Source organism: Lotus japonicus, chromosome 4 (genome assembly GCF_012489685.1).
Source record: "Lotus japonicus ecotype B-129 chromosome 4, LjGifu_v1.2".
NCBI classification, from domain to species: Eukaryota; Viridiplantae; Streptophyta; class Magnoliopsida; order Fabales; family Fabaceae; genus Lotus; species Lotus japonicus.
Genome location: NC_080044.1, coordinates 22388566 through 22532744, shown reverse-complemented (window position 1 = coordinate 22532744; position 144179 = coordinate 22388566). Strand labels below are relative to the sequence as shown.

General features: G+C 37.9%; 6 protein-coding genes across 14 annotated transcripts; 3 read left to right on the top strand and 3 right to left on the bottom strand.

Moving 5' to 3' along the window:
- The first annotated feature begins 68225 nt into the window (after positions 1-68225).
- LOC130715535 (pectin acetylesterase 8-like) lies at positions 68226-73110 on the top strand. 4 transcript variants are annotated; one of them, XM_057565651.1, is made up of 13 exons: positions 68226-68593; positions 69952-70099; positions 70225-70307; positions 70476-70605; positions 70805-70884; positions 70994-71080; positions 71161-71285; positions 71497-71557; positions 71719-71772; positions 71852-71929; positions 72219-72324; positions 72467-72612; positions 72707-73110. In XM_057565651.1, the coding sequence occupies exons 2-13, from the start codon at positions 69979-69981 to the stop codon at positions 72833-72835; spliced, it is 1200 nt and encodes a 399-aa protein (XP_057421634.1). In that variant the 5' UTR covers positions 68226-68593; positions 69952-69978; the 3' UTR covers positions 72836-73110. The 4 variants fall into 4 exon arrangements, with proteins under 4 accessions (XP_057421634.1, XP_057421633.1, XP_057421632.1 ...); XM_057565650.1 differs by lacking the exon at positions 68226-68593 and adding an exon at positions 69054-69219; XM_057565649.1 differs by lacking the exon at positions 68226-68593 and adding an exon at positions 69287-69428.
- A 23877-nt stretch (positions 73111-96987) lies between these two features.
- On the top strand, positions 96988-102366 carry LOC130711276 (pectin acetylesterase 8-like). Of its 4 annotated transcripts, none has more exons than XM_057560826.1 (13): positions 96988-97108; positions 97680-97801; positions 97910-97992; positions 98126-98255; positions 98338-98417; positions 98531-98617; positions 98698-98822; positions 99041-99101; positions 99265-99318; positions 99397-99474; positions 100208-100313; positions 101543-101688; positions 101794-102366. In XM_057560826.1, the coding sequence occupies exons 2-13, from the start codon at positions 97681-97683 to the stop codon at positions 101920-101922; spliced, it is 1200 nt and encodes a 399-aa protein (XP_057416809.1). In that variant the 5' UTR covers positions 96988-97108; position 97680; the 3' UTR covers positions 101923-102366. The 4 variants fall into 4 exon arrangements, with proteins under 4 accessions (XP_057416809.1, XP_057416806.1, XP_057416810.1 ...); XM_057560823.1 differs by having other exon boundaries at positions 97002-97108; positions 97654-97801; XM_057560827.1 differs by having other exon boundaries at positions 97107-97206.
- A 551-nt stretch (positions 102367-102917) lies between these two features.
- LOC130711275 (putative receptor-like protein kinase At3g47110) lies at positions 102918-106699 on the top strand. The gene is made up of 2 exons (XM_057560822.1): positions 102918-105964; positions 106073-106699. The coding sequence occupies exons 1-2, from the start codon at positions 103270-103272 to the stop codon at positions 106474-106476; spliced, it is 3099 nt and encodes a 1032-aa protein (XP_057416805.1). The 5' UTR covers positions 102918-103269; the 3' UTR covers positions 106477-106699.
- A 1206-nt stretch (positions 106700-107905) lies between these two features.
- On the bottom strand, positions 107906-115003 carry LOC130715325 (rop guanine nucleotide exchange factor 14-like). Of its 3 annotated transcripts, none has more exons than XM_057565413.1 (8): positions 114673-115003; positions 113311-113446; positions 110555-110944; positions 110147-110301; positions 109963-110037; positions 109611-109880; positions 108557-108904; positions 107906-108466 (listed from the first exon to the last, which is right to left on the bottom strand). In XM_057565413.1, exons 2-8 carry the CDS (start codon positions 113384-113386, stop codon positions 108155-108157), a joined length of 1626 nt encoding a protein of 541 aa, XP_057421396.1. In that variant the 5' UTR covers positions 113387-113446; positions 114673-115003; the 3' UTR covers positions 107906-108154. The 3 variants fall into 3 exon arrangements, with proteins under 3 accessions (XP_057421396.1, XP_057421397.1, XP_057421395.1); XM_057565414.1 differs by having other exon boundaries at positions 113311-113435; XM_057565412.1 differs by having other exon boundaries at positions 113311-113467; positions 114673-115002.
- Positions 115004-122957: 7954 nt separating this feature from the next.
- On the bottom strand, positions 122958-124340 carry LOC130713766 (NDR1/HIN1-like protein 12). The gene has a single exon (XM_057563562.1). It carries the CDS (start codon positions 124177-124179, stop codon positions 123565-123567), a length of 615 nt encoding a protein of 204 aa, XP_057419545.1. The 5' UTR covers positions 124180-124340; the 3' UTR covers positions 122958-123564.
- A 5403-nt stretch (positions 124341-129743) lies between these two features.
- Positions 129744-131911, bottom strand: LOC130710941 (pentatricopeptide repeat-containing protein At1g77360, mitochondrial-like). Its single transcript, XM_057560340.1, has one exon. It carries the CDS (start codon positions 131579-131581, stop codon positions 130106-130108), a length of 1476 nt encoding a protein of 491 aa, XP_057416323.1. The 5' UTR covers positions 131582-131911; the 3' UTR covers positions 129744-130105.
- Positions 131912-144179: the final 12268 nt, after the last annotated feature.

Below are 144179 nucleotides of genomic sequence, written 5' to 3'. Positions count from 1 at the left end.
GCACCAGGAAAACTGAGTTTCGGAATGGTGACGGTGTCAAGTGGACTTTTGGAAGAGATCAAGTCTAGACAAGAGACTGATGAAGGGATAGCTGAGTGGCGAGACCGTGTGACTCAGGGAAAGGCACCAGAGTTCTCTATTGGGAATGACAATATTCTGCGATGCAAGGGACGGATATGTGTGCCTGACGATGCAGAGATGAGAAGATTGATCCTGGATGAAGGACACAAGAGTAGACTGAGTATCCATCCCGGAATGAACAAGATGTATCAGGACTTGAAACTTCACTTCTGGTGGCCTGGGATGAAGAAGCAGGTTGCTGAGTATGTTTCTACTTGCCTGACATGTCAGAAGGCGAAGGTAGAGCATCAGAAGCCCGCAGGGAAGCTGCAACCACTAGATGTCCAGAGTGGAAGTGGGACAGTATTTCTATGGACTTCGTGACGGCGTTACCTTTAACTCGGAGGAAGTTCGACGCAATTTGGGTTGTTGTTGATCGTTTGACAAAGACCGCTCATTTTATCCCGATCAACCTGAAGTACAAGGTGGAGAAATTGGCGGAGATTTATGTGGCTGAGGTTGTGCGTCTACATGGTGTGCCGACCAGCATCGTGTCAGACAGAGATCCGAGGTTTACCTCTCACTTTTGGGGAGCCTTGCAGCAGGCCCTCGGAACTAAGTTGAGGTTGAGCTCTGCCTATCATCCCCAAACCGATGGGCAGACAGAGAGGACAATCCAGTCGCTGGAAGATTTGCTACGGGCCTGTGTGTTGGATTACAAGGGCAGTTGGGATGAGATGCTGCCATTGATCGAATTCACTTACAACAATAGTTTCCATGCGAGCATCGGCATGGCACCTTACGAAGCTTTGTACGGTCGGAGGTGTCGTACGCCCTTATGCTGGCATCAAGATGGAGAAAATTTGGTGATTGGCCCGGAATTGGTGCAATAGACCACCGAGGAAGTCAGGAGAATTCAGGAAAAGATGAGAACCGCGCAGAGTCGCCAAAAGAGTTACGCCGACAACCGACGAAAGGAGTTGGAATTTCAGGCCGGAGACCATGTCTTCTTGCGGGTTACCCCGATGACAGGTGTCGGAAGAGCAATCAAGTCCAAGAAGCTTACTTCGAAGTTTATTGGGCCGTACCAGATCATGGAGCGAGTTGGACCGGTGGCGTACAGGATCGCCCTACCACCGTTTCTATCCAACATCCATGACGTTCTTCATGTGTCGCAGTTGCGGAAGTACATGGCAGATGATTCGCATGTGATTACGCCAGACGACATACAGTTGAGAGATGATCTGACAATGGAGGTGCCACCCATCAAGATCGTCGACCGAAGCATAAAGCGCTTAAGAAACAAGGAGGTGCCTTTAGTGAAGGTCGTGTGGAACCAAGAGACTGGTGACGCGACCTGGGAGTTAGAGGATAAGATGCGGGAGTCACACCCCGATTTATTTGTAAACCCTTATGTTTCGAGGGCGAAACTATTTTAAGGGGGGTGGTATTGTAAGGCCCTAAGTTCAATTTGGAACAATTTTATGGAAGTTCGAATAAAATTGAAGTTTTAGCTAATGTTTGATAACTGGCAGATTAGAACTGTCAACTTGTGCGAATTTTTAGAGGGTCTTAACGACTTCATTTGGGAAAACTTCCTTCATCAGAGTTGTAGCCCTTTAAGTCTAGAAAATTCTCGAAGTGTAATCAGGTCATTCCGACCTCTGTAGCTCGAGATATCATCGATTTAGTGACGATGGTCCTGGCTGTACAGTACCAGCGAATTTAATTGTTTTGTTTCCTTTCAATTCCGTGTGTGATCGTGATATTACTAAAAAGGGCTGAGGGTTTTGATTAGTTTCAGACCTGAGTAAGTTCTTAAGTGATGGGGTCAAGGGTTTTGACTTGGGTCGGGCTTGAAGGAAAACAAACCCTAGCCCAAGAGAGGGAGAGAGGGGACGCGGGCTATGTATGGTTTTGGGGGGGAAAGGGGTTTCTTTTCACACTATTCTGAAGAAAGAAACCTGGTGCACTTCTGAAACACGTAAAACAGAGGAGAAAGAGTGAGAGAAACTTTCCCCTTGCACCCTAGCCGTCACCGTCCCAAGCCCCACCACCGTCGACGTGTTCGCACAAGAGGGAGAAGGAGTTCGCGAGCGAGAGGGAGAGAGGAAGGTCACGCGTGGGAGAAGAGGAGAGAAACCAGAACCTTGCTCTTCAATTTCATCTTTTCTTCAAGCCTAAGGACAAAGGTAAGGGCTGGTCCTAGGATTGGGTAGATTGCCTAGGGTATTTGCCATGTTTTACTATGAGAAAAGCCACGAACATGATTGCTTTTGCAAGAGTTTTGTGTTCATGATGCTTGCTGTTTTTTTTGCCTTGAGATCTTGATGTTTTGCTTCTGATTTGAGATGAAATGTTGATGCCATGATTCTCCATTAATCATCACTACAACTACCGTTTCTTCTATGACTTTGCTTGATTAAAATGATTGAAGATTTATATGCTTAGATCTGCCTTTTGTGCTAGAATTGATGGTTATCTTGGTTCTGGAAATTTAAGCATGATATATGATATATGATATGTGGTTCTTGCTGCTGGAATATGGTTTAAAACTCTGGGACTTGAATGGTTGAAAAATTAATTTGAAGGCAAAAGTATCTCTGCCAGTTTCCTGTACTGGACAGCGAGTTTTGGAGCTTAATATCACCTAATTCGGGGTCTCAAATGAAAAAGGGATAAACTGGAAAATTGTAGATTTTCGAATTGGCTTTCTATGCATATAAAGAACATAATTTTGGGTCTAGTAATGAGGTCTGGAGGTCGATCTTAGTGACTGTTGCACCTGCTGTTCTTCCTGTACCGGACAGCAAGCTTTAAGGCCTAATATCACCTAATTCTGGATCTCAAATGGAAAAGTGATAAACTATAAAAGTGTAGAGTTTCGAATTATCTTTCCAGTCATGTATCATGTGAATTTTGTGGCTAAGTTTAGCGGTCTGTAGACCAGTTTTAGTACACGCTGCACCTGTTGTCCAAAAACACTAAATTTGAGAAATTGTTGGAAATGTTAGTAACATGTGATTAGGGACCTTTGTGAGATTTTTATATGATGATATCTGTAAACTGAGCCTCTGGAATTTGTAAATAATTTGTGAATTTGGGAGGCCCTGATTATTTCTATGCTTTGCATGAAGTTTAGTTGTGACTTGTTTAGGAGGTCGCTCACCCAGCTGTAATTCCTCCTAGTGTGACTGTTATTTCTTGACGTTGTAATCTGATACGATATTAACTCATAAGACTCTAGGATTGACATTAGAGCCTTAAACACCAAGAGAATGAATTTATAACTCGCTTGCAAGTAAATGTGATAAAACGGTCATAGGTCTAGTGAGACTATGGACCATGAGAACGATGGTACCTTGCACGCGAGGGAGTTATTTGGGTTGACTGCGGTCTCCCGTGAACCTTGTGGGCCGGTGTGGCTTCACGTGATTTGGTTGACTGCGGTCACCGTGAACTTTTGTGGATCATTGCGGCTCCACGTGATTTGGTTGACTGCGGTCACCGTGATAACCGTGCCTCTGCGGAAGCACGAAGATGGCCATGAAAGTTTTGGTGGGTTGTGTGAAGTGAGATTCCGTTAGTAACTGACTCTTTCCCATAAAAGACATATAATGTACTTATATTATATATGTTGTTGTTGATTTTGTCATTATCATTCTTTTGTTGGACCTGACCCTGCTTGTTTGCTATGTGTTTATTTGGGGGGGTAGATGGTCGTGAAGATAATGGCGATGACACATTCTTGGGAGTTGATGCTACGTGACGTGCCAATACCGGAGGACGACTACACTTCAGAGGAAGAGGAAGAGGCTAAGGAATAGGGTTTGGGTTGAGAGTCTTTTGTTTTCTGTTGGGGTTGAGAGTTTCCGAAGTGTTGGTATCGAACAATTTTATTGCTTAAATTCGAATGAACAAGTTTTGATGTAATCTTTATTTTCATTCAGGCCTTTGATTCGTACTCTTTACAGTTGGTTATTTTAAAAGTTTTACGATGTTGGTTACTTCCGATTGTTTTTGGAAAGGTTATGTTTCAAGAGTTTTCGTAAAATGAAAGGTTTGTCATTAATTGAAGATTAATAAGTGAATCGACGAAAATTCTTTACGAAAATTGGTTAATTAGTTACTGTGTAACCCTCGAGAAATCGGGGCGTTACACCTAACTTGAATACAAAGCTTCACACATAAACCAACCAACTCACGGTAAATACTCGGGGACAGATGTCATAGGCAAGAGGTTACAACATCGGGTCCGACAAGTTGGCACACAACTCACTTAGCTAAAATGCAGACAATAACAAAGGAACAAAAATCTCCCCTTGTCAAATTTTAGCTAATACAATCCACTAGCAGAAATCTCTTCAGTAACAAACATTGGCAGATCAACTCAATAGATAAGAGCATACAGAAGATAACAAGGTAGCTTACACAACTTCCAGCAACATAGCTAATAACAGCAGCTATAAACACCCAAGTGCAGTTCAAAACTAGAATCGGAGTTCAGCACACCAGAAAACTTCACAGTAGACAAAATGAGCACACATCATAAACTACTGCTACTTACTGCACAAACAAGCTACACTACACACTACTCCCCCTTATTAGCACAATTTGGCAAAGGCTCACGAAGATCATTGAAGAGCTATCATATTAAGTCATAGCAGCCATAGTAGGTAATTAGAGTGCACAGAAATTAAATCCAGACTTATTACAGACCATAAGAGTAACAGTCATAGAGCAGCAGGCTTCATCAAATACAACCAACAAAAAAACAAATTAAAGAGATGCACTAGCAGTGGCAGAGCTTTCAGTTCCAGTCACATCTTTCGCATTCTCCTTCTTATTTCCATCCTTTTCTTCTTCCTCTTCAGCAACCTCATCAGTCTCTGCTTCTTCTACTGCATCAGATTCCTTAGGCTCCTCTTCATTTTCACCAGCAACATCCTCAATACCCTGATCAGCCTCTTCTTCCTCAATAGCAGCAAGAACATCTGTCATGGCCTTGATGAGCTTGTCCACATTCAGCTTCCTAATTTTGCAAGCCTGAATGGTGTCACCCAAGGACTTGGAGACAACCCTCAACTCAACCAAGATATCATCTTTACCCGAACCAACTGCCTGAGTGCCACTGGCACTGACAGTACCCTTTGCTGCAGTCAGCACAATGTCTGGAACATGTGTCCAAGCAAACAAGCGATAATCAAACTTGAGAGTCATAGGCTTCTTACCTTGAGGTTCATCAGCCCTCACAACATTAGGATGTTGATGTACAATTATCTCAGACAAGAGGCAGGGAAACAAAATAGGCAGACTTACTTCATAAGAACCTGCATGCTTCAGAGTCTGATAAAAAATAAGTTTACCAAAATCAAACTCACCACCAGTTCCAATTAAATAGAGCATCTTGTTAAGGGGAGCAGTTACATCGGACAAGTGATTTGTCGCCATCCAATTTGCACAGCCAATCTTGAATGGGTGGCATACTTGGTATTTAACTTCCCAGATGGAAGTAATCATTTCTTGGGCCACTTCCTAACCAGCTTTCCAGTTAGGGTCTTAGCAACCCTATTCAAATCAGGCTCTTCATCAGCCACAGCAACAGGGCTCCTGCCAAAAAATTCATGGACCACTTCAGGAGAAAAGTTGACACACTTTCCTCTTACATAGACTTTCTTGTACTCAGTGCTGCTCTCATCATCACATTCAGTAGGGATGTTCACAATGAACTCTCTAACCAATTGAACAAAGTACCTGCCAATATCCTTGACAGTCCTCATCAAACCAGCATCAACTAATAGATCCATGATCTCCTTGAGTTCCAAGGCATCTTCATGAAGTTCCTTCTCTATAGCCAACCTTCTCTGAACAACAAACTTCCAACTTTGTGCAGAACTTGCAAAGTGGAAAGATACATTATCAACAGGAGCATCAGACACATTTGTAGGAATTCTTTTCCCTTTTAGTCGCTTTCTTGCAGTTTCACTTGCAATCATTTGATCTGACATTCCCCCGAATACAATTTCATCAACATATATTTGGGCAATCATCAGCTTCCCCTTGACATTCTTCACAAATAAGGTTCTATCAATACCTCCTTTGATGTACCCATTGGTTGTGAGAAACTCAGTGAGTCTTTCATACCATGCTCTTGGTGCTTGTTTCAACCCATAGAGAGCCTTTTTCAGCTTGTACACATGTTCTGGATAGATTGAGTCAATGAAACCTTTCGGTTGTTCAACATACACTTCTTCATTCAAATATCCATTCAGGAAAGCACTTTTAACATCCATTTGAAACAATCTGAACTTCAATAAACATGCTACTCCCAATAGAAGTCTAATTGATTCAAGTCTAGCTACTGGAGCAAAAGTCTCATCAAAGTCTACTCCTTCAATCTGAGTATACCCTTGAGCAACTAATTTGGCCTTGTTCCTTGTTACAGTACCATTTTCATCAGACTTATTTCTGAAAATCCACTTGGTTCCAATCACATTCACACCATCTAGCCTCGGAACAAGATCCCACACCTCATTTCTCTTGAATTGATGTTCTTCTTGCATGGCATTTATCCAGTATTCATATGCTGGAGATAAAACAAGCATTTGCAATAATGTCTCTAGATCTAGTAATGACTCATTCATCTAGATGGCACATGCTCATTTTCTTCCTCTGATTCAATGTCAGACCTGATGTCTGTGACATTTGGTCTCTCATCAACTATCCGAGGCACAAGATCATCTCCATCTGTATTGTCTTCTTCCAGATTGTTTCCACTGTCATCCACAACAACATTTATAGATTCCACCATTGTCTTTGTGCGAGAATTGAAGACCCTGTATGCCTTGCTATTCATAGAGTAACCCAGAAATATCCCTTCATCACTCTGGGGATCCAGTTTCCTTCTCTGTTCTCTATCAGTCAAAATGTAACATCTACTTCCAAACACATGAAAGTACTTAACAGTAGGTTTCTTTCCCTTCCACAACTCATATAAAGTAGAATCAGTTCCTGAACGAATAGTTACCCTGTTGTGAATATAGCAAGCAGTATTAATAGCCTCAACCCAAAAATGAAAAGGAACTTTCTTCGCATGGAGCATCACCCTAGCAGATTCTTGCAGAGTTCTGCTCTTCCTTTCAACCACACCATTTTGTTGAGGAGTGATAGGAGCAGAAAATACATGCTTGATTCCTTCACTGACACAGTATTCTGAGAATTTTCTATTCTCAAATTCCTTGCCATGATTTCTTCTAATTCTTACAATACCATAGCCCTTCTCTCTCTGGAGTTTCTAGCTTAGCTCTCTAAACACTTCAAAGGCTTCTGATTTCTCTGCAAGAAAATTCACCCAAGTGAATCTTGAAAAGTCATTAGCACAGACAAACACATACCTCTTTCCACCAGAGCTTTCTTTCTACATTGGTCCCATTAAGTCCATGTGCATCAGTTCCAAAGATCTATTTGTACCAACATGAGTCAGTTTCTTGTGAGAAGTCTGAGTCTGCTTTCCAATCTGACATTCTCCACACACTTCGTCTTCTTCAATCTTCAGTCTGGGAAGGCCTCTGATAGCATCCTTAGAGATAACCTTCTTCATGCTTTTAGGATTTAGATGTTCTAATTTTTGATGTCAATGTTTTGCTTCATCTTCCTTTGACACAAGACACACAGAAGTCATAGCCTTGTTCTGTGGAGACAACATGTAGCAATTGTCTTTAGATCTTACTCCAGTCATGACCACTTCCTCTTTCTCATCAATAACTTTGCAGCCAATTTTGTTGAATGAGACATTCAGATCCAAGTCACACAGTTAACTTATGTTGATCAGGTTTGCAATCGAAGCCTTCCACCAGTAGTACATTATTCAGATTTGGTGAACCACCACTAACTATCTTTCCAGATCCTTTGATCTTTCCTTTAGCACTATCACCAAAAGTGACATAGCTGGTAGAATGTGGCTTGATATTGTCAAGATACATCATCACACCTGTCATGTGCCTGGAACAACGACTATCAAAATACCAATCCTCCTTAGAAGAGACTCTCAACGAGGTGTAGGCTACTAGAGCATTAACATTACTCTTAGGTTTCCACTCTCTTCTTTTTGGATTTGCATGAGTGTACTTCTGAGTAAGATTCCAAGTCTGAGGAGCACCATACAGTCTGTAACAATACGGTCTTATGTGTCCATGCTTACCACAGTAATGGCATTTCCAGCTTGAGCTTCTTACTTTCTGAGCAGGGGGATAGGAATAAGGAATCTGGCGGTACACGTGTTGAGCACCATGTTGTGACATGCGGCTTGACATTTGAACTCAGTCTTCTTCTTAGCAGGGATAAATTTGTTAATGACCTTTTTATTTTCTTCTGAAGCAGGATCATCAGCATAGCCTAAACCTGTCATATCCTTTGCCACTTTTCCTGTTTCCAAAATCAGATCAGTCACTTTATTCAACATACAAACAGATTTTATCATACCTTCAATTCTTGAGTTCAACACAGTGACTTCTTCATGAAGATTACGATTTATAATCAGTAAGTTCTTCTTCTCAATCTCCAGATTCTTGACAGTCCCTTCCAATTTCTTTCTTTTTTCACAAGCATCCTTCCAGTTGTTGAACAAGAGTTTGTATGTTTCAACAAATTCCTCCTCAGATATTTCACCATCACTAGACTCAGTTTCAGAATTACATTTCACAGTGAGACCTATGACTTGAGGTTCATCTTCTTCTTCTGTATCATCATCTGACCAGGTGGCCAACATACATTTTCCTAGCTTTTTCAGATAAGTTGCACATTCTGCCTTCATATGTCCATATCCTTCACACTCATGACACTGAACACCTTTGCTTTTGTTGGGTCTGTCTTCTTCCTTGTTTCTGCGAGCATAACCAGTGTTCTTCCCCATGTCAGACCGCTTGTCTTGCACATTAGGTCTAGGCCTTCTTTCAAACCTCCTCATAACTTTGTTGAATTTTCTTCCAAGCATTGCTACAGCCTCAGACAGATTTTCATCTGACTCTTTCTCACTCAGATCATCATCTTTAGTATTTGACACAAAAGCTATGCTTTAATTTTTCTTATCTAACCTTTCATTAAATGACATCTCAAAGGTTTGCAAGGAGCCAATCAGTTCATCAACCTATATATTCCCAACGTCTTGTGCTTCCTCAATAGTTGTAACCTTTATATCAAATCTTTTAGGTAAGGATCTGAGAATTTTTATGACAAGCTTTTCTTCAGATATTTGTTCTCCAAGAGCAAATGATGCATTTGCCATATCTCGCACCCTCATGTGAAATTCAGATACAGTCTCATCCTCCTTCATCTTCAGGTTCTCAAATTGGGTAGTGAGAAGTTGAAGCCTTGACACTCTTACTCTTGTAGTGCCTTCATGAGAAACCCTGAGGATTTCCCAGGCATCCTTTGCCACAGTACATGTGTTGATCAATCTAAACATGTTCTTGTCCACTCTGTTGAATATGGCATTCAGTGCTTTTGAGTTGGCTAGTGCTTCATCATCTTCTTCCTTGGTCCAATCTTCCTCAGGCTTCAGTTCAGTGGTTGAAGTTCCTTCTTTGTCACTCTTCACCGGGTGCTTCCAGCCTTTGACAATAGATTTCCATGTCTTGCTATCAATAGATCTCAGAAATGAAATCATACGTGCTTTCCAGTAATCATAGTTAGGCTTTTGTCCATAATACCAGAAGTAATTCCCTAGATCTCACCCAATAACAAAACAGGGTGCCTGCTCTGATGCCAATTGAAATTCTTGAAACCGTAAGACATATGTTTTACCAGATGTCTATGACATCTTGTAGAACATTGCACAATACACAGCAAACAATTTAGTAATTTAAATAGCAGAATAACTAAATATCACACAAAATATTGTTAACCTAGTTCGGTGCAACATCACCTACGTCTGGAGAGTTTTCACCCGAGAAAGATAATCCACTATTATAGAGAAATTGTACACAAAAGGTCAGACCAGAACTGCCCCAGTTCAACTACCTTTTCTACCTATCTCTACCCGTGGAATATTACTTAGGTCTCCTCCTAAGTATGAGAAACCCCTCTCACTTTCTCTAACACAATCACTGCCACAGTGATTGAACTCTAACAATAAGAGTGAAGATGATCTCAAGATCAAACAACGCACAAAACAACTCTCAGCCTAGAACAGTAACACAAAGCTGAAGGTATGAAAAACGGTAGAAAGGGGGGGTTTGAATAACGTTTTCAGTATAAAACTTCCACCTTAAAGATTTTGACAAATCTTTCGAGAACTTAAGTGCTAAAGATAAGAGATAGAAAAGCACACAAGGATTTTATCTTGGTTCACTTGATAAATCACTCAAGCTACTCCAGTCCACCCGTTAAGGTGATTTCTTCCTTCTTAGAATGAAGGCAATTCACTAATCAGGTAAGAGTTACAACTGCACTTGAAACCTACAAGTGACTAACAATTACACTGACTTAGCTCACACTAAGATTCACTCTCTTAGTCTTCTCTAGGATCCGATCAGCCTTGATCTCCTAAAGGAACTAAACAAACTGTTTATCAAAGAATTGTTTACAAGAGATTTGCTTCTAAAAAGCTAATAGTAAACTCAATGAATTTCAGATGAAAGAAAGCTTAGAAGAATTTAAGTTTGTCTTGCGCGTATGTGAATGCTTCTAGCCGTTTCTTTCAGTCTTCAGCCTCTTTATATACTCCAAGGATTAGGGTTGAGCGTTGCATGGGAAATGCTACCGTTGGAGGGCAGTTCTGGAAAATCCATCTTCTGCTGTGTCTGAGACTGTTAGGTAGGTCGTCAGGAAGGTACAATTGCTTTTGTACTTGGATAGCGACGCGACCTTTAAACCTAGGAGACTTCTGATCAGGGGAATGCTTCATATTGGAACTTGTGAAGCCGGTTGATCAGAGTCAGAGGGAAAGCCCAGATCCTCTGACCATTGTTTCTTCTGATTCTGAACTCAGAGGGAAGAACATGGTCTTCAGAGTATCTTGCTTCTGGACATCAGAACTTCACTAATCAGCTTCTGGATCTTCAGAGTCTTCTACACCATCAGAACATCTGAGCCTTCAGTGTTTCTTGGTTATCAGACTTTCTGGATCTTCAGAACTTCTAGTGACTGAGTCCACATCAGAGTTTGTATAACTTCAGAACTTCTGAAGCTTTTCCACTGTTCATACTGAACATGGTGAATGCGAAAGCGTTGCTTGGGTTACTCTTTATACACAGTGCTTCTGATTTGTGTGAGATTGAGTTGAGGTCAGAGCCTGCAAATAGCACACTCAGAAAAACACGTTAGAGTACCACAATTGTTCATATCAAAAGGTTAACTTGTAATCATCAAAACATAGAGTTGTACTACTAGATCAAAACTTGATCTTACAATCTCCCCCTTTTTGATGATGACAAAACTAAGATTTTTGATGAACAATTCTTAAACATTAAACTGAATTCACTCAGAGTTTAGAGATATAGAATAAGACTTATCCTTATGTGAATAGTTTATCTTACTCATTCTGAATTCAAGTCACTGCTTGATTCTGAGCTTAGCTCCCCCTGAATCTAATACTTGATGAAAACGTTAGTGAAGTCTAGATTCTGAGCTAAATGATATAAGAGTTCAGAGTGAAAAACTTATGACATAGATGAAAATCGAGTAATCAGAGCGCATAAGTAATCAGAGTCACGGACAAGGTATCAGAGTCAACTTAGAATCACTTCAGAAGAAGTGAAATGTATTCCTTGTATTTGCCCAGTGACACATCTATGGTCATGAAGGTGGAACTCTTAAATTCTCCAAAAGAAAAAATAAATCACACTAACACATCTTACACATCAAAAACTGGGTTTACTCCCCCTTTTTGTCATAAGCAAAAAGCTTGGGGTGTGAAAAACTTAGCGTGAAGTACAAGATACTCCCCCTTAGAGAAGGTCTAAGTTTAAAGGAAATGAAAACGATGCAAGAATCAGAGTTAGGCGAAATAAATAGAAGAGTTAATGCAAGAGAAGAACGTTTACCATCGGTCAAGGGAGTAAAGAGAAGGGTCAGTTACCAAGAACTTAACCTCGAGAAACCGTAGGAGCATTAACTTTCAGAGAGAAAGTGAAGCCTATATAAAGCGTTGGAGAGAAAGGTAAGCTTCACACCTCGAACAATTTTTAGTAAAAAAAAAATGGCATCATACATCGTAGCACTAGAAGAGCTGAGGAAGAAGGCCTTTGAGGAGGACTTGTTCCTGAACATCAGGCATCTAGAGGGTACAACGACCATCGCGGAGCTGACACGGACACTGCTGGAAGAGGACCTGCGTCCAGAGGTGAAGAGAGACCTGAGGGAATTTCTTGCCTTCGTGGAGGAGGTGCAAGAACTCAGCCGGCTTGAACTCAAGCTGATGGAAGAAAAAGAGAGTTTGGAAGAGAAGCTCAAGACCGCAGAAGAGATTCTGGAGAGGGATGAGCTAAAGGACAGGCTCAACAACATCCAGCATGCACTGGAGCGTCTGGAAAAGGATAGGTTAGAGCAGCGCCAGGAGTGCAGAAGAATGAGGAGGGATCCTCCATTCTAGACTTTAGGGAAAGAATGTATGATGTAAACATAAAGATATGATGAATAAAAAGATTTTTGCAAACATATGTGACACAAATATATATAGATATGCATAGATAATCACAAACGAATAAAGTAGAATAAGTAAATAAAAAGAAACAGAGTTGAACAAAAAATAAAACAACGTTAAAGAAAAAGAAAAACGAAGAGATCCTAAAACTAAGGTTTATCAGTTCGTCGCAGAAGTTCCATCATCATGTGCTTCATTTCAATTAGCATGGATTCATGAATGTCAAGACGCTGTTCCATGATGTCGAGTCTGGATGAGCTTGACTGAGCAGAACCGGAAGGAACATTCTGAGCAGCTTGAGGATCTGGAATGGAAGCAGAAGCAGCAGGAGCAAACACTACTGGGGCCAGTGCTTGGCATCTAAGAGCCTCAGCCTCAGCCTCAAGTCGTTCTGCCTCTAATCGGGCTTGTTCAGCTTGAGCTGCTGCTTGACGTGCAGCTTCTTCTGCTTGAGCTTTCTTTCTCTTGGCTTCTTCAATAGCTTCAAGAAGCTTATGTCTCTGTTCTTGTTCATGAAGAGCCACCCTTCGAGCAAACCTTTGCTTTGCAGCCTCAATGCTCTGACTTCCCTCTGCATGCAGGAGCTGCATCATAATTGGAACTTGAGCCACTAGCCAAGTGCCCAGATTGTTCCACTCATCAGCCACACGTTCAGCATTCTCACTGAGGTCAGTCTGACCGTGCACATTGCGTAGCATCAAAGAAGCTTCATGATAGAAAGTATTGATGCACTCAGAGAGAGATGTGGGTCGGAGGTGAGTGTAAGGAATTATGGAGAGGTTGGTTTCAGGAGAGGCTGGGTGATTGCTGCTGTGAGCTTCAGAGGCACCTTGTGGAGAGCCAATGTTAAACGTTTGAGCATTGGGTTCAGAGGTTCCAAGGTGAGGTTCTGAAGTTTCAACCAGAGGATGGGGTGATCTAACCGAGGATTGGTTAGACACTGATTGTTCGGGTTCAGGTTCTGGTTGAATAGGCTCTTGTTGGTCTGGGGCAGGGTGAGCTTGTTGAGCCAAAGGGTCTGCCTCTTGTAAAGGATTGGCCAAGATAGGTTCATCTGGGTCAACTAGACGTGCAGGTCTAGGGCCAGGATATCTCCTAGGGCTTGGACAAGTGAGGTAATACTCTTCTAAGGTAGACACCTTTTCTTTTCTGACCTCCATGAATTTTCTAATGGATTCAGAGTTATTGGAGGGAGAAGAGTCAGCAACATTGGTTGGGAAGGATACGGGTGTATAGGTTGTGGAAGAGTCTGTATCAGTAGTTCTGGGAGCCAGACGTTCTGATGCTCTTGGGACAGAGTGATCAGAGGTTCTGGGTCCAGGTTCTGTTTGGGTAGGCTCTGGTTGTTCATGAATGATGGGTTCAGAAGATAATGGGTTGTACTGAATGGTAATGGGAGAGGTAGGTTCTTCTGACCTAGAGGGTTGGTTCTGAAGCAAATTCCAGAGAGGTGCTTCAGTAGGGGAAGGTTGAAAGAATGAAGATCTTGGGGAATGTGGTGGAGAGGTGGTTTGTGCAGCTGGTTGGGATTCAGGAATAGGAGTGAGGGGATTTGAGGAGTGTTTGAGCATGGCAGATATAGGGAGTGCATCAAATAAATTCAAATCATCATCAGAAGCAAGTGCAGACTTACTTGTAAGTGCTGATGATCTTGTCACTCTGGCAGGAGGTTCAGTCCTTCTGAGCACTTCAGCAGCTGGTTCCACCCGAGTAGGCTTCACCACGATTCTGACCTGCTTCTTCTTCTTCTTAGGAGGACCATCCTCATTATCACTATCATCACCATCATCAGGCTTTCTCTTCTTCTTTTTGACCAGAGGGACATCTGATTCCTCAGAAGATTCTTCTAGGATCATCTTCCTCTGAGCTTTCTTCTTGGGAGGAGAAGGAAACTCTGGAGCTGGCGGCAGTCTGCTGAAGAAATCATCGAGATGAATTTCGAATCCTTGAGCCCTTAGGTCTTCAACATAGCACTAATGGCGTCAGGATTGTCTGCCTGAGTCCACAGAGGGTAGTCATTCAGAGGCATCCTTCTACTTCTGATTTCAGAAGATGTGTCTTCACGAGCAGGGGCGATTTTCTTCTGGACCAAACCCATCTTCTTCAGAGAATTTGCAGTGAAGACATCACTGACAATGGTGGTCAGATCCTCTACACATCCAGCATTGACCAGATCTTGCACCAGGTTGCTTTCAATGAAAAAGTCTGAGAGCAGTCTCCCAAAGGGGATATACTTGATTGCTGACTTGATGGAGGCAGTGGTACGAGACTTCCGGATACATTCCTTCAAGTAGGAGAACAGGAAGTAGGGAAGGCAGATCTTCTTCTGGTCTTGGATGAAGAACAACATCACCTTCTGGTTGAAGTTGATGTAGTCTGGAGAACTGCCCTTTGGTCTCTGGTTTATGCAGTGGAGCAAAATTTTGTGCCAGATCCTGAGCTTGGGATGAAGGTCCATCACCTTGTAATTCGTCTTGCCCGGTTTGTAATTGGTGTACAGGGCCTGGTTGATTGTATCCTTGGTGCTGGGTTTCAGCTTCGATTCCGTGAGTTGGAAACGATACCCAAAAGCAGTGTCTGCACCCAGCAAATTCACGAAAGACTTCTCTGTGATGATGATCTTTCTTCCAAGAATGTGAGATACCACCTGAGTATCATCGCAGTCGGCGTGCTTCCAGAATTCCTTGACCAGTCTATCATACACCGGTCCTCGAAGTCTGTTGAAGTAATTTCCCCAACCTTGAACTTGGACTTCAGGACGAAGATCATACCCATTTGTAGCCAGGTTTTCGAGGTCGAATCTCCATTCTGCCAGGACTTGAAGTTCCTCAGGAGCATATACGCAGTGAACGGCACAGCCCCGTTCTGCAATTGGAACAATCTGCTCTTGAGCTTGACCTTGATCTTGTGTCGGATTCTCAGGGCCCCTTTGACCCGTTGCTAGACCAACTACCATGTGAGGGAACTGGGGTGCATCTGCAGTAGATCTTCTGGTTTGACTCACCATTTTTGAAGCGGTTGAAGGTTTGAGGTAGAAGATGAAGGTTGAAAGATGAAGAGAGATCGAGAGAGAAATCGAGGATAAGCGGTTTTTGAAAAGCAGAGAGAGCGAGAGTAAAAACCGGAAGTGAAAGAGATCGTGTGTGTATAGTGGGTTTTGACAAATAACCGTTGTTGATTCAAAAAGCAATTTAAGATCAACGGTTGAAAATTAAAGATAGATAGTAACAGTAAATACACAAATCACACACAGGAGAGAAGCACATCTACACTCAATCATAACAGACTGTCACACGGGCACAAGGAACTATGCATCAGAAATACTGACACACGTGTTGCTGTCTCAGCTTCAGAGTCAGTACCAGTGGGTACACACACTCTGATTGAGTTACCTTCTGGACTAGACATCTTCTGATCAAGAAGTATCATAGTCAGAGGTTCTGATCCATCTTCACTCTGGACAAAAGTCCATGTTTAGATTTTTCAGAATAAAATTAAATCTATCCTCTGCTAAGGGCTTTGTAAAGATATCTGCCCATTGATGGTCAGTATCAACAAACTTCAGAAGAAGTACGCCCTTCTGTACATAATCTCTAATAAAGTGATACTTTACCTCAATGTGCTTTGCCCTTGAATGCAAGATAGGATTCTTACTCAATGAGATTGCAGCAGTGTTATCACAATAGATTGGGATATTTGTAAGACCCGGATTTTCGGAACAAGTTAATTTCCGACTCACGCGTGGAATCAGTGTAAGTGTGACAGGAGTTTGATATTTGAGAAAGATTAATGAAGAAGAAAGTTCAGGAATTGCTCGAGGAATGTGGCGTTGTTTCTTTCGGAGCTAGTGCGAGTCGTCTGCACACCTGCCTTATGGCGAGCATGTCCAGAATAGGCTAATTTCACTTTTAAAGCAATGTTTAGGCGATATTTCGAATTCTTGGAAAATTTAAAGATTCTCTTTATTTTTCCTTCGACCAGCATTTCATTTCGGAACTCTGGACTGTACGCACGATAGTATTTACTTTTCGGATGTCCGCCGACGCTAATTTCTTTGCTTCGAAACCTTAGTTTTGAGCGAAGGATGAAGACTTTTTCTATTCGGGACTTCTAACGAAGATTCCGTCCGCGATGCCAGACTTGTTTCGACATTTCCAATCTTTCTTCTGTTGGAAGTTTTGTCGTCTGAGCATCACAGCAAAACGTAGTTTTTCGGGACAGACTAACTTACACCGCTTTTGGCGTTTTGGATATCGTTTTTCCTAAATCTTAGATATTTGTTTTGAGTTCTGGAATTCTGACGCCAGAATCTCTCTTAGAATTCCACGGTGATCGTGCTGCAAAAATCGGAATCGCGAAATTTTCATTTTCCAGCGATTTCGCCTGCCTATAAATAGCTCAAAAAGCAAAAATTCCTTCATTTTCTTCCTATTGTGGCTGAATTTCGTGGAGAGCAAGGGGGGAGGAGATTTTCGCGAAAACTTGACCAATCTTCGCGCAGTTCGTCCCTACTTCTAGGTATCGAGGTAACTAACACGATTCCTACCTCTGATTGTTGTTTCTGTTGCGTTTCTAAAGTCGTTTCTGTGCTCACAGTTTTGAGCTTTTTCTAAAATGGTTCGATTTCTTCGATTTCTTGGTTGGGTTATGTTCCTTACGTTCCCCTGAGTCTAAAACCTCTGTCAGTAAACGCTGATTGTGATCCAGTTGTCCAGGATCTGAAAAACTGTTTCAAAACCCTTTTTGTCTCACATTTCGAAACTTTATTGTCGAAAAGACTTAATATGACTTCGTGCATTTAGGATTTGTTGTCACGGATGTCATGAGGATCATTGCTGTCAAATTTGTTTTCAGAACTGATAACTTTGAAGTTTTGAGCCTTTATTTTGGACCAAAATGCCCTGGATAGTTGTATTTCGGCCCGATTGTCCGAAAATTGTTCCGACAGTTTCTTTGCCTTAGTTTTACCCTAAAACTACCTTGTGAATTGATTTGATCGAAGAAAAAGAGCCGAAGCCCTTTTCTCCTTATGGCCGTGGGCTATTTCCTAAGGGGGGGGAGTTTTTCGTTTTCGAAAACTTGTCCTTTCGTACCCGATTGTCGTATTCTGAAGCTTTAATGCTTTGTCTATCGTTTATGTATTGTTTTGCGATCGAACTAATCGATTTTGTTTGGTTTCTGCTTTGTTTTCCTCCGAGGTTCAGTTGAAGGAACTTTGGAATACTCAGAGCAATTGTTTGAGGAGAACTTTGTTTGCGAAGCTGGAACAGCTCGAGGTTAGGGCAACTTGCTATATTTAGCTATGATTGCATGATAGGCGTCGATAAATTCGACTTATGCTTTATCTAATGTTGTTTATGATGATGATTTATTGTTATGATTGTTTTCATAACTTATGATATTGATGATGTGTTGAATTGAGCGTTTTGACGCAACTTCGGAGTGGAGGTTCATTGACCTGGTGATCTTTGACATTTCGGGTTGGATGAACAACCCTAGGCAAGTCCGAATGTGGGGTTTGAGACTTAGCCATTTGTTGGGATTCGTTGGAATTCCTAGACTTTCCCCGGGAAATGTATTTTGGGTGGTTGATTTTTGGAAACTTAGAATGATAGAGCTTTCGAAAAATAAAGACTTGGGAAACTTAGACTTTGAGAAATAAACTCATAATTTGACTAATTTGAATTGAAATCATTTTTATTAACGTTTAAGCATAGGAGAACTGAAGGGGAAAAATATTTACGAAAGGCGGGGAAAAGTCGACCTTTGTTGTGGGTTTGGAGAGTTATCGAAATTGGGAAAGCCACTAAGGTGAGCTATGGTGATGATTGAAAGTCACCGAGTACGTTAGTACTCTTGGGTAGTGTTGTGGAGCCGTGTTGTATTGACCGACACCTAGTGATCTTGTTGTTTGGGCTGTGTTGTATTGACCGACACTAGACCCTCGTGTAATCTTGTTGGTAGAGTTGTGTTGTATTGACCGACACTAACTCTTGGGTTGTTTTGAGTTTGGGTCGGAGCAGTTTTTGACCATCGAGATTTGATGAGTCAGATGACTCAAGAAGTCATCAAGGGTGATCGCACTCCTTTCATAATTAATTGTCTTTTGTCGCCGAATCGACATATACCATCGGGTACAGTATATCTATATACCTTCGGGTACAGTATATACCTTCGGGTACAGTATATCTATATACCTTCGGGTACAGTATATACCTTCGGGTACAGTATATCTATATACCTTCGGGTACAGTATATACCTTCGGGTACAGTATATCTATATACCTTCGGGTACAGTATATACCTTCGGGTACAGTATATCTATATACCTTCGGGTACAGTATATACCTTCGGGTACAGTATATCTATATACCTTCGGGTACAGTATATACCTTCGGGTACAGTATATCTATATACCTTCGGGTACAGTATATACCTTCGGGTACAGTATATCTATATACCTTCGGGTACAGTATATCTATATACCTTCGGGTACAGTATATACCTTCGGGTAAAGTATATCTATATACCTTCGGGTACAGTATATACCTTCGGGTACAGTATATCTATATACCTTCGGGTACAGTATATACCTTCGGGTACAGTATATCTATATACCTTCGGGTATAGTATATCTATATACCTTCGGGTACAGTATATACCTTCGGGTACAGCATGCCTTCGGGTAACTCAGGCATTCGTTGGAGGGAAAAGTCGACCCGCAGGGTTAGGACTGATCCGACTATGTCAAGGTTGTAAGTGACACCCGAGGGTTATGGTCGGCACAATGCTAGTGCTAGGACCGACTCGATCGTGCCCAGCCTATTTCTTCCGGAACCTTCTTAATTGACGTTGCATTGACATATCATGCACTCTAACTATATCTGTTGAGATATTGATGATTTGATGTTGATAAACATCGTTATGTGTTTTGATGATTGAATTGTATTAGGGAGTTGATACAATACATAACTTATATGTATATATACAACATATATATACCCCCTTTATCGCATGTTGATTGTATATCTATTGTATTCTGTAAGTTGACCCTAGCACCTTGGCTTTGTTTGTATGTTTGTGTTTGGGCGGTTGGCCTGCTGCCAGGCGTCTGTCAGCCGGTTCGTGATGATTCGTTGTGCGGGAAAGACCCGGAGCGAAATGTCTATTACTGAAGCTTTCGACGAGGACCCGGACTTCATGGCTGATCGAGGGAGAGTCGATAATAGTAGTGTGGGATATGGGTGGTTAGAGTCTTTTGAGTTGGTTGTCACTGTCATAGCTCTGATTCGTCTTACTTTTGGGACCGGGTAGGTTCCCGATATATGGCTTTTTGTGTGGTTCTCTTGCTGAGGATCACAGAGAGTCTGTCGGACTATAGGGGTCTTGGGTTGAGGCCATTTTGAGGCCGACTTTCTCTTGGATAGTGGTATATTTGATGCTTTTGCGTACAGTTCTGGTTTGTATATATTCGCCTACGGGCACGCTACCTTGGAGTCACTGCGTGTGCGCGTGACGGGATAGTGCAGCAGAGGCTGTACCTTTGTATATGTTGTTTATCGGTTAGTTTAGTTGTTGGGCTTTGTCTTTATTTCTTTATTGCTTTTATTAAAAGGAAACAATCAAAAAAAAAAAATTACCTGTTTTCCGCGTAAAGTTTATTTTTGGTTATTAAAGTGACACCTGGAAATCGGGGTGTTACAATATTGCTCTCAAGGATCTGATAATCCTCCAGCTGATGTTTCATCCAGAGCATCTGAGTGCTGCATATTGCTGCTGAGATATATTCTGCCTCTGCAGTTGATAGTGCAATGGTTGATTGCCTCTTGCTTGCCCATGAGACTAGATTGCTTCCCAGAAATTGACAATTTCCGGAAGTACTTTTTCTCTCTGTTCTATCTCCAGCATAATCAGCATCACAGTAACCTGAAAGCTTATACTCTGATGTTTTCTTATACATCAAGCCAAGGTTAGTGGTGCCTTTCAGATACCTTAGGATCCTCTTAACAGCAGTTAAGTGGGTTTCCCTTGGATCTGATTGGAAACGAGCACATAAATGAACACTAAATAGTATGTCTGGCCTAGATGCAGTTAAGTATAGAAGTGAACCTATCATGCCACGGTAGAGCTTCTGACATACTTTACCACTTTTATCTTCTTTATCCAGAATGCATGTAGGATGCATTGGAGTCTTGGCCACTGTAGATTCCAGCATATTGAACTTCTTTAGAAGTTCTTTAGTGTACTTGCTCTGATGGATATATGTTCCTTCTGGTGTTTGATCAACTTGTATTCCCAGAAAGTACTTTAATTCTCCCATCATACTCATCTCAAATTCAGCCTGCATCATCTCAGAAAATTCTTTGCATAGGGATTGATTAGCAGAACCAAATATAATATCATCAACATAAATTTGCACAATTAAGATATCATCTTTATAAGTCTTGCAAAAAAGAGTTGTATCTACTTTACCCCTTACAAACTCATTCTCCAGAAGGAATGAGCTAAGTCTCTCATACCATGCTCTGGGAGCTTGCTTCAGACCGTAGAGTGATTTCTTCAATTTGAACACATGGTCTGGTTTCTTCTCATCTTCAAAACCAGGGGGTTGATGAACATAGACTTCCTCTGAGATATAACCATTTAGGAAGGCACTCTTTACATCCATCTGATGTAGAACTATGTTGTGATTTACTGAGAAAGAGATCAACAGTCTGATTGCCTCCAGTCTTGCTACTGGAGCAAATGTTTCAGTGTAGTCTATTCCTTCCTGCTGGCTGTAGCCTTGAGCAACTAGCCTTGCCTTGTTTCTGACTACATCTCCTTTCTCATTCAGCTTGTTTCTGAATACCCATTTCGTTCCAATAACATGGACACTCTCAGGCTTCTTCACTAAGCTCCAAACATCGTTCTTGGAAAATTGATTCAATTCTTCTTCCATGGCCAGAATCCAATCCTTGTCCTGAAGAGCTTCATCTATGGACTTGGGTTCAATTAAGGACACCAATCCTTTCAGACTGAGCAAGGTCTCTTCAGAGGGTCTGAAGGCAGATCTGGTTCTGACTGGTTCGTCTTTGTTGCCCAAAATCAATTCCTTAGGGTGAGCTGCAGTGATTCTGCTCTTCTTCAGAGTTTGTGAGTTAGAGGGACCAGCTTCTTCCTCTGGTTCATCTTCCTCTGGCTCAGCTTCCTCTGGAGCTTTGCCTTTGTCAGAAACATTAATGCTTAAATCTGCAAACTTTTCAACTAGCTTTGACTGGTCAGAGTCAAGCTTATCGTCAAATCTAACATGAATAGATTCTTCAATAGTCTTAGCATCAGTATTATAAAATCTAAAACCTTTAGATCTCTCAGAATAACCGAGTAATAGACACTTAGAAGACTTAGCATCAAATTTATGCAATCTATCCTTAGTATTGAGAACATAACAAACACAGCCAAAAGGATGAAAATAAGAAATGTTGGGTTTTATGTTCTTCCACAATTCATAAGGAGTCTTATTCAGAATTGGTCTCACAGAGATTCTGTTCTGAATGTAACATGCTGTATTTACTGCCTCTGCCCAAAAGTGCTTAGCCATGCCAGTTTCTTGGAGCATGGTTCTAGCCATCTCCTGAAGAGTTCTGTTCTTCCTCTCAACAACACCGTTTTGTTGAGGAGTTCTGGGACAAGAGAAATCATGTGCAATTCCATAGGAATCAAACAGACTCTCAAACTTGTCATTCTCAAACTCTCCACCATGGTCACTTCTGACACGCACAATCCTACAAGCCTTCTCGTTTTGCACTTGAGCAATGAAGGTAGAGAACACAGCATGAGACTCATCCTTGCGGGTTAGAAACTTTACCCATGTCCAGCGGCTATAGTCATCAACGATAACCATCCCATATCTCTTGCCACCTATAGACTCAGTTTTCACTGGTCCAAAAAGGTCGATATGCAGAAGTTCTAACGGCCTTGAGGTTGAGACAACATTCTTTGCCTTGAAAGGGACTTTTGTGAATTTGCCTTTCTGACATTGTAAGGCCCTAAGTTCAATTTGGAACAATTTTATGGAAGTTCGAATAAAATTGAAGTTTTAGTTAATGTTTGATAGCTGGCAGATTAGAACTGTCAACTTGTGCGAATTTTTAAAGGGTCTTAACGACTTCATTTGGGAAAACTTCCTTCATGAGAGTTGTAGCCCTTTAAGTCTAGAAAATTCTCGAAGTGGAATCAGGTCATTCCGACCTCTGTAGCTCGAGATATCATCGGTTTAGTGACGATGGTCCTGGCTGTACAGTACCAGCGGATTTAATTGATGTGTTTCCTTTCAATTCCGAGTGTGATCGTGATATTACTAAAAAGGACTGAGGTTTTTGATTAGTTTCAGTTCTGAGTAAGTTCTTAAGTGATGGGGTCAAGGGTTTTGACTTGGGTTGGGCTTGAAAGAAAACAAACCCTAGCCCAAGAGAGGGGACGCAGGCTATGAAGGGTCTTGGGAGGGAAAGGGTTTCTTTTCACACTATTCTGAAGAAAGAAACCTTGAACACTTCTGAAACACGTAAAACAGAGGAGAAAGAGTGAGAGAAACTTTCCCCTTGCACCCTAGCCGTCACCGTCCCAAGCCCCACCACCGTCGACGTGTTCGCGCAAGGGAGAGAAGGAGTTTGCGAGTGAGAGGGAGAGAGGAAGGTCACGCGTGGGAGAAGAGGAGAGAAACCAGAACCTTGCTCTTCACTTTCATCTTTTCTTCAAGCCTAAGGACAAAGGTAAGGGCTGGTCTTAGGATCTTTTGGGTAGAATAGGGGTTATATCATGAGTTTTCTTGGAAAAATTATGATTCTTGCCATGCTTTGACATGATTTTATGTATGAACTTGATTGATGTGCTTGAGGTTTTGAATATGCGATGTGTGCTGGACTTTTCCAGGTCATATTGGGTTACACTGTGAACATGTTACTATATTTGATGCTGGTAGATGACTTAGAACCCTTAGAATAGAATGGCTTAAACGAAATTGATGGCAAATGCATTCTCTGTCAGATTTCTGTGCTGGACAGTAAACTTCAGGTCCTATTTTCACTTGTTTCTGGTCGTCAAATAAAGAAATGATTAAAATACAAATTGTAGATCTTCGAAAGAGCTTTCCAGGCATATAAAGATCATAAATTTTGGTCTAGTATTGTGTGTTGTAGGTCGTTTTGGGTAACTGTCATACTTGCTGTTTTTCCCTGTGTCGGACAGAAACTTTAAGGAGTAATATCACCTAATTCTGGGGCTCAAATGAAAATGATTTTAACTAGAGAGTTGTAGATCTTTAAAATAGCTTTCCAGAAAGGTATCATACGTGATTTTTGGTTGCAAGATGCATTCTGTGGCTCTATTTTTGTGAAAGTTGTTTCTGCTGTCAATATGTTGAAGTTGCGATGATATATTATGCATGAGTGAATGTTCTTGCGTTCCTTTACGTGGATTATATTTATTTTCTGAGTTAATGGTTCAAGGGTCGCTCACCTAGCCGTAATTCCCTTGTAACCCGTGAATGTTGTGTTGTGAAGGTTGTTGTATAAAGAGTATGATAAGACTCTAGGATTGATTTTAGAGACTTAACAAAGAGAAAAGTGTAATAAACTCGCTTGCAAGTAAATGTGAATAATTGGACATAGGTCTGGTGAGGACTATGGACCATGAGAACGATGGTACCTTGCACGCGAGGGTGTTTTGTGGGTTGTACGGTGAGTCCCCACGTGATTGGCTGACTGCGGTCGCCTTGTGATTCTGTGGACGGACGGTGAGTCTGGCGGACGGTGAGTCCCCCCACATGATTGAGGGTTGTACGATGAGTCCCCTCCGAGATTTGTTCATCTGCGGATGATCGTGATTATGGCCATGGAAGTTTTGGTGGGTTGTGTGAAGTGAGATTCCGTTAGTAACTGACTCTTTCCCATAAAAGACATATAATGTACTTATATTATATATGTTGTTGTTGATTTTGTCATTATCATTCTTTTGTTGGACCTGACCCTGCTTGTTTGCTATGTGTTTGTTTGGGGGGGGTAGATGGTCGTGAAGATAATGGCGATGACTCATTCTTGGGAGTTGATGCTACGTGACGTGCCAATACTGGAGGACGACTACACTTTAGAGGAAGAGGAAGAGGCTAAGGAATAGGGTTTGGGTTGAGAGTCTTTTGTTTTCTGTTGGGGTTGAGAGTTTCCGAAGTGTTGGTATCGAACAATATTATTGCTTAAATTCGAATGAACAAGTTTTGATGTAATCTTTATTTTCATTCAGGCCTTTGTTTCGTACTTTATAAACATTAGTATTTTCATCGTTTCTACCTTGAAATGAATTATCAAAGGAGATACTTGATATCAAAGTAAAATCTCTCGTTGTTTCATTCCTTGCATTCGTAGTTCTATTCAACATTTTTTATTCATTTTGCAATACTATTTTATTTATATTTTTTTATTATTTTATTCTCATTATTTGAAGAGAAAATACCAAATATAAAGTATTAAATTAAAATATTAATATAAAAATTAATAACTTATCTTTAAAATTCATGTCAAAATAAAGTCACTTTAGCATTTTCGCCTTAATTAATCTCAAAATGTCTGTACACGGCCAGTCGGCCCTCTATGCAATTTTAAAATTAATTCTCTTCATTTGGGCTTAAATGCACTTTTGGACCCTCATGTTTTAACTTTTTGCGATTGTAAACTTTATCTTTTTTTTCTACGAATGGGAACCCTATTCTTTCAAAACGCTGCACCGTTTTACCCTTCCGTCCAAATCCGTCAAAAACTTGACGGAACACGCTGATATGGCCTTCCACGTGGATAAAAGGGGGATTTAAAAAAAATGGCTTAAATGCACTTTTGGACCCTTAAGTTTACATTTTTTGCGATTGTTGACCCTGATCTTATTTTTAGTTTGAATGGAGACCCTAATCTTTCAAAACGTTGCACCGTTTACCCTAATCTTTCAAACTTGGTGGTCCGAAATGGGTTCCGTCAAGTTTTTGACGGATGGGTAAACGGTGCAACATTTTGAAAGATTAGGGTTTCCATTCGTAGAAAAATAAGATCAGGGTCAACAATCACAAAAAATATAAACTTGGTGGTCCAAAAGTGCATTTAAGCCTTTAATTAACTTCGTACATGAATATTAGACTTTTCATAAAAACTAAAATGTCGGTTGAAACTTGAGATTTCTGTCAGCATCTCGCCTAATGTTACAACCTATATCTTCCATCGTCTTCAGCTTCTCATTGGCGAACAGCACTCCTCCCGTAAACAATTAGACATTTGTGATATTTACCATGATACATTTTTTGCAAATTAAAGGGTCACTACAAACAAATTAAATATGATTGATGTGGTAACTGAAACAACACTACTTCTCAACTGAAAAAAAAAGAAAAGAATAACCCATCCTACTCAAGCGGTCAATTATAACCGTTCCAAAGCCGCACACAATGAGCTTTTTAAGCATTTAGATTATGATTCAATTCCTAAGCAGTACATATGAAAAAAAAAAATTATCGGGAGAAATTTATCTTAATATAATCTCTAAGACTTAAAAATATTAATCTTATGGCTATCGGAAAAAATTATAAGGGTCTCCTGAATTTAGATTTCACCATCAAGCATTTTTCACAATTTAATGAAGCATCCAACGAAGGTAGCTCCTTAGAGGGTTTTAACTTTCCTATAATCAATCCTGATCGCTAGTGATTGTGTTGTAGATTTACCGTTCCTGATCGTCCTAGCTAGCTATATGTCGTTGGAAAGGAACTCCTGCCCATAGATGCCAAATAAATGTTTGCCTTTGGTTAACTAGTAAAGAAAAAGAAGTACAAATTTAAGCTCAAGAAATTAAATTTAATATGACAATGAGCTATGGAAACAAATGATTATGATAGAAAAAATACTGAATTGTACCTAAAGCAATTTCTATCCTTCACATCACATCACACGCAGGTGTAATCTTTCTTTATTACATTATTTTTCAGACTTAATAATTATATTCGAGTAAAAACTATTCATACCATTGTTTTTTTTTACATCGGAAAAATAAATTGCATTCCCCAGGGATTAATCTCTGGATCTTCCTCACTCAACTCATATATCCCCTAACTCTTACCACTAGAGCTATCATTCGTGGACATATTCATACCATTTGTGAGCTAATTCAACTAATGGAATTTTTTTAAACCATAAACATGCCTAACTTTGCGTCGAATCCCCGACTCTAATGTTGACTTGTCTGATATGGCTCACTCAGTGCCAATTCGGCCGACCCGACAGTGACCCACTTGACTCGGGTTCGTCTTACGCGGCTAGGCATTGACTTGTCCAAACCGACATTGTCTTGTCTGTTGGTCACCGATCCTCCTGACCAAGTCCCACCTTTCTCGACTCGAAGTCGACCCTCTACCGATGTGTCTGAATTAGCTCTAACCTGCTGACCTATTGTTGACCCGCATGAGCGAACATCGAATCTCCTGACTCACTTAACGTTGTCGTCGACACATCTAATCTGACGCAGAATCTTCTAACCCTACGTTGACCTCACTCAACCCGGCGTCGTCTCACCCGACATGGAACCGACTCATCCAAACCGATGTTGGCTTTCCTGGTCGTTGTTGATCCGCTTGACCAAACACCTCCTTTCCCGACTAGAAGCCGACCTGACCAACCCTCTATCGACATGTCTGGATTGACACTAATTCACCCAACCTGATGTCGACCGCGCCTGACGTCGACTCAGACTCACCTGATTCAACATCAACTCTCCCGACCAGCTTGAACCCAACTCGAGTTTAGGGTTTAGGTCATCCAGACTTGTTCGGGTCGACCCGGTGTATTTGACTCACATTTAAGATTTGTTTTTTTCGTGCAGCTTCCAAAAAGAAGCTCTCTACTTTTGTTGATATAAATTGGGGTGGTTTTGTCTCACGACTATAAAATCTTCCACTAGATTTTGTCTTCTTTGGAGAAGATTTAATTTCGTGGAAACCAAAGGAGCAACCATTATTGCTAAATCTTGAGCTAAGGTTGAGTACCAAGCTTTAGCATGTGTTTGTACTGAATTGTTATGGTTGAAACTGTTCTTCACAATGCTTATTTTACACATTGATTTTGCAATGGTCTATTTTGATAAGAGCAATGCTACTTAGACCGAAAATTTTTTAGTCAGAAACTCAAGAATGATAAGCTATGATAAGCGGTTATAACACACTATACAATAATAGATTGTAAAATTAAGGCTTAAATAAGTTTTTGGTCCCCAACCTTTATCAAATGCTTGATTTTCGTCCCTCGCCGGAGTAAATGTGGGGTTTAGTCCCTAACCTTTGTCACAAGATATGGTTTTGGTCCCTCCGGAGCTCTGGGTCAACGCCGGAGCTCCGGTGACTCATGTGGCATGGCCACGTCAGTTTAATGAGCTGACGTGGAATTTGTTTTTCGAGTAAAATACACTCACCCCACTCAAGATTTGTGAGAATAACACTTAGCTCCATTCTTATCCAAAATATGCACTCCACCCCAATAATAATCTCACAATTACACTTAACTCAATTCTTCTCTAAATTCTACACTCCACCCCACCCCCTTTAACATCATCGAAAAGATGCTAACGGAATATTCTTTTAACTCAAAATTAATTAATTTAAATATAAATACATTACATTATCTTCCAACTAAATAATAAATATACTTTTAAAAAAAAAAAAAGTAGCACGAGATAATCATTGCTCATTCAAGTAAATAAATCCTTGTTATTTGGAGGGCAGCACAGATGATTTACAATAAAGCATGTTCTGGCCTTCTTGGTGTAATTCCAAATTCATAGAACTAGAACATTTCTTAAACGAGAACAACTTATGTTTTACTTCTTCCGGATCTGAGTTACGTAGCTTCCAGCTAAGTTTGAAATCATCCTCTTCAAGGCAACAACATTTTCCATCACAAATTTAGCAAAACTTAACTCAATGTCAGAACTATCAAAACTCAAAAACTTTACCACTAAGTTTACTAAAAAAATTTGTCAATAAGTTTACTAAACTTTCAAAATATAATTGTGTTATGACGATATGTGATTATCTTAGTTATTAGGTTGTATGAGCACTTAAGCACATGACATTTTAAGTTCTAAAATATAAGTTGTTTAAGGTTATACACAGGTATTAAGAACTCATCATTTGATAAATATTTTGACTGAAATACTCCATATTTAAATTTGAGTTATATTAGAGAGAGAAATATTTTGACCATAATAAACATGAAGTTTAATTATTATTTTTTATTTGGAGGTATTTAAAATATTTTATAAATATTTAGAATATTTACAAAATTATAGTACAATTATTATTTGGTTAGAGGATAAAGTAATTTATTTATCATTTATATTTTAATTAATTAATTTGAGTTAAAGGAATATTCCGTTAGCATCTTTTGGATGGGGTTAAAGGGGTGGGGTGGAGTGAAGATTTCAGAGAAGAATTGAGCTAAGTGTAATTATGAGATTATTATTGGGGTGGAGTGTATATTTTGGATAAGAATGGAGTTAAGTGTTATTCTCACAAACTTTGAGGGGGGTGAGTGTATTTTACTCTTGTTTTTCTTTAAAATTAAAAAAAACCTAATTAATTTAAAAAAAGAAATTGTATAAAATTCTAAAAAAAAACTAATTTATTTAACTATAATCCCTAATCAAATGTTTAATTTTAGTCCTAAATTTTTTAACTATAATCCTTCTTCGTCATTTTCACCATAAGCCCCAAGCTCAATCAACCTGCTGCAGCAAGAGGAAAAACGCAAAAATAGGGAACACAAACAAAACAATGAATCAAACAAAACAAAACCCACCACCATAAACAAAAGGCGTATTCTTTGAGCAAATTGAGCACATAGAAAAAGAATTGAATCTCTGAATTCTTCAACCAATTTCCATTTGCTTTATATTTTATAAGATTTGTACAGACAAGCATAGGGAAAATTCTATTCCTCCGTTTCACTCACTTTCTTTTCTGAAATTGAGAGCCACCGATATAGCAACTTCTGGGTTTCATAGAAAATTAAGAAAAAAAATCAAATTGTTGGGTTATATTTCTTTTGCCTTAGATTTGTGAGAAGTGGAATTTTTTTTGCAACTTTACCATTTATTTGGGCGCTTGAGTTTGGAATTTGGAAACCCTAATTCCCTAAATTGAAGAAGAAGCTTTTGTTTCATGGCGGTTTCTACTGTAGCTTTATACGCGAGTCCACCGAGCAGTGTGTGTTCAACGCCGCATCCTTGCCCGCCGCACACTTCCTACGACTTCAAATTGGGGTCTAGATCTTCCTCTCCGGCGTCGACAGCGACGATAGTTGTCGCATGATTCGGTGGTGAAGGAGAAGGATTTGATGGTTGAGAGAGAGAAGTTGTGGGTGCTGGAAAAGGTTCAGTGGAGTAAGGGTGAAGACGATAGTTGAGAGGAGGTGGATTCAGTGGTTGATGGAGGTCTTAGTGAGAGGAGAATGTGGTGCTGGTGGTTCAAGGTCAGGGAAGAAGAGAAGCTTTTGTTTCATTTTGATTTTCCTTTTTAATGTTTAATTTAATCAATATATGAAATTAATTAGGGGGGTAAATAGGTTTTTATTAATAGTTAGGTTTTTTTTTTAATTTTAAAGAAAAAAATTCCACGTCAGCTCATTAAACTGACGTGGCCATGCCACATGGGTCACCGGAGCTCCGGCGTTGACCCAGAGCTCCGGAGGGACTAAAACCAAATCTTGTGGCAAAGGTTAGGGACTAAAACCCACCTTTGCTCCGGCGAGGGACGAAAACCAAGCATTTGGTAAAGGTTAAGGATCAAAAACTTATTTAAGCCTAAAATTAATAATGATTGACCAATCAAAACTCTTAGCAATGTGATACGATACGAATTTTCACTTGATACTGCAGAGCATTATTTTCCTTGTGATAATGTTCAGCCATTGCACTTTCCTCAAATCCCACTTTCCTCAAAGACATGAAAATTTCATATTGATATTCGTTTCATTCGGGAACATGTGACTGCCAATTTCATTCGCTACTTCATATTCAGTCTCAATTTCAACTTGTTTATTTGATGGTTTAACTTTTATGAGCAACACACTTCAAAGATCTTATTTCTAAGTTGAGAATTTTGGATTTATCTCCCAACTTGAGGGGAGTATTAGAATATGAGTTTAGTTAGAATGAGAGAGTCAGTTTTCAACTCTACACAACTATAATTTAGATCTGAATAAGTTAGTTAGTTTGTTATTTTCTAGCTTAACTAACTCATTAGCGAATTGTAGTGAATCAAGTTATATATTGTATATTATTAGCATGCTGGTGTTCTTTTTTCTTTTGCTGACGACTGATAATTCAAATCTTTGCATTTATTTGCACATTTTTCTTCTTTTCTTGTATTATGGGTTGGGTACCTCTTGTACCTCAAGTTTTAATACAATTTTCATTTATAAAAAATTATAGTCTCTGAGGCTTAGCTCAAATGATAAGAGTTAGGGGACATAAGGGTAGGGAAGGTCCAGAGTTCGAATCCTGTAAGAGAAATTTGAAGAGATTTTCTAACTCACTAACAACTAATCACTAACATTTGCCTATAAAAAAATATTTATAAAAAATTATATATTGTTACATCAAATACTATATAGGTTGTAACCAAAAAATAATTACTATATAGGTACTTTTCCTCCTGTAAAAAAAAAATACGAATTTTATCATCACAATCAACTCTACCGTTTCAATACAATGATATCTTTACATACAAACATCTTATTAAAAGGATGTATCTTATGAAAATAATCATTTTATATGGGAATATAGAAATAAATCATGACTGTTAGATCTAATAATCGTAAAGGCCTGGGTTAAGATTAAAATAATTTAATAGTCATCTAACTTTATTTTTAAGCGATCATGTGACTATCACTTGATTATCAAATTATTTTACTCTTTATCTTTCATAATTAAAATTAACAGTCATCATTTATTCTTATGTTAACATATAAAATGACAATTTTCATTAAATACATCTTTGTGTCATTATCTATAATTCTCTATATTCTTTATATAACTTATTTCTCTCCGTTTTTGTGCTTGCTACGTCTTATTATTATTATACATAACATTTAAAACTTATTTTGGTTATGTTCTTTCTTGCTGCTCTTATTTTGAGTAATCCCAAGTCTTGACTTTTCTATTAGCACTTCTCCTTCTAATATGAGTTATGGACTCCGACATAGAATCGCTATCCTGAGAATATGAGTGGGAATTAGTCACTAGCGAATAGGGTTATGATTAACATCTCTTTTTATCTTCTATCTTATTTTCACTCATTTATTTTATCTATCTCTCTTCTACCTCTATCACATCACTAGTGGCGGATCCAGGACCCGAAGTCAGGGGTTCAAATTTTTCAAATGAATACATCGGTAAAAATATAATTAAAAACAACTTTAATATGTTTATACATCAGAAATTATACAACTCACAGTTGTCCTCTACGTGATTTCATATTTTGAAATCGTTGAACAATGAGCTCAGAGTCAATGTTATTAAATATATCACTCTCAATGTAAGTAACTAAACAATCGTTCATCCATGTATCTCCAATTCGGTTACGCAGTCTATTCTTCACAATATTCATAGCAGAGGAAGCTCTTTTTACAGTTGGTGTTGCAATAGGAAAAATCAATGTCAGCTTCAAAAGAAGATAAACTTGTGGATACAACGAACGCCTATATTCATCAAAATATTGTTTTGTTGGTGCATACAAAGAACGCCTATATTCATCAAAGTATTGATAACGATCAACAAAGATAATGACACACAAGGCATAAATTATACCAGGGATATAGCCCATAATAGTAAGAAGCAAGCAGATGATTGTTGGTATACCCGCAAGTGTACGAATCCACCCGGTTTTAAATATCGAACCACAGGGATTGTGAGTGAATAGATTCGGTTTAAGCCTTGAGTATGAAGGTTTGTTTTATTGAATTAGAGATATGTCGAAGTAGTAATAAGGAAAAGGAAAATAAAAAGACAATTCAGAAAATAACATGCTTTGGGTTCTTGTTCAACTAGTCAATTTAAGCACATCATTCTAAGCACATGAACTCATGAAACTCTCCTTGATGATATAGCCTAGTTACTCACTTATTGATTCCTCACATAAGCAATTCTCCCATACTAAAAGCTAAGCCCAATTCCTTGTGTACTTAGTCATTTATATAAGGTTTTAGATCATGCAAATTCAGGCCATCAAACCCCAACCCTTCCTCTATTCCTAGTAGCAAGCATAGAAGGGGTAATCCCAAATCGGTTACCTAATCTATAACAAACTTCCGTTCTGATTATAGAAAAGCATAAAGCAAGCATGCATACAAGCTTAGATTGATATTCAGAAAATGGGATTCAAGGAAAGAAGAAGATCATGTGGGAAAGAACTTAAGATTATAACTTAAACAAGAAAAGTCTTACATAAAAACCAAAGCATAAGAAGAGAGATTAGCCAAGCATGGCACTAAGAACCTGAATTGCAAGCTTGGAAGCCTTCTCTCACTCTCCTAGATGTTCCTCTACCTCTGAGTTTATGTAAAAATGAAAGTGATATCAAAGATTACAATAGAAAACCACTAAAAACCTATTTATAGACAAAAAAATACGAGTCTGGGCGCTCAGGCGCCAATTCAGCACGCCTGAGCGCCAATTCAAGCTGGAAAATATGCCTCTGGAAGGAAATTGGCGCCTAGGCGCCAATTCCAGAAACCCTGGAAAAAGCAATTGGCGCCTAGGCGTTCAAGCTCGCTGGAAAACCTTTTTATCTTCCTCTTAACTCCTCTTCAAGCCTCCCTTCAATTCCCAAAGCTTCTTGACCTTCTTTCTCCTTCAGTTTCAGACCTGAACACTTAACCACAAAGCCAAGGAAATATCTAGGAGCTCCAAGAGTCTATTAGCAAAGAGAACCCTCAAATAAAATAGGAAAATTATGCAAGTCCTAAACTTACTTAAAATGCAAGAAAAGTCCCTATAAAACTATGAAATTACCAAAACAAAGTAAAAACACAAAGAAAGGCAAAAATGCATGAGAATGCATGAAACACTACATGAGACACAAGAAAAAGACTCAAAACCTACAACGAAATAACCCTAAAAACAAGACTAAATCCGGGTCATCAATGATGAATTCAACCTGCATAAAACCAATCACAATCACCAATCTATCAAAATCAAATTCCAAATCCAACAAACTAATAGTTTAATACTATCATATAACTTTAGATTGGTAAATTAATATCTAATTGATTGAGAACTCAATTTATTAACAACTTCCATAATTTTAATTCACTCAATATTCAGATCAAAACCCAGAAAGGGAAAACTGTGAAGGAGAAAAACAACCGATTTTGACAGTGAAAAAGGAAAAACAAGTCAAAGGGGTGTTGGTATGGAAAATTGGGGCAGATTATACATACAGTGCACAACAACCCGTGAAGATCGACAAGCGAGGAGGGAGGGAGGCGCTGCGTGACGGGCGAGGACGAGGAGGGAGACGCGGTGGACTGGTTTGGTGGCTTGGTGGGTGCTTGGGTAGTTGGGTGGGAGCCTGGGAGGGACTTAGGGTACGTCGTAACCGAGAGAAAGAGAGACAAAGTGATTGAGTGAGAGAGTGTGAGGGGTAAGTGAGTGTGAGTCTTTGGTGCAAATAGGTGCAAAACTTGGTTTACTAGTATAATTTTAAATTTTCAGGGGGTTCAAAAAAAATATTATAGGCGGGTAAGAGAAATTTTTTTCAATATAGGTCTGCCATTACATATCACTTATTGTAACACCCCGATTTCGGTGGCGTCACTTTAGTAACCAAAAGTAAACTTAATGCGGAAAAACGTAAATAATTTTTTTTTTTGATAATAACTAAGACAAGACTGAAATAAATAAAACCCAAATGCGAAAGGTAACAGATCTAATATACAATATATATAACAACCCCCGCTGTAAGTAGCGACCTCGTCACGAGTAACCTCCAATGACGGAAAGTAGAAAAGTGTAACGCCCGTAGGCAAAATGTACAATCCCAAAATGTTAGGTCAAGTGTCAGCAACACAAGCCCTCAAAAATAAGAATAAGTCAGAGCTAGGACACTAACACCCAACCTTAATAGATTCTAATCACCCATCCCCCATACTTCCATCATCGACTCCCATCTGGTCATGCATGAAGTCCGGGTCCACGTCGAAGGCTCAATAGTAGTCATTTCGCTCCGGGTCTTCCCCGAACGACGAGGAATCACGGAAGAATCCACCAACGACATCTGACAAAAAGGGCATACATAGCCCCCCAAACACAGGTAGCACGTGCAAGGGTCAACTTACGGAATATAGGATAGAGAATACAAGACACCAGATAAAGTATAAGGGGTATATATATATATATGTTGTCTACATACATATAAGTTCTGCATTGTCTACCCTAAGGTTTAAACATAGCATGTTATCAAATCTCTAGTACAATTCCATCATCAAAGCACATAACGACATCTATCAACATCTACTCATCAAAACACATAACGATGTTTATCAACATCAACTCATCAAAACACATAACGATACAATTAGAGTGCATGATATGTCAATGCAACGGCAATCTCGACGATTCCGGAAAGAGTAGGCTGGGCACGTTTGAGTCGGTCCTAACACTGGCATTGTGTCGACCATAACCCCCGAGTGTCACTTACAACCTTGACATAGCCGGATCAGTCCTAACCCTGCGGGTCGACTTTTCCCTCCGCTATGCCCGACAATCAACAGGTCGATCCTAACCTCACGGTCGATCATATCCCCCGTCGATGTCCGAATTACCCGAAGAAAGAATAGGCTGGGCACGTTTGAGTCGGTCCTAACACTGGCATTGTGTCGACCATAACTCCCGAGTGTCACTTACAACCTTGACATAGCCGGATCAGTCCTAACCCTGCGGGTCGACTTTTCCCTCCGCTATGCCCGACAATCAACAGGTCGATCCTAACCTCACGGTCGATCATATCCCCCGTCGATGTCCAAATTACCCGAAGGTATAAACTGTACCCGAAGGTATAAACTGTACCCGAAGGCATAAACTGTACCCGAAGGCATAAACTGTACCCGAAGGCATAAACTGTACCCGAAGGCATAAACGGTACCCGAAGGTATAAACTGTACCCGAAGGCATAAACTGTACCCGAAGGCATAAACGGTACCCGAAGGTATAAACTGTACCCGAAGGCATAAACTGTACCCGAAGGCATAAACATTATCTCATGATGATCTCCAAATCATCCGACTCATCTCCATCCGATGGTCAAAAACTGCTCAGCGAGCAAAGAGCATCAACATGCTCGGAAACTACCCGTTTCCCGGCTTATCTCTCAGATAGCCCAACAACACAACTGCTCCCAGAGCACAAGAGTATCAACATACTCAAAACCTCTCAATATCTCAACACTTGGATCCGACGACACTTCTCGTTTTCCAAAACTAAGATTCGACTCCTAAGCTTCCTTCGAGATTATTATCATTACTTAAAGATTTAGAGGTTGTTTAAGGTCTTATGAGTTTTCTTCACAAAATAATATCCTTTTAGCCTTATCGCAATTCTTATAAGTTCTCGGGATCTCCAAATCCCCAAATGACTCCAGAGAATGTCTCGATCCATAAAACACCATAACAAGGCCCGAATCTCATTCGTCCTATCAAACTTTCCCCAAAACTCTCAAAATAAAATCGGCATGACCTGCCCGCTATTCTCACTATTCAGAAACTCAGATTTCATTGCAAATGCATAATTAACTCAGCACAAACAACCAACATGTCAAATCAACATATTATGCAATAACCACATAGCACTTAGCATATAAAGCATGCATCACACATCCTAAATTACCCACATAGCACTTAACATGAAATTCACCCTCAAAAACATTCAGTAGATGAATCATCTACATTGTCAGCCGAAGCCTCAGAAAACATTTTCCCAATCATACACAAACAAGTGCATAAACAGTAAATCAAGTCGAATGCGTCGACACCTAAAGCATTAGCTAGTAAGGTAAGTTGCCCTTACCTCTAGTTATTCCAGCGTTCTCCTCAAACTTTCCTTCACAATGAGCTCCTTGATCTTCAGGAAATTCTTCAAAAGAACCTTTAAAGTAAAACCACAGAATTCTATCAAAATCTATCAGAAACTAAGCTATCAATGCTCACTAAGGTTACACGAAGTAGTTCATACTCCGAGGTACGATAATCTAGCGCGAAAGGACAAGTTTTCGGAAAAGGAATTTTCCCCCTCCTCCCCTATAGGGCTCGGCCACTTTTCACAATTGTGGGACTCGATTTTTCTTCGATCAAACTTGGTTCCTATGCTTTCGTTAGCCGTAACTAAGGGTATTCTGAACTCGGAAAAATTATCGGATCAAAAACTGTCGCAGGGGTATTTTGGTCATGATTTTTAACTTAGAAATTTCAAAACTGAAATCCCAAAAACCAAATTTTGCAGGGACGTTACTAACGACGTTTATGACAACTAATCCTACTAACACTAAGCTAAGGCGATAGTTTTTAGCCTAAAGGTTGAAGCTTTACCTCAAAAACTCAAAAAATGGGTATTTAAGGCTAAAATTAATTCCGGCGGAATTCCGGCGACATAACGGAAAATCTAATCCGGCAGAAGTGATCTTGGGCACATAAGGAAGAGGTTTAGAATCAGAAATGAAAGATTCAGGATAGTTTTGCAAAAACCCATAAACTATCCGCTCAGAAAACTCTACAGAAAAGCTATGGAAAAAGCGATCAGAGGTAAGGATTAGCGACTATACCTCGAAGCCTTGAAGTAGCAACTGATTGATCGACGATCAAGCAAGAAATGAACAAAAGCTCTTCTTCCTTCTTCCTCTTAGCAAATTCGCAGGTTTTGGAGAGAAATGGTGGAAATTTGTGATATTTTCTCATTTCTTGGCTATATATAGAGGTTGGCAAAACGCGGTAAAATGAAAGTTTCGCGAATCTGATTTTTCCGGCTTCATTCTCCATGAATTCTAAGATAGGTTTTGGCGAAAGAATTCCAAAACTAAAATGAGGTCTCCTTATATTTTAGGTGACTAATGCAAAGTCGGTGTAAAACTATTTTACCCGATAAGTTACTTTTTGCATCGAATGTCGGAATGGAAAACTTCCTTCTGAAGAAAGATTGAAATCATCAAGAGAAATGGGTGTACGCGTGTAGACTCTTCATTTGAAGCTCTGAATAGAAAAAGTCTTCATTGACGGTTGATTCTAGGGTTTTGAAAAACCAGGGATTCGGTTTCGGCAAACTTCCGATGATTGGAATCGGACGTTCGTAGATCCTAGAGTTTCGCCTCGAAATGATTGTGATATATGGAAAAAGAGAAGTTCTAATATTTCTCTAAAGATTTTTGGACTAAATTCCTACAGTGTTCCAAAGCTGGAAGTTTGTTGGAAATTATATTCCTATAGTGTTCCAAAGCTGGAACATAGTTTTGTTTCCTAAGGTTCTTGTCCTGGGTTTTAAATGCGAATATTAGTCGTGCTATAACTTAAATCGACTTCGATACAATCCTTTGACTTTTCCTGAACTTTCTCCTTCATAAATATATTTTATTTAATAAACTTTCGTTCAGGTTTCCCTTCACATTACATCAACCCTAATCGTAAATGGAAATCTCTTCCACTGATCCTAAGCTTAAAATCTTGGGTCTTACACTTATCATATCTTTCACTTCTTCCTTTTCTATCAAGGTAGAGTATTGTTCAAGTGTAAACAAACATTTACTTGTATACTATCCCTGAAGAATCAATAAATTTATCTTAACACTATAATTTCACCTCCAACCTAATGAGCAAATGAGGAAATTAGAAAAAAATGAATGATATGATAAAATAAAATAAAAAAGAGAAACATAAGAAGAAAAAAAATGTGAAAATGAAATTGAAAAGAAAAAAAAGTGTGAATGAATCAAATACCCTTCAATAGCACAAAATCCTCGATTTCAATCCCTCTCTTGCAGCATTTTTGATCCTCACATGAATCCAATGGTTCACATAACATTTGAGTAAAAAAATAGGTTAATCCTCAAATTGGTCCCTGCCTTTGTGTCACTGTCTGAACTAGGTCCCTCCTCGGACAAATTATTGGAAAAACTCATCTTCTTTATAAATCATTTGGAGCAGGTCCTTGCTAGAGCCCGAAGCTCCGGCGATTAATGAAGTGGCACCCTGACTGGGTTAAGTGAGCTGACATAGATTAAAAATAATAATAAGTTAGAAATTTTAATTTAATTAACAAAAATAAAACCAATTAACAAAACTAACCCTAATTTAAATAACAACAAAGAAATTAGATTAAAACCCCAAATCCAAAAAAAAACATGGTGAAGTTAAACCCAGAAAAACTCAAATTCACATCTCCTTGTTCATCATCTTCATCTTCTCCATCCCATAATCTTCATCCCCTCAACCTCTGCCTCTTCCTATCTTCATCCACACACCTTCATTACGGATCTCTCTTTCTCCCCTTTTTCTTTCTGTCTCCAATTGCAAGTTTCTGGGTGATGATGGCTCGGTTGCTGGGTTTGGGTGGTGTTGGTGGTGGCTAGGCGTGGTGGCTGGAGGTTGAATGATGTCCGCGGCAGATACGGCGGTGAAGTACGAAGATCTAGAAAAGGAGGAATAGAGGCAATCTCTCTCTCTCGATCTCTTCCTCTTCTCGTCCATGGCTGAAACAGCGAGGGGATTCAGAGATTGGGCAGCATCCAACTACCTCTTCCGTGATTCACAACAACCGGATTCAGGCTTTTACTTCTTCTTATGAGTTATGAGGTTGTGGGTAGGAGTTGGAGTTTCTGTTGGGGTTGCAGGTGGGTGGGTGTTGGGGTTGAGGTTGCATGTGGATGGGGGTGAGGTTGCAGGTTGGTGTGGGCTGGGGTGTTGATGTCGTTGGGTTTTGAAGGTGCGAAAAACACTAGAAAGGGGGGGGTTTGAATAGAGTTTTTGAACAAAAGTTTTCCCTTTTGACGTTTTGACAAACTTAAAGATAAGAACTGGGTGCTAGCGAATATGAAGTAGAGCACACAAGTATTTTATCCTGGTTCACTTGAGATAAAAGCTCAAGTTAATCCAGTCCACCCGTGAAGGTGATTTCTTCCTTCTTCTGATGAAGGCAATTCACTAAAATCAATGAATGTTACAACTGCACTAGCAACCTGCAAAGTGACTAACAATACACTGATTTTCTCACTAGTATACTCTCAAGAAGCTGATCTACCGATCCTCTCAAGACTAGCTAAACACTGAACCAAACTTGATTCAGTCCTCTCAAGATCCGACCAAACTTGGTCTCTTAAGGAACTTTACAAAGTGTTTGTAAAAGGTTTTGGGTTTACAAGAAATGCTTCTGAAAAGCTAATGGTAAACTCAGATGTTCAAGAACAATGAAGAAATATTGCTAAGAGATTGGTTAGAATAGATTCAAGAATATCAGCAAAGTTTCTTAGCTTCTTTCTTCTATCTTCAGCCCTTATATACTCCAAGGCAATTGGTGTAGCCGTTGCTAGGGTTTTGCCCGTTGGAGTGACAATCTTGTAATATCAGACTGCTAGGCTGAACGTGGTAGGTGGCGGGCCGGCTATGACTGTACGATGTGTGCTATGACAGCGACCTGTCCTTTCACCAGCTGACTTATGATCTAGAGTGCTTCAGATGGATGTTGGTGAAGCTTCTGATCAGAGTCAGACGGAAGCTTGGATCCTCTGACCTTGCAACTTCTACTTCTGGGCAAGTTCCTCAGAACTTCTGAACGCCAGAGCTAGAATAGCTTGGGTCTTCAGAGCCAACTTCTTGCAGGTCTTCAGAACTTGAGTCTTCTACTTCAGAACCGTTCCTTCTGGAACATCTGGTCTTCAGAACTTCTGACTCCGGTCCTTCGGTACCTCTTGAGAGCTTCTATCTTCAGAACATCTGAAGAATTTGCCACTGTTCTGAACGAACATGGTGAGCTTTAGAACTTTCTTTTGGTTACTCTTGGGTCTTCATCTTCTGATGGAATTGGCTTGGGTCAGAATCAGAACCTGTTTGTCACAACTATAACGGACAAACGTTAGAGTACCATAATTGTTCATCCTCAAAAACCTTAATTGTAATCATCAAAATATAGAGATGCAACCACTGATCAAATCTTGATCTAACAGGTTTGGGGTTCGTGTTTGTGTCGGTGGGGTAAAGGTTGAGCGTGGCGGCGGGGAGTGGGTAGTTTTAGTTTCGGTTGGGGTTAAGGGTGGCGGTGGGCAGTGGGGAGTGGGTGGGTATGGTGTTAGAGGGAGGAAGATGAGATGATGGAGAAAATTTGTTTTAGAAAATAATTGATGAAAGATGGTAGAAAATGACGATGATGAAGACGGTAGAAAGTTTGTTTTTATAAAAAGATTGTTGCGATTTTTATTTTTTACTTAATAAGTTTAAGGCTTAATTGCACTTTTAGTCCCTGAAGAATTATGATTGTGCAATTTGACTCCCTGATCTTTAAATTGAGCGATTTTGGTCCTGACATTTTTAATTTGTGAAAATCAAGATGAAGGATTGAAGATGATTAAAAATTAAAAGAAAAGGAATTATTATTTTTAAAAGAAAAAGAAAACATATGATATGGCATCCTAGTGGTATCCGTTGCAAGATCCAGATCATTAATGAAGGCTATATAAGCGACATCTGTTAAAAATGGGATGACAAGTTAACGAAGGGACTTGATTTTCACAAATTAAAAATGTTAGAATCTAAATCGCTCATTTTGAAAATCAGGGAGTCAAATAGCACAATCATAATACTTGAGGGATGAAAAGTGTATTAAGCCTAAGTTTAATTTTAATTAATTAATTTAGGGTAATTTGAGTATTTAATTTGAGTTTTTTTTTGTTTTTTTTCGAAAATACCAAATATATATAAAGGTCTTTTTTGTGGATAATAATACAATCCTTTATTTTTCAAAAAATATAAAGGCAAAAGCCAAGGAGTACATAACAGAGTTACAAAATTGAAATAACACAATAAAAAAAACAAACTGGAGCCACGTAGGGCTCAGCATAAATACAAGAAAAATAAAAGGAGCAGAATAAAGCCTAAAAACTACTACTAGAAAGACAAAAAAAAGAGGAAAAGAGGCTAAAGGAGCGACAAAGAAAAAAGAGAGAAAAACTAAAAGGGATAGCCAACATAAACTCAAAACAGATAGCCAAGAGAATAGCTAAACATAAAAATTGCCATGGATCCGCGTGACGTGTAACAAGGATTCTAACAGTTTGGATCTGCCTACATCGAAAACAGCCACGTTCCAGTTATCAGATTAAACTCTTCAGTCCAAACAAACCCAGAGTGACTCTTGTTTATTAACTCCAACCTTTGCAAGTTGGCCAGCCTTGTCGTTTTCCTCCCTGAAAGTGTGTTGGATCCCAAGACAGTGAACTTGACTGACCAGAAAGTCTATGTGATTCAAATCATTGAGCAGCACACTTGGTCTTCTTTCTTTTGAGTTTGCCCATCCCACCGCCAGCATAGAATCACTCTCAATGTAGATATTGTTGCACAAGAACTATTGACAGAAAAGAAGAGCCAAAAGAATGGCTTGGACCTCCGCTTCATAAGCCCATCCTTGGCCTATGTTCTTTGAGAAATAGCCTAGGATTTCATTGTTGTTGTGACGAAGCATTCCACCCGCCCCACTAGGCCCGAGTTACTTTGTGAAGCCTCGTTAACATTGAATTTCAAATATCCTAGAGATGGGGATAACCAAACAACCCCTCTTGGTATAGCAACTGTTTTTCCAACTTTTATATTACAGAAATCCGCAGAGAACTGATGCAGAGCGTAAGGACAGTCCTTCGAAATGAATTTTGGCCACCATGCCACCCTTGGAAGGTGTAAATCCCAAACCTCTTCAGGTTTGAAAAACGTACTGTTGAATTGAGCTTCATTTCTGTTTAGCCAAATAGTCCATACAAAGTCGTAAGGAGTGAGCTTCCATAAAACCATATATGAAACTGAGGCATGAGTACTCCATTCTGCCGCTACTTCCCACAACAACCCTGGGATTACCCTAGAAAGACCTTCTTTATCAATGATGGCACACCAAAAGTTTTAATTTAATTTTCTGATGTGTAATTTATTTTTTATTTATTTTTAAAATTCACGTAAACGTCTTTAACCCAGTCAACGTGCCACTTCATGACTCGCCGGAGCTCCAGGCGAGGACTTGCTCGAAACGATTTACAACGAAGAGGAGCTTTTCCATTAATTTTCGAAGGGAGGGATCAAGTTCAGACGGCGACACAAAGACAAGGATCAATTTGAGTTTCAACCCAACAAAAAAAAGTATTGGGTAAATAGCCAACTTGGTCCCTGAAAGTGTCCGTCGCCTTCAAATTCGTCCCTAAACTTCGAAAATGACGTCTGTGGTCCCTGGATGTCGCAAATCTCCCTCATTAGTAGTCCCTGGGTTAAAAAAAGTTGACACCGTTAATGGAAGTGTGACATGGCTTTTATTTTTTCAACTTAAAATTCTACGTACGAAAGAGATTTGACAGAAACATTAAATCTTCAATTTAGTCCCTGGTTGACAAAAAATTCTTTCTCTCCCTCGTCTTCCTCTATCTCTCCCCACCACCATCACCTTCTCTTCCTCCCACTTTCCTCCTCAACCGTCCACCCACTCCACCACCACCCTTCTAAATAAATACTTCTGCTTCCTAATCTCAAAAGAATATTTTCATGGAATATCGATTGTCATCCACTTTGGTAAAGCCAAAAAGGTACTTCTCAACCTCATCCCACTCTCCAGTAAGGGCCTTCTCTTCAAACTTCTAAGTACTTCATATTGAAGTAGAACCCAGATTCTTGCTCCAGCCTAAACCCCCAACAAGAAATAGAACAACACACATTTTCAATTTCAATTCACACTACCAGATACTCACCACATACAAACAAAGAAAATACACAAAATAAAGGAAAGAAAGGTCTTTACTTGTGTACAGTATCCTTGAATTTCTCTTCCTCAAGAAATTAAAGAATGAGAAGCACCAATTCCCTGCTCAAAGATGACATTTTTACCCTCAAGGTAGTGAAATCAGAAGACCCACAAGATGATAACGGCGAGTTCATGAACTAAAAATTAGCCGTAATTGGTAAGAACTAAAAACAAGAGAATAGAAATAAAAGAGTGGAGTCCTTGGCAAATGATGACTCTTCTCTCGGCCCTCACTTGCATAGATCTGAGTATTGAAAACGAGTGTTTTGGATTCAGGGTATGGTTATGATTTTTTGGAAGAAGAATCGGAACACACTGTTTTTTTTTCCTTCCACATCTTTGAAAATTTTGGGGTTTTTTGTTTTATGGTTTTTGAGTTGAGATTTTAGAATGGTGGTGGTGGAGTGGGAGGACGGTTGGGGAGGAAGAGAAGGTGATGGTGGTGGGGGATGTAACGCCCCGATTTCTTGAGGGTCACTTTAGTAACCTTTCCAAAAAAATGTGGGTGAATTTTTTTCGAATTAAAACCCTTTTTTAAAACATAACTTGACAACTGAAGGAGTAAATGGACTGAATAATTCCATTTTATTAATAAAATCTTGGTTACAAATAATTCCTTCAATTTTAAAGACATAAGGGTAAATTAATGTTCGACTGCTCCTGAGCCAACACAAAAAGAAGGTCTTTATGTTAGGTTCGAACCCTACAAGAAAACTCGGCTTACCTCGAAGTACTAACCCAAAACCATAAACCACTAAGACATATACATAGATCTACGCTTGACATCCGCCCCATCCCTTGAACACGTCCTCAGTCATATTGTACTTTATCAGCGCGGTCTATCATTCTCTGGCGTTAGGCGCCCATGCAGCACACAGTCAAATAAGCAAGAGTCAACTTCCAAACAACACGTATAACATGTAACAAGATTGACATAACATCACAGTAATAAGGTCATCAACTCTAATACATCATTTGCAATCTCAGGCTCATGTTATATAGGTAGACAACTAGCATATAGAGTAATAAACCCAAAACCATAAACAAGTCCACCTAGAGTCCAGTTAGACTACATGCTCATGCATATGCTAATTTTAACGCCAGCAAAGACATCTCTGAAGGCGAGACAAAATACGACTCCACAATTGGGGTTAGTCTACACTAACGCACCGTCGTCGAATCTCTCACACGACTCCACAATTGGGGTTAATCTTAATAACGCACCGTCGCTTTCATTTTGCCACTTCTTCAGATATGTCGTTATGCCCTGACATAATTTTATATCACGGTTCAACCTAACTGGTTCCAAACCACAACAAAACATGCAGAATGCCATGAGGTAAGTCAACACAACATCGGAACCGTCGTCCTCACAGTCCGAACTTATAAAAATAACTTCTTATTGAGCATCCGGTTTCCCACTGGCAAAGGCATCTCTTGCCAACGCTCGCATCTCAAATTTATCATAAATCACAATATTCAATTCATTTGCCAAAGCATAATAACATGATTTCAAGTTTAATATATCATATAGCAATACTTGCATCATCAAGTTTAAACCAACAAAAAAGCATATAAACAAGCATCATATAGCACAATCACATGCAGACAAGTCTAGACCGAGTGCTCTTACCTTAGAAAATTAATGGCTTTCATAAATGCTAAGCTTCAAGATCCTAACTTCCGCTCTCCAAAACATAAGCATCTCCACACACTCAAGACCAACACTCAAGATTTTCATTAAAAATTAATGACACAGAAATAAGATCGTGGTGAAGTCACGGGCTGAAACTCCTTTTGTGTTTATTGAGTTTGTGGCATTGGTTGCGCGAAAGAGAATGAGGCTGTCATTGTATAATGAGAAATTGGAGAAGTGTTTGGCTTAGAGACATGGAACGTAAGTAAAGTGAGAGGGAGGAACAATTGTTACACTTACGATGAATTGATATCCAAAAACTCACAACATGCATTGCCTTTTTATAGGCTTCGAAAGAAAATAAAAGAAGGCTGATGATACGTTGTGTTTATCTCATAGAGTAAATGACATTACTAAATTGATTATTTTGTTGTGCTGTCCAATAAGAAGGAAAGATAAGTAAACACATGGCAGCTAATTGCCATGCAATTTTTGACACGTATTATGTTGGGAACTTGAGTCTTCCACAAGTTGCCTCGACTTCATTAACAGAGGATGGAATTTGCAAGGCTACCACGAGTTAAGGATGAGGGTAAAGTGAGTATAAATTAATTTAGGTAGCGTAGAATTTAACTCATAGAGCCATAGAAAAAATATTAGGAAGATGAATCATTATTCTAAAAATTATTAGGGACCGCATGATATAATTTAAAATCACTTTAAGCAAGTTTAAGTGATAAAAAACAAGTGTTAAGTAAATATTATTATCAAGTTACATATATATATATATATATATATATATATATTGACTCCTTCGATTTCATGACCATTTTTTATGACTATTTTCACTCCAGTTTGTGGAGGGTATTCTGAAGTAATAGTGTTATTATCAGGAGTTTTCCAAGTGGTATTTATTTTTGTGATTGGATTGACGTTTTTCCAGAAAGGATAATTAAGATTATTTTTAATACAATGATTTTCGAACCAATCAAAAAAATAGATGTTTGTTTCAGAAACTTCCATTTCTTCATAATAAAAGGCCCTAAGAGTTTCAGTTTCTTGTTTACTGTAATTCTTGAAGTACCATAATCTTTTATTTTTATTGTATCTCCTATGAAATGAAGTATAATAGTATATATTAATGTTGCTACAGCATCTTCTTCTCCATTTTCTATTTTCTTTTCTAATATAGTTGATTTATCTTCAGGGGTCATGATGTTGTCCCACCAGCCTCGTAACTGACCAGTGAAGCCATGAGTAATCATTAATGCTGCATTTCTATCGGTGTTATTATGGACTTTATAGGCTGTGGCAGCCATAATCATTTGATGCGTAATATCTAATATATTTTGTTCACTAAAGCCATCGATATTCACCAAAGAAGGAGTCAATAGTGCAAATGGATCCAAAATGAATATTCAATACAAACTATCAAATGCAAAGATTTACAAAAGCCAAGTTTGTTTTAGATCTTCATTTGTCCTAGTCAAAAACATGACAGAAAAAATCATTTTAGGAACTCCATTCATTTGTCTTCTATACCCTATTGATAAAATAAATGAAAAAGGAATAGTCACAACAGTCTTAGGAAAGACTATTACTTTTCCATTTATAAAACCTCCTCAGGTAAAAGAATTAAATTTATTAAAGGAAATCTCCACCTCCAAAATAAATATAATCTCTAGAAAAAAGAATCATATCAATTCTTTACAAAAAGAAATAAAATATTATAAATTAGAAGAACAGCTCAAGAGATCCAATATTCAAAAGATTATTAAGGATTTTCAAGATCGGATAGAAAAGGATCTATGTGATTTAAATCCCATGGCCTTTCATCATAGAAAAATACATACCATAACATTACCATACATAGACGGGTTTAATGAGAAAGACATCCCTACCAAAGCCCGGCCCATTCAAATGAATGAACAATATTTAAAATATTGTAGAGAAGAAATAGGAGAATATCTCAACAAGGGCCTGATTCGCCACTCCAAATCTCCTTGGAGTTGCACAGGGTTTTATGTCATGAATGCTTCTGAGTTAGAAAGAGGAGCCCCTAGATTAGTCATTAATTACAAACCCTTAAACAAAGTATTAAAATGGATAAGATATCCATTGCCTAATAAAACAGATCTCATTAAAAGATTACATTAAGCAACAATATTCTCAAAATTTGATATGAAGTCAGGATATTATCAAATTTCGGTCAAGGAGGAGGATCGATATAAAACCGCCTTCGTTGTCCCTTTTGGTCATTATGAATGGAATGTAATGCCACAAGGTTTGAAAAATGCACCTAGTGAATATCAAAACATCATGAATGATATATTCTATCCATACATGGACTTTACCATTGTATATCTAGATGATGTCTTAGTATTCTCAAAAGGCATAGATCAGCATGTTCAACATTTAGAAAAATTTATAGAAATCATTAAGAAAAATGGATTAGTAGTTTCAGCAAAAAAGATGAAAATCTTTGAAACCAAAACCAGATTTTTAGGATATGAAATTCATCAGGGACAAATTACCCCAATACAAAGATCGTTAGAATTCGCCAAAAACTTTCCAAATGAATTAAAAGAGAAAACTCAATTACAAAGATTTCTAGGTTGTGTTAATTATGTAGCAGATTTTATCCCCAACATAAGGATAATTTGTGCCCCTTTGTTCAAAAGACTTAGGAAAAACTCTCCGCCATGGTCTGAAGAAATGAGCCATAGTGTTAGAGAAGTCAAAAGATTAGTTCAAAGCCTACCTTGTTTAGGAATACCAGATCCAGATGCTTCATTAATTATAGAAACCGATGCATCAGAATTAGGATATGGTGGGATACTTAAGCAGGTAAAACCTCAGTCTTCAAAAGAACAAATAGTTAGGTATCATTCAGGTATTTGGCACCCAGCTCAACAGAAATATTCCACAGTCAAAAAAGAAGTTCTTTCAATAGTTCTATGTGTTCAAAAATTTCAAGATGATGTTTTTAATAAAAAAATTTTGATAAAAACTGATTGCAAAGCAGCACCTTCAGTTTTACAAAAGGATGTTCAAAACCTAGTTTCAAAACACATTTTTGCCAGATGGCAATCTTTACTTTCTTGCTTTGATTTTGAAATAACTCATATTAAAGGAGATAGTAACTCCCTTCCAGATTTTCTAACCAGAGAATTTTTACAGGGAAAACATGAGTGATACAAAACCCAAATCAAAGGATCAATATGGACCCCACTGGGTTCGTCAGCATCATCATCACCATCAGGATCAAAAGCAATAGTAGTAACCCCTATCAAGGTTGCTGAATCTTTAATACCAACCACCCCTTCAAAGCCTTCTCAAAAACTCACAACAGCTCAAATTGTCAAAACACCTCACCAAAAAACCTCATTAGTCCCATTAACCAATAAATATACAGTATTAGCTCAAAGCCCTTCAAAATCCCCTGCCAAACCCGAGCCAACCGAATATCTGGAAAAACCAGAAGGTGAGCCATCTCTCATTATAGAAAGAGAACATTTCTCTTTAAGTCCTAGAGAAATAGCCACTCAATTATTCCCTACCAACTTTCATTATGTCCCTGGACACCCCAAGAAGACCAGATTATTTTATGAATTCATTCTAGTAGACTCTGACTCCATAGAAGTCACACATAACCAAGATAAACAAGGAGAAATAGCGTTCTCCAAGATCAAAATCCTTAAAGTCCTTACACCCCAGGATTGGAATGCTCCTCTTCATTATTTTAAGCAGTTTTCTAGACAGTTCGACCCTCCTAGTTATAACTACTTTGATTATACAGATGCCTGGTATTACGCCTTGTATCTTTATCCTTATCAACACTCCTGGTTCATTTGGTTCAAAAAGGGAATCTCTTTAAAGTTCCCTCAATGGTTTAAAGTTTGGTTTTGCAAGGTAGGACTCGATGAGTCTATCTTTCCCGAAGAAGTAAAACCATTATTCAAGTACTTTGCTCAAAAGTCAAATTTCATTATGGAAGACAAACTCCTCATGTTCACAGCTTCGCAAGCCATATCTTGGATTTTAACCTGGGATTGGAGAACTGTAGAAATTTATGAGGATACAGAACTCTATCAGCTCTATCGCATTTTTAAAATAAAATGGTGGGCAAAATTCAATATCTCTCTAATTCAACAGACAAAACTTGAAGCTTGGATAAAGACTTATCAGCTTACTCAACAAAGCAAGAAACAGCTGTCAACTACCCCTGTTTCTCGTCTCAATCAAGAAAGTTCATTTCTTCAAGAAAGATCAAGGCTCATAGCCGAATTAGCCGCAGCAAGCTCTCCCCAAGAATTTCAAAAGAAGATAGATATGATGAGTCAGAAGTCTGGCTCAGATACTTCATCAGTCAACAGCCAAAACTACCTTCAAGAAAATGAAGATGACTGTTTAGGCATCAACTATCATCCATACACTTAAAGACAAAAGGTCATTATCAGCCCTTCTCATCATGATCAAGAAAGAATCTGCTTTCTAATATTAGCCGACAAGGAATCCACTTTCATTATTAAAGTTACTATCCACTTTCATTATTAAAGTTACTTTTCATTAACTGTAGTTACTTTTATGTAAACCAGAGTTACTTTCGAAAGTAACCATGGTCAAAACTTGTATAAATAGGTAGCTTAGTAAGAGTAAGAGGCATCGGTTTTCTGACCTACCTCTCTCTCTCTCTCTTACCTACCTCTCTCTCTCTATGTGTGTAATCCCTGCAGTTCTTTGAATAAAAGCTTTTCTGTAAGTACTTTTCCATCATGTTTTTTAGCTTCCGCAGAACCTGGTATCAGAGCCTTTTCCCGTGAGGGAAGGGTTCTGGAATCAGTAGTTAGTTTTTGTTGGGTTCAATCTTTTGTTTTTCTGCAACTTTATTTCTTCTTACTGTTTTCATTAATCACCTTGTTATTTTCTTCAAGTCCTTAAGGCTTAGTGTGAGGTATCCCTGGAGTCTAGTGGTCCCGGCAGTAAAGCCTGAGAGGTTGTGAGACCGTTGGTTTAGCTAGATTGGGAAGAAGCGTTATCCTTCTTAAGTTACTTAAGATAATAACATGGCTAGATTAATCAAAACCCTAAGTGAAATGAGTTTAGGAAAGAACAAACAGATCATGATTCCATCAACATCCAACTCTGGTTCTAGTAACCAAGATCAAGAACTCTCTAGGGTAGCCCAACAAGAGTTAGAAATAGCTTCAATAGAAAGAGCACTTCAAAATTGGTCAATCCCGATAGTTAAAAAGAAAGAAATATATAAACAACACACTTTATTCAATAGAGCAGATGATTCTATCTTTACAATAGAATGTTGTCAACATAGTTCTGATCACACAAGTACTATAAAATTATTAAATGAAGATGTTCTAGATCAACACATTAAAGATGGTTTTAACTTCATCCATGTAGGTTTAATACAAGTAGCTGCAAAACCTAACTTTCGTTTAGGAATCAATTCTCCTATAATAGTAATGTTAAGAGATATGAGGCTATTAAAGCCACAAGATTCGTTAATCGCAGTCTTAGAGTCAAACCTTCATGATGGTCCTGTTTTCTTTAACTGCTATCCAAACTATGCTATGAATCTTCAGAATAGTTGGACCAAAAATGCCATACAATTAGATCTATTAGCAAACAATGATATTTTTGAAGAAGAAAGTGATCCTTTCTCAATAATATATAGAGTATATTATAAAGTCTCAAAAATCAATTATAATTTTAAAGCTTTAAGATCTTCACCCAAACAAGAAACCATTATGCTAGAAGCAAACCTTAAAAGATCTTCAGTACAAGTTCCAAAGAAACTTACTCATGAAGAAGTTATGAGTAAAGTCCCTGAGGAATGGGTATTCAAGAATTCCCTGCCCCAACCCAAAATTCATACTACTCAAGTAAGAGAATTGTTTCAAGAAGGAGCAAATCTCACTTTAAGAATGAATAGATCAAACTCATTTAGTATTAGATCTCCTCAACAGTTATACAGAGTAGATCTCCCAAGATCTTCTGTATCATCAAAACTTAAAGGATTAGATACAACGTCTAGTCCTAATATAGCAACACCTATATATCAAGATGAAGAATCTAGTAATTATTCTCCAACCCCTTCGCAAATCAACATGCTAAGTAGGGTAAAACCTAGTTTTGAGATAGACAAAGATTTCATTAAAAAAGATTTTATGGCCGAATACAATAAAGATAAAAGATTATGGTACTTCAAGAATTACAGTAAACAAGAAACTGAAACTCTTAGGGCCTTTTATTATGAAGAAATGGAAGTTTCTGAAACAAACATCTATTTTTTTGATTGGTTCGAAAATCATTGTATTAAAAATAATCTTAATTATCCTTTCTGGAAAAACGTCAATCCAATCACAAAAATAAATACCACTTGGAAAACTCCTGATAATAACACTATTACTTCAGAATACCCTCCACAAACTGGAGTGAAAATAGTCATAAAAGATGGTCATGAAATCGAAGCATCTCCATATAAGGCAGAAGCTAACAAAGTTCATCAACAATTAAATTTTGCAAACACTATGCTAACAGTCATGTCAAAACAGCTAGAAAGAATAGAGGTTCAAAAACCCTCTATTACAACCAAAGAAGCTTCTTCATCGTTTACCTTAGGAAACCCTTTGCAAACTCCTATTTTCAAAATTCCTCAATACACTAAAGAAGAATTTAATTCCTTTAATCTCTCAGGAAATGTAGAAAAATTAAAAGAAAAATTAAACAAGCTTTCAATAAATCATTTGGATAAAGATTTAAACATCAATAAAATTAGAAAGTTTGGGCCAGATAACAACACAAGAGCCTACTATCCAAGACCTTCCTATTCGGATATGAGGTTTGAAGAAAGAAAAGAATTTATTCAAAATACCTTTAGTGGAACTAGCCTTGATGAATGGAATATCGATGGCTTTAGTGAACAAAATATATTAGATATTACGCATCAAATGATTATGGCTGCCACAGCCTATAAAGTCCATAATAACACCGATAGAAATGCAGCATTAATGATTACTCATGGCTTCACTGGTCAGTTACGAGGCTGGTGGGACAACATCATGACCCCTGAAGATAAATCAACTATATTAGAAAAGAAAAAAGAAAATGGAGAAGAAGATGCTGTAGCAACATTAATATATACTATTATACTTCATTTCATAGGAGATCCTAGCATATTTAGAGAGAGAGCTTCAAGCCAGCTCGCTAATCTCTATTGTCCTACCATGTCCGATTACAGATGGTATAAGGACACCTTCTTCTCAAAGGTAACCTTAAGAGAAGATGGCAACAGCGCCTTCTGGAAGGAGCGCTTTATTGCAGGATTACCTAGATTAATGCAATCAAAGGTATTAGATAATTTATCACTTTTTAATCAAGGAAATCCAGTAAATTTTGGTCCCGATAGTTAAAAAGAAAGAAATATATAAACAACACACTTTATTCAATAGAGCAGATGATTCTATCTTTACAATAGAATGTTGTCAACATAGTTCTGATCACACAAGTACTATAAAATTATTAAATGAAGATGTTCTAGATCAACACATTAAAGATGGTTTTAACTTCATCCATGTAGGTTTAATACAAGTAGCTGCAAAACCTAACTTTCGTTTAGGAATCAATTCTCCTATAATAGTAATGTTAAGAGATATGAGGCTATTAAAGCCACAAGATTCGTTAATCGCAGTCTTAGAGTCAAACCTTCATGATGGTCCTGTTTTCTTTAACTGCTATCCAAACTATGCTATGAATCTTCAGAATAGTTGGACCAAAAATGCCATACAATTAGATCTATTAGCAAACAATGATATTTTTGAAGAAGAAAGTGATCCTTTCTCAATAATATATAGAGTATATTATAAAGTCTCAAAAATCAATTATAATTTTAAAGCTTTAAGATCTTCACCCAAACAAGAAACCATTATGCTAGAAGCAAACCTTAAAAGATCTTCAGTACAAGTTCCAAAGAAACTTACTCATGAAGAAGTTATGAGTAAAGTCCCTGAGGAATGGGTATTCAAGAATTCCCTGCCCCAACCAAAAATTCATACTACTCAAGTAAGAGAATTGTTTCAAGAAGGAGCAAATCTCACTTTAAGAATGAATAGATCAAACTCATTTAGTATTAGATCTCCTCAACAGTTATACAGAGTAGATCTCCCAAGATCTTCTGTATCATCAAAACTTAAAGGATTAGATACAACGTCTAGTCCTAATATAGCAACACCTATATATCAAGATGAAGAATCTAGTAATTATTCTCCAACCCCTTCGCAAATCAACATGCTAAGTAGGGTAAAACCTAGTTTTGAGATAGACAAAGATTTCATTAAAAAAGATTTTATGGCCGAATACAATAAAGATAAAAGATTATGGTACTTCAAGAATTACAGTAAACAAGAAACTGAAACTCTTAGGGCCTTTTATTATGAAGAAATGGAAGTTTTTGAAACAAACATCTATTTTTTTGATTGGTTCGAAAATCATTGTATTAAAAATAATCTTAATTATCCTTTCTGAAAAAACGTCAATCCAATCACAAAAATAAATACCACTTGGAAAACTCCTGATAATAACACTATTACTTCAGAATACCCTCCACAAACTGGAGTGAAAATAGTCATAAAAGATGGTCATGAAATCGAAGCATCTCCATATAAGGCAAAAGCTAACAAAGTTCATCAACAATTAAATTTTGCAAACACTATGCTAACAGTCATGTCAAAACAGCTAGAAAGAATAGAGGTTCAAAAACCCTCTATTACAACCAAAGAAGCTTCTTCATCGTTTACCTTAGGAAACCCTTTGCTAACTCCTATTTTCAAAATTCCTCAATACACTAAAGAAGAATTTAATTCCTTTAATCTCTCAGGAAGTGTAGAAAAATTAAAAGAAAAATTAAACAAGCTTTCAATAAATCATTTGGATAAAGATTTAAATATCAATAAAATTAGAAAGTTTGGGCCAGATAACAACACAAGAGCCTACTATCCAAGACCTTCCTATTCGGATATGAGGTTTGAAGAAAGAAAAGAATTTATTCAAAATACCTTTAGTGGAACTAGCCTTGATGAATGGAATATCGATGGCTTTAGTGAACAAAATATATTAGATATTACGCATCAAATGATTATGGCTGCCACAGCCTATAAAGTCCATAATAACACCGATAGAAATGCAGCATTAATGATTACTCATGGCTTCACTGGTCAGTTACGAGGCTGGTGGGACAACATCATGACCCCTGAAGATAAATCAACTATATTAGAAAAGAAAAAAGAAAATGGAGAAGAAGATGCTGTAGCAACATTAATATATACTATTATACTTCATTTCATAGGAGATCCTAGCATATTTAGAGAGAGAGCTTCAAGCCAGCTCGCTAATCTCTATTGTCCTACCATGTCCGATTACAGATGGTATAAGGACACCTTCTTCTCAAAGGTAACCTTAAGAGAAGATGGCAACAGCGCCTTCTGGAAGGAGCGCTTTATTGCAGGATTACCTAGATTAATGCAATCAAAGGTATTAGATAATTTATCACTTTTTAATCAAGGAAATCCAGTAAATTTTGGTTCACTCTCATTTGGACAATTGCATAACACTATAGTACACACAGGAATACAAGTTTGTACTGACTTCAAACTTCAAAACAAAATGCAAAAAGATATGCAAATCTCAAGAAAAGAAGTAGGTAGCTTTTGTGAACAATATGGAGTAGAACCTTTACAAGCTCCTAGTTCAAAAGCTAGAAGGATTAATAGATCCAAAACAAAGCCTTCTCAGGGATATAAAAAGAAAAAACCATTTCAAAAGAAATCTTATGAACAAAGTCCTACTACTCAAAAACCTATAAACAAAAAAGCCGTAAATCCTAATAAAAAGAAAAATGTCTGCTGGAAATGTGGAAAGCCAGGACATTATGCAAACAAATGCAAAACTCAACAAAAAATTAATGAATTAGATTTAGACCAAAAACTCAAAGATAGTCTAATCAGTGTTCTCATTAATAGTGAAGATCCTCACTACTCTTCAGAAAATGAATATGAAGGAGATGAAGACCAAGATATAAATCTGGTCGAATACTCATCTGATTCTCATTCCTCTTCAGAAGAAGAAAGAGAATGTGTTAAAGATAGTTCAGGATTCTGTGATTGTGCAGGATGCTTAGGACAAAACGTCAATATGCTAACCCAAGATCAAACTATGAGTTTAATCTCTATAATAGACAAAATGGAGGATTCTCCCTTAAGGGACGAATTTCTACAACAACTAAATCTTTTGGTCAAGAAGGAAGAAACCTTGAAAAAGGAAATTAGTCCTCCAATAAATAGCATGAATGAAATTTTTAATAGATTTCGTCCTAAACCAACCATAACCTTATCAGATCTTCAAGAAGAAGTGAAAATATTAAAAGAAGAAGTTAACCAATTAAAGCAAAATGATCTTAGCTTAGAGTTCAGATTAATGGAAATAGCTGGGATAAAAATTATAGAATCTCAAGAAACCTTAGCCAGTACCTCAGGATTAAAGCAAATACATAATGAAGAAGAAAAAGAACCCAGTGAAAGTTATCTTAATCTCCTCAACTTGGTTATAACCCATAAATGGCACTCTGAAATAACTTTAGTCATTAATAATGATTTTCGAATCAATATAATAGCCCTCATTGATAGTGGCGCAGATATCAATTGTATTCAGGAAGGCTTAGTCCCCACTCAATTTTATGAGAAAACCAAAGAAGGAGTCAATAGTGCAAATGGATCCAAAATGAATAATTAATACAAACTATCAAATGCAAAGATTTGCAAAAGCCAAGTTTGTTTTAGATCTTCATTTGTCCTAGTCAAAAACATGACAGAAAAAATCATTTTAGGAACTCCATTCATTTGTCTTCTATACCCTATTGATAAAATAAATGAAAAAGGAATAGTCACAACAGTCTTAGGAAAGACTATTACTTTTCCATTTATAAAACCTCCTCAGGTAAAAGAATTAAATTTATTAAAGGAAATCTCCACCTCCAAAATAAATATAATCTCTAGAAAAAAGAATCATATCAATTCTTTACAAAAAGAAATAAAATATTATAAATTAGAAGAACAGCTCAAGAGATCCAATATTCAAAAGATTATTAAGGATTTTCAAGATCGGATAGAAAATGATCTATGTGATTTAAATCCCATGGCCTTTCATCATAGAAAAATACATACCATAACATTACCATACATACACGGGTTTAATGAGAAAGACATCCCTACCAAAGCCCGGCCCATTCAAATGAATGAACAATATTTAAAATATTGTAGAGAAGAAATAGGAGAATATCTCAACAAGGGCCTGATTCGCCACTCCAAATCTCCTTGGAGTTGCACAGGGTTTTATGTCATGAATGCTTCTGAGTTAGAAAGAGGAGCCCCTAGATTAGTCATTAATTACAAACCCTTAAACAAAGTATTAAAATGGATAAGATATCCATTGCCTAATAAAACAGATCTCATTAAAAGATTACATAAAGCAACAATATTCTCAAAATTTGATATGAAGTCAGGATATTATCAAATTTCGGTCAAGGAGGAGGATCGATATAAAACCGCCTGCGTTGTCCCTTTTGGTCATTATGAATGGAATGTAATGCCACAAGGTTTGAAAAATGCACCTAGTGAATATCAAAACATCATGAATGATATATTCTATCCATACATGGACTTTACCATTGTATATCTAGATGATGTCTTAGTATTCTCAAAAGGCATAGATCAGCATGTTCAACATTTAGAAAAATTTATAGAAATCATTAAGAAAAATGGATTAGTAGTTTCAGCAAAAAAGATGAAAATCTTTGAAACCAAAACCAGATTTTTAGGATATGAAATTCATCAGGGACAAATTACCCCAATACAAAGATCGTTAGAATTCGCCAAAAACTTTCCAAATGAATTAAAAGAGAAAACTCAATTACAAAGATTTCTAGGTTGTGTTAATTATGTAGCAGATTTTATCCCCAACATAAGGATAATTTGTGCCCCTTTGTTCAAAAGACTTAGGAAAAACTCTCCGCCATGGTCTGAAGAAATGAGCCATAGTGTTAGAGAAGTCAAAAGATTAGTTCAAAGCCTACCTTGTTTAGGAATACCAGATCCAGATGCTTCATTAATTATAGAAACCGATGCATCAGAATTAGGATATGGTGGGATACTTAAGCAGGTAAAACCTCAGTCTTCAAAAGAACAAATAGTTAGGTATCATTCAGGTATTTGGCACCCAGCTCAACAGAAATATTCCACAGTCAAAAAAGAAGTTCTTTCAATAGTTCTATGTGTTCAAAAATTTCAAGATGATGTTTTTAATAAAAAATTTTTGATAAAAACTGATTGCAAAGCAGCACCTTCAGTTTTACAAAAGGATGTTCAAAACCTAGTTTCAAAACACATTTTTGCCAGATGGCAATCTTTACTTTCTTGCTTTGATTTTGAAATAACTCATATTAAAGGAGATAGTAACTCCCTTCCAGATTTTCTAACCAGAGAATTTTTACAGGGAAAACATGAGTGATACAAAACCCAAATCAAAGGATCAATATGGACCCCCACTGGGTTCGTCAGCATCATCATCACCATCAGGATCAAAAGCAATAGTAGTAACCCCTATCAAGGTTGCTGAATCTTTAATACCAACGACCCCTTCAAAGCCTTCTCAAAAACTCACAACAGCTCAAATTGTCAAAACACCTCACCAAAAAACCTCATTAGTCCCATTAACCAATAAATATACAGTATTAGCTCAAAGCCCTTCAAAATCCCCTGCCAAACCCGAGCCAACCGAATATCTGGAAAAACCAGAAGGTGAGCCATCTCTCATTATAGAAAGAGAACATTTCTCTTTAAGTCCTAGAGAAATAGCCACTCAATTATTCCCTACCAACTTTCATTATGTCCCTGGACACCCCAAGAAGACCAGATTATTTTATGAATTCATTCTAGTAGACTCTGACTCCATAGAAGTCACACATAACCAAGATAAACAAGGAGAAATAGCGTTCTCCAAGATCAAAATCCTTAAAGTCCTTACACCCCAGGATTGGAATGCTCCTCTTCATTATTTTAAGCAGTTTTCTAGACAGTTCGACCCTCCTAGTTATAACTACTTTGATTATACAGATGCCTGGTATTACGCCTTGTATCTTTATCCTTATCAACACTCCTGGTTCATTTGGTTCAAAAAGGGAATCTCTTTAAAGTTCCCTCAATGGTTTAAAGTTTGGTTTTGCAAGGTAGGACTCGATGAGTCTATCTTTCCCGAAGAAGTAAAACCATTATTCAAGTACTTTGCTCAAAAGTCAAATTTCATTATGGAAGACAAACTCCTCATGTTCACAGCTTCGCAAGCCATATCTTGGATTTTAACCTGGGATTGGAGAACTGTAGAAATTTATGAGGATACAGAACTCTATCAGCTCTATCGCATTTTTAAAATAAAATGGTGGGCAAAATTCAATATCTCTCTAATTCAACAGACAAAACTTGAAGCTTGGATAAAGACTTATCAGCTTACTCAACAAAGCAAGAAACAGCTGTCAACTACCCCTGTTTCTCGTCTCAATCAAGAAAGTTCATTTCTTCAAGAAAGATCAAGGCTCATAGCCGAATTAGCCGCAGCAAGCTCTCCCCAAGAATTTCAAAAGAAGATAGATATGATGAGTCAGAAGTCTGGCTCAGATACTTCATCAGTCAACAGCCAAAACTACCTTCAAGAAAATGAAGATGACTGTTTAGGCATCAACTATCATCCATACACTTAAAGACAAAAGGTCATTATCAGCCCTTCTCATCATGATCAAGAAAGAATCTGCTTTCTAATATTAGCCGACAAGGAATCCACTTTCATTATTAAAGTTACTATCCACTTTCATTATTAAAGTTACTTTTCATTAACTGTAGTTACTTTTATGTAAACCAGAGTTACTTTCGAAAGTAACCATGGTCAAAACTTGTATAAATAGGTAGCTTAGTAAGAGTAAGAGGCATCGGTTTTCTGACCTACCTCTCTCTCTCTCTCTTACCTACCTCTCTCTCTCTATGTGTGTAATCCCTGCAGTTCTTTGAATAAAAGCTTTTCTGTAAGTACTTTTCCATCATGTTTTTTAGCTTCCGCAGAACCTGGTATCAGAGCCTTTTCCCGTGAGGGAAGGGTTCTGGAATCAGTAGTTAGTTTTTGTTGGGTTCAATCTTTTGTTTTTCTGCAACTTTATTTCTTCTTACTGTTTTCATTAATCACCTTGTTATTTTCTTCAAGTCCTTAAGGCTTAGTGTGAGGTATCCCTGGAGTCTAGTGGTCCCGGCAGTAAAGCCTGAGAGGTTGTGAGACCGTTGGTTTAGCTAGATTGGGAAGAAGCGTTATCCTTCTTAAGTTACTTAAGATAATAACATGGCTAGATTAATCAAAACCCTAAGTGAAATGAGTTTAGGAAAGAACAAACAGATCATGATTCCATCAACATCCAACTCTGGTTCTAGTAACCAAGATCAAGAACTCTCTAGGGTAGCCCAACAAGAGTTAGAAATAGCTTCAATAGAAAGAGCACTTCAAAATTGGTCAATCCCGATAGTTAAAAAGAAAGAAATATATAAACAACACACTTTATTCAATAGAGTAGATGATTCTATCTTTACAATAGAATGTTGTCAACATAGTTCTGATCACACAAGTACTATAAAATTATTAAATGAAGATGTTCTAGATCAACACATTAAAGATGGTTTTAACTTCATCCATGTAGGTTTAATACAAGTAGCTGCAAAACCTAACTTTCGTTTAGGAATCAATTCTCCTATAATAGTAATGTTAAGAGATATGAGGCTATTAAAGCCACAAGATTCGTTAATCGCAGTCTTAGAGTCAAACCTTCATGATGGTCCTGTTTTCTTTAACTGCTATCCAAACTATGCTATGAATCTTCAGAATAGTTGGACCAAAAATGCCATACAATTAGATCTATTAGCAAACAATGATATTTTTGGAGAAGAAAGTGATCCTTTCTCAATAATATATAGAGTATATTATAAAGTCTCAAAAATCAATTATAATTTTAAAGCTTTAAGATCTTCACCCAAACAAGAAACCATTATGCTAGAAGCAAACCTTAAAAGATCTTCAGTACAAGTTCCAAAGAAACTTACTCATGAAGAAGTTATGAGTAAAGTCCCTGAGGAATGGGTATTCAAGAATTCCCTGCCCCAACCAAAAATTCATACTACTCAAGTAAGAGAATTGTTTCAAGAAGGAGCAAATCTCACTTTAAGAATGAATAGATCAAACTCATTTAGTATTAGATCTCCTCAACAGTTATACAGAGTAGATCTCCCAAGATCTTCTGTATCATCAAAACTTAAAGGATTAGATACAACGTCTAGTCCTAATATAGCAACACCTATATATCAAGATGAAGAATCTAGTAATTATTCTCCAACCCCTTCGCAAATCAACATGCTAAGTAGGGTAAAACCTAGTTTTGAGATAGACAAAGATTTCATTAAAAAAGATTTTATGGCCGAATACAATAAAGATAAAAGATTATGGTACTTCAAGAATTACAGTAAACAAGAAACTGAAACTCTTAGGGCCTTTTATTATGAAGAAATGGAAGTTTCTGAAACAAACATCTATTTTTTTGATTGGTTCGAAAATCATTGTATTAAAAATAATCTTAATTATCCTTTCTGGAAAAACGTCAATCCAATCACAAAAATAAATACCACTTGGAAAACTCCTGATAATAACACTATTACTTCAGAATACCCTCCACAAACTGGAGTGAAAATAGTCATAAAAGATGGTCATGAAATCGAAGCATCTCCATATAAGGCAGAAGCTAACAAAGTTCATCAACAATTAAATTTTGCAAACACTATGCTAACAGTCATGTCAAAACAGCTAGAAAGAATAGAGGTTCAAAAACCCTCTATTACAACCAAAGAAGCTTCTTCATCGTTTACCTTAGGAAACCCTTTGCAAACTCCTATTTTCAAAATTCCTCAATACACTAAAGAAGAATTTAATTCCTTTAATCTCTCAGGAAGTGTAGAAAAATTAAAAGAAAAATTAAACAAGCTTTCAATAAATCATTTGGATAAAGATTTAAATATCAATAAAATTAGAAAGTTTGGGCCAGATAACAACACAAGAGCCTACTATCCAAGACCTTCCTATTCGGATATGAGGTTTGAAGAAAGAAAAGAATTTATTCAAAATACCTTTAGTGGAACTAGCCTTGATGAATGGAATATCGATGGCTTTAGTGAACAAAATATATTAGATATTACGCATCAAATGATTATGGCTGCCACAGCCTATAAAGTCCATAATAACACCGATAGAAATGCAGCATTAATGATTACTCATGGCTTCACTGGTCAGTTACGAGGCTGGTGGGACAACATCATGACCCCTGAAGATAAATCAACTATATTAGAAAAGAAAAAAGAAAATGGAGAAGAAGATGCTGTAGCAACATTAATATATACTATTATACTTCATTTCATAGGAGATCCTAGCATATTTAGAGAGAGAGCTTCAAGCCAGCTCGCTAATCTCTATTGTCCTACCATGTCCGATTACAGATGGTATAAGGACACCTTCTTCTCAAAGGTAACCTTAAGAGAAGATGGCAACAACGCCTTCTGGAAGGAGCGCTTTATTGCAGGATTACCTAGATTAATGCAATCAAAGGTATTAGATAATTTATCACTTTTTAATCAAGGAAATCCAGTAAATTTTGGTTCACTCTCATTTGGACAATTGCATAACACTATAGTACACACAGGAATACAAGTTTGTACTGACTTCAAACTTCAAAACAAAATGCAAAAAGATATGCAAATCTCAAGAAAAGAAGTAGGTAGCTTTTGTGAACAATATGGAGTAGAACCTTTACAAGCTCCTAGTTCAAAAGCTAGAAGGATTAATAGATCCAAAACAAAGCCTTCTCAGGGATATAAAAAGAAAAAACCATTTCAAAAGAAACCTTATGAACAAAGTCCTACTACTCAAAAACCTATAAACAAAAAAGCCGTAAATCCTAATAAAAAGAAAAATGTCTGCTGGAAATGTGGAAAGCCAGGACATTATGCAAACAAATGCAAAACTCAACAAAAAATTAATGAATTAGATTTAGACCAAAAACTCAAAGATAGTCTAATCAGTGTTCTCATTAATAGTGAAGATCCTCACTACTCTTCAGAAAATGAATATGAAGGAGATGAAGACCAAGATATAAATCTGGTCGAATACTCATCTGATTCTCATTCCTCTTCAGAAGAAGAAAGAGAATGTGTTAAAGATAGTTCAGGATTCTGTGATTGTGCAGGATGCTTAGGACAAAACGTCAATATGCTAACCCAAGATCAAACTATGAGTTTAATCTCTATAATAGACAAAATGGAGGATTCTCCCTTAAGGGACGAATTTCTACAACAACTAAATCTTTTGGTCAAGAAGGAAGAAACCTTGAAAAAGGAAATTAGTCCTCCAATAAATAGCATGAATGAAATTTTTAATAGATTTCGTCCTAAACCAACCATAACCTTATCAGATCTTCAAGAAGAAGTGAAAATATTAAAAGAAGAAGTTAACCAATTAAAGCAAAATGATCTTAGCTTAGAGTTCAGATTAATGGAAATAGCTGGGATAAAAATTATAGAATCTCAAGAAACCTTAGCCAGTACCTCAGGATTAAAGCAAATACATAATGAAGAAGAAAAAGAACCCAGTGAAAGTTATCTTAATCTCCTCAACTTGGTTATAACCCATAAATGGCACTCTGAAATAACTTTAGTCATTAATAATGATTTTCGAATCAATATAATAGCCCTCATTGATAGTGGCGCAGATATCAATTGTATTCAGGAAGGCTTAGTCCCCACTCAATTTTATGAGAAAACCAAAGAAGGAGTCAATAGTGCAAATGGATCCAAAATGAATATTCAATACAAACTATCAAATGCAAAGATTTGCAAAAGCCAAGTTTGTTTTAGATCTTCATTTGTCCTAGTCAAAAACATGACAGAAAAAATCATTTTAGGAACTCCATTCATTTGTCTTCTATACCCTATTGATAAAATAAATGAAAAAGGAATAGTCACAACAGTCTTAGGAAAGACTATTACTTTTCCATTTATAAAACCTCCTTAGGTAAAAGAATTAAATTTATTAAAGGAAATCTCCACCTCCAAAATAAATATAATCTCTAGAAAAAAGAATCATATCAATTCTTTACAAAAAGAAATAAAATATTATAAATTAGAAGAACAGCTCAAGAGATCCAATATTCAAAAGATTATTAAGGATTTTCAGGATCGGATAGAAAAGGATCTATGTGATTTAAATCCCATGGCCTTTCATCATAGAAAAATACATACCATAACATTACCATACATAGACGGGTTTAATGAGAAAGACATCCCTACCAAAGCCCGGCCCATTCAAATGAATGAACAATATTTAAAATATTGTAGAGAAGAAATAGGAGAATATCTCAACAAGGGCCTGATTCGCCACTCCAAATCTCCTTGGAGTTGCACAGGGTTTTATGTCATGAATGCTTCTGAGTTAGAAAGAGGAGCCCCTAGATTAGTCATTAATTACAAACCCTTAAACAAAGTATTAAAATGGATAAGATATCCATTGCCTAATAAAACATATCTCATTAAAAGATTACATAAAGCAACAATATTCTCAAAATTTGATATGAAGTCAGGATATTATCAAATTTCGGTCAAGGAGGAGGATCGATATAAAACCGCCTTCGTTGTCCCTTTTGGTCATTATGAATGGAATGTAATGCCACAAGGTTTGAAAAATGCACCTAGTGAATATCAAAACATCATGAATGATATATTCTATCCATACATGGACTTTACCATTGTATATCTAGATGATGTCTTAGTATTCTCAAAAGGCATAGATCAGCATGTTCAACATTTAGAAAAATTTATAGAAATCATTAAGAAAAATGGATTAGTAGTTTCAGCAAAAAAGATGAAAATCTTTGAAACCAAAACCAGATTTTTAGGATATGAAATTCATCAGGGACAAATTACCCCAATACAAAGATCGTTAGAATTCGCCAAAAACTTTCCAAATGAATTAAAAGAGAAAACTCAATTACAAAGATTTCTAGGTTGTGTTAATTATGTAGCAGATTTTATCCCCAACATAAGGATAATTTGTGCCCCTTTGTTCAAAAGACTTAGGAAAAACTCTCCGCCATGGTCTGAAGAAATGAGCCATAGTGTTAGAGAAGTCAAAAGATTAGTTCAAAGCCTACCTTGTTTAGGAATACCAGATCCAGATGCTTCATTAATTATAGAAACCGATGCATCAGAATTAGGATATGGTGGGATACTTAAGCAGGTAAAACCTCAGTCTTCAAAAGAACAAATAGTTAGGTATCATTCAGGTATTTGGCACCTAGCTCAACAGAAATATTCCACAGTCAAAAAAGAAGTTCTTTCAATAGTTCTATGTGTTCAAAAATTTCAAGATGATGTTTTTAATAAAAAATTTTTGATAAAAACTGATTGCAAAGCAGCACCTTCAGTTTTACAAAAGGATGTTCAAAACCTAGTTTCAAAACACATTTTTGCCAGATGGCAATCTTTACTTTCTTGCTTTGATTTTGAAATAACTCATATTAAATGAGATAGTAACTCCCTTCCAGATTTTCTAACCAGAGAATTTTTACAGGGAAAACATGAGTGATACAAAACCCAAATCAAAGGATCAATATGGACCCCCACTGGGTTCGTCAGCATCATCATCACCATCAGGATCAAAAGCAATAGTAGTAACCCCTATCAAGGTTGCTGAATCTTTAATACCAACCACCCCTTCAAAGCCTTCTCAAAAACTCACAACAGCTCAAATTGTCAAAACACCTCACCAAAAAACCTCATTAGTCCCATTAACCAATAAATATACAGTATTAGCTCAAAGCCCTTCAAAATCCCCTGCCAAACCCGAGCCAACCGAATATCTGGAAAAACCAGAAGGTGAGCCATCTCTCATTATAGAAAGAGAACATTTCTCTTTAAGTCCTAGAGAAATAGCCCCTCAATTATTCCCTACCAACTTTCATTATGTCCCTGGACACCCCAAGAAGACCAGATTATTTTATGAATTCATTCTAGTAGACTCTGACTCCATAGAAGTCACACATAACCAAGATAAACAAGGAGAAATAGCGTTCTCCAAGATCAAAATCCTTAAAGTCCTTACACCCCAGGATTGGAATGCTCCTCTTCATTATTTTAAGCAGTTTTCTAGACAGTTCGACCCTCCTTGTTATAACTACTTTGATTATACAGATGCCTGGTATTACGCCTTGTATCTTTATCCTTATCAACACTCCTGGTTCATTTGGTTCAAAAAGGGAATCTCTTTAAAGTTCCCTCAATGGTTTAAAGTTTGGTTTTGCAAGGTAGGACTCGATGAGTCTATCTTTCCCGAAGAAGTAAAACCATTATTCAAGTACTTTGCTCAAAAGTCAAATTTCATTATGGAAGACAAACTCCTCATGTTCACAGCTTCGCAAGCCATATCTTGGATTTTAACCTGGGATTGGAGAACTGTAGAAATTTATGAGGATACAGAACTCTATCAGCTCTATCGCATTTTTAAAATAAAATGGTGGGCAAAATTCAATATCTCTCTAATTCAACAGACAAAACTTGAAGCTTGGATAAAGACTTATCAGCTTACTCAACAAAGCAAGAAACAGCTGTCAACTACCCCTGTTTCTCGTCTCAATCAAGAAAGTTCATTTCTTCAAGAAAGATCAAGGCTCATAGCCGAATTAGCCGCAGCAAGCTCTCCCCAAGAATTTCAAAAGAAGATAGATATGATGAGTCAGAAGTCTGGCTCAGATACTTCATCAGTCAACAGCCAAAACTACCTTCAAGAAAATGAAGATGACTGTTTAGGCATCAACTATCATCCATACACTTAAAGACAAAAGGTCATTATCAGCCCTTCTCATCATGATCAAGAAAGAATCTGCTTTCTAATATTAGCCGACAAGGAATCCACTTTCATTATTAAAGTTACTATCCACTTTCATTATTAAAGTTACTTTTCATTAACTGTAGTTACTTTTATGTAAACCAGAGTTACTTTCGAAAGTAACCATGGTCAAAACTTGTATAAATAGGTAGCTTAGTAAGAGTAAGAGGCATCGGTTTTCTGACCTACCTCTCTCTCTCTCTCTTACCTACCTCTCTCTCTCTATGTGTGTAATCCCTGCAGTTCTTTGAATAAAAGCTTTTCTGTAAGTACTTTTCCATCATGTTTTTTAGCTTCCGCAGAACCTAGTATCAGAGCCTTTTCCCGTGAGGGAAGGGTTCTGGAATCAGAACATGGTCATACGGTTCTGCGGAAGCTAAAAAACATGATGGAAAAGTACTTACAGAAAAGCTTTTATTCAAAGAACTGCAGGGATTACACACATAGAGAGAGAGAGGTAGGTAAGAGAGAGAGAGAGAGAGGTAGGTCAGAAAACCGATGCCTCTTACTCTTACTAAGCTACCTATTTATACAAGTTTTGACCATGGTTACTTTCGAAAGTAACTCTGGTTTACATAAAAGTAACTACAGTTAATGAAAAGTAACTTTAATAATGAAAGTGGATAGTAACTTTAATAATGAAAGTGGATTCCTTGTCGGCTAATATTAGAAAGCAGATTCTTTCTTGATCATGATGAGAAGGGCTGATAATGACCTTTTGTCTTTAAGTGTATGGATGATAGTTGATGCCTAAACAGTCATCTTCATTTTCTTGAAGGTAGTTTTGGCTGTTGACTGATGAAGTATCTGAGCCAGACTTCTGACTCATCATATCTATCTTCTTTTGAAATTCTTGGGGAGAGCTTGCTGCGGCTAATTCGGCTATGAGCCTTGATCTTTCTTGAAGAAATGAACTTTCTTGATTGAGACGAGAAACAGGGGTAGTTGACAGCTGTTTCTTGCTTTGTTGAGTAAGCTGATAAGTCTTTATCCAAGCTTCAAGTTTTGTCTGTTGAATTAGAGAGATATTGAATTTTGCCCACCATTTTATTTTAAAAATGCGATAGAGCTGATAGAGTTCTGTATCCTCATAAATTTCTACAGTTTTTTTTTTTTTTTTTTTTTTTTATATATATATATATATATATGTTTCACCTTAGTCAATCTCGTTACTCTCTTTTTCTTTCTTTCTTATATACATGTATATCTATTTACCTTATCCACTACTACTAGTCACTTAGGTGACACATTTTCCTTCAAAATTGTTTTTCCCTTTTTTTTAGGAAGAAAATATTAGTACAATCTTATTTATATAAACACCCAAGGTACAAAGAACACATCAACTTAGGCTTCATAGCGCTTATCGTCCTTAAGCCGGTAAATAACTAGTTAATTAAACGCTTAATCTACCTGGGTCTTACAGGGGAGGTAGAGGAAATGGGGCAGAGAAATAAATTTTTTTCACCCAAAGACTAAATTGAAGATTTAATGTTTCGGTCAAATCTCTTTCCTAGGTGGAATTTTAAGTGGAAAAAACCAAAAGTCATGTCAGACTTCTGTTAACGGCGTCAACTAATTTTAACCTAGGGACTGCGGATGAAGGAGATGTGTCACATCCAGGGACTACAGGCGTCATTTTATAAGTTTAGGGACGAAGTTGAAGGGGACGGACACTTTCAAAGACCAAGTTGGCTATTTACCAAAAAAAAAAAAAAAAAAAGTATTATATGCAATTGTATCAAATCAGAACACCTTCTTCCTTCACCCGCTTCATCTCCGTCGTCCGCGCCGTTAATAACTTCCCACTCCTCCGCTCTCGGTGGCTTCACCGGCGTGAGGCTGTGCCCTGCCATCCAAGTGTTCGACAAATGGCCCAATCAAGCTGCTGCCTCTTCAGCTTCTACAGTGCAAGCCGGCTGGTGTCCAACGGCGGACCGGTGACCGGCCACTCAGCAGTGCGGCCAATGTGGGTGGTGCTCCGGTGGTTTATGCTTCCATGTGAATCGTTGGATTCATCCAAGGGACAGAAACACTGCTGGAAAAGGATTGATAGAATTTGGTTCTGGTGAAGATCCACATCCATACTCTCTATGGTGTGTTCCTAACCATTTTCCTTTTTCTTTTTAGGAAACCTGATTTGACTTTCCAATACCAGTAAAATTCTGCTCTCCATCATTTTCCTTGTAAACCGATGGATTAATGCCGTTGAAACTTGAAAGACCAATGATGTTTCTCTTTGAACGTAAAAAAAATGATGTTTCTCGTTAGTAAGACATTGAAATAGTTTACTGCATTTTAAGTAGAATGAGTGATGTGATAGGAAAAATGTGAGATAGAAAAGAAATCACTTACAATTGAGCTCGGGTTTTGATGCACTCAGAGCTCGCTTTCTCTTCCATTCCATTTTCACATAATTTCTTGTTCTATGTCTCTTCTTTTACTATCGTATCACTTCTCGTATCTCTCATTTCTTTCTATATCTCATTAGGTGTGGGTGCTATGTGGGTGTGGATTAAGTTTTATTAGTTGAACTCTCCCTCCACGCGCTTTTTTACATTTTTCCCTCCCAACTTTCTCAAAGAGTTTCTTTCCCTTAACCATTTCCTAAATCAGCATGTCACATTAATGCTCTTCCACTACTGGAGCATTATATATGCCACCACCTAAACTGGTTTCCACTCACATGCTCCCAACCTCACCACCCCATTTTCTTTTTCAGGTGCAGCTTGTGATCTTCATTGCTTTCTGCTTTCTACCTAATGTTTTTCCTTTTTAGTTGTATTGATTTCTTTTATTTTTGTTTGTTGGGTTGGAAGAATTTTCTGGTGTTATAAGCTGCATAACACAGGAGAAGTTGATATTTTTTTGTCAGATGTATTTGCTTTTATGATGTTATGACTATGCATGCAACAATTTTGAATTTCCATGGTAGGTACCAGTGAAAGCATTAGGGTGCCACAATTAATATGCATGAACTTTGGAGGTTTTTGTTTTGTGGTCTGAGAATGTACTTTCTAGACTAATTTATTGAATTAGTTAAGTTTTCTGAAACCAAATAGATGAAGGAGTTCGCTAATTCTAAGATTACAATATGGATTTGGAATATTTCATTTTACTTCACCAACCAACAAAGAAAAAGAGCAAAGGAAACTCTGCTGATAACATCTTGATTAGATTCTTACGTTATTGTCCATAATTTTGTTTCCACAATATGAAAGGTGCTTTCGTTTTGCTAGCTCATACATAATTTAAGGATCTCCACTGTATTTTTTCCTGTGTAAAATCAACACTGTTGCCTATTTGATTTCTGATATCATGAGAAAAAAAATATATATCTTTTTGGTAAGACGAACAGAAGTTGAGTTGAGGAGATGGAATGCAAAAGAATTGTTTTTTTTTCTCATGATGATATCACATAAGGAACCCTGTTTATCCTTGTTTCAATTGGCAGGTTTATCGTTTGGTTGGATTATTCTGAATGGAGAGTGCAAGAATCACCCAATGGACAAATCTTCTAGTATGCGTACTACTATTTCTGAAGACAGAAGGAGGTTTTGTTCCACTCACTCGTCTTGATAAAGCTGTACCAAAAGGAGCTGGTGAGAAAAAATTTCTGTTTCTGATCATAGGGAACTTCTAAAGTCATGCTCTTCATCTCTTGGATGATTATTTTCTATATTGTTTATATAATAGTTGAGAAATTGAAGTTTAACTTGCTGTGCAGTTTGTTTAGATGGAAGTCCCCCAGCATACCATTTTGATGAAGGGTCTGGAGAAGGAGCTAACAGCTGGCTTGTTCATCTTGAAGTATATCCCTTTCAATAAACTGGCATCAATTATAAGTTTTGGCTAGCTCATGAAAAAATTCCGCTAGTCTTTCTCTAATTTTCTTGTATGTTTCTTTTATTTATGCGCATGTGTATAAGAGTTGCTTTGTTAATTTTCTTGTATGATCCTCACTACAATTCATTTTAGGGAGGGGGATGGTGTAACAATGTCACCTCTTGCCTCTGGCGTAAGGACTCTCGTTTAGGCTCATCTGACCTAATGACCGAGCCACTTTACTTTGCTGGATTTTTAAGTGAGAAGCAAGAGTTCAATCCAGGTATTTTATAATGACGCAATTTGAATATGGGCTAAAAGCACTTATGGGAGCTTCTCTACTAAAAATTATAAAATGCCCTGAATAAGCTCTAGTAAGGGCTCTTTCGTCTGCATCCAAACATACTCATTGTCTACTAAGCAATGATGCTTTATTAACTCAACATTTGGCTTTGCCGTCTAACAAATTTTACAAATTCCAGATTTCTACAATTGGAACAGAATCATGGTTAGGTACTGTGATGGGGCATCATTTACTGGTGATGTAGAGGAAGTTGATCCAGTAAGTTTAAAAAAAATCAAAGGAATTGGGAATTAAAATTTCAAGGAAAATATAAATCATTGCTAATTTTCTTTCTGAGTGGATTTTTATGTTATGATATGTAAATCAGACAACCAATTTGCACTTCAGAGGAGCAAGGATTTTCCTTGCTGTAATAGAAGATTTACTCTCAAAAGGAATGAATAATGCTGAAAATGTAAGAGATAGTAATGATTTGCCTCCTTTATTATGCGTCCTGAATGTTTATCCCCGACTAACTGAATTTTGTAACAACAGGCTATTCTCTCTGGATGTTCAGCAGGAGGATTGGCTACTATTTTACACTGTGATCACTTTAAATCACTTTTACCAGCAGGAACCAAAGTGAAATGTGTTCCAGATGCTGGTTATTTTATCAATGTGTAAGCTACTTTTCTTTCCTTTCTACTTAGAGGGTTTGGATACTCCTTAGGAAGTATGGAAATAGGAAAATAACACATTCGGTGCACTTTTTGTTGCCTGATCTACTTCCATAAAAGGTGCATTGGGATGTGTTACTTTCCAGTTTTCTTACTTTCCAACGGGTGAGTTCCTTTGATGATTATGATTTTATTTATTGTTTTTGTGCAACAGAAAGGATATATCAGGATCACAATACATTGCAGAGTTCTACAATGAAGTTGTTGCAACACATGTACTCCTCCCTTCTCATTATTTTTCCTTTTTGGAAAGCACTCGCATATGCTATGTTTCACACCAAAATAGTGGCACTAAACCTTTTCCATTTTACATTTGAAAGATACTTTATGAAGCTTTCGTTCATCAGAGACTGATTTGTTTTTTCTTTCCATTTAGGGCTCAGTAAAGAATTTGCCTTCATCCTGCATTTCAGAACGCGATCCAGGGCAGGTAAATTCGTGACTTGTAATTTTAGCTTTAAGGTTTGAAACTTCTTTGGTATTACTAATGCTTCTGAATTATCGTGAAGTGCTTTTTCCCACAATATGTGGCCCCAAATATCAATGCACCAAGCTTCTACGTAAATGCGGCCTATGACTCGTGGCAGGTCAGATTATCTGTTACTCAAAAAGAATCATTTATTTCAAGAATGACCATTGTAGGCTCTTGTGGTGTTTATTCTGACACTTTCCCTTTCATAGTTCAGAGCTTGAAAATATTTGATCTTCAATATGAAGTACGAATTCTAAAAATTGTGTAGTTGCTTGATCAACTCATGTATGAAATTTGGACATGCAAAACCAACTAATATATGATCAAAATTGAGCCAAGACTATGATGCATAATCTATTCATTTAATTATTTTCTCTGATCCTCAAGTTATTGATCTGTTTCAGATTAAGAACATCTTGGCACCGGGTGCTGCTGATCCCCAGGGCAGGTGGCAAAGCTGCAAGGTTAATATAAACAACTGCTCACCTGATCAGCTAACTACAATGCAAGGTTAACACTTTTTATCTTAATGACTCGTCTCAGGTACTCTCGAGAATTTTAGGCTTAAAGCATGGACAATGTGTAGGCTCACCTACAAAGCTCGCTGAAGTTTTATATTAAATTTCTAACGTATACATGAATTGATTTTCAGGCTTCAGGTCGGCATTCATAAATGCATTGAGTGTGATAGGCAACTCTCCATCAAATGGAATGTTCATAGACTCTTGCTATGTTCACTGCCAAACAGAGGCACAGGAGACGTGGTTGACAAGTGATTCTCCACAGATTTCTAACACAGTAAGAGACTAAATTTTTTCATTTTTATTTTGGTTATTATTGTCTTTCCTTTTACATAGTTGCAAAGCTAACTTTTGTGCATAACATTCTGCAGACACTTGCCAAAGCAGTTGGAGACTGGTTTTATGAGCGAAGTACATTCCAAAAGATAGATTGCAGTTACCCTTGCAACCCTACCTGTCGTAACCGCGTATTTGATCCACAAGCTCACCCTGGAATTTAAGATTCATTCAATCAGTATAATGTCATTCCTATAAACCACACATACTATTTAACTGGATATTATAGATGGAGAAACTAAGCAAGGAAAATAAGTGAAGGATGCCATTGCTTGGAGCTTGTTTGTGTGCTTGTTTGGTGTTACTACTGTCATACACCTTATAATATAGTGTATTATGCTATTGCTAATTGGTGTGTCTCCTTTACTATGTTGTTACTTGTTATCAACTATGTAAATCGTTCAAACCGTTAAATGTAATTGCATGAGTGATTTTATTATCCAAATGTAAATGCTTTACCCTAAACAAACTTTTATTTTCTATTGTGAACCCTAAATCCCCTATTCCTACCCCTGTGAACCTAATCTACGTACTCCACCTCGCCTGTGATTCTCTCCCGTGTTGATTGCGATGAATATTGGTTGATCGGCCTAGCTCCAAGGTATGCATTGTCGTGTATCTTTGTTCATTTGTATGTATCTCTCTTTTCGGCATATCATTGTGGCTCTCTCCTCTCTCTGTTTGTTTTCATTTTGTAGTTTCCATATTTGAATCTTTATTCAATTTTTACTTGTTTTCGGCATTTCTCAGCTGAAGAGCATCATTGGTTGTTGAGATGAGAGGTTTTCAGTGAGTGTACTACAAGAAAGGCTTGATTTAGCATCCGGAATTAGTGTCTGTTGTAGCGTCCACTTAACCAACACTAAGCCGACGCTAAGTGCTAAAAAACACTTCAATCTAGCGTTGGTCGACCTAATGCTACTTAGTGTCAGCATTCTGTAAGTTAGCGTCGGTTTCAGCGGACGCTAAATTAGCCAGTCAATGTATCTCCACCTGCCCACGCTTAACAGTGGTTTAATTTATGGCTGATGCTACGTTCATCGGCCAAAGTAGCGGGAAAAAAATGAGCGTGAGCGGCTTCTTGCAGGTTAAGCCATCTTCTTCACCGACTAGAATAGCAACATTTGGATTGGGGGCCCTTATCTAATCGGCAATCAACTCACTTTCTTTCTATGTATGGCACTAAAGCAAGTATGAAATTATAGGATGATAGTAATTAAAATCCTCCAGCTTGACAGTTGACATGCCATGACTCAGGCCTAAAAATAGAGATAAGAAGTATAGACAAAATATTGAAGTAAACATAACATTGAAAAGAATATTACTAGTCTGATAGATCTAATACTCATACACAATTAAATTTTCATGAACAGTAGATAATACACACAGACATACAAACCAGACAGATCTCAGATTCCATAGACAATTCCAAGACAAAGAATTCCAAAAAATTCAATTAGATACCAGCAAAATCAGGAAAAGGAGGGAGGAATCGAATCATGAAATTAAAGAATCACGCACAAAGAAAGGAGAAAAAAATGCGTATATGCCCAAACATTTGTCAAAACAAAACAAAAATACAACTCTGGAAAGAGCAGAACAAATCAGGTAGAAAGAAGTCATGCATGTTAATCAAGAGATAAAACTAGAAAAAAAAAAAAATCAAACAAAGGTTGATTTAAAGTGGAAGGAACACAGTTGAAGGCTGTTATCTTTGGATTGATGGTAGAGAGTGAATGGGATGAGATATTTTTATGCTCTATTGTTGCTTGGGTACGTTAAATGAGGATGGAATCAAATGAAATGTGATGAAATAATTAATTTAAATTTAAAAGCATGAAAGTTTTTTTTTTTTTTTTGAAAGAGATCATATATTTAAATCAAGCTACAGGAGGCATAGAAGCCAAAACATCCTGAGCCACCACATGAAAAGCATAATCCGGAACTTCTTCTACCCACACCATATCAGCGTAAGTAGAAGCGTTCCTAGCCAAACAGTTAGCTGCTGCGTTACCAGAACGTCTTACAAAAGATAAAGTAAAAACATCAAAACCAGAAATTAAAAAGCGAAATTCGCTAACAGTAGTAGCTAGAAAAGAAACACCCTCCCTGCGAGACTTCCACCATTTAAAAAGCTGCAAGCAATCAGTTTGAAACTCAACTCTCCGAAAACCCAACTCAATAGCCAACCGAAGCGCCCATCGGAAACAACCTGCTTCCGCCAAGAGAGGTGATAGAGATGCCACTGGATACGCCGTCGCCGATGCCAAGATCTCACCCTCATAGTTGTGTGCAACCATACCATAGCCTGAAGCTCTTCCTTCCTCAAATGTAGCGTCAAAATTAACCATGAACACACCTTGGGTAGGGCTCCTCCACGTCGTGATCTGAACGGTGCGAGAGGGAGCCTGATCATGCAAGGCCGCGCGCGGAGGTCAAACCTGCCTTTGTTCCTTGCTTCCCATAGAACGTAGCACAGCGTCTGAATAAGTCCAATAAAATCAGCATCACCATCATGTATCACCGCTACCCAGAACTCATTCAAATTGGAAAATTGTTCCGTCCTCAAAGCAACAGGAGAACCAAACCAGAATTTTTTTGCTGTTGAACAAGCAAGAAATACATGGTCCAAGCTCTCATCTTCTTGGCAGCACCACGCACAAACCTCATCCACTTCCATGTGCCTCCGTTTCAGCTCTGAATTAACCGGTAAGAAACCCCTGATAAGACGCCAAGCCATCTCCTTGCATCTGGGCAGCGCACTAGAGCTCCAAAACTTCTGCCATTGTTGCTTAGAGAGGGAGGTTGACGACGAAGAAGAAGCCACGTCCCCCTCCCAAGCATTACAAATAAAATGGTACCCAGTCCTCACAGAATAACGCCCATCCATGGTGAAAGGCCAGCAAAGAAAGTCATCACGGGCATGAGTAGCAAGGGGCACTCAAAAGATGCTCCTAACTGTCCCTGGATGAAAGATATGTTCCACCAATTCTGTGTTCCATCTGGCAGTCTTAGTCACAATTAAATCACTCACCATCCTAATGTTCTGGTCCTCAACTATGTCATGCCGGTAAATCATTGGAGCATGTGAGACCCAAGTTTTTAAGCTTAGAATAAACCGAATAAAATTTGTATTCACGATTAGTTTCGATGTAATGTGAAGGAAAACCTGAACAAGTGTTTATCAAATGGAATAAATTTATGAAGGAGAAAGTTCAGGAAAAGACTAAGGATAGTATTAAAGTCGATATAAGTTATAGCGCAAGTAGTATTCGCTTATACCTAGGACGAGAGCGATAGTAAACGACTAATTTACACTTAAAGACACGATGGAAACTAATTCCAAAAATCTTCAGAGAAATGTTAGAACTTCTCTTAATCTTTCCATGACAAGCATTTCGATACGAAACCCTGAAATGTACGAACATCCGATTCTAATTCTCGGAGGTTTGCCGAAACTAAATCCCTGATAACTCAAGAAACTTAAAATAAACGGTCGATGAAGACTTTTTCTATTCGGAGCTTCAAACGAAGATTCCACACGCGTACACCTATTTCTTTCGAGGTTTCTAGTCTTTCTTCGGAAAGAAGTTTTCTCATCCGACATCAATTGCAAAAAGTAGTTTTTCGGGTAAAATCGATTTACACCGACTTTGGATCGTTTGCTTAAATTCCAAGAAACCTATTCTGAGTTTTGGAATTCTGTCGCCAGAACCTATCTTAGAAATCACAGAGGAAGGCACAGGAAAAATCGGAACCGCGAAATTTTCATTTTTCCGCATTTTCCATAAACTATAAATAGCTTGAAAAAAATCAAATTTTCCAAACCCATTCTCACCCAAACCCGCGAGCACCAAGGAGAAGGAGGAGGAAAAAGATTTTCGCCGTTTCTTGCCTGATCGCGGCACCGTTCGTTGCTACTCGAAGACATCGAGGTATAGATGTTATCTCTCACTTCTGATCGTCAATTCTGTCGTTTTTCTCTATGTCTTTCTGTGCTCAAAGTTTTGAACTTTTTGTAAAACTGTCCAAATAACTCGATTTCTCTGTCTAAACTTATTCCCTGCATGCCCAAGAGCATGTTTAGCGGATTACATTTTGCCGAATGTCGCCGAATTGCCGCCGAGTTTCAATTCTGCTTGAAAACCCCATTTTTGGCCAAAGCTTCGTCCTTTAGACTTAAAACTCTCGACTGAGCTTAGCGCTAGTAGGATTAGTTGTCATAAACGTCGTTGGTGACGTCCCCATTCCAATTTTGAAATTCCGAGTTAAAAACACTGACCAAAATACCCCTGTGACAGTTTTCGATCCGATAATTTTTCTGAGCTTCAATTCGCCTTAGTTACGACTAATGATAACCTAGGAACCAAGTTTGATCGAAGAAAAATCGGCGCACACAATTAGTGTGTGTGGCCGAGAGCACCTCCATAGGGGGAGGAAAATTTTGTTTTTCGAAAACTTGTCTTATCGCGTTAGATTATCGTACTTCGGAGTATATGATGCTTCGTGTAACTTTAGTAATTGTTGTCTGCTAAGTTTCTGACTGATTGTGATTGAATTCTGTGGTTTTCGCTCTAAGGTTCGTTTGAGGAATTCCAAGGAGCGGAAGGAGGAGATTGTGAAGGAACGCTTCAGGATCACACTGGAGGAGCTACAGGTGAGGGCTACTCACTGAATACTAGCTAATGCTTTAGGTGTCGACGAATTTGACTTGATTTATTGTTTATGCACTTGATTGTGATTGACTGGGAAATATTTTCTGAGGCTTCGGCTGACAAATGATAATCATTTATCGCTGGAATTGTTGTTGATATTGATTTACATGCTATGTGCTAAGTGATTAATCTAGGATGTGTTGATATTGATTTACATACTATGTGCTTAATGGTTAATCTAGGATGTGTTGATATATGTGCCATGACTGTTGGGTTGTGTTACTCTGATTATGAAATTACACATATATCTCTGTTGTACGACAGAGAGGATAAACGGGCAGTTATGCCAGAACTTATCATGATATTTTGGGAAAGTTTGATGGGACGAACGGGGATTCGGGCCCTTATTCATATTTTAGTGGATCGAGACCTTCTCTGGGAGTTACTTGGGATTATGGGATCTTTTAAACTCATAAGATTAGAGATAAAACTAAATGGAAACTATTTTACAAGGAAAATTCATAAGACACTAAACAACCTCTGAACCCTTTTAAATAATGATAACAATCTCAGATGAAAGCTTAGGGTTTGAATATTAGTTTTGGAAAATGAGAAGTGTCGCCGAATCCAAGTTTTGGGGAAATTAATAAGTTTCTGAGTATGTTAATACTTTTTTGCTCGATGAACAGTTTTGTTGTTTGGCTATCTAAAAGATAAGCCGGGAAGTTAATAAGTTTATGAGTATGTTAATACTCTTTTGCTCGAGAAGCAGTTTTGTTGTTTGGCTATCTAAAAGATAAGCCTGGAAACGGATAGTTTCCGAGTATGTCGATACTCTTTGCTCGCTGAGCAGTTTTTGACCATCGGATGGAGATGAGTCGGATGATTTTGAGAAGTCATCATGAGATACTACACTTTTTATAATTAATTGTCTTTTGTCGCAGAATCGACATTTACCTTAGGGTATTCTTTTTAGAGACAATAAGTTAGCTAGAACACGTGACGACGTGACGAGTGAGGTCGGAGACGTTGTTTGGCTAATCACTTTGCATTTCATGCACACATTTCTGGGGTTCATACACGGTGGGATGCCGGACCTCGGTGGATTCCAAAATGGTCATAAGACCCGGATTTCCACATAAGAACACTGCGGTGATTTTTAGTAGCAGACGGAAATGGCAGGCCTGTGGGTATACTGCTGATCTGACTACATTTTGTTTGGTATAAGAGACACCCGAGCGGAAATGGTCCCGCTTTGGCCGGTGCTAGGATTGACTCGATGGTGCCCATCCTTACGGATTGCATCTTGTTCCTCGTCATCTCATTCATGCACCATGCATACTGACTTAGTTGCCGAGTGTGATTGTTACTTGTTAATTTTATTTGATACATGTTAATTGTCATTATTTGTCATTTATATTCATTGGAAGATCTACAATTTATAATGCTATCACAAACTTCTAAGCCTATGTAGCTATCCCTTAAACTTTAACTACTGGGTGCATTACTTATGTAATTCTTTGGAGTTGACCCTCGCGCCTTCTGCTTGTGTTTTGGCGGACTACGCCTTTTGTCAGATGTCCATGGCGGATTGGTTCACGATCGTCCACCCTTCGGGGGGGACTAGGTTTGAGATGCTTGATCAGGAGATCCCCGGCTCATGGGTGGTCGACCCCGCTGGCCACAGAGCGATCTACTCGGGGAGAATAATGGAAGATCGTGTCGACAGTCAGGGACACTTGACGGAGGGAGTTCTGAGGCATTACACTGTCAACTTCAACCTGCCACCCGGCGTGCACTGCGGACCCGGTGTAGGAGCACCACCACCACCGTCGTCTTCTGACTATGAGGACCCCTCGGAGGAGGAGCCTGTGGGAGGGACTTCATTGGACTCTAGCTCACCTACTGTTGCCGTCGCTTCTGACCTTGGTTCGGGTTCTGGACCCGAGAGACCAGCACAGGAGCTTGTAGCAGCAGCGAGAGGAGGGATGGTCGCAGACATTGACCTAGTCGTCCTGGATTCTGATTCGGACGATGATCACGCTAGCATGTAGCTGTGAGTGCTGGGGTGTACTCCTCTGGACAGGATTAGGGTAGGAGTAGAGTTATAGCTCTGGTCTTCATGTTCGTATTTTGGGGCAGGGTAGGTTCCCGACCGATAGCTTTTTGTGTGGTTTTCTTTATGGGAATCACAGAGAGTTGGTTGGACTAGGAGGTCTTATTCAGGCCGTTTTGGGCCGACCTACTTTCTTTTTGGAGGACTGTATTGCGAACACTTGACCTTTCACTTGGTTTGTACATATTGCCCACGTGCACTACTTTCGGCTACTTCCCGTCACTGGAGGTTACTCGTGACGTGGTTCTTTAATTACAGCGGGGGCTGTAAATATATTGTACATTAGTTATGTTCATCTTTCGTTGTAGAGTTTTATGTCGACGAGTCTTTAAATTTATTATCTAAACAAATCAAATCGAAAAAAAAATATTCACGTTTTTCCGCTTTATTTTCTTTTTGGTTACTAAAGTGACGCCACCGAAATCGGGGTGTTACATAGCACCTCCTGGCAACCAGTTATCCGTCCACAAGTTGATCCTAAGCCCATTACCAATTCGCCATAAGCCACCTCTTTCAAAAATCCATGTTGATTTCTGTATACTTGACCATGCATAGCTCGGTCGATACCCTTTTTTTGCCCCCCACATATTCCCACCCTGAAAATAAACTCCCTTGAAAACTCTAGCCACTAAAGCATCTGGATTGGAATAAATCCTCCACCAATTTTTTGCCACCAAAGCTAGGTTAAAAGCTTTAAAATCGCGGAAGCCAAGACCACCCTCCAACTTGTTTTTACAAAGCTTATTCCACTTGATCCAATGCATCCTTTTCCTTGATACATCGCCACCCAAGAAAAATTGGAGATCATGCTATTAATCTCTGCACAAAGGCCATCAAGTAAAAGAAAACAAGACATAACATAAGAGGGAATGGCTTGCGCCACAGACTTAATCAAAACTTCCCTCCCTGCTCTTGAAAGAAATTTTTCCTTCCAACCCTTTAGTTTTTTCCACACTCGCTCCTTAACAAAATTGAAAATTTGGCGCTTTGACTTACCAATAATTGTTGGTAGCCCCAAGTACTTGTCATAGCTCTCTACGGCCTTTACTCCCAAAAGTTGTTTAAGCTCATCAAAACTGGTTTGCTGCACGTTTCGGCTCACCGAAAGCATTGACTTGTCAAGGTTGACTACCTGCCCTTAAGCACGCTCATATGTAACTAAGATCTCCTTTAGGCATTCCGCCTCCTGTAGCGTTGCTCTTCCAAAGAGGATGTTGTCGTCTGCAAAAAGCAAATGAGAAATAACAGGAGCATTCCTCGCTATTTTAATTCCAGAAAGTGCTTTTGAAGCAATCGATCTATATATCAAAGCGGAAAACACCTCGCCACATAAAATAAAAAGATACGGGGATAACGGATCCCCCTGTCTTAAACCTCTGTTTGGCTCAAATTTTTCCTGTGGATTACCGTTCAACATAATTGAAAAAGATACAGTTGATACACAACTCATTACCAAATTCACCCAATTATGAGGAAAACCCATAGACGTCATCACAGACCTCAAAAAAGACCATTCAATTCGATCGTACGCTTTGGACATATCCAATTTAAGCGCCATAGTGCCATTCCAGCCATTAGTTCTTTTCTTCATAAAATGGAAACACTCATATGCAATGAGGGCATTATCTGTAATCATACGACCTGGTACAAAAGCACTCTGGGATTCAGAAATTAAATCAGGTAAAATAACTTTCAGCCTATTAGCTATCACCTTTGTCACAATTTTGAAACTAACAGTGCACAAACTGATAGGCCTAAATTGAGTCGCATTAACAGCTTTCTTAACCTTAGGAATAAGAACAATCATTGTATGGTTAGTTATACCTGGCGACACATGTCCGTGCAAAATCTGCAAACAGAACTCCGCTACATCGTCTCCAATAACATCCCAAAACCGTTGGTAGAAAAGAGCCGGAAAGCCATCCGCTCCCGGTGCTGTGGTGGGATGCATTTGGAACAAGGCCTCTTCTACCTCTTCCTTCGTAAACGGGTCAGCAATGACCTGCAGATGAGATGCTGTCAACCTGTTGGCCACCAAAGACGTGGTCTCCTCAATCCCGTCAGGGTTAGACGTAGCAAATAAATTCATAAAATAATTTTTTAAAACTCTTGCAATATCACGATCATCTACATAATAACGCCCCTCATCATCCTCTAATTTTTCTATCAAGTTTCTCTTTCGCCTCTGAGTTGCTTTTTTATGGAAGAAACTAGTATTCTTATCTCCACTCTTGAGCCAAGTTGCTCTAGACCACTGGCGCCACCACTTCTCCTCTTGTTCTAGAAGAGCATCAAGCTCTTTCTCAGCCACTGACGCTGCTCGTAGCACCTCTGCAGTTTGTTCCTTTCTTTGCAAATCTTGCAACAGGGCTTTCTGGTCAGATATCTTCCTAGGCATGTCACCAAACTTTTGTTTTCCCCAACTCTTCAGTGCTCCACCAACTTCAGAAATCTTTGTGGGTAGGTCATTTCGCAATCTGCACCAAGTTTCTGCCACTATTTCTCTTTCCTATCCCTGCGAACACCACAAGTTAGTAAAATAGGATTGTGATCAGATTTATACCTGGGTAAATGGTGAGCCACCGTTGAAGGCCACAGCTCATCCCAAGCATCATTTGAAAGAGCATAATCCAATCGCTCCTTGATTGTATCTGGTGCCTCTCTATTGTTAGACCATGTGTACCTGTAACCTGTAAAATCCACCTCCTGCAAATTGCATTCGGTCCTGATTCTAGCCATCCTCTGTATGTGTTGAAGATCAAGAGGTTCTCCACCCAGCTTGTCCTGTGGGGAGAGACAATCATTAAAATCCCCGACACAGAGCGCAGGGATATCAGCATCAGACAGCAATCACCTAACCAGGCCCCATGTATCCGCTCTCCTCCTCTCATCAGGAAAACCATAGATCCCCAAAATCTGCATAACCTTCTGCTCCTCCACGTGAGTAGCAGTAAAATAAATATGATGTAAAGAACTTGAAATAATAGTAATGTCCACCGTTGGACCCCAAACAAACATAAACCTCCTGCTCGCGAGTGTCCTTGGCCCGCACATTGGACCGGGAAAACATTAGGAAGTCCCCCCAACCCTCTATGTCGTTGCGCCTCAGACTCATACCATTTTGTTTCCATCGCGAACACGATATCGGGAGCTTCAGACTGAATGAGCCTACCAAAGGCCAGAACTGCCAGGATGCTCCCCAACCCCCGACAGTTCCAAGCTAGGATCCTCATTGAGGTGGGCGGGACTACTCCGCAGTACCCGCCATCCCCAATCCATCAGATGTGTTTATCTTCTTCAGTGGGGGAGAAAACCTCGTATGCTGCTGAGCAAATGTAGAAGATGGTCCACCTGCCCGCTTTCTCTGCATGTTGTGTCTGTCACTCCCATCACCTCGCTCCCGGATATTAATTCCCATATTTCTGCCCCTCCTCAAGTCCCTGTCCATTGTTCCAACTCTATGCTGAAAGCCACGTGACCTTTGGGCCCCAAAATTAAAAGTTTTTCCATCTTGGTGTTACATGGCCTCTTTCTGTTTCCCGTCACCACCCCCATGTGCATTCTGATTCATCAAGCTTTGGCTTTCCTTGCTAGAACTTGGAGCAAACACACGGTTTTCTTCCACCTCAACCCCACATTTGATGTTTCAGACGTTTCCTCTCATGTAGCCAGGTTCTCATCCTCCAAAAATTTTCCCTCCTCATCATAGTAGTCGTCATCAACCTCCGTGGGGTGAATATATCCACGGTTGTCTCTTCCACGATAACCCCCCACCGGGTGTTCATCCTCGGCCCTCATCCACGCACCAAAACGGAGAGCACCCCCATCAGGCTCCACCCCGCAGTTACGGAGGGTGTGATCAAGCTTGCCACAGCGGTAACAGAAATTCACGATCTTTTCATATTTGAAAGTGACCCGTAGCGGTGCGCCAACCTTGATCGCCACGAGTTGACCCTGCCGCTGCGGCGTTGTCACGTCCACCCAAGCCCTAATCCGCAAGTAATACCCATACCGGTTAGCCTTATATTTGTCCCAACCCAAGTAGCCGGTGAAAGACTCTCCAAGGTTCTTTACTATTTTTTCAGATCGCATCATGTATGGCAGCCCGTGAACCTGTATCCAGAGAGGTACTTTTGGGTACTTGCATTGGATCCTTGTTAATGTCAAACACGTCCAGCACCACCAAGTGACGGTCGAACAACTGTGGACCAGAGCGCAAGAAGAGATCTCTGTCTTTAGTCTTCCCAAAAGCAAATAGGTTAGGGCTAACATGCCGAATCTCTTTCACGTTCCTCGTCTCCCAGAGCTTCAGCATAACACTTCTAAAAATGGGTTTCGTCACCTTGTTCGGGGACAACACCTTCCCAACGACCCAGACATCTGCTCCTAGCTGCGGATCCACCTCAACTTCGCCTAGGTTGGGTAACACCCCGATTTCGGTGGCGTCACTTTAGTAACCAAAAAGAAACTTAAAGCGGAAAAACGTGAATATTTTTTTTATAATAAAATTAAAGACTGAAAGAAATGATACTCAACAACAAAAGATAACAGAACTAATATACAATAATATTTACAGCCCCCGTTGTAAGAAGCAAACCACGTCACGAGTATCCTCCAGTGACGGGAAGTAGTAGAAAGTAACGCCCGTAGGCAATATGTACAATCCAAAGGAAAAGTTAAGTGTCCGCAACACCATCCCTCAAAAATGAGAATAAGTTAGTCCAAACGGCCTAAAACAAGACCCCCTAGTCCAACCAACTCTCTGTGATTTCCGTAGAGAAACCACACAAAAAGTTATCGGCAGGAAACTACCCTGTCCCCAACTAGACACACGACGGTCAGAGCTAAGACTCTACTCCTACACTAATCCTATCTCGAGGAGCCCACACTAGCACTCAATCCTACATGCTAGCGTGATCGTCATCCGAATCTGAATCCAGAACGACCAAGTATATGTACACCATCCTACCTCCTCTCGCTACCCCGATGCGCTCCTGTGCTGGCCTCACGGGCTTAGGGCCCGAGCCAAAATCATCGATGACAGCAACAGTGGGTGAGCTGGACTCCGCAGAAGTCCCTCCCACAGGCGCCTCCTCTGAGGGGTCCTCATCATCAGAAGATGACAGTGGTGGTGGTGCTCCCACTCCTGGTCCGCAGTGCACGCCAGGTGGCAAGTTGAAGCTCACAGTGTACCTCCTCAGCACTCCCTCCGTCAGGTGTCCCAGTCGGTCGACGCGGTCCTCCATAATCCTCCCCGAATAAGTCGCACGGTGGCCAGCGGGGTCGACCACCCATGAACCGGGGTCATCCTGGTCCAGCATCTCAAACCGGGTCCCCCCCGAAGGGTGGACCATCGTAAACCAGTCCGCCATAGACATCTGACAATGGGCGTAGTCCGCCAAAGCACACACAGAAGACGCGAGGGTCAACTCCAAAGAATTATGTAAATAATAAATCCAATAGGTAAAGATAAGGAGTAGCCGCTTAGGCTTATAAGTTAGAGATAGCATCCTAGGGTTGTACATTTCACAATGAATATAAAAGACGATAATAACAAGTAGCATGCATCAAAAAGGTTTAACAAGTATCATTCACACCCAGCGACTAAGTTAGTATGCATGTTGCGTGAAATGCAATGCTGGTTGACAAGATGCATTCCGGAAGGATGGGCATCAACGAGTCAGCCCTAGCACCAGCCACGGTGGGACCATTTCTGCTCGCGTGTCTCTTATACCACACAAAGTGTAGTCAGATCAGCAGTGAACCCGAAGGTCTGCCATTTCCGTCTGCTACTAAGAATCACCACAGTGTTCTTATATGGAAATCCGGGTCTTATGACCATTTTGGAATCCACCGAGGTCTGGTATCCCGCCGTGTATTAACCTCAAAATGAGTGCATGAATGCAAAGTGATTAGCCAAACAACGTCTCCGACCTCACTCGACACGTCGCCAAAATGTCGATTCTGCGACAAAATACAATTAATCATAAAAAGAGTGCAATCACTCACGGTAACTCTTCCAGTCATCAATGCTTTCACGAAGTCTCACGCTTCAGTGAAGTCTCATACAATCACGAAGTCTCACGCTCCAGTGAAGTTTTATGCTTTCACGAGGTCTCACGCCTCAGTGAATTTACACACTTGCACGAAGTCTCACGCTTCAGTGAAGTTTCATGCTGTTCACGAGGTCTCACTCCTCAGTGAAGATCCATGCTTTTCACGAGGTCTCACGCCTCAGTGAAGCTTCTCGGCTCATCCCTTGGATGGCTAAACAAACTACTCAGAGAGCGAAGGAGTATCAACATACTCAGAACTTACAATTTCCCTAAAACTTGGATTCGACGACACTTCTCATTTTCCAAAACTAAACTTCAATCCTAAGCTTGCATCCGAGATTGTTATCTTTATTTAAAGGTTTAGAGGTTGTTTAATATCTTATGAATTTTCCTTGTAAAAATAGTTTCCATTTAGTCTTATCGTAATTGAGTTTCAACGATCCCATAATCCCAAGTAATTCCCAGAGAATGTCTCGATCCACTAAAACCATAACAAGGCCCGAACTCCGTTCGTCCCGTCAAACTTTTCTCAAAATCTCATAAAAATTTGGCATGACTTGCCCGTTATCCTCACTCTCCAGCATCACAGATATATGTGTAATAGCATAGTTAAATTAGCACAGTCCAACAATCATATATCAACACATCCTAGATTAACCACGTAGCACTTAGCATATAGAGCAGATATCACACATCCTAGATTAACCATTTAGCACATAGCATGTGATTCAAACTCAAAAACAGTTCAAGCGATAAATGATTATCAATTGTCAGTCGTAGCCTCAGAAAACAATTTTCCCAGTCAAACACAATCAAGTGCATAAACAATAAATCAAGTCGAATTCGTCGACACCTAAAGCATTAGCTAGTATTCAGTGAGTAGCCCTCACCTGTAGCTCCTCCAGGGTTCTCCTCAAGCGCTCCTTCACAATCCACGCCTTGTTCTTCGGGAAATTCCTCAAAAGAACCTTAAAGAAAAAACCACAGAATTCCATCATAATCAGTCAGAAACTCAGCAATCAATACTCACTAAGGTTACACGAAGTAGCATATACTCCAAGGTACGATAATCTAACGAAATCGGACAAGTTTTCGAAAAAGAAATTTTCTTCCTCCCCTAGGGTAGCTCACGGCCACACACAACAATTGTGTGCGCCGACTTTTCTTCGATCAAACTTGGTTCCTAGGTTATTATTAGTCGTAACTAAGGTGAATCTAAACTCGGAAAAAATATCGGATCGAAAACTGTCGCAGGGGTATTTTAGTCAATATTTTTAGCTCAGAATTTCAAAATTGAAACTTCGAAAAACAAATTGGATGGGGACGTCAACAACGACGTTTATGACGACTAATCCTACTAGCACTAAGCTAAGTCGATAGTTTTCAGCTTAAAGGATGAATCTTTGCATGAAAATGGGTATTTGGAGCAGAATTGAAACTCGGCGGCAATTCGTCGAGAATCGGCGAAATGTAATCCGCTAAACGTGCTCTTGGGCACGTAGGGAAGATGTTTAGATAGAAAGATGAAGTTATTTGGACAGTTTTGCAAAAACCTCAAAACTTAGAGCACAAAAAGACATAGACAAAAACGACGGAAATGACGATCAGAAGTAAGGATTAGCATCTATACCTCGATACCTTCAAGCAGCAATGAACGATGAAGCGATCAAGCAAGAAACGGCGAAAATCTTCTCCTCCTTCCTCCTCCTTGAGCTCGCGGGTTTGGGAAAGAAAATTGGTAAGTTTTTTTGCCAAATTTCTCATTTTCTTGCTATTTATAGGTTTTGGAAAATGCGGAAAAATGAAAATTTCGCGATTCTGATTTTTCCGGCTTCATTCTCCATGAATTCTAAGATAGGTTTTGGCGACAGAATTCCAAAACTCAAAAGAGGTTTCTTGGAATTAAGGTAAACGATTCAAAGTCGGTGTAAATCTATTTTACCCGAAAAACTACTTTTTGCAGTGAATGTCGGAAGAGAAAACTTCCTTCTGAAAAAATATTGGAAACATCAACAGAAATGGGTGTACGCGTGTGGAATCTTCATTTGAAGCTCCGAATAGAAAAAGTCTTCATCGTCGGTTGATTTTAGGTTTCTTGAACTATCAGGGTTTTAGTTTCGGCTAACTTCCGAGTGTTAGAATTTGGCGTTCGTACATTCTAGGGTTTCGCATCGAAACGCTTGTTTATAGACGAATAAGAGAAGTTCTAACATTTCTCTAAAGATTTTTGGAATTAGTTTCCATCGTGTCTTTAAGTGTAAATTAGCTATTTACTAGTGTTCTTGCCCTAGGTTTAAGCGTATATCAATCGTGCTATAACTTTTATCGATGTTGATACAATCCTAAGACTTTTCCTGAACTTTCTCCTTCATAAATTTATTTCATTCAATAAACTCTTGTTCAGGTTTCTCTTCCCGATACATCAAACTTAATCGTGAATAGGAATTTTATTCACTTATCTTAAACTTAAAAACTTGGGTCTTACATGTTGAGTACGACGTTCTTGTCCTCTCCCCAGTCCAGAACTGGAACATCACCGTTAAACGCCATGATCGGCCTTCGTTCAGTTTTGATTGCAGAAACAGAGCCTCTGTTGCATGCGAGAGCAATAGAGGACAAGATATGGGTACTGTTTGTCACAATTTTAATAGTAGTAGATAAAAGGAACGGATGTTTAGTTAAAAAAAAAAGATAAAAGGAACGGATCACAATAGTAATGGAATATACATCATTAATATTGTTAAGGAAATTATTATTCATATTTCATGACGAGTTCAGTGATGAACTTATTTAGTGAGAAAGATTTTTATCACAAAATTCGTACTAGATGAGTAGCTAAATTATACGTTCAAAAAAAAGAGTAGCTAAATTATTAGTGAGGAAGTAATAATGAATGTTTTAGTGTAGGGATGGTAATGGGTAGGGTACTATAGTACTCATCCCCAGACCCGCGTTTTCAAAAAGTACTCGTACCCGTCCTCATACCCGCGTGGGTAGCAATCCGAATGCCCGTCCCCGTACCCTGTTGGTACCTATATGCCCGTATCCGTACCCGTTACTCACAATTTAGCTAGCGAAAATTTAACTTTCTTCATTAAAAAATCAAAATATAAATTTTATTATAAAATAAAAAGCATAAATTAAAAATACAAACGATCATCCGAATGTTTAAGCAGTAAAATCATTAGAATAGGTATAAATTTTATATAAAAAATTAAGCGAGAGTCGAAGCTTTAAATTTATAAATTTAGATTATTAATAAACTCATAAAGTTGTCGGTTAATAATTTATTTTAAAAATAAGTGAGAATAATTATGAACTGTATATATAATATTAAGACTTCACTTACGTATTTTTTAAAAGAAGTTAGGAAGTTATACTTTAAGTTTATTAAAATATATTACTAATTATGTGTATGTATATGTATAATATGTGTGCGGATATGGGGCGGGTTGGGTACTATAGTGCTCATACCCGCACCCGTACCCATTAATTTTTGCGGGTATTTACCCATACCCATCTAGCGGGTTTTTACCTTACCTATTGTGGGTATTTTTTGCGGGTACCCAATGGGTATTGGACCCATTGCCATCCCTATTTTAATGACAGAAAACCTGTCACCAAATTCGAAGTTAAGCATTAAACATTTATGATATTTTCATGAGAGTTCACAGCTAACTTAAGTAATAGCTATTATTCATATTTGTCACAAATTCTCAACACAATATGTTATTTCAGTAGCGCTACTTTTTTTTTTAAAATTTAGTAGAGCTACTTGTTATGAAGAGAGTGAAATGTAATATTTGAATAAGTTTGGAGTTCAGTGCCATTTACATAAATCAATTTTAGAAAACTTATAAAGGAGCATGGGTTGTCATGTGGCATTATCAAAATGCCAAAATTATCACAAACAGTGGCGGTCAATAACCCACAGAAATAAGGTGCCACTAAATTCAATAATTTTGAAATGTGAAAATATGTCGTGCTCGGGTGTTCAAAAAATCCGGTTTCAATAACCAATCTATAACCAAACCATAACCATATCCAGAAAATCCGGTTTCATATAAAACCGGTTTCAATTTATCCATTTTTTAAAGTGGATACCAATATGGATATCCAGTTTTTAAATTTGGTTCAAAAACCGGATTACCATATCCAAAACCAAATTCAATATTTTTAAAATTTTAATATTCCATTATTCATATTCCTAATTCATAATCGGTTTTACTTCCAATTTCCAAAATCCAAATTCAATTCCCTGTTTCAACCATGAAAGAACCCTAATTCCCAATTCCAATCCAACTCGCCACCGCCCAAAAATCCAACTGGTTTTTCTTTATTTTTATGTTCATCCTAATTTCATTTGGTGTATGTTCATCCTATTCTTGGTGTTACGGGAAACTCATAAAAGTTATATTCACGTTTTTTAGTCAATCATCTTAGACAAAATTGACCGTATATCATAATAGACAAATGAAATGACCAAATATAGTTTCAAAATCAAGTTTTAAAATCCGGTTTGAGTCAAATCCAATTTTAAAATCCGATTTTCAACCAAATCCGATTTTTCAATCAAATCCAATTTTAAAAACTGATTCTGAACTAAATCCGGATTTTAAAACTGGTTTAAAACCGGTTTTAAACTGGTTAAATCCGGATCCAGATTAAAAACCGGTTTTATAACCGATTTGAGATATGAAAACTAGATCAGTTAAAAAATCTAAATTGTAAAACTGGTTTTAAAGTGGATATGGTTTGGTTTTAACCATATCCAGTTTTTGAACACCCCTAATCGGGCAGGCAATGAATTTTACATGGAAATATTGTATGATATATATCTTACTATCTTTTTTTAGAAAGAAAAAAAGTATTATTTATCAACAAAAAATCATATCACACCCTATTGAGCAGGAATAAAAGGGAGGCAACCCAATTAAAAGATTAAAAAATATTCTTAAGAAATAAGAGATACAATTAGGCGTCTTTTGTGATAAATAAAAAATGGCACCATCTTCGATCCCCTTAAAAACCACGCCTAAAGTTTTTTGCTTGCAACAAACTACAATTAGCTCTCATCAAAACGCATAATTGACCGTGCATCTTGGGAAGAATCAACGTATCAGGATATGCCTCCGTCGTCATCAACATATATGAACTCACTGACTCTATGGGAACCACCCCCTTCAAATTCAGTCCTCTAACAAAAAAAATTCTAGGATGCCTTCTCTTTTTAGGCATAATAGAATCAAAAACTCTCAATGACTCAAGTCAAGCTGCCACGTCATTGCACTGGGAGAAATCCTTTGTATCAACCTCACAGAGAAACAAAGATTCGACCTGAAAGGAGCCAAACTATATATATAGCATCAGCTCAATCACACCTCCAGTCGGAACAACAAGAATATAGAATCCCCTCATGATCATGAACATCCAAATAACACTCTCCAAAAGACTTGTGGCGGAAATAAAAAGCCCATGGAGCCTTAAGAGAATAAGGAGAGGGTCACAAGAGCAGATCTAACGAGACCCCCATATAGGGGAAAAGAACATAAATCTCAGTCCTACACCCCACTAGAACTAGCACGAGAAGAATAAATCAGAGTAAAAGAAGAAGAACAACCCGCAAAATGGGAAATCAATTACCTTTTCCCACTACTAGGCTAGGACGGTAAGGAACCACCACATCCTCCTCTATAGAACCCCTAGCAACCTCACACACTCCATTGGTCATCTCCTGCTCGAAGGCTTGCATTATGATAGCTTCATCCATCTGAGACCAAGATGTAATTTCAAGGAACATTATCTCATTTGAAACCAAAGGGCCCAAATTGCATAAACTGCATCTGTCCAAAACCATTTTCCTCTCGGTTGAAGAAAAAGCTCTAAGGCTCGATTTTGCACCTTCCCCACCAATATATCCCGCAAAGACTTTGAAGTCGACCTAGGTTAACCTTCTCTTCTTAGCCAAAGCTGCAATCTAGAGCATGTTGCCTTCTTCACGGATGTCGAAACCAAGGGATTAAGCTACCCATGGTTGATTCAGCTGTAAATGAGAACCTAGCCAACACAACCGATAATGTCGCACCTCCAAATATGAGCCCATCTAGAGATTTGGGTGTTGAGAGAGCATGCTTCCTCAGATTTTGAATGAAAACGTTAATTTGAAACAATGTTTATTTTAGTGACAATGACTGTCTAAATCACCCAAAGTAAAATATTGGGTAAAATCACTCTTATGTAGATAATAATATTTTGACATGTGTCTAAGGTGGGGAACGAGATTTTGAAGAAATCTATGGCCCAGGATATCCCAAATTATATCATGAGTTGTGTTAAACTCCCCTTAGGTGTTTGTGAGTAGATTGAAAGTTCTATGGCTATCTTTTGGTGGGGCCATAAAAATAATGAGAGGAATATGCATTGGATGAGTTGGAAGTGGCTTTGTAGACCTAAGCGGAAAGGTGGGATTGGTTTTCGGGACCTAGAAGATTTTTATCATGCTTTGCTTTCTAAACAGGTGTGGCGGTTGTTGTCTTCGTGAACACACTCCTGCATAGAGTTTGGAAAGCCAAATACTTCCCAAAAAAAGAGCTGTTGGATGCGGATGTGGGTTATCAACCAAGTTACGCTAGGAGGAGTGTATGGGGTACTTTGAAGATGATGAAAGTAGGGGTGGAGAGTGGGGAATGGAACTCGGATAAATGTGTGGACGGTTGCGTGGCTGTCAGGGACAAGAGATGGTTTCATCCATAGGCCCATTCAAATAGTGTTCATATTGAGAAAATAGTGGACCCGATTGATAGTGATACTAGGGAGTGGAATGCAGGAAAGATAGGTCATATATTCTGGCCCGCAAAGGCACTTCCTATCAAGAGACAAGCGATAAACTCTTCTGGCATTTTAAGTCATGCTATAACCAAGTGCAAGATATCAAGGCCTCCCAGGAAGCAAGTGTTTATTCGGTTGTTGTGGTTCCCTAGAGGAAACTGTGGGATGTTGTCTGTTACTGTCCCCACAAAGGTGAAACATTTTGCATATAAAAATCTTATGAACGCATCTTGCAGGGAAAATTTGGTAAGGAAAAGGATTAAGGTGATGGATAGGTGTCCACTTTGCCACCCATCTATTTTTGAGACACTGGATCATCTGTTTTTGACTTGTGAGTGGGCTCGACTGGATGTGTTTGCACACCCTCGAAGTCTTCATGTGATGCAATAAGGGCGAATTTCAAGCGATGGCTAGCGAATTTGCTAAGAGGATATGACAATGAATGTGCTGGGATGGTTCTACAAGGGTTGTATGGGATTTGGAAGCCACGTAACGGAGATGTATTCAACAGCGTTAACTCTGACCCGGTGTTAGCTATGGCTTCTGTGATCAAATCCCTCGCTGACTAGAAGGAAGCACTAGAACGAAGGGGAGGCCCAAGTGGGTGGATTGCACGATGAACGTGACCGGTGGTAGCCACCCCCGCAAGGACAAATGAAGGTGAATATAGATGCAGGTTGGGCGGGAGAGTAGTCGACAAGTTTTGGTATGGTGGTGCGGTCACACACTTTTGCGTTCATGGCTGCAGCCGCTCGAGTTGAGAGAATCAGACAAGATCCACTTGTAGCTGAGGCACTTGCACTTCGATGGAGCTTGGAGGCTGCGCAAGAGATGGGACTTGAGAGTGTTTTGTTTGAATCTAATTCAGCAATTGTGATTCCTCAAGGCCTTACTCACCTCAAATTGAAGTAGTTATTAATGATTGTAAGAGGCTAGCCGCAGATTTCTCTGCAATTTTATTTTTTTTTATTTGAAAAGCTCTGCAATTTCATTCACTGATGTAAAAAGAAAGGCTAATATGGTGGCTCACACCCTAGCATCTTTTTGGGCGTCTTTTTCTTCAACTGTATGGTGGGAGGAACCCATCATGTATTATTGAGTCTCTGATTACGGACTCAACTTTTGCTTCTTAGTAATATTACGGAACAATTGATATGTGTCATGAATTATTAATTAAACTTTTCTAAAACACATCAAAATACTATTAAGCCACTTTTGTTTCGTGATTTAATCTAAGATAAATTTTGGGTGATGTATACAACTCCTAACTTCTCCTTTTAATTATCCTCGGTCATACAGGGTCATTATTACACATTGCACACAAATTGTGTACCAACACTGCACAAGTAACTATATATCACAGCTTATTTTAAATATATAGTTAAAAAGTGTGATATAAATTATTCATATAGGTTTAAATGCAAAGCAAAAATAGTAACTATATATCAAATTTATTTTTATTACTTATATTTTTTTTATTCTCTCTTTTTCTTCCCTCAATCCAAACAACTTGAAAATCATCTTATTTTCTCTTTATATTTTTTTTCTTACTTTCATTTCTTTCATTTTCACTTCTATATCAAAACGGATAGTATCAGATAAGACTAACCACAAATGTATTGTCCTTTGTAGATTTTTGTTGAAGCATGGCATTATTTTTTCTCCTCAGTTGCAAGAAAAATTCTCAGTGGCATGGTGGGTATATGCACTACAGCACTAGTACTTATCATTACATGTTTGTTTAGCGTAATTATCTGATTTTATAAATAGTAACGGACTACTCTTATATTTTTATTGAACACTCTCAATAGTGTGCTCCTAACCATTTTCCTTTTCCTTTGTAGGAAATCTGACTTGAATTTCCAGTACGTACCAGTAAAATCCTGCTCTCTATCGCTTTCCTTGTTAAGTTGAAAGACCAATGATGTAGCAAGTTGAATAAGACATAAATGACCTCTTACTGTTTTTAAAATAGTTTCTCTCTTTATTTAGCACCAGAAAATTAAATAGCTTCTCTTTGAGAATGAATGAGTGTTGGGCTGTTGGCTCTTTGGTTCTTCCTCGACCAAATAAAAAAAGCGCCGTTTCTCTGTCGCTTTCACAGTGCGGTGACAAATCGCATCCAATTAAGTTAGGAAAATAAATCATTTTCATCTCAATTTCACCTCCAATTTTAGAACGAATTAACTGATATAATAAGTGTAATTAGTGATGATCCTGAGATTTACAGAATTACAGTTGTGAAATCAATATCTACATATAAATTTGTAACATTGAAATTTAAAAATTCATCATAATTGTTTTTTTATAAATTTTCATTTTTAGAAATTCAACACAATTTTATGGAAAAATAATCTATTATTTGAGAATCTTGCGGGGCACCTGCCCCCACCCCTCTCAACCTGCACCCGTCTCTGAGTGAAATAATAAGGATACAATTGACTTCATTTTTTTTTTCATCTCATTTTTATTTTTATTTATGAGACAGAAATTAAATTAAGTGTAAAATGTATCAAAGAAAGGGTTGTCTGTCCTCGAATGATAGCTTAAGTGGTAAGAGTTAGAGGATATGTACGTTGAGTGGGGGAGGTCCGGAGATCAATCTCTGTGCAATTTATCTTTCCGATGTACCAAAAAGAGAAAGAGTTATATAAATGACTTATGTAGGTTACTAACCCACAACCTCATTGATCAATAGAATTTTTTATAAATAAAATATAGAAATTCTAATTCACTTATCTGCAATATGATTGAATGATTAGTTATTTAACCCAATCTCATGGGTCATTTAGACTACCCTATCAAATAAATAAAAGAGACCTAATAATTATCACGAGTGTTGTGATAAAGATAAAAATATAGTGAATCATTCACTTTTTTTTCTTTCATCTCATTTTTACTTATGAAACAGAAGATAAATTGAGTGTTGGCAAGTAGCAACATTCTCTTTAATTCTCATTTTCAAATATTCTCTGTTTGATTGGTACTTAAGGGTCCGTTTGATGATCAGGACAGGATAGTATATGACATGATAGTAATCATATCATGTTGTTATCTGTTGTTTGTTGCGCCAGCAGGATAGGATAACATTATCCTGTCTCCTATCCTATCATGTCCATCATGTGTAAAAGTTATCATGATGGGGAAGCTAGGATAGAACAGGATAGGATACCAGTTATATATTTTCTTTTAGTATCTTAACTTCAAATTAATTTATTTTAATATTATATAATTTATAATTTATAATCATATTAATTAATAAATATAAAAATATTAATTTAACTAAAATAAATAAAATTATTGTTCATAAATAGTAAAATAGACTACTCACTTACAGATAATTTAATATTTTCATCTCTTATTATTTAAAAATTATTTATCTACTTATATAATAATTTAAATATAAATTAATTTTGAAATAATAATATTTTTAATTTAGTTAATTCTTATTATTTCTCACGTGTCACAATTAAGTGAAAACCAATTGGTTACAAATATTGATTTTTTAATAGTAATTGACTAATTTTCTATTTTCATCTCTTATTATTTAAAATTATTTATCTACTTATATAGTAATTTATAATTTAAATATAAAGTAATTTTGAAATAATAATATTCTTAATTTAGTTAACTTTTATTGTTAATTATCACGTGTCACAACTAAGTGAAAACCAATTGGTCAATTGCATAATTTTATTTAAAATATATGTTATCTTCAAAACAATAAAATAGGCTAATTAATAAATTTTAAATAAATTTTAGTTATTTTAAAATATAGACTCATTCATGAAAATGTATAAAAAATTAAATTTAATAGAATGATCAATTTTTAAATGTATTTTTTATTTAAATATAAATTTGATACATTGTTCCTTATCATATCCTGTCTTTATCATGTGCACCACCTCAAGCACATGATAAGATAAGAGTATATCCTGCTTTTATCATATCATGTTGCTATTTTGTTCACATATCATATCCTATCCTGACCACCAAACGGGCCCTAAAAGATCATGTAAATCCCACCAAATTAATAGTGGAACTCATATAATTTACGATATGAATTTTGATCAAACAAAAAAGAGTGTTAGTGTCAAAAAGAGTGTTGCTAGCATTTCTCATGGTTCAAAATTTATTAACCTCTCCCTCTCTCTCCATACACTCTTATCCATTTTTCCCTAACATCTTTCTCATAAAGTTTCTTTCCCTGACTACCAAACGGGCCCTAAAAGATCCTGTAAATCCCATCAAATTAAGAGTGGAACTCATATAATTTACGATATGAATTTTGATCAAACAAAAAAGAGTGTTAGTGTCAAAAAGAGTGTTGCTAGCATTTCTCATGGATCAAAATTTATTAACCTCTCCCTCTCCCTCCATACACTCTTATCCATTTTTCCCTCTCAACTTTCTCATAAAGTTTCTTTCCCTGACCACCAAACGGGGCCTAAAAGATCCTGTAAATCCCACCAAATTAAGAGTGGAACTCATATAATTTACAATATGAATTTCAATCAAACAAAAAAGAGTGTTAGTGTCAAAAAGAGTGTTGCTAGCATTTCTCATGTATCAAAATTTATTAACCTCTCCCTCGCCCTCCATACACTCTTATCCATTTTTCCCTCTCATCTTTCTCATAAAGTTTCTTTCCCTCTTCTCCTAAATCAGGAAGTCACATTAATATAATGCTCTTGCACTGCTGGAGAGCATTACTTAAGCCACCACCCTCAAATGGTTTTCACTCACATCCTCCCAATATCACCATCACATCTTTCGTTTCAGGTTCAGTTTCTGTCCTTCATCGTTTCCTGCTTTCTACATTAATGTGTTGATTAGATTCTTACTTTGTTGTCCATAATTTTGTTACCACAATATCGAAGGTGATTCCTTTTTGCTAGTTGTAGTTCATACACAATTCAATGTTATCCTCCTTAATTTTTTTTTCTGTATAAATTCAACAGTGCTGGTTATTTGATTTCTGATATCATAAGAAAAAAAGAAATTGATCTTTTGTTGTTAAGGTGAACGACAAGATGAAGACACGGGTTGGCTAAAGAGTAAAGAATTGTTTTTGTTTTCTTGCTAGGACATATTATAGCATGTTTGTATTCACATTACATTATCCAAAATTAATTTCGCTCCCACGAAAGTTTCTCCCAGAATTAACTCTCATACCAACGTGAAAATCTACAGTGTATCCAAACAGGCACTTAATGGGGTTTATGTTTTATTTTTTTCTCAAAATAATATACGACTTTGTGTGAATTAGTCATATGCCATGATGATATCAAATAAGGCACCCTGTTTTCCCTTGTTTATATGCACAGGTTTTTTATTTGGTTGGATTTTTCAGAATGGGAAGTGCAAGACTCACAATATGGACAAATCTTCTAGTGTGTGTACTGCTATTGCTGAAGACAGAAGGAGGTATTGTTCCACTCATTCGTCTTGAGAAGGCGGTATCAAAAGGAGCTGGTGAGAATTTTTTGCTGTTTCTGATCCTAGGAAACTTCAATGATCTTGCTCTTCATCTCTAGAATTGTTAATCATAGTTGAGAAATTAAAGTTTAACTTGTTGTGCAGTTTGTTTAGATGGCACTCCTCCAGCTTACCATTTTGATGAAGGGTCTGGAGAAGGAGTTAACAACTGGATTGTTTTCCTTGAAGTATGTCCCTTTCACTAATCTTGCATCAATTATAAGTCTTTCTGTAGCTTTCTTGTATGTTTCTTTTATTTATATGCATGTGTACCAGTACATCAATTGCTTTGTTAATTTTCTTGTATGAACTTCACTTTAGGGAGGAGGATGGTGTAATAATGTCACTGATTGCCTTTTGCGTAAGGACACTCGTCGAGGCTCATCTGACCAAATGACTGAGCCACGTTTCTTTAATGGATTTTTAAGTGAAAATCAAAAGTTTAATCCAGGTATTCTATAATGTCTGCTAATCAAATTATGTTTTTAACTCAACATTTTGCTTGGCTGTCTAATAAATTATATAAATTCTAGATTTCTACAATTGGAACAGAATCTTGGTTAGGTACTGTGATGGTGCATCTTTTACTGGGGATGTAGAAGAAGTTGATCCGGCAAGTTTTGAAAAATTCAAAAGAAATTCAAAATACATAGTTCTAGAAATTTGTATTTTTTTTCTCTAATTATCTTTTCTGATAGGAGTTTTACAATATGATGTATAAATCAGGCGACAAATTTGCACTTCAGAGGAGCAAGGGTGTTTGTAGCTGTAATAGAAGAATTACTTGCAAAAGGAATGCAGAATGCTGAAAATGTATGCGATATTAATTGTTTGCCTCCTTTTATCTTCCTTCTGAATGTTTTTCCCCCACTCACTGAAACATGTTACAACAGGCTATTCTCTCTGGATGTTCAGCTGGAGGATTGGCTACTATATTACAATGTGATCACTTTAAATCACTTTTACCTGCAGAAGCTAAAGTGAAATGCGTTCCAGATGCTGGTTATTTTATCAATGTGTACGCTCATTTTTTTTTTTTTTTTTGCTTTCAACTTATATAGCATGTTTGCAAATCCAATAACAATTGATTCTAAAGCCATAATCATTTCTTGAGAGAAGCTTCTGTGATTGCTGGGAGCCAGAATTGATTCTGTGAGGGCAAATTATTTGATCCAAACATGCTATTAGACTTTTTCCATAGACATTATGATTTAACATGCTGTTGTTGTACAACAGAAAGGATATATCAGGAACACAATACATTGAAGAGTACTACAATGAAGTTGTTGCAACACATGTACTCATCCCTCCACATTATTTTTCCCTTTAGGAAAGCACTTGCATATGCTATGTTTTACACCAAAAGATTGGAACTAAAGTTTCCCCACTTCATATTTGAAATTAAGATACTTTACGAATCTTTCATTCATCAGAGATTGATTTCTCCTTCTTTATGTTAGGGCTCAGCAAAGAATTTGCCTCCATCCTGCACTTCAAGACGCAGTCCAGGGCTGGTAAATTTGTAACTTTTGCAATTTAGCGTTTAGATTCACAACTTCTTTAGTATTACTAATTCCTGAATTATCTTGTAGTGCTTTTTCCCACAATATGTGGCCTCAGAAATCAGCACACCAATCTTCTATGTAAATGCAGCCTATGACACATGGCAGGTCAGATAATCTGTTGCTTAAGAAGGATCATTTGTTTTCAGCATGGTTTTCCATTGGAACATATTTGTGATACTAGTAACTTCTTAACAAAGTTTATATTCTATGATCAATTTGTGGGTTGATTTAAAGGGTGAATTAACATTAGCTAGAATATATTAGTGTGTATTTGGATTCCGTTAAACTCAAGTCCAAGTTGAAGCCAATGTGGCAAATGGGGTGTGTGTTTTCCTATTTGCGTCGAGGCAAACAGGAAAACAATTTGAATTAATGACCATCATCGGCTTTTCTAGTATTGATTCTGACACTTTCCCTTTCATAGTTCAGAACTTGTATATAATTGACCTTAGATATGAACCTGGAATTCTAAGTGTAGAAATTTAGTCTCTTGACTAACTCATGTATGAAATTTATACAAGTAAAATCAACTGGCATTTATAAAAATGAGCCAAGACATAGAGTGGCTCGGGATGTGTTATTTTCCCGTTTTCATGCTTTCTAACGGGCATCCAAACTAGCTCATAATCTAGTCATATAATTATTTCTTGATTCATTATGAACATTATGGAAACAAGAGAGAAATCTAAAATGCAAATGGCTGAAAACAGCAGAATCATTCCTGCTAATTATTTCTTGATTCATTATGCTGTTGTCATTTGATGTTTACAAAGTAAATTAATAATGGCGAAATCAGTGTAGCCTTTCCTCTGATTCTCAAGATATTGCTTTGATTCAGATTCATAATATCTTCGCCCGAGGTTCTGCGGATCCCCATGGCATTTGGCATAACTGCAAGCTTGATATAAACAACTGCTCACCTGATCAGCTAACTGCAATACAAGGTTAACATTTTCTGATCTTAATGACTTGTGTACTCTCCAAATTTGTTGATGCATATATAAAGAAATTTTGCTCAGCTTCTAATCAGTCTAATAAAGATGTCTATAACTTGTTCTGCTTCTGTTAATACTTCATGTAAACCATTCATTTATAGCCCATAAAATGTTAAAAGCATTGGCATAAGGGGAAAAAAGTGTACCTTGTCATACCTGGTCACACTCACCTGCCATTCAAGTGAAACTAAAAGCTCCTAGTGGCCTATGGATTCTGCACAATATAACTTCTGTTATGGTTCTTTGAGATAGGGGCTATGCTTTAATGTAAGTAAGAAGTCATAGACCCCTCCGGCGCCAATCCATGATGATGTAGATTCATGCTCATCCAAGCCTTGAATCAACTACTAGTGTGGATCTAGCTTGCTTAGAACTCAAGTCACCAACAAAGGAAGAAAGAAAACACAAATGTGGAGAGAAAAGGATTGAGGATCATAAGCCACAAGCAAATGCTTGATAAAATCCTAGGGTTGAGAAGCCACAAGCAAATGCTTGATAGTTCTCTATCCTTAGAGAGAATTTTAAGAGAAACTAACTTGTAACTCGCAAAAAATGTGTATTTCTCAAAATGAATCAAGGGTGAAGAAAATACAAAGCAATCACTCCTTATATAGGGAAGGAAGGTGGCACCCAAACTCAAGAAGCTGGACCTAAACACTTGGCCCAATATGACTCCATGACTATTACTAACCTAATTGGGCTAAAGCACAAAGCTCAATTGCTATCCTACATGGGCTGGAAATTCAAGCCCTAAATTATCATCAATGCCCAAGGGTCAATCCTAATTTCTAAGTAGATCAATATACAAGCCCAAAAGTAAATACAAAGGAAAATACAATACTAGTCAGACAAGCTTGTTTTGGAAATCATGTTTTAAATGATGATTCCAAATTTCCAATAAACTTGCAAGTTCCCATCTCTTCCTTGCCATGCATGTGACACATGAGTATACCATGATGTTACAAAAGTGAACCAACCACCCAAGGAGAAGTAGGCATAAGGAAAGAGCAATAGACCGCGAAAAACTGTTAGTTTTCCTAAACCAACCGATCCATTTTTCTCACAGCATTTTCAGAGCAGGCTCAGTGCTTTCTGTAGCCATCATGTTATTGCTCTTGGTTTACATACAACTACATTCAAGACTTTTTGAAGTTCTATGACTTTACTTTAATTTTCAGGCTTCAGAACAGAATTTATAAAGGCGTTGAGTGTGACAGAAAACTCCAGATCAGAAGGAATGTTCATAGACTCTTGCTATGTCCACTGCCAAACAGAAACACAGGAATCATGGTTGTCAAGTGATTCTCCACAGCTTGCTAACACAGTAAGAGACTGCATTTTTTCTTTTGTGTGTGGCTTTTGGTTAATATCATCTTCTTTCGTTTTACATCTAGTTTCAAAACTAACTTTTCTGCATAACATTCTGCAGAAACTTGGCAAAGCAGTTGGGGACTGGTTTTATGAGCGAAGTCCTTTTCAAAAGATAGATTGCAGTTTCCCTTGCAACCCTACTTGTCGTAATCTTGCATTTGATCAACAAGCTCACCCTGGAATTTAAGATTCATCCAATCAGTCGATATCATTCCAATAAACCAAGCTTATTGGTTCACTGGTATGAGAAACTAAGGAAGGAAAATAAGAGAAAGATGCTACTGCTTGGAGCTTGTGTGCAGGGCACCCTCAATCATTGTTTGGTGTTAGTGTTACTACTGTCAAATTATGTTACTAATTGGTCTGTCTGTTTGACAATGTTTTCATTTGTTTACAAACTATGTAAAAAAATTCAAACTGTTACTAGAAATTGCATGAGTGATTTTATTATCCAACAGTTCAAAAACACAGGACAGTTGCTATGTGATCATTGATCAAAGAACCATGCTTCCATAATTGAGTAGGTATCGCAATATTGGTAAAAGAGTGGGATAAACTCATGAAATGAGATTGTTATAAGATTAGAAAGTTAAGTCCACTTCAATTTTTTATAAACTGAGATTATAATTTACACTCTTGTTTTCTTAATTCATATGATATTTTTTCCAGACAGAGTAGAAAGGTGACCCCTAAACCTGATAACGAAGGCTTGAAATTTGTAAAGTATATAGGTTTGAATACAACAATATTATAGTAAACGAATGGAATATTTTTATGGGAAAGTCAACTTCAAGAAAGTTCTTTGTAGCTTCTTAGAAATTTAGCATGCAAACAACATTAGCGGTACTATCTCTTTTGACCTTTCAACACCGTGTTCAGGCCGGCTCAAGGGTAAAGCCACCCAAGTAAGGGCTTTAGGTCCAAAAAAAAAAATTTACTAAGTCAAAAATTCCCACGAAATTTTTTTTTAGGTAATAAAACTCACTTTCAAATATGTTTAAGTCCTCATTTAGTGTTAGGCCGGACCTAATCGTAGTTAGTGATGAGCTAACAATTGAATTTCAAAAGCTGAACATATCTAAACCAAATAATAAAAATGAAAATTTTACATCATGTATATAACATTATAACTGGACCGAATAATAAATTTGAGTATTTTATAGCACTATAGCAACCGATTTCAACTCCAACCTATGATCTTTCCGGAAAAAAAAAAAATAAGAAAAAACTCCAACCGATGAATGTTCACACAGAAACCATTAACACAGCTCCAATGCTTAATCAACGTTTTTTTAAAAAAAAACACGTATCTTCCACAGAGTCAATCCTGTTCGAGCCGAGAGACCTCTATAGGCGGCAAAGCTCTTTGTACCTAGTATTTGACACAGTTGCATTATTAACATTGACTTGAATTCTAAACCTCTGCTACCCTGTATATATAGACTCATTTTTACAACAGAGTTATAACATCTCAAATTTGCACCATACTCATTGCCATTTTCATTCCCTTGTGATTCTCTAAGACTCCAACTGAATGTTCAGTTCATCCTTTTCCTCTGCAACCTTGTCCACATGCCTTCATGTGGTTCTTCTCTTTTCAGCCACCTTACTATATTTACAACCTGAGAACACTGCTAGTGCCTTAGGAAATGACACAGACCAATTCTCACTGCTAAAATTCAAACAATCAGTAGCTGACGACCCATTTGATGTTTTGTCTACATGGAACACTTCAACTTACTTTTGCAACTGGCATGGAGTCACATGCAGCCTCAGGCATCAAAGGGTAATTGCCCTGAATCTTCAAGGTTATGGCTTAAGTGGGTTAATACCACCTGAGATTGGTAACCTCACCTTCCTGAGACATGTCAACCTTCAAAACAACAGCTTCCATGGTGAAATCCCACACGAAATAGGCCGTTTGTTCCGGCTTCAGGAGCTCTATCTCACCAACAACATATTAATGGGTCAAATTCCCACAAACTTGTCTCACTGTTCTAAACTCAAAAGCTTGAGTTTAACCAGAAACAAACTTGTTGGCAAAATACCAATGGAGCTTGGCTTTCTAACCAAGCTAGAACAACTATCCATTGGTGTGAACAGTTTAACAGGTCCAATCCCTGCATCTATAGGAAACCTTTCATCTCTTATTACTCTCATTTTGGGAGTCAATAACTTGGAGGGAAATTTGCCAGAAGAGATAGGCCATCTGAAAAACTTGACACATCTCTCTATTGGATCCAATAAACTATCTGGTATGCTTCCTTCTGCACTATTTAACATGTCATCTCTCACTTTCTTCTCAGCTGGAGCCAACCAATTTACTGGCTCTCTACCTTCCAACATGTTCCTCACACTCCCTAATCTCCAACAATTTGGGGTTGGTATGAACATGATCTCAGGTCTAATCCCATCTTCCATTTCCAATGCAACAAGTTTGCTGTTATTTAACATCCCCCGGAATAATTTTGTTGGACAAGTTCCAATTGGAATAGGAAACCTCAAAAATATCCTGTCAATTGCCATGGGACGAAATCATCTAGGGAGTAATTCATCAACTGACTTGGATTTCTTGACATCTTTGACAAACTGCACCAACTTACAAGTGTTGGATTTGAATCTAAACAACTTTGGTGGCTCTTTGCCCAGCTCTGTAGCCAATTTTTCAAGTCAGCTAAATCAGTTATATATTGGAGGCAATCAAATTACTGGGAATATTCCCTCAGGATTAGGAAATCTCAACAACTTGATTGGGTTGGACTTGGAGTATAATCTTCTCACAGGAACCATTCCATCTTCTTTTGGGAAGTTCCAAAAGATGCAATCATTGACTCTAAATTTAAACAAACTTTCAGGGGAAATCCCTTCATCCATTGGAAATCTTAGTCAGTTATTTCAACTTGACCTATCAAGTAATTTTCTGGAAGGAAGCATTCCTCCCAGTTTAGGGAATTGCCATGAGTTGCAATATCTCGCCCTTTCACACAACAACCTTACTGGAACTATTCCTCCAAAGGTTATTGGTCTTCCTTCCTTGTCATTGTTACTGAACTTATCTCATAACTCATTGGATGGAAGCCTTCCCTTTGAAGTTGGGAATCTGAAAAGCATTAACAAGTTGGATGCTTCTAAAAATTCTCTGTCTGGTCCAATTCCTTCAACAATTGGACAGTGCATGAGCTTGGAATACCTTAACTTACAAGGAAACTCCTTCCAAGGAGCCATGCCTTCCTCTTTGGCTTCATTAAAAGGCCTCCAGTATCTTGATTTGTCAAAAAACAACTTGTCTGGAACAATTCCAGAAGGCTTGGAGAATATTCCTGAGCTACAATATTTGAATATTTCTTTTAATAGGCTAGATGGTGAAGTACCAACAGAAGGTGTATTTAGAAATTCAAGTGCTTTATCAGTGAAAGGCAACAGTGACCTTTGTGGGGGTATCAAAGAGCTACATCTACCACCATGCAAAGTAATAGGTAGTAGGACACACAAAAAACATCAAGCTTGGAAGGTAATAGTGATAATAATTCTTGTTCTCTTTCTTCTTCTGTTATCACTCTCTGTTGTGATCTTTTGGAAGAAAAAAGCAAACTTGAGAAGTTCTAATTCTCCAACAACAATGGACCATCTTGCTAAGGTCTCGTACCAGACACTCCACCAAGCAACAAATGGATTCTCTCCTAACAACTTGATAGGATCTGGTGCTTTTGGCTTTGTGTATAAAGGAACCTTGGAATCCGAAGAAAGATATGTTGCTATAAAGGTTCTGAACCTTCAAAAGAAAGGAGCTCACAAGAGTTTCATTGCTGAATGTAATGCGCTCAGAAGTATCCGTCACAGGAATCTGGTTAAGATCATAACATGCTGCTCTAGCATGGATTACAACGGAAATGAATTCAAAGCTCTAGTTTTTGAGTTCATGGAAAATGGAAGCTTAGAGATATGGCTGCATCCGGAATCGGAAATTGGACAACAGCCAAGTTTTAACCTTCTTCAGAGACTAAATATTCTCATAGATGTTGGTTCTGCATTGCACTATCTTCACTATGGACCTGAGCAGCCAATTGTTCACTGTGATTTAAAGCCAAGCAATATCCTTCTTGATAATGACCTGGTTGCCCATGTGAGTGATTTTGGACTAGCAAGACTTCTTTATGCCATCAATGGTGTCTCTGATATGCAAACTAGCACAACTGGAATTAAAGGAACTGTTGGGTATGCTCCTCCAGGTACAGTTTTATATTAGGTTCTTAATTGCAGTAAATTCTAATAGAATTCCTTAGAAACAATTTGTTTTATTAACCTTGACAGTGTTAATTGTGTTACATAAATTTCAGAGTATGGAATGGGAGGGCATGTTTCAATACTGGGTGACATGTATAGTTTTGGAATCCTTGTACTGGAAATACTAACAGGAAGGAAACCCACAGATGAAATGTTTACAAATGGAATGAATCTTCATACTTTTGTGAAGGTTTCTTTGCCAGAAAAACTATTGCAGATAGTGGACTCAGCCCTTCTTCCAATTGAATTAAAACAAGCATCAGCAGAAGAAGAAAAATATAGTGATCAGAACCTGAGCCATATGGATCATGATGATCTGAAAAAGTGCTTACTTGATCTCTTTTGCATTGGTCTTGCTTGTTCAGCAGAATCACCAAAGGGAAGAATGAATATGAAGGATGTCACCAAGGAACTTAATCTAATCAGGAATGCCCTCTCTTTGGATACTTCTGATTAGGGTGTGACCGTGTGATATATATCATATATGTATTAAATGTATATGTATATTAAGTGTGCTGTGTGGATTATGAAATTTATCTTGGTTAGTTCTATCTCCATACAAATATTGTTCACATATGACATCTCAGCTAAAGTTCAAAATACATCAGATGTCAATTTGTCAAGTTTTAGATTACCTAATATCCACCTTTTTGTTCTGCAATTCGTGAACAAAATCTAAATTGAACTTGCTACGCAAACTAAATGGAAAATGTCGTGATGTGTGAAGATTGGTGCCCTTACTTTTTTCTAAAGAACTCAATGGCTTAAAAGCAGTACAATTCAAAATTGTTATCGAAGTTTTTTTTTTTAAACATTATCTAAGTTTCCAAAGTGGTGAGCATTTGAATCGACTTTTATATACGTACATCTACTTCCAGATTTCCTATGCCAATAACCTCAATATGAGAGAAAAATTAAAGGATGAGAAAAGAGAAAAACAATGTATTGGAAAAAATAGATAAAGAAAAAAAATTTAAGGTGTATATTATTAATTAAAGGATGAGAAAAGAGAAAAACAATGTATAGTAAAAAATAGATAAAGGAATTTTCAAAAAAAAATAAAGAAAAAAAATTTAGGGTGTATATCATTATTTGGATATTTAAACCTCGGGATTGATAAAATTAAAGCTATGCAACACTTTTATTATATTTTTTTTACTTTTTTGATCCTTGGGTTTTTTTCTATTACATTTTTTATCGATAAAAAAAGTATAATTCAAAAGACAAGAGATATTGAAAATAAATAAATTAAAAAATATAAATATAAAAAGGTTTAAATATGTGCATGTTTTGGTCAGAAGTGAAAACGAACAGAGCAAGAAACCTACCTTAGCAAAATAGGTCAGAAGCTCGCTAGAGAAAGGCTGGAGGTCGTGTCGTGGTGGTCGTCGAATGGTTCTAGTAGTTGAGAGAGTAGGGATGAAGAGAGAAATGAGAAGCGGGTCAAAGGGAGGTAAGGTTCGAACAAAAGTAAAATTCTAAGGGCTTTCCATTGGGAAAACCTGAAACTACCCCTAAAAAACACCCCAAAAGTTTAAATTTTGAGGGCAATTTTGAAAAACAAACCCCATCGCAATCGTGCTAGGATCATGTGGGAAAGGCCTCAAGTTTGGCCACAATCCCAACCGCGATGGTGAACTGGGATGGGATGGGGGGTCTTCGTCATAGCACATTTAGGATGGGATGTGATCCCGAGATCCCGCCCGGACTAATAATATAGGTTCAAACAGCCGCTAAAAAATGTATCCTTTAAAAAGTCAACTTAATTTTTTTTAACGTACTTATTTATATATTTAAAAGTCTTAAAAATTGTTTACAACTTAAAGCCATAAAAATGCCTTTTTAAATCTCTTAAATTGTTTTAAGAAATATGATCTGAATTAGCATAGCAAGAAAGAAGCTGGGATCTACAACCACAAATGGTCAGAATTGTTAGCCACAAGCTACAAATTTGTCTTGAAGACAAAACCATCCAAAATTTATGGGAAGGCAAACTTGCTAGTTTGCTTCTATTCGAAGAGTGCATAAAGGAATAACAATAAATTACATGTACAAGAGTGAGCTACCAAAAGCTACTGTGGGGAATTTTGAGGGGGTGCACATTTACAAACCTCTCTACCAGTAATGCACTACACTCAACCACGGCTTGGTGTGGCGGTTACTGAGTCAGGTTTTGCCTCAACAGATGAGGGTTCTGAATCAGAATCACAATTCTTCACATCTGTCTTGTTCATCTTATCAATTAATGAGTGCCTGATATGTGAACCAACCACCCTAGTAACCTCAAAAAGATTTATCACTGGAGAGCAACTTGTAGTCATACTCATAGGGGAATTGGGATTGCTTAAAGCATCCTCCTGCAATATATCTCCTATTCTTGATAGGATGCTGAAGGCTAAATTTCCAAGAACTCTGGAATATGCTTCCAAAATGGAATACCCAATATCCTACAAAAATAAATAAAAAGAAATCAACATTGCCTCTAATTTGTCATTGCCTGTAAATGTTTGCAGTATAAACTATAAAGTAAAACTCACCTTGCCATATTGAACTTTTGCAGCATCCAGAAATGTTTGAGGAAGATTTGGGTATTCGGTTTTAAGCTGCTTTATAAGTGTTTCTGCACGGTCCAACAATGTTTCCATCTTATCCATACCTGACACAGGGTCTTTCTTGAAAGACCACGAGGTTCGTAGTGGGGATCTGCCATTTTGTTCTTGCTTTACTCTCTCTTTCCATGAAAATGTAGCAGCTTCCAATCTATTAATGGTCTCTAGGGCACTATGTTCAGATTTCAAATTGAGAGATTCAAGAATTTCTTCTCCAGAATTAGATTCAGCCATCAAAACCTTGTGCAGTTGCTCTCCAAGGGTTGCCTTTCCAGACTATACAGCACAGAAACAGATTTACTTAATGATAAGATGAAGGTTGTAATAACATACAAAAATATTCTAGGTTGCATTGATATTCTCTATTTCTACATCCAAGAATGAAAAAAAATCCTCATGACCAGTGTTATTTTAATGTAGTCTTGTTGTGAATGAAACTAAGCTCAGATTAAGGACAGAACATATTTCTTAAGATCATACTTTACACCTTTAATAGCATTCAACTTTAAACATTTATAGACGAAAATAGAACCCCATTTTATTCATCATCATGTTTAAAATCTTTAACCCCACTCTACTCCTCACATGGATTATCCTTTTTTTGGCTATCTTGCTGCGCGCAGTTTGCCTGAGGCTAAAAATATAATTTCAATAAAGATTGAAGTTACCCAACCCTCAAAGTTTATTACTGTTATGAACCAATTATACCAAAAGCTTAAACTGTTGGATAAAGGATAGATGAAAGTTTTTATATTTCTAATACGCCCCTCACGTAAAAGCCCATTGGGCTTGAAATATTGACAATGCACACTGCCACTCCCCTCCCCCGTCTTTGCGGTGAAATTCAAATTTTTTATTAAAATAATTTGGGTAATTGGTCATAGGAAGGTCTGATACCATGGCATGAACCAATTATCTCAAAAGCTTACATTGTTAGGTAAAGGACACATGAATGGTTTTGTATCATATTTCTAACAATTACCTTCAGAAGTGCATCTTTAATTATTGATGGCACGGGCATTTCAAGCAACACATTGTCATTGATAGCTTTGGCAGCCTTGAATACTTGATGTACTATCCTTCCCTGATGAAGTAGCCTCTTTCTTTCAGTGTCAGAAAGCCCAGTTGCTGGTACTTGGGGTGATGGAAGCCACCATCTTTTGCTTTGTTTTCCACTTGTGTTCCTCCCTTCTGCCTGGCTTGCTCCCTTGGCATAGCAAAACTCGGTATGCACCATTGAGTCAAGAGCCTCCTGTCAAACAGAACATCAGAAAGATGAGCCAAACTGCTAACAGTGTTTCGAGATCTCTGATGAGAATGAAGAGATGACCCACAATAAGCATAGAGTCCAACTTGTGAAGTGCTGGAAGATTCATGCCGATGTCTGCCCGGGCTTTTGGAGTCATTATCTGTCAAAAGATGAGTATTAACTTAATTTAAGGCAATGCGATATTTATAAAATACTGCGATATTTATAAAATACTATACTCTTCTCTTTCCAGTTCAAACAAAAGATACCTCAAAGATCCCTCCATTAGCACCATTTTGCTTAGCAGGAACTAGTTCAACCATATAGTTGGTAGGAGACAGAAACCAGTCCATTTCTCTTCGCCATTTGTTCTTCCTTTCTTCAGATAGAGGTTCCAATTTCCACAACTCACCGAAAACCGTCACTGCATATTTTCATCTTGCTTTTAGATTCGCTTAAAAAAAAACAGAGGAAGAACATAAAACAGCTTGAAGGTGGAATTCTGCGGTCCTAAACTTAAAAGATCTTCTCTATATGCCATTTTCCACATCAAACCTTTGACAAGGCACCTATTTCTTTTTCTTCAGTGATAAGTTTATAAAGTTCAAACTAAATGTACTTATCAATGGATAACCAGAAAGAATGAAAACATGGTAGAAAATGCATTTAGAGCCAACCTGCTAGGTTAGTGATGGCATTGGACAGTGCTAAAGCTGTGTTAGAGCCCTTAGTTCCTCCTGTAACATCATCACCTAGCAACAGCTTTGCAAACTTTTCTTTCATGGCTTCTACATCTGAATATTGGACGGTAGATGCAGGCTTCTCTTTCATATAAAAATGTTGAGGGCTTTCTGAGAGTTCCCAATCTTCCAATCCATGTTCATCCCTTTTCATTGGCAAACATTTCGAAGAGAATGAATCAAAAGCATCTTTACTGGATGAACAACTGGAGTCATCGTCATTGAATGAATCAGTTATACATCCATCTCCTCTACTAGTTCTGCTTTCATCTTCATAAGATTGATTATCAAGAATGCAACCCTCAAGGCCATTATATGTCATAATCCCTGAAATATTCCATTATAAATTCATAAACATGTGATTTCTAGAACCTGCCATGGTTAGATTTAGCAATATTGCCAAAACCTCAAGAACAAGATGAACATTTAGCTGTAAATGTCAAAAATGGAAGAACATACTCTCTCATTGATGTTGGACAAATAAAGTAATGTAATGAAACTAAAGTAGTATAAGAAGAAATAAAAGCAAAACTGGAACTAAGTTTATAGTGGAGCTAATATGACTTCTTTTTTTTGTCTAACACATGTATCCTCTGCAAGATGCAATCATATGTTCGAGTTAGGATCATTCACATCCTAGTGTGACTAGCTCTCCTGGGAGGTTTTATCCATACCCAAGACTCAAACCGGAGGCTTTCTTAAACGGAATCAATACCAATTGAACCTATCACCCATTGGTGGAGATAATATGACTTTAGTACATGATTTCAATCGGTAATTATGATAATTGTTCAATTAGTTTTTTTTGTTACAAGAGGAAAACTAATTGTTCAATTAGTTAAATATGAATATCATGGGCAGGTAGGTAATTTCTGGAAAACGAATCAATTAATAATTATACCAGTAATCAAGCAATCAGATATAATGTGGACAATGTTTAGGGTAAAGACAAATTAAAATATGTAATTAGGGCTTGACTGGAAAATTAAAAGAGAATATGTTGAAGTGAGTAATGCGGGACTAGAAAGCTTCAAAGAAACTTGAATGGCATTACTCTAACAGATGTTGCTTAAGGGAAAACTCATTTTTTTCACGTAATCACAAAAAACAAGCTAAGTAATTACAGTGATTCTATCACATTGTTAATTCATATGTATTCCCTTTCATTTATTGCCAATAAACCGGAGAATTGTTTGGACAAAAGAATCTACTGTACCGTTGTCCTACGAAATGCTTTCATAAAGATATGTCAGATGTTCACACCAGAGAAAAGGGCATAACAATCGGTCAAATTTGTCCACATCATAAATGCAGCACACATGGTCACATGCAAGTTATATCAGCAAACTTAGTTTAATTTTTTTCCTTTTTTAACAGTGTAGCCACCTTGCTTGTGTGTGATAAGATAACGATGAAAGATTTAACATGTCAAAAATATTATAGTTCGGGACCTTGTAATAACAAAAATATAAATTGGAAGTTTTCTGGTGGGGGACAATGAGTACGATAGATCATCAAATAGAAAACAACAAATGTTTGAAATACAAATAGGAAGGAAAATATTCCATATTTTATTTATCTTCATTTTCATTGCAAAGGATATATATATATATATATATATATATATATATATATTTAGCATTTTTTACAAAATTATAAAAACAACAAACGAAAAAAATATTATAACGCTCTAATAATTATTAGAGAAAATTAATTATTCAAGAAAATTCTACCTCTACCATTCCGTTGTCTAAAATCACTTAAATTTAGCTTTTGAAGGATAACCATTTTACTGAACAAGAATTCTAATTGAGAAAATAAATCAACTAAACCTTGAAAGTTGTAAACTTAATTGATCAACTGACATTGTTGATTTTTTTCTAATGGTATGTCACCGGCATGACCGTTTTCTTCTCCTTAAATTAAAAAAAAATATATAAATTGGAGCCTGATTGGCTGATTCTTTAAGAATGCATGCTGCTAGTGCTGATTAGTCACTGTATAACAAAGAATTAATACAGACCAAAGAATAAAATAAACACAAATGTCAGATCCCTCAGTGATCTAAATTTGACTAATGGTATATTTGAAAGATCTCTATTTTATAAAATGAAAACCAACTGTTATTCTATTTAATCTAATGTAGTGTGTTAAAATTAAATTGTAATGATTTTAATATTGATAATCCAAAAGTTAAATTAACTACTAAATATAGTATTATTTAAAAGGAAGAGAAAACAAGACTAATAATTAAAGGTGGTTGCTAGGATACCTCAACACTTAGTTGGGGTATAATACAAGACGTGAGGTGGACCAATACCATTTAAGTGGGTGTTTCTTCTTTTTACCATATATGTTTTAAAATGAATAAAAAATTTAAATACCCTGTCAGATGTCGGTTTCCTATTAATACACGTCAAATCGCATCAGTTATGTACCATACAATGAAGGTACGGTAGAATTCACCATAATAAAATGCAAGATTCATGTTCAATATAACACTAGTGAGAACTGAGAACTCTAGTGTAAAAGTGTTATGCATAAAAGTTCATTGATTATGATGACATATTTTGAACTATATAAATAATCCTTTCATATAATTAACAAATTATTTTCTGGTAACTCTGATCAAATGATCCACCTTAAATAAATAAATGATCATACAAGGATGAAAATTGGGAGTAAGAACTTACTATCTGGCTCGTCATAATCAATGCTAATTTTGGTTTCCCTGGCGCAGCAAGTTAGTCTTTTTCTAATCAGCAGCATCTTTTCTCTCTTCCCTCTATCTACTGCTGTAGTTTGAATTCTGGCTTCACTGAAATGTCACTGTTGTTTCAATAAATAGCACTGTGTCCATCACCAACAATATGCCAAAGTTATTATCTTAGAAACAATTTAGTCATTCACATCCACATACCAAAACAAAGCAAAATAAGGTCCTTAAGGCTTCAAAAAGTATTACACGTAATTCATGGGCCCGTTTATTATCGCTTGATTTTGAAGTTAATTAATGGGCCCATTTAATTGTATTTTAATAGATTTATAAAAAAATTGGAAATTCATTTGTTTATAAAAAAATTTGCTTTTCATTTAAAAGTACACTAAAAATAATAGATCATTTCTAAAACTACTCAAAATAACTTAAGAAAATAATTAATCAGTTCAGTTCTATGCTTTCTTTACAAATAATTTTCTCCAAAAACACACACAAACACATAAAAATATACATAGGAGGTTAGTTTTTTTTGAAATAAGTGATTATTCTTTTGGTACATTGGAAAGATAATAAGTGATTATTTAACAAAATAAACAATAACAAACCAGCTTTAGACAACTAGACAATGAATATATACTATTGAACTGAGTCAAAACATCTTAACTTAGAGCCTTTTAATATAAATTATAAACAGTTTTCTGATGTATAAAAAAAATATAAATTATAAATACTTTCAGTTAATTTAAAAAATATATCATTTTGATTTATTTGCACAACTTTTAATGAATAATTTTTTTAAACAATATAAATATAAGGCCAGCCCATTCCTACAACATTTGTTTGGGAATTAAATAATTAATTATTCATTACTCAAGTGGCAAAAGAGGGGAAGGAAAAAAGCAAAAATAGAACACTGTTCGAGCAAAAAGGGCTTTACATATGGCATAACTTTTTGAAAGGTAAGGTCAAAAAAAGTGTGAGAACCAAAAAATTCGTCAGATGCAGCATGTGTCATACAAACTCACCTTTCTTCTTCCTAATTTTTCTAAAATATAAATAATTACTAATGCATGAAGGTTTTTCCCCAAACATTTCCAACGAAGATCCAATCAAACAGAACAAGTTCGATTTCACAAATAGAAAAGGAAAAATTCAATACAACAACAACAACTACTCCAAATCTACGAAATGGAAACGCAGCGTTTAGTTGAAGCAGATTGCAGCGTTTAGCATAGCAAGGTTTCACAGTGAATCGATAAAAACAAATTGCAGAAACAGATTGCAGAGTAGCAGAAAGTAATAGTAGTAAAAATGAAGCAGAGGAAGAAGAAAATACCTGAGGTGGTTGAAATGTTTGAGTTTCGAACAGGGTTTCTTGGCATTGTTGAGGTGTTAAATTTAGCGTCAGTGTTATAGAAGTGAAGAATGCATTAATAGTGATATGGCTGTGCATTTATGAGGTGGGGAGAACAAGAATTGAAACGGTAATGGCTAAGAGAGAGTGTGAAAGAGAGAGCATTAATGCGTTTCGTTTTGATGACGAAGAAGAAGAAATAGAGAGAGAGCGTTGTTGAACGCGTCGTTGCGGTGTTTGGGCCGTTGGATGAAATGGGACCTCCTGAGAGTGATTACGCGAACGGTTACGATGCGGGCGCGATGTGATTGCGCCGTACTCTGTTCTCGAAGAAGTCGAAGAAATGACTTTCTTGTGAGAAGCTTTTATTATGTTATGGCCTTATGGGATTTCAAAAATTAAAAAAATGGTTCAATTTCATGCCATGTGTCCTACGTAATTTGGACCTCATTTACTTATTGGACCGAGGTGACCAATACATTTAATATGAATAATCTCCATCTTTGTGTTTGAATTTAAATGTTTAGGTTAATAAATGCTTGTATCCGTCATTCCGGATTAATGATTTTTGTGCTAGTTTAAAATTAAAATACCCCTTCAACTCAACCATAAGTCTCAACGCTCTCCGAATGATAACTCACTTGGAATTGATTTTTAAGTCCCACATTGTTAAGTTTCTAAAATAAAAAAAGAGGTTAAAAATTAGTTATAGCAGAAGTCTCACATTTCTTAATGTGGTGAAGCAAGGGGAAGACCAAGGCTTAGGGATGGCAATGGGTAGAGTACTATAGTACTCATCCTCATACTCACTTTTTCAAAAAAGCTTAATTGCACTTTTGGTCCCCCAACTTTGGCCTTCCTGCGAAAATCGTCCCCGAACTTCAAAATTAGCAAAAACCATCCTCAACGTTTACACTGTTGCAAAACTGGTCCGTCGTTACACTTCCGTCTAAAAACTAACGTTTTCTGGGTAAAAAATAATAAAATAATAAAAACTTCATCATCTTCATCTTCTTCATACCTTCAAACCCAAAATTCCAGAAAAAAATAATAAAAAAAATCATGATTCAAGAATCTCATTACAAACTAACAATTAATCAAGCATAAATTCTGAGGCACAAATATTGATATTGCATTTTCTAATATGGAAAAGAATTGAATCTGGGTTTCCCTGAGCTTTGGAGAAAATTAATCTTTATTCATCATCATACAACAAAAACTCAGAATATGAAATTTACTCCTCATTATCTCCAATAGTCTTTCATCATCCTCATCCCTAACAACAACAAAAACTCAAAAAAAATGAATTATTTATCATCTCTTCATCCTCACCCAAAAAGCACAAGAGTGCCTACAATAATTTTAAGAAACATTAGAAAGGAAAAAAATTCAACTGCTGGTAATAATTTTTCATCTTCAAAGGAAACAACACTGATCCACTTTGCTATATTCATTGTCGTCACCATGTTCCGGCCAACAACACATCAAACGGTGAGCGGCACAGTGAGCGACAAGGCGAAGATCAAAGAAGGGACGCTTAAGCGCTCCTGCTCCACCACGAAGATAGGATCTGAACCCCTATCCTCTGCGAGATGTGCTGCAACAACCCAACACATGGTTCGCTACGTCATGTCACGCCGAAGCAGCACAAGCGAGAAGCAGAGCGCAAGAAAATGAGTTTTTTTTTTGGGTTTGTTGATGGGAGAATATTACTCTTCTTCGATCTCATCATCTTCAATCCAACCCAGATCTGCAACGACAATGGAACCCGTATCAAGTTTTGAGTTGGTTTTGAAGCTCAAAGAAATATTTGGGGTTGATTTATGGAAGGTTGATGCTGGTTTTGAAGCTCAGAGAAACCCATATCGTTTGCGAACTTCTCCACCACTATATTTTTGTGCCTCAGAATTTATGCTTGATTAATTGTTAGTTTGTAATGAGATTCTTAAATCATGCATTTTTTTTTTTTGTTTTTTCTGGAATTCTAAGTTTGAAGGTATGAAGAAGATGAAGATGATGAAGTTTTTTCTTATTTTATTATTTTTTTTACCCAGAAAACGTTAGTTTTTAGACGGAAGTGTAACGACGGACCAATTTTGCAATAGAGTGTAAACGTTGAGGATGGTTTTTGCTAATTTTGAAGTTCGGGGACGATTTTCGCAGGAAGGCCAAAGTTGGGGGATCAAAAGTGCAATTAAGCCTTTCAAAAATTACTTATACCCGTCCACATACCTGCGTGGGTAGCAACTCGAATGCTCGTCCCCGTACCTTCTGAGTACCTTTATGCCCGTACCCGAGCCTATTACCCGCAATTCAGCTAACCAAAATATAATTTTTCACTATTTTTGTTAATAGAAAAAAAAATACAACTAACTTTTTAAATAAAGAATACAAAAGATTATCCGAATACTTAACAATAAAATCATTCAACTAAACATATTTTTTAGAATTGTAGGTTATTAACTTACTAATTTTAAAAATAAGTGGGAGTAAATTAACAATAATTATCAATACCTTACATACTCACCTTTTTTTTAAAGAGTAAGTTTGAACGTTATACCTTAAGTTAATTTGTTAATAACTTAATATATCACCAAATAATAATAATAATAATAAGGCTAAAAAGCACTTTTGGCCCCTGATGTTTCAAGTTTGTGCAGATTCTGCCCCTACTCTATTTTTGTCGATGTTTCTACCCCTCATGTTTTCAAACAGTGCACCGTCTACCCCTCCGTCAGTCAGACGTTAAAAAACTAACGGAATGAGCTGATTTGACTTTTTTTATATATTTTTTGGACCTGTCACGTGGAAATTACAAGTGAAATTGGTAAAAAGGGGCATGGGAGATTCAAACTCGAGACCTGTTTAAGTAGCAAAACATGCATTTAACCAGTTCAGTTACATACATAATTGATATATACATCAAGAAAATTTAATTTATATCATTTCCTTGATCATCATCAACTTCATATACTCTTCTTCATCTCTCCAATCCACTCAGGAACCTCTCCTGAGAAAGCCTGACTGACGGAGGGGTAGATGGTGCACTGTTTGAAAATATGAGGGGTAGAAACGTCGACAAAAATAGAGTAGGGGAAGAATTTGCACAAACTTGAAACATTAGGGGCCAAAAATGCTTTTTAGCCTAATAATAATAATAATATATGTGTGCGAGTATGGGGCGGGTTTGGTACTATAATGCTCATACCCGCACTCATACCCACTACTTTTTGCGGGTAGTTACCCATACCCAACCCCATGCCCATCTAGCGGGTTTTTACCCTACCCATGGTGGGTATTTTTTGCGGGTACCCTATGGGTCCGAGATCCATTGTCATCCCTACCAAGGCTATATATTAGACCTAGGTTCTTTGTTTTTAGATGTATCATTCAGTAGCACTTTAAGCTTATATCCGACTTAGTTTAAATATTTGCTTTGCAAGAGTGTGGTTGTACTGGGGCATTAGGGTGAGAGTGAGAGAAGTCTATATTTTGTAGCAATTTTCACATAGTGATAATTCTTTGGTTGTCGGTTTAAACAACAGTCGTGGTTTTTTCTCCGGTTTTGGAGTTTTCACGTAATTTTCTTGTGTTGTGATTGTGTTTTAATTTTTCTTCAGCTTTGTCGTTTTCCAACAGTGATATCAAGAGCTTCGGTTCGATGAGATATCACAATTCTTATTATGCTTTGTGGTTGCAGTATTATCTGATCTTCCACACCAGAAAAGAAGTGTGATATTGTGAAGGTGCTGAAGAAGAAGTTTGCAGCTGCTATGTCTTATTCAAGCGCTATGAAGTTTGACATAGAGAAGTTTGATGGAAGAATCAACTTTGGCTTGTGGAAAGTAGAAGTCAAGGATGTGCTGATACAATCAAGATTACACAAGGCGCTGAAAGTAAACACTTCCAACATGCTGGCCGACAAGTGAGAGGAACTAGATTTGAGGGTTGCAAGTGCAATTCGTCTGTCTTTGCAAAAGAGTGTTCTTGCAAATGTGCATAATTTGTCATCAGCCAAGGAACTCTAGGAGAAGCTTGAAGGGTTATATCAGGCAAAGGGCATCTCAAATCGGTTGTTTCTGAAGGAGAAATTCCATAATCTGCGCATGGTTGAAGGTACGAAAATCTCTGATCATCTCAGTACTTTGAATAATATTATCTCCGATCTGGAATCTATTAAAGTTGAGATTAATGATGAAGATAAAGCGTTAAGGCTCATTTTGTCCCTTCTATCTTCCTAAGTTCATCTGAAACCTGTTTTGATGTATGGGAAGGAAAGTTTGAGTTTTGAAGAAGTTGCAACTAAAATTATTTCTGAAGAAAGAAGAATGAAAAATGATGAAAGCACTTCATCAAGCTCAACATTGCTAACTGGAGGTGGGGCTAATGGGAAGAAGATCCATGCAAAGAATTTTGCGTGCTGGAAGTGTGGAAAGTCTGGGCATGTGAAAAGAAATTGTCCAGGTGGGGAAGTATTTGAAAAAGACTCTGAGGTAAGTGCTAGCACTGCCTCCCTTTTTGTGGGAGATGATGGTGATCTCATCTAGAAGATAAAGTTTGTCCTTATGATATTTTCCGCTATACCATGGAAAAGGACAAGTTATTGCTAGCAGATTCAGAAACAACACACGAGCATTGGTTGGCATTGATGCAAGGTGTGTGGTGAGAGGTGTCGATGGATGAAGAACTTCCTGGAAGCCAACATGAGAGTTGCACCATAAAATTTCAACAAGGTTTCGACATGTGGAAATTCTTGGAATGGTTTAGTTCCAAGTGAAGAAAATTCTTGGATGATTTATTTCCAAGTGAAGTGTACTCTTTATGCTGGAGTATGATTGTCGGTATAGACAATGTAAGCGGATGATGTGTAACTCTTACAATCAAGGTAGAGATTGTTGGGGCTTATTGTCAAGTCTCACATTGCCAAGTTTCTAAAATAAAGAAGGAGGTTAAAAATTAGCTATTGGAGAAGTCTCACATTGCTTAGTGTGGTGAAGTAAGGGGGAGACCCAGGCTATATATTAGACCTAGGTTCTTTATTTTTAGATGTACCAGTCAGTAGCACTTTAAGCTTATATCTGACTTAGTTTAAATATTTACTTTGTGAGAGCGTGGTTGTACTGGGACATTGGGGTGAGAGTGAGAGAAGTTTATGTGTTGTAACAATTTTCACATAGTGATAATTCTCTAGTTGTCGGTTTAGACAACGGTCGTGGTTTTTTCTCCAATTTTGGAGTTTCACGTAATTTTCTTGTGTTGTGATTGTGTTTTAATTTTTCTTCAGCTCTGTCGTTTCCCAACAAACTGAAGTGTTAAGAGTTATCAGATATATGCAGGGTCGTGTAAGGCCTTAGTCAAAATAGGCAATTGCCTAAGGCCTCCACCCCAAGAATATATAGGCCCCTAAATATATTTATATGTACATATTATATAGGATATATTACTGAGACTTGAAAGGGCAATGAAACAATGAAAATTAATGAATTGCAACATTAGCAATGCAATGTAAGAACTTAAAAGTGCAAAAATCAAAAAATTAAATTGTGTTACTCATAACAGTTAGTTTTTAATGAATTATGTATATAGTATTGTATATATTTGCTCTTCACTTACTATTTCTTCTCTAAAAAATAGAAAAAATTCATTTTCTACGTTGAAGTAAATTTTCAAAGAAGATATTTGATATTAAAGCGTTGCAAAATCTCTCATTGATTCATTCATTGTTCATAATCTTTTTTATTTTACAGTATAAAACTCTTGATAAATGGTTTCGCACCTCAAAAAGCTGGAAAATTAATATAAAAAATTGATAATTTATGTAATGTTAGTTCTCTTTAAGATTCTTGTCAAAATAAAATTACTTTAAAATTTTCGCCTAACGCCCTAAAACCTCTCTACACGGTCCTGGATATATTGGTTAGGTTAGGGAGGTCTAGGGATCAATCCTTGGAGGGTGTAATTTATCTTTCGGATTTACAAAAAAAAACAATAAGTCTCCACAAAATAGGTTTCGGGTTAAATTTTCACATTCTTGTAGATCGAGGTTTCAAATCTCCCTAGTAGTGAATTTCTACTGACCTTACCAGCATGTTATTGACACTTTATCCGATATTCAATCTACTTTTAAATTAAAGCTCAAAATAAGAGCTTTAAAAAGAGTAAAAGTTAGTTTGTCAACTTTTATTTTTTTATAACTCAAAAGCTAATTTTAATTTAAAGTTATTTATCACTTTGTGAGTCAATGACAAAGGGTGGTTGTGTGACAAGATGGGGGAGCTCGGTATTATCTAATGGCGGTGGCGGAGGTGGCGATAAGCCGATACTTACTTAGTGGCAGGGACAATGGCAATGATGATGGAGGTGGTGGCGATAAGCTGATAATTACTTCGTGGCAGGGATAATGACAATGATGATGGAGGTGGTGGTTGAGGCAGTAAGGATATGGCGGAGATGTTGGTGGAGGTGGTTGTTATCATGTGGCAGTGATCGTAGTACGATGGCAGCGATGTTGGTGGTAGTGGAGGGTGGTTGTAGTTATACTGGTGGGGGTGAGGGTAGAGGGTGGAGGCGACAATGACGACAGTGAAAGTGGTGGTGGTGGAAGGTTGGGGTGGTTATGATGAAGCTAGTGGTGGAGGGTGGAGGCAGTGGTGGTGGAGGACGTGACAACAATGGTAGTTGCGGAGGGGTGGTGGTGGTGGGGATGGTGGTGGAGGTGGTTGCGACAGCGATAGAGGGTGGTGCCAGTGATGGAGTTGGTGGTGGTGGAGATGAATGTTACTTGGTGGCTACGGTGATGGTCGCGATGGCAGCAACGATGTTAATGGTGGAGGGAAGTGGTTGTAGTAATGGTAAATGTGACTGTGGTGGTGGTGGTGGTAGGTGAAGGTAGTGATGAAGGAGGTGGTGGTAACATTCACAATGGTGGAGGGTGCTCGCAGCAGTGGTGAAGGTGGTCGCGACAATGGAGGTGATGATAGATAAACCTCGTAAATAAGAGCACGATATTGTGGTCTCCATAAAGAAATTAAGTTACTTTTTTTCTTTCTTTCTATAAAGATCCTTTTGATACCTTTTTTTCTTCTTAAAAGCTTCTTATTATCTTTTTCCTCAATAAAATAAGTTACTTATTTTTCAAAGAGCTTTTAATGTGTTTGGCCTAGGTTCTCCTTTTAAGGAGAAGAGAACCAAACAAGGTTAGGCCAAACACTACCTAATTAGACCAGTTAATTGTGGAATCAGTGAAAGGGAAAAAAGTATATGGAATTGAGAATAGATCGCTCATAGCGGGGGTTTAGGACTAGTTCTTCTAAATTTTCAACTTTCTACAGTTAGGTAGTGAAATATCTCTAACTCACCTCTATGCACTTCATGCATATGTTCCCTTATCGCTTACAATGACGGATACTAGTAAATTAGGGTAGTCTGGTAAGACAGTTATCAACAACTTAGCGACGAGTTAAGATTATAGGAGGGGCATGGTTGGCACAATTAGTAATTAGGATATCATATATAATAAGCGGGGTAGATGATCCAATGGTATTACAATCTCGAATCCTTCTCATTCTTAATCTCTTCATTATTATTCGCCTATAACCATAACATCATAATCAATCTCAACTTTATTTGCTTAAACTATGAATCAATCCCCTAACTCTAATTCATCACCTAATCCCTTGAATTCGATAACTGAAACTTACAATCCTATATTACTTACACAATAAGGTGCACTTGCTCTTTTAAAGTGTGTGTTATTTTAAGGCGACATTCTTATACTCTTTTTGCTTTGAGTCATTATGCACTAGTAATTGGAACAACCCTTATGCTCATAGTACTAAATAGTACATACCACTTTCAAATGCCCACCTTTATGGGAGTTTTAAGCTAGGAGAATTTCAACTACATTAGTGATAAGTGTACCACTAAATAGTGCATACAATGTTCATAGGCTCATTTTTATAGCAGGTTTTGACAATGATGAAGATTTTTAACTACCACAAACTCTAGCGGTCAAAAACTACCACAAAAGTTGGTGTACGAGAGTGATAAGTACTATTGTTTAGTGATACACGGTCATTAATGACAATGTAATTGAAATTCTTGAGATGTGATCATGTGACCCTGGTCCCTCGTGCCACTTGAATAGGATACCGAACAACATGTAACATGTCGTATAAAAAACTAAGGTGTTACCATAAAGCGCATATGTGAAACCTAGCAACAGAGATAGCACCAAATGCGTAAAACAGCTCGAGGGAAAAGCTTCATTGAAAAGGTGCCAAAAGAAGAAAGGCGTGAGATCATTACCCCCTTTTCATGTTGATCGAATGGTTGGATTTTTCTAATCTCTTAATTAAATCTGGTTTAATCTCTGTCTTTGTTAGTGGTAATTTGAATTTCCAAAATATTTTTCCCCTTTCAAGTTTGGCTATCTATAGAGAAGATGAACACTTGAAAGCCGGAACAAAAAGCATGAATAACAATGTGCCAATTCTCCAGTCTTGCAAATCTTATCTCTATTTTCTCATTCCTTTGAAAAGGATGAATCCAAACAAAAAAAAAAAAAACCTAGACGGAACTACGGAAGAACAAAGGATGCAGCATACACCAAAGTAAATTTGATAAACTTGTTACATTCACAGATGGTATTAGATATTAAATCAACTACCACTAAAGTTAAAAGTTTCCTAAAAGAGTTTCTTCGGGATAGATATGCATGCTTACAATTAATCTAGCACGATTAAATTATCTCCTACAAAAGCAAAGACAAGATTCTCAAATTTATTACCTGAAAATCTATATTAGCAAACATGGTCCACAGAGGGAAGAAGCTGGCTATGTAAGAACTTGTTCAAAATGGAGGAAAGAAAAGAATCATTTTGATTTGGAGGTGCACCGCGAGGGTATGTAACTCCCATTCACAGGGTGGAACTTGAGTTTACAACTCAGACGACACAAGAACTTAACAGATCCAATAGGCCCTACCCTCCAACGTGTCCTTGCAGCTCCCTTGAAATCAAAACTAATCTCATTCCTTTTCCACGAATCATCCACTTCCTCCATTTGGTCCGGAGTTAACGGTATAGAAGAGGACTGAACAACATAATTAAGATCATTCGAACTGTTCTTTGGCACCTCAAATGGGTCCGCAACCAGCATTGCTATGCCTTGGCCCTGGTAGGTAAGGTTGAATCTTATGTTGGAGAACGACGCATGAGCCTTTGCATTCCCATTCTTTGCGGTCACGACAATGCTGATCTGGGTTTGGAGTAGACCAGCATAATCATTTTTTAGAAGATCTAGATGAGCACTAGTGATACTCATCACAGGTACCCTAGGGTGAATCACCATGTAAGCAATGAACACTACTATGCCGCAAACTACAACAGATATCGCGAAAATCGTGCAAATAATGGCAGCTAACCACACTAAGAGGTTGGTGCGGCCACCGGCACCACCCGATACCAGATTTCTTTTGAAAACAGTCATGGGGATAGTGGTGATTGTTCAAATTAAGAAACAGCATGAAGATTCAGGGATCAAAACAGTAAAACATGCTTCCTGATTTTCTTCCCAATTTGATGTTATGGGTAGTTGGAACGTGTTTACCAGCAAGGGAACTAAATTTAACTTCTTTTAACTATTATTGGCGTGAAGCTAAGGTTGGTATCTACTTTTCGTCTCTTTAAAGCATTTGATTTTTTTTGCAAATATATTTTCTTATGCTGCCTAGCTTCTCAACAACTAAGAATCTCGGCAGTTATTTCACTTATAAAAAGTAATATACCAAACTTGCATTGCTAAAGTATTCTAAATTCTGTCCCATGTCTAAACTCGCATCAGTAGATTATGCTTATTTGATAAAATACAATTAAAGATAATTAATATGCATTATGGTTATATACCAGTTTTATATTACAAAATTTTCAATCGAGTAGAAATAGTCACTGCTTAATTGTATGCCTTTTTAAAACTTCAGAAAACTAAATAAACACAGATTAGGTATATTACAATCCATGCAGGAGTTGTATATATACATGACATCAAAGAGTGAGAACGCTTAATATCACAAAAGTTCATATAGAAGAAATATTTTTACGAACAAATTTGAAATCATATAAAAGTTTTGACCGATGAACAAGAAATACAAGATGACTGACTAGGTTGAGAACTCCAAGCCAGTTAAAGAGCAATATTTCAAGCACCCAAATTACATCCGCACGTAGTTGTACACACAATCTCTTATTTCTATTTAGATTAACTTTTTTTTTTATTTGAATTCAGTTCTGTTTAAAAAAATTCATAGTTAATAGTGGAAAGAAAACAATATTCATCAACAAGCCTTAATAAATAAAGTGCCAGATAGAAGAATCGTTCTTCTAAACATGAATCCTTTTGTGGATAACAGTTATACTAATAACTCAATACTTCACTAGTGTAAAAAAATGTGGAATTCATAAAACAAAACCAGTATTCATAGACAGAATTTGCAAGAAACTGAGATTGCAAAGCGTGCAAATGAATAAAGAAAACCTACACACAACAGCTGTTGCAAAAGTTCAAACTGCAGATATCGCCTGTCCAATATTTAATTGACAATTTCATAGTTTGCAATTGAGTCTGATGCACATAGTATTTAATGGGGGAAAAAAATTAGTTACATGTTCTGAAAATGGAAAGGATCGCTGCACATATTTAGAGAATGTAGATTGTTCAAAAAATTATGCAGATCATGCAGCTAAGACCTAAATTTTTTCTAATTACTCAGAGACATGTGAATGTCATAATCAGTATCATCATTCTTTGTAATACACATAAAATGAGCAAGTAATTACAGGTATATCAGTACAATATCACAAAACATTGCTAATTTGTAAACTGACCTTCATAACTGAAAACAAACTAAGATATTTAGAATGGACATATCGTTAGTTTGTTCTGAAAAAATTAAATTATTACAATTTTGAACATTAGTATCAACACACTGGGGAAACAGAAGAATTAAGACTTCTGTTACTTGTGGGAACAGTTAACCATCTCAAGTGGTTAAGTCAATTGTTTCTGGTGACAACTGCAGGTGCTTCACTTCGCAATGCAAAATCTCATAGATGATTCTCAAAGGAATTTAAAGCTAATAGAGACAAATGAAAGTTAAACAAAATCAAATAGACAGTGTTGCTAGGTCTTCCACTACTTCCCCCTCACACTTGAAACTGTTTCCTTGTTCCATGCACACAGGTTTGGAGTCTAGAACTTGTCTTCCCTAATCATCTGTCATGCCTCTAATCTCAATTTTTTCTCAACCCTTGTTCATATTTTTTTTATAAATAGAAAGCCAATAACAATGACTTTTCATGTGTACCAACATGTGGGAAAAAAGAAGAGTAATGCTACTTCCACAACCTATAGTCTTTTGTTTGGTCCAATACAGCCATCAAAACATGCACATCCCATGGTACGGGTTGCTTCAACAATTTGTGATCTTCTCCAAATATATTCATGACATAGAATGTGGTAAGCATATCTGAAAGTAATAAAGAGACTAAAAGCTAATGGGAGTTGGTCCAGCTGGTAAGGAACAAAGAACTTTACTGGACAGGCTTAGAATTGATTCCTGCACAAAGCAATCTTCATTGGTAGGCTATATACAAATAACACTATAAGCCCCTGCTAAGGCTTTTTGCCTGTACTGGCTTAGAATTTGGATACCTTGAAACCTAAACCTAAACTTTTCCCAACCAAATATCAATAAACAGAACTAGTAACAGATATCCTCTTTTGAGCATACAGTGTATGAGCTCAGCATGGGAAAAAGATGAATTGCAGATCAATCATGAACCAAAAACGTTTGATATATAATATAAAATAAAACTCTCATAGTATCTTAAACCAATTTAAGAAAATTTTGGCCCTTCATGTTTTTTTTTTGGTTTCTAGTCTTAAAAAATAGTTGATAACCTTGTAAATTCATGTGTATTGCCACCACTGTGAAGCACCCTTTTGGTGGATGGTGGACAGTGGCAATGACGATGCAGGTTGATGGATGGTGGAAGGTTTCTAGAAGTGGTGGCAATGGACTGTGCAGTGCAGCGGCAGAGGGAGGGTATCAAGAGGTAGTGACAGAAGAGGTGATGGGTGTCAGGTTGTGGTGGATGCAGTGGGCTGTGGAGGATATCAGGTGGAAATGTCGATGATGGAGGGTAGGGAGTGGTGGTTGAGGGTAGTGATGGAGGTGGAGAGTGTAAAAAGTAGTAAGGAGTGGCTCAGAAATTTCATAGCTTTATTTAGGTCCCAATTTGTTTAGTTGTGGTTTAACCTTTGTTTTGTCCTATGAAGCACCGATTTTGACACGATACTGACACGGCTAACCTTCAAAAGTAGGACACAGGGACAATTCGTTACTTTTAGAATGTGGATATATATATACACACATGTAACATGTATATATATATATATATATATATATATATATATATATATATATATATATATGTATGTATGCGTGTGTGTATATAAAAACCACTTCGGAAGCTCAATGACAAGAGCTTCACAAAAGCAATCGTAAGAGGCACACCATTTTAAAAGTTACCACTTTGTCTCAAAAAAATGCTAATCTATCTAATGGTTTTTGCCTCTTTCTTGATCATCATCATTGAGAAGTATAACCTTTAGCTCTGATTCATCAAGTGACAAATTAGCAATTTCTTTCATGATCTCAAGTTTCCAAACCGCAAAAAAATATTTTTTATTCAAACGCCATGAAGGAGTGTCTGACACGTGTTGTGCCAGTGTCGCAGAGGTGTCGGTGTCGTGTGTGTCGGGCATTGGTTTGTCTTAGTTGCAGTTTGACCGTTGTTTTATTTTAGACAAGCTTGTTAATAGCGCGCGACGCTTTCACGGTGGTGTGGTCCGGAGCAACCCTTGGCCGCTACGGGTGTGGTGGCTGAAAAAGGGGTTCAAATCGTGAAGGTCGCGAAGCTTTTGCGGCGCAACAGAGAAGAAACAAAGAAGGTCAAAATTCCAATAATGCCCTCATTTTTTAACATTAGGACTAACTTTTAAGGGTTTTGGGGTCCGCTGGGAATAAATGAAACGTATTGTCTTGTGCGTTTCACATCTTCGACCTGAACCATCATTCATCAACAGCCAATCACACCGTTAGCCACGCGTGATTGCCGACGAGCCTCTTCCAGCTGTCGATGAGCCTATGACATGCTTCTAGCTTCTTCCCCTTCGTTCTTCCTCCTCCTTGTTCTTCCTCCTTCCTTCTCCCTCTTCCTAGTTTTGTCCTTCTTCCTCCTTCTTCAATGTAGCGGTCATCCCACTATACGTTGTACTGCTATAGCATTTTTTGGGCCCATCGCTCCGCTATCCTAGATTGACAACACTGATTTCAGATAGATCAATTTAACCATTGCATTGACTTCATTTTGGCAGTCTTTACCACCTTGATGGCCATATCAAATTTTGTCTAAGTTGTATGGTCCCTTCAAACCAAGAAGCAGTGTGTCTAGCAAATGATAGTCCCAGCTCAACAATCATCTACCCTTGAAGTAGTTTCGAGAAAATAGCACATAAGTCAAAGATATTTGTTATAAGATATTTCTCTAGGCCAACATTTGTAACATGCTTCAAGCTTAGTGAAGGTAGGTTTCATCGACATTACTGTCATCTCGATCATGATGGGAGGTGCCTCCGCGGGAGATGTCTTTTGATCAGAGCTTTGACTTGTTTCCACAATAAGAAATTCTTTTCGTCGAGCTTGACCGATATCACATGACAGAAAATCACCTGACCTGCTGTCAAAGATGCTGAAGTAGGCGACTTAGGTGGGTGATAGTCTTCAACCACACCATTAAGGTTGGTTAGCGGGTATGTAGAAGCTGTTGTTGATGGATTTAGGCCCCGTTTGGAAACCCAGCTTAATTAAGCGCTTATTCATAAGCTATTTTAAAATATTGATTGAAATAAATTGAAAATAAGCTATAGATAAGCATAAGCTCTTTTTTATAAGCTATCATGAATAGCTTATGACAATAAGCTCAAAACAGCTTATGGTAGGGCCATAAGCTGTTTGCATAAGCTCTCCCAAACACTGACATAAGAGTTTATGCTATCAGATAAGCTCAAATAAGCTCTTCCAAACGGGGCCTTAATCAAGCTCTGGAATCTGGATACCATTAAAAGATTAAGGCTAGGACAAAGGTTGAGAGAGAAAAATGGAGAGAAAGAGCAAAGTGAGGACAAATCTAGTGTATACCTGACTGTACATGTGAGCTCTATTAATAGAGACGGATCCTACCATAGTACCTGGGCTTTAGCAGATTACCGCTCACTTACAACTCAAACTAATTCTATTAGACCCAAACCAAAATGCAAACACGTTTAGTAGCTAGTTTCTACACTTCCATAAAAATACAACGATTTTAGCAACTAGTTCAGTCACTCTTACACCATACAAAGTTCTAGGTCTGTAAGCTGCAATGAAGTACAGTCTTTAAATGAAGAGGGAAAGCTTACAACTTTTTTTCAAAATAGTTTTTTTTTCTCTTCATAACTTCATACTATTATTAGATGAGTGAGGATTTTGACCAAGATTTTGTTCCTTTATTAGTTTGTTCATTTACTCACTAAACCAACTTCTTGTTTCACGCATAACACCACCCAAAAGTAAAAACCCAACATTTCTTCCTCTCCTTGATAGTCTCACTCCCCAGTCCCCATTCAGGCTTCTGTTGTACCCCATATAATCATAGCCCCATTCACACAAGCAAGGCATTTACATCAATAAGATAAGCATAGAAAATGAAAGAGCATAGCTCAGAACTAGCATTCAACCCAACATGGATAACTAAGGAAACTCAATTTGCAGCTCTGTTTTAAGGTTGCATAAATTTCATGAACAGGCCTAGAAAAGAACCTCCTGTAACGCAATAAGATGAAGAAAAAAAACTGGTTGCATAAATCATGAGCAGGCCTAAAAAGAACTCCCTGTAACACAAATATGAAAAAACAAGGAGATATTGCTGGGTCAGCAATCATAAGACTTGTAGTAGAGCTAATCGTTTTGTATTATGATCATTCTGTCAATAAAATTGCACACAAGTCAACTACAACTAATGAACTGCTAAAAAGTTCATCTCAAGTAGCAGAGTGTGACCAGCCTAAAAAATGTTAACACAAACATTCAATATGAGGAGAAGGAAAGGAGCTGCACAGAAAAGACAAACTACGGTAGCAAAAGATTATCAAAAGGACAGGCTACCACAGAGCGAAAAGGATGAAAGTCATAGAACACTGTCTTAGAGGCAAAGCCGAGAGAGTCCAGAAACAAGTAAAACCTGCTAGTCTCTGACACCAACGATTAAGTATAAGTAAATATTCAATCATAAAGAACAGGCAGATATCTTCTAGATTACAACTTGACACGAGCTTTCCACCTCCGGAAGAGGCTATCAAATCTGTCTTTTCTACTTCTACCCTCTGTGTAGAACGCATCCTTCAACTTGTTCATTGTAGATTCATATATAATGATCCTCCGATCGAGCATGTCCTCAGCATGCCTTCTGACCTCTGAAAATCTACTCAAGCTACAAATACCAATAAGCAATGCATTGGCACTTTCATGAAGTGGCTTGACATGATTTTCAACCATGTAACTCCAAATCTCATGTGCTGCTTCGGGGTCATCGCAATCAAACAACATTGCGATAGCCGCAGCACAGTTAGAACTTGTCGGCGGCCACTCGTTCTTGACCATCTCAGCAAAGAAGCTCTCCGTCTCGCGAACCTTCTTGTTCCTCACCAAGCATTCGAAAATCATGTTATAGGTTAAGGAGTCCGGGAAAGCCCCGTGCAAGACCATCTCATCCAGCAGGCGAAACGCATTGTCCACCTCGCCATTGTTGCATTGCAGCCCAATCATCGCATTGTACATGATCAGGTTAGGCATTATCCCACCGGCCACCATGGCATCCCACAAGGGGATTGCATGAGCGGCGTCATTTTCCTTGACAAAAACATCAAGAGCATAGGTAAAGAATTTCAAACCTGGAAAACAGTCGTGATCCTTCATGACCTTAAGGAACCTCAGCACCTCCTCAATCTGCGAAGCACGAAGCAGGGTCAGCAAAAACGCGTCGTAGGCCATCACATTCTCCTTGCTCCATCCCACACGGATCACCATCTCACCGAACGTGGTCTTGGCCTTTGCAGCATTGCCTTCCTTCTCCCATCCTTCAAGCAAGATGGCAAAGCTATCCCCATCCGGCGCAATCTTCCCCTTCACCTCCTCGAAAAACTCCATAGCCGTCGAGGTCTGATTCTCCTCGCAGCAAATCGAGCTGAGCAACGAATTAACCGCAACAACGTCCTTCTCAATGCCATGATTATCCATCACATCAAAGCTCATGATCGCCTCGTTAAACCTTCCGGCGACGCAGTAGCTCTGGAAAGCCGAGACGAAAGTGCGCAATGTGAGCACTCCTTCTTGTTTCATAGAGCGAATCGCGTCCCACATTGGGTCGAAAAGCTCGTTCTTGCCAAGGAGATCGACCATGAGGTTCCATGCGTGGGGAGAATGCTTCTGGAGGCGGCCGGCCCAGCGGAAGAATTTGACGGCGGAGTGGGGGTAGTTGTAGGAGAGCTTGAGGACCTCGCGGACGCAGTCATCGGAGGGGTGGATGCCGGAGGAGGTGAGAGCGGTTTCGATTTCCGGAGGGGAGGTTCGGGTGAGGAGGTTGCAGAGGGTTCGCGCGACGGGGGAGACGTTGGGGGTGTCGAGGTGGGTGGGGAATTCGTTGGGTTTGTGGCGTTTGGGAATTGGGGTTGGGTGGTTCTTGTTAGGGTTTTTGGGTGGGTGTTTTCTGGGGCTTTTGCCCACTGTTTCCATGTCTAGATTGAAGGATCAAGTGAAAGAGTTAATGGGTGTTAAGTCTAGGGGTTTGGGTGATGAAGGGATTTTTGAATTCTGGAATGGACATGAGAATTGAATTGTTGGTTGAAACTCTTTCTTGAATCTTGAGGAAGTGAATTGGATTGAATTGAATTGATGATGGAATGCGATGGTGGGTGGAGGTTGAATGATGAAGTTCAATGCAGTGATTCACGGCGAGGATTGGAGATATATGCATGTGTATTCGAGAGAAGGTAGTGAATGTCGCGAGAGGAGGGGGAGACAGAACCTGGAGTTCGGTGAGTGATGCACTCATGCGTACTTTTGGTAGGCTATGTTTGGATTGATGGAATATAATAGAGCGGAGCGGAGCGAAATTGAATATAATGGAACGGAATGGAGCGGAGCGAAATGAAATAAAAATTTCATTCCATTGTTTGGATATTTTACGACGGAGCGAAATAAAGTTACCATTACATTGTTTGGATAATGGACGGAGCGGAATGCGTTATAATTTTTGTTATTCCTATATTATCATTATTTTAAAATAAAATACAAGCTGAAAAAGTAATTGAAAATTGGTAGCCAATATTCAATATCTTATGATCTGGTTAATGCATTTGTTGGAACATGTTGCCATGCATTTTGTCAAAACAACCGATTGTCGAAGCAGATGCCGTGGCCTCTGATCTCGTGAAGCTAGGGCATCAGTCCTCAGCTTGTGTTTCTGTTGTGGGCCCTCTGAAGATTTGCTGAAGATATGTTTTCGAGTTACTTGAGGAGCAAGTAGCTATTTCAGAAGGGTTTATTTGTTGGGTTGTTATTTGTTGAAACAATCTTTGTTAAAAGATTGGTTTCTATCTTTACTTGTGCAATAAGAAACCGAATCTATCAAGATTGCGTTTTGAATTGCTGTTACTGCAATCTATTTCTTCAGCCCGTGCCAACCCTAAAGCCCATGCTACCGCTGCTGAAGTCTATAAAAGGATGAAGACCTAAAACATGAAGGCGTCGAAGCTGATAGAGAGAGATCGAGTGTTTTAGGATTTGTTAATTGTGCTTTGTCCTTTGTTGGTTGTGAATCTGTCTTTGCTCACTGATTCTATAAAGCAAAGAGAGATTCTGTGTGTTTGATTGCGTTCAAACTCTACTTGTTTATTGTGTTAACCAGTCACTGTGGCAGTGATTGAGAGAAAGTGAGAGGGGCTCTCATACTTAGGTTGAGATTCTAAGTAGAAATACACTGGGTAGATTAGGAAGTGAACTATGAACTGAGTTGTTCATGAGTGTCTGTAATTCCTGAATCTTGAGATAGTGGATTTCCTTTCTTTGGGTGCAAACCCTCCAGACGTAGGTGAAAGTTTTCACTGAACTGGGTTAACAATTACTGTGTGTTATTGTTTCTGCTGTTAAGTTTTGTTTTACTGTAAAGCAGTTGTCGAACTTCTCGTCCCAGCATCGTGCAGGACAATCGGATCAGAGGGAACCTGAATTTACAATTGGCATTAGAGCAGGCACCCTGTTCTGGTTGGGTGAGCTCCAGGGAGTTTGATTCAAGTTCTCATGGATAACAAGGAGGGAGGATCAGTCAATAGGCCACCCATTCTGGATGGTACTAACTATGACTACTGGAAGGTTCGCATGACAGCCTTTCTCAAATCAATTGACAACAAGACTTGGAAAGCTATTGGCAAGGGTTGGAAGCACCCCACTAAGGCTGAGGTTGAAGGCACCTCTACTACTGTTGTGGAAACACCTGAAGAAGAATGGACCAGTGTTGAAGATGAAGCTGCTCTTGGAAATTCAAAGGCTCTAAATGCTATATTTAATGGAGTTGACAAGAATATGTTTAGGCTGATCAATACGTGTACTGTGGCAAAGGATGCTTGGGAAATTCTGAAAACTGCACATGAAGGAACTACTCGAGTAAGGATGTCAAGGTTTCAGATGCTTACTACTCAATTTGAAAATTTGATGATGACTGAAGAAGAGACTATTTCAGAATTCCACATGCGTGTCCGTGACTTGTTTAATGCTTCATTTGCTTTGGGAGAACCTATGTCAGATGAGAAGCTTGTAAGGAAGATCTTGAGATCTCTTCCTCAGAAGTTTGCTATGACATCGAGAACATGAATGTTGATGAACTTATTGTCTCTTTGCAGACATTTGAGTTGAAACTGAGTGGAAAATCTGAGAAGAAGAATAAGAGTATTGCCTTTGTGTCAAACACTGATGAAGGTGATGATGAAGATTGTGAGGGTGAAAATCTTTCAGAGGCTCTGGCCATGCTAGCAAGAAAATTCAACAGAGCATTGAGAAAAATTGACAAAAGAACCAGGCCTATTGTCCAGGACATGAAGTTCGATAACAAACCCAAGCCTTCTAATTCACAGAGGAAGACCAAAGAAGAAGAAAGATCTGGTCAGAATAAAGGAGTGCAGTGTCATGAATGTGAAGGATATGGTCATATCAGGTCTGAATGCGCCACCTATCTAAAGAAGCAGAAGAAAGGTATGATGGTAACTTGGTCAGATGAAGACACTGAAGATGAGGAGGAGATATTTGCAAACAAAGTCAATGCTTTCTCTGGAACCATCTATGAGTCTGATACAAGTGATGAGGACATTACAGATGAGGAACTGGCCGAGACTTACAAGCTGCTACACATCAAGTGGGAAGAAGCATGTAAACTTGTGAGAGAAAAGCAAAGTGAGATAGAACAACTTGTTTCTCAGAATGAAAGACTGAAAGAGCTCAGCACAAAGCTGAAGGAAGATCTGGAGGAATGGCAAAGTAAGTTTAATAATGCTGATGTTATTGAAAAGGCTAATCTAGTGTTGATCAATGCAGGACTTCAAGAGGAAGTGGCAACTCTGACAAGAAAGCTTGAAGCTACTCACAAATCTGTTAGAATGTTGAACAGTGGTTCTGATATGCTTGATGAAATTCTGAAAGAAACTAGCAAGCAAGGAGGGAGTCTAAAGGGAATTGGCTTTGACTATAAAACAGCAAACAAAGAAAATCAGAAAGGTTCAAAGAAGTTTGTGTCTGCTGCAAAACAAACTGAATTCAAGAAGCCCATAAATTATCAGTTGTCAGATTCATTGCCTCGACATGTACCTCTGCATGTGAAACCCCAGCTTAAGCTTGACAAAACTGTACCTTGGAAGTGTCACTATTGTGGTAAGAATGGTCATATAAAGCCCTACTGTTACAGGTTATATGGTTATCCTCAGATGCACGAGAAAAAGCCTGTACAGATGAGGAAGCAATGGAAGCTCAAGGGTGAAGTCAGATGTCAGGTAGCCTACACGTCCTTCAGAGCATCATCAAAGGAAGATTGGTATTTTGATAGTGGCTGCTCAAAGCACATGACAGGAAACAAGAGCTTCTTGCAAGACGTCAGAAGTCACTCCACCAACTATGTTACGTTTGGAGATGGAGCTAAAGGAATGATCAAGGGAGTAGGAAAACTTGTTAGCACAGAATCTCCTAACTTGAACAATGTGCTACTTGTGAATGGTTTAACAGCCAACCTAATCAGCATAAGTCAACTGTGTGATCAAGGATATGATGTGAAGTTCAATAAGATAGAATGTGTTGTGACCACTGATGATGAGAAAGTTGTGATGAGAGGAGTCAGATCAAAAGACAACTGTTATATGTGGACATCAGAAGAAAAAGCTCATGTTTCCAGATGTTTGTTAACTAAAGAAGATGAGGTGAATGTATGGCATCAAAGACTAGAAGGTGCGAAAAACACTAGAAAGGGGGGGTTTGAATAGAGTTTTTGAATCCTTGATATACTTTTTCTGCTTTTTCAAAACTCAAAGATAAAAACTAAGTGCTTAATGATAGGAAGTAAAGCACACGAGTATTTTATCCTGGTTCACTTGAGATAAAAGCTCAAGCTAATCCAGTCCACCTGTGAAGGTGATTTCTTCCTTCTTCTGATGAAGGCAATCCACTAAAATCAATGAGTGTTACAACTGCACTTTGCAACCTGCTAAGTGACTAACAATACACTGATTTTCTCACTAGTATCCTCTTAAGAAGCTGATCTATCGAACATCTTAAGACTAGCTAAATACTGAATCAGCCTTGATTCAGTCCTCTCAAGATCCGACCAACCTTGGTCTCTTGATGAACTTTACAATATGATGTAAAAGGTTTCGGGTTTACAAAGAGTGCTTCTAACAAGCGAATAGTAAACTCATAAGTTTAAGAACAGTGAAGAAATAATGCTAAGAGAATGGTTCGTATATGTTGAATATTTTCAGCAAAGTTTCTTAGTCTCTTTCTTCTTTCTTCAGCCTTTATATACTCCAACACTTGTGATGTAGCCGTTGCTAGGGTTTTATCCGTTGGAGTGGCAATTCTGTAATATCAGACTACTAGGCTGTGCAAGGTAGGTGGCGGACAGACTGAGACTTGTACGACGTTGTACTGTGATAGCGACCTGTCCTTTCACCAGTTGACTTGTGATGAAGGAGCTTCAGATGAACGTTGATGAAGCTTCTGATCATCGTCAGATTGAAGCTTGGATTCCTCTGACCGTGCAACTTCTGCTTCTGAACAAGTTCCTCAGAACTTCTGATCGTCAGAGCTAGAATAGCTTGGGTCTTCAGAACCAACTTCTTGTAAGTCTTCAGAACTTGAGTCTTCTGCATCTGGACCGTTCCACTGGAACATCTGGTCTTCAGAACTTCTGACTTGAGTTCTTCAGATCTTCTTGAGAGCTTCCATCTTCAGAGCTTCTGAAGCTTTTGCCACTGTTCAGAACGAACATGGTGGGATAAAGAGCTCTCTTTTTAGTAACCCTTGGTTCTTCTTCTTCTTCTGAACGAATAGGCTTGGGTCAGATTCAGAACCTGTTTGTCACAACTTAAAAAGACAAACGTTAGGGTACCACAATTGTTCATCATCACAAACCTTAATTGTAATCATCAAAATATAGAGATGCAACCACTGATCAAACCTTGATCTTACAATCTCCCCCTTTTTGATGATGACAAAACAAGTATTTTGATGAACAATTTTTACACAATAAACTGAATACACAAGAGAGAAAGGATCAGAGATTAAACTTATCCTTGTGTAACGGTTTGCAATGCTCTTTCTGAATCTGGGTTAAAACCTGATTCTGAGCAATGGTCTCCCTCTGACTCCCCCTGAATCTATGACTTGATGAATTTGTGAAGAAACTAGATTCGGAGTCTGGTTATGTGATCAGAATTTACGCTTGAAGAGATGTATACTCATCAGAAGTGATGGTTCAGAACTTAGCGTATATCACATAATAACATAGAGTGTTGTCTAGATGTAATTGGAATAAGGCGTCAGAAGCAAGATTAGTTCACGATAAGAATAAAATGAACAAAATGTATTCCTTATCTGAGACACTTGACAATATCTATGTGCTATAAGTATTGATACTTGTTCTCCTCTACTGGTTTTATGTAATATAAAAATTTATCAAAACCAATATATGTACTCCCCCTTTTTGTCATAATCAAAAAGAGTGAAAAAACAAAAACAACAGTAACAATAACAAGAAATGATGCAACTAAATATGTTATTATTACTGAACGGAGAAGAAGTACAAGGGAGAGAGAGGAATGAAGAAGACTAATCCTAGACAAATAGGAACACTCGAGAATTCTTCATGGATAGAAGGTGAAGGTGGAGGGGACGAATGTCCTGATCAATTGAGGCTAACTGAGTAGCTAGCTCCTCCTTCAACGCCACATTCTCCTGGACCGCCTCTGGATCCGCTATATCGTTATCTGCTTCATATTCCAGAAGCATGCAAATGCCCTGGAATTGATCTTCAACGTCCTTCCGACGATTGGTCAGACGGAGGAGGTCAGTCAGAACTTCTTGAAGGTTCTGAAGACAGAGAGTCTGATGAGAGGTGAGCCAACAGGTCAGAAGATGCTCAATCTTCTCAATAGCTTGAGAGATCTCAGAAGAGGAAAGATTAACACTCCATGGAAAGACTTGGTCAAATACCAAAGTCTTGAGTTCAGAAATCAAATCGACAGAAGTCATTCTTGAACAAGGAGTAATGAAATAGAATGATGAGGGAGTGAATTGCTTTGTGATGAAGAAGAAGGATGGCGAAGATTATAAGGAGAAAAGGTAACAGAAAAACATGCAGAAAACTTATCAAATCATAAAGGCATGTAAGTTACTAAATGGACGGTGCATTGAATCAGATAAGAAATAATTAAACATAGTCAGCATAAAATAAATGCGGTCATAACAATTAAATGTATGCATGATAGAGATGAGGAATCATGGCTTGGAAGAGGAGGGAAGGTTTTCCATTAGATACTTCATGATGGCCTCCATTTTGCTTGATGATTCTGCAATCTGCTTGCTTTGCTTAGTCTGAACTTGTCCTTGTTGCTCAACCATCTGAAACAATCGCTGCTGATCATCTTGAATCCTGTCGATCCGGGCAGCTAAAACGGCAACTTCTGGAGCTGGAGCAGAGGGAGGAACTTCTGATGCTTGTGGATGAGTGGCAGCTTCAGCTTCTGAAGTCATAATAGTATCAACGTGAATCGGCCCTTGTTTCTGAACCTCATCAGCATCTGCATCTTCCAGAATAACTATACCATCTGTGCTTTCTTCTTCTTCCTCTGCTGAAACCATCTCAACATCCTCTGAGGTACATTCAGAGACAACACATGGTCTTTCAGCCATAGCTCGTCTCAGAGGCTCACACACCTTGTGCAGCACTCTCTGCCTCTGCTCATAGACCCTCTCAGATGCATCATGAACTCTGAGTCTTTTCTCCCTGCTAAGCTGCTTCTGAAGTTCATAACCTTTGCCTTCTGACCAACTCTCAAATGCAGACCATAGACTATCAACAAGAGAAGCATCAAACTGATTATCAGTTACCTGATACAGCCAGTTCACCCTTCTAATTGCTTCTGCAGAAAACTCCTGAATGAGTTGAGGAAGACTCTGAGGGAGGAAAGAGGTGGCCAGGGTCAGAACAGGCTGAGGAGTTCTGGCAGCATTGGAGCTCGAAGTATTTGATTCTTCCATGTGTTCAGAAGGAATGGAATCAATCTCATGATCCTTCTCGACGCCTGAGTGATCTGATTCATCCATATGCTCAGCTTCAGAGATAGTATCTGGCCTTTGCCTTGAGGTGACAGTCTTCTCAGGTGAAGTGAAACTCAGATCCTGTGAGTTGACTGCTGAGTAATTGGACAAGGATACATAGGAGGTCTCAGCAGCGTCTGGAATCCGATCTTCAAAATTGGAAGCAATTTGTTGAAGAGGCTTCACATTGAAAGGAGGCTCAAGGATTTGGACATCATCATCTTCCTTCTCTTTCTCAGCAGGGATCTCACCAGTCTGGGTTATGAGAAAGATGTGTGGAGTAGATGCTGGCTTGGAAGTGAATTGCTGAACTAAGGTCTTTAGAGTTGCCTCACTTTGAATAATGTCTTGAATGAAGGAATTTAAGGGAGGTACTGGTTCAGTTGGGATGGATGTGGAAGAGGTGTAAATTGGAATGGAAGGAATGGATGTGGTAGCTGTTTGGATGGTTGAAATAGGAGCTTGAGGTTCAGCTTGTGTGTGAGTTTGTGTTTCAGGTTGAGTGGGTGCTGTTTGGGTTAAGGTGGGCATGGAAGTAGATATAGGCAGGGGTTGTTCAGGTACAACTACTAAAGCAGAATCAGAATTAATGCTTTCAGTAATTACCTTAGCAGGGCTTCTGATAGGTGAGGTTCTGGTGAGTTGGACAGCCCTTGCTGGATCAGAAGTTCTTTTAGATCTTCTTTCACGTTGTACTTCTGAAGCAGATTCAGAAGCTTGTTCTGCAACTGTCTCTTTCTGCTGAAGGGGACCTTTCAGAGGCAGCTTTCTTCTTCTTACCAAGTGTACCTCATCAGAATCTGTGGATTCTTCAGCCTCTGAGGAGTCTCTTATACCCTGAATTACATTCTGGATGATCTCATGGTCATCCTGCTCATCTTCCTCTTCCTCAAGAATGATTTTGCGTCTCTTAGCCAGAGGCCTGTCTTCATCTTCAGTTTCCTCACTTGAGAAGTCTTCCCATGTGTCTTCTGAGCTTTCAGAATCAGACATTTGTTGTTGTTGAGTTGAGGTTCTCTTCAGAGACCTTTCAGAAGATGCTTCCCTGATGATCACGGTCTTGGAAGCAGCCTTCTTCTTTGCAGGTTCCTCTATCAGAATCCCTTTGCCCTTAGGATCTGAGGGCTTGCTGCTTGTTGCTCTTCTGGATTTCCTGGTAGTCAGCTTAGGAGGACTTTCAGGAAGGGTGTTAACGAATTCTGTAAGGGTGATAGGATCTCCTTGTCTTCTGAGCATCCTTACATATTCCAGAATGCATGCTGGATTGTCCTTCTTGGACCAAATAGGAAAGTCATCAATGGGGTAATTCCTCTGACGAACTTCATCAGAAGTGTCTTCTTTGGGAGCTACTTTGATCTTCTCAATGATCTGCATTTTCTTTAACTTTGTGCCATTGAGGGTATCACCAACTATCGTGGCCAGATCTTCGTGAAGTTCAAGATCTGATAGAGTCTTAACAAGCTTGTTTTGGACGAAGATATCTGACAGTAGCCTTCCATACAGAATGTAGGAGATGAATCTCTTGTTCTCAGAACCAGTTGTGGTCCTTGATTTTTCCACACACTCCTTCAGATAATTGAAAAGAAGGAATGGCAAACATATAAGCTCACCAGTTGAAATGTAGTACATGATTACCTTCTGAGTTGCATTCAGGTAATCAGTTCCTCCAGTTCTAGGGTGAATGCAGTGCATGAAGATCTTTTGCCAAATCTTCATCTCAGACTTCAAGTCCTTAAAGCTGTACTTGGTTTTCTCGTAAGACCAGTTATCATAGAGCGCCTTGTTGACAACGGTCCTCATTCCAGCAACATTTGCTTCAACATTCTTGATCCTTTTTCCCTCCTGGAACTTCATACCCAGCAGCTTTGCAATAGATTCTTCAGAGATCACAATTTTCTTGCCCAGTACATGGGAGACGACGTAGTAGTCATTGCACACTGCATTTTTCCAGAACTCGACAACCAATTTGTGATAGATTGGACCAACGAGCCTGTTGAAGTACCCAGACCATCCTTGCAACTCGACTTGGTTCCTGATATCAAACCCTTGTTGAGCAAGATTATCAAAATCAACTCTTGCTTCGCAGCACACATTCAGTTCTTCCACTTTCTTTGCACAGGTGACTACATTTGGTGCATTCAGAATCTTCTGAGCTTCCTCGAATCTTTGCTTCTCCTGATCTTTGGCAGTTTGTGTGGTAGCAGCAGAAACATTCGCCTTAGGTTTCCTTGATTTACCCATGATTCTTAGAGGATGAGGTTTTAGGGTTCAGAGAGAAAGGGGAAATGTTGGAGGGAGAAGTATGAATGAATGCAATGCACACGGGAGTTTCAAAACCGTAAGTGTAAGTGAGTGGGAGATCGTGTGTGATAGTGCATATTGTGGGTTTAATGGTAACCGTTGACAGTTTTTCTAAGAAATTAAAGGCAAAATCAACGGTTATAAAGTATATAGTATGAAAATAACATAGTAGAGGAGAGTAGACATCATCGTTATAGCAGATATACCACGCGACTCAAGGAACTATGTCACAAATGAAGTGACACGTGTATTGTTGTCTACCACAGAAGTTTAACCAGTGGGTTAAGTGCTTCTGATCGAGTAACTTCTGAAAGAGGTAACATCTGATGACTTCAGAGGTACCATGGTCAGAAGTTCTGAAGAAAACCTTACTCTGGACAAAAATCCATGTTCAGGTTTTCAAGAATAAATAAAAACCTATCTTCTGCTAAGGGCTTAGTGAAAATATCTGCCCACTGATGGTCAGTATCAACATACTCTAGTGATAGAGTGCCCTTCTGAACATGATCACGAATATAATGATATTTTACCTCTATATGCTTTGCTCTTGAGTGTAGAATGGGGTTCTTGCTTAGTGAGATAGCAGCTGTGTTGTCACAATAAATAGGAACCTTCTTCAGAGACAACCCATAATCTTCTAGATGATTCTTCATCCATATGGTTTGTGTACAGCATGTGGCAGCTGAGACATATTCTGCTTCAGCAGTTGATAGAGCAATTGTGTTCTGTCTTTTGCTTGACCACGTGACAAGATTTGATCCAAGGAAATGGCAGCTTCCATAAGTGCTTTTTCTTTCCACTCTATCTCCAGCAAAGTCAGCATCACAAAAACCTGAAAGTGTATACTCTGATGTTTTTCTATACATCAAGCCAAGGTTAGTGGTTCCTTTCAGATATTTGAGGATCCTCTTAACAGCAGTTAAGTGAGTCTCTCTAGGATCTGATTGGAATCTAGCACAGAGATGCACACTAAACAATATATCAGGTCTAGATGCAGTTAAGTAAAGAAGAGAGCCTATCATTCCACGATAGAGCTTCTGACAAACCTTAGAGGAAACTTCCTCTTTCTCAAGAATGCATGTTGGATGCATTGGAGTCTTTGAGATGTTGCAGTCACTCATGTTGAACTTCTTCAGAAGTTCCAGGGTGTACTTCTTCTGATGGATATAGGTGACTCCTGATCGTTGATCTATTTGAATTCCCAGGAAGTATTTAAGTTCTCCCATCATGCTCATTTCAAATTCAGCCTGCATTAACTTAGAAAATTCCTTGCACAAGGAGGGATTAGCAGAACCAAAAATGATATCATCAACATAAATCTGAACTATAAGAATGTCATTCTTATAGGTTCTGCAGAAGAGAGTATTGTCACCTTTACCCCTTACAAACTTATTTTGTAGAAGAAAGGAACTGAGCCTTTCATACCACGCTCTGGGAGCTTGCTTCAATCCATAGAGTGACTTCTTGAGCTTGTAGACATGCTCTGGGTGTTTGTCATCTTCAAAGCCAGGAGGTTGCTTGACATACACTTCTTCTGAAATGTAGCCATTGAGGAAGGCACTTTTGACGTCCATCTGGTGAAGAATGATGTTGTGATTTACTGAGAAGGAAATCAGTAGTCTTATAGCTTCAAGCCTTGCTACAGGAGCAACGGTCTCAGTGTAATCAATTCCCTCTTGTTGACTGTAGCCTTGAGCTACCAGTCTTGCCTTGTTTCTTGTTACTTCTCCTTTTTCATTCAGCTTGTTTCTGAACACCCACTTGGTTCCTATGACATGGAACCCTTTAGGTTTAGGCATTAAGGTCCATACATCATTCTTGGTGAACTGATCTAGCTCTTCTTGCATTGCTTGAATCCAGCCTTTGTCTTCAAGAGCTTCATCAACTGATTTTGGCTCAATGAGAGACACAAATCCCTTCAGACTCAGAAGAGTCTCTTCTGAAGGTTTGAGCATAGACCTGGTTCTGACGGGAGCATCTTTGTTGCCAATGATCAGTTCTTCTGGATGAGAAGCAACTATTCTTTTCTTCTTCTGAAGAGGATCAGAGGTTGTTGGAAAATCTTCAGATGCTTCAGCCTCTGGAGCAACATCCTCTAGGCTTTTTATTGGTTGATTTGCTTCTGAACAGTCAATGCTTAAATCTGCAAATCTTTCAAACAGCTTTGACTTTTCTGAGCCAAGCTTATCATCAAATCTAATCTGGATGGATTCCTCAACAGTTTGATGAATAATATTATAAATTCTAAAACCTTTGGATCTTTCAGAATAACCAAGAAAATAACATTTTAAAGCTTTAGAATCGAATTTACCCAATTGCTCCTTAGTGTTGAGCATGAAGCAAGTACTTCCGAATGGATGGAAGTAAGAGATGTCAGGTTGTCTTCCTTTGCATAGCTCATAAGGAGTTTTCTCCAGAATTGGTCTAATGGAGATTCTGTTCTGGATGTAGCAAGCAGTGTTGATTGCTTCTGCCCAGAAGTGTTTGGCCATACTTGATTCTTGCATCATGGTGCGTGCCATCTCCTGAAGAGTTCTATTCTTTCTTTCAACTACTCCATTTTGTTGAGGAGTGCGAGGACAAGAGAAGTTGTGAGAGATTCCTTGAGAGTTGAATAAATCTTCAAAAGCTTTGTTCTCAAATTCTCCACCATGGTCACTTCTGACAGTAATCACGGAAGATTGGAACTCCTTCTGAACTTGGGTAATGAAGTTGGTAAACACAGTATGTGTTTCATCTTTGTGCCTTAGGAACTTTACCCATGTCCACCTGCTATAATCATCTACAATGACTAACCCATACTTCTTTCCTCCAATGGATTCAGTTTTCACTGGTCCAAAGAGATCAATGTGAAGTAGCTCAAGGGGCCTTGTTGTAGATACTACATTCTTTGCTTTAAAAGGCTTCTTGGTGAATTTACCCTTCTGACAAGCTTCACATAGAGCCTCTGATGAATACTTCAGATGAGGCAATCCTCTGACGAGATTTAGCTTGCTAAGTTGAGAAATTTTTCTGAGACTTGCATGTCCTAGGCGTCTATGCCAGATCCATTGCTCATCATTAACTGACATGAGACACTTGACCTTCTGAGATAGCAGTTCAGAGGATCTGATCTTGTAAATATCATTTTTTCTCTTCCCAGAAAATAAAACGGATCCATCTGTTTGACTAACAG

Bases quoted from the DNA above. Each gene is read 5' to 3' on its own strand.
- LOC130715535 (XM_057565651.1), top strand. From the start codon at position 69,979: ATGGAGAGTGCAAGAATCACCCAATGGACAAATCTTCTAGTATGCGTA. The intron at 70,885-70,993 runs GTAAGTTTAAAA...TATGTAAATCAG, and splicing joins ATGTAGAGGAAGTTGATCCA to ACAACCAATTTGCACTTCAG. The intron at 71,930-72,218 runs GTCAGATTATCT...GATCTGTTTCAG, and splicing joins CGGCCTATGACTCGTGGCAG to ATTAAGAACATCTTGGCACC.
- LOC130711276 (XM_057560823.1), top strand. From the start codon at position 97,058: ATGGTTTTCACTCACATCCTCCCAATATCACCATCACATCTTTCGTTT. The intron at 98,256-98,337 runs GTATTCTATAAT...TATAAATTCTAG, and splicing joins AAATCAAAAGTTTAATCCAG to ATTTCTACAATTGGAACAGA. The intron at 99,102-99,264 runs GTACTCATCCCT...TCTTTATGTTAG, and splicing joins ATGAAGTTGTTGCAACACAT to GGCTCAGCAAAGAATTTGCC.
- LOC130711275 (XM_057560822.1), top strand. From the start codon at position 103,270: ATGTTCAGTTCATCCTTTTCCTCTGCAACCTTGTCCACATGCCTTCAT. The intron at 105,965-106,072 runs GTACAGTTTTAT...CATAAATTTCAG, and splicing joins TGTTGGGTATGCTCCTCCAG to AGTATGGAATGGGAGGGCAT.
- LOC130715325 (XM_057565413.1), bottom strand. From the start codon at position 113,386: ATGCTGCTGATTAGAAAAAGACTAACTTGCTGCGCCAGGGAAACCAAA. The intron at 110,038-110,146 runs GTATCTTTTGTT...ATCTTTTGACAG, and splicing joins CTAATGGAGGGATCTTTGAG to ATAATGACTCCAAAAGCCCG. The intron at 109,881-109,962 runs GTGGGTCATCTC...TCTGTTTGACAG, and splicing joins AGTTGGACTCTATGCTTATT to GAGGCTCTTGACTCAATGGT.
- LOC130713766 (XM_057563562.1), bottom strand. From the start codon at position 124,179: ATGACTGTTTTCAAAAGAAATCTGGTATCGGGTGGTGCCGGTGGCCGC.
- LOC130710941 (XM_057560340.1), bottom strand. From the start codon at position 131,581: ATGGAAACAGTGGGCAAAAGCCCCAGAAAACACCCACCCAAAAACCCT.